The 125,722-nt window shown below is 47.5% G+C and overlaps 12 protein-coding genes across 20 annotated transcripts; 3 read left to right on the top strand and 9 right to left on the bottom strand.

The window, feature by feature from the left end:
• Positions 1–4,129: 4,129 nt before the first annotated feature.
• LOC142989176 (smoothelin-like) lies at positions 4,130–18,916 on the bottom strand. The gene is made up of 5 exons (XM_076138603.1): positions 18,573–18,916; positions 7,179–7,336; positions 5,204–5,282; positions 4,904–4,991; positions 4,130–4,269 (listed from the first exon to the last, which is right to left on the bottom strand). Exons 1-5 carry the CDS (start codon positions 18,624–18,626, stop codon positions 4,154–4,156), a joined length of 495 nt encoding a protein of 164 aa, XP_075994718.1. The 5' UTR covers positions 18,627–18,916; the 3' UTR covers positions 4,130–4,153.
• A 700-nt stretch (positions 18,917–19,616) lies between these two features.
• On the bottom strand, positions 19,617–25,240 carry trafd1 (TRAF-type zinc finger domain containing 1). 3 transcript variants are annotated; one of them, XM_076138602.1, is made up of 12 exons: positions 24,836–25,240; positions 24,516–24,558; positions 24,148–24,283; positions 23,410–23,463; positions 22,892–23,318; positions 22,223–22,510; positions 22,083–22,147; positions 21,717–21,977; positions 21,473–21,611; positions 21,064–21,268; positions 20,888–20,950; positions 19,617–20,589 (listed from the first exon to the last, which is right to left on the bottom strand). In XM_076138602.1, exons 2-12 carry the CDS (start codon positions 24,548–24,550, stop codon positions 20,574–20,576), a joined length of 1,689 nt encoding a protein of 562 aa, XP_075994717.1. In that variant the 5' UTR covers positions 24,551–24,558; positions 24,836–25,240; the 3' UTR covers positions 19,617–20,573. The 3 variants fall into 3 exon arrangements, with proteins under 3 accessions (XP_075994717.1, XP_075994715.1, XP_075994716.1); XM_076138600.1 differs by having other exon boundaries at positions 19,617–20,593; positions 20,893–20,950; positions 24,836–25,239; XM_076138601.1 differs by having other exon boundaries at positions 19,617–20,593; positions 20,893–20,950; positions 25,149–25,238.
• A 3,114-nt stretch (positions 25,241–28,354) lies between these two features.
• On the bottom strand, positions 28,355–33,922 carry paip1 (poly(A) binding protein interacting protein 1). 2 transcript variants are annotated; one of them, XM_076138605.1, is made up of 11 exons: positions 33,540–33,922; positions 32,354–32,508; positions 31,934–32,137; positions 31,729–31,841; positions 31,524–31,635; positions 31,088–31,213; positions 30,883–30,989; positions 30,264–30,378; positions 30,123–30,177; positions 29,858–29,936; positions 28,355–29,421 (listed from the first exon to the last, which is right to left on the bottom strand). In XM_076138605.1, the coding sequence occupies exons 1-11, from the start codon at positions 33,733–33,735 to the stop codon at positions 29,334–29,336; spliced, it is 1,350 nt and encodes a 449-aa protein (XP_075994720.1). In that variant the 5' UTR covers positions 33,736–33,922; the 3' UTR covers positions 28,355–29,333. The 2 variants fall into 2 exon arrangements, with proteins under 2 accessions (XP_075994720.1, XP_075994722.1); XM_076138607.1 differs by having other exon boundaries at positions 29,858–29,927.
• Positions 33,923–36,624: 2,702 nt separating this feature from the next.
• fgf10b (fibroblast growth factor 10b) lies at positions 36,625–43,582 on the bottom strand. Its single transcript, XM_076138604.1, has 3 exons — positions 43,132–43,582; positions 37,770–37,873; positions 36,625–37,440 (listed from the first exon to the last, which is right to left on the bottom strand). Exons 1-3 carry the CDS (start codon positions 43,580–43,582, stop codon positions 37,249–37,251), a joined length of 747 nt encoding a protein of 248 aa, XP_075994719.1. The 3' UTR covers positions 36,625–37,248.
• Positions 43,583–49,982: 6,400 nt separating this feature from the next.
• Positions 49,983–65,916, bottom strand: LOC142989181 (A disintegrin and metalloproteinase with thrombospondin motifs 12-like). The gene is made up of 24 exons (XM_076138611.1): positions 65,669–65,916; positions 65,234–65,580; positions 59,975–60,152; positions 59,582–59,799; positions 59,336–59,419; positions 59,082–59,210; positions 58,721–58,866; positions 58,344–58,487; positions 57,086–57,230; positions 56,877–56,969; positions 56,651–56,796; positions 56,402–56,571; positions 55,967–56,100; positions 55,605–55,725; positions 54,515–54,759; positions 54,218–54,359; positions 54,000–54,126; positions 53,695–53,905; positions 52,514–53,605; positions 52,034–52,186; positions 51,727–51,903; positions 51,437–51,583; positions 51,184–51,337; positions 49,983–51,068 (listed from the first exon to the last, which is right to left on the bottom strand). Exons 1-24 carry the CDS (start codon positions 65,772–65,774, stop codon positions 50,932–50,934), a joined length of 4,746 nt encoding a protein of 1,581 aa, XP_075994726.1. The 5' UTR covers positions 65,775–65,916; the 3' UTR covers positions 49,983–50,931.
• A 3,003-nt stretch (positions 65,917–68,919) lies between these two features.
• agpat9l (1-acylglycerol-3-phosphate O-acyltransferase 9, like) lies at positions 68,920–75,527 on the top strand. The gene is made up of 14 exons (XM_076138608.1): positions 68,920–69,028; positions 69,363–69,532; positions 69,659–69,725; positions 70,925–71,073; positions 71,234–71,379; positions 71,717–71,791; positions 71,884–71,973; positions 72,054–72,147; positions 72,242–72,357; positions 72,947–73,002; positions 73,201–73,286; positions 73,710–73,838; positions 73,943–74,022; positions 74,389–75,527. The coding sequence occupies exons 2-14, from the start codon at positions 69,389–69,391 to the stop codon at positions 74,492–74,494; spliced, it is 1,338 nt and encodes a 445-aa protein (XP_075994723.1). The 5' UTR covers positions 68,920–69,028; positions 69,363–69,388; the 3' UTR covers positions 74,495–75,527.
• Positions 75,528–76,676: 1,149 nt separating this feature from the next.
• myl7 (myosin, light chain 7, regulatory) lies at positions 76,677–78,586 on the bottom strand. The gene is made up of 7 exons (XM_076138599.1): positions 78,541–78,586; positions 78,360–78,461; positions 77,835–77,910; positions 77,602–77,706; positions 77,051–77,129; positions 76,915–76,963; positions 76,677–76,823 (listed from the first exon to the last, which is right to left on the bottom strand). The coding sequence occupies exons 1-7, from the start codon at positions 78,541–78,543 to the stop codon at positions 76,716–76,718; spliced, it is 522 nt and encodes a 173-aa protein (XP_075994714.1). The 5' UTR covers positions 78,544–78,586; the 3' UTR covers positions 76,677–76,715.
• A 3,600-nt stretch (positions 78,587–82,186) lies between these two features.
• On the bottom strand, positions 82,187–86,662 carry gck (glucokinase (hexokinase 4)). The gene is made up of 9 exons (XM_076138597.1): positions 86,515–86,662; positions 86,259–86,413; positions 85,569–85,688; positions 85,376–85,471; positions 85,183–85,282; positions 84,917–85,100; positions 83,837–83,992; positions 83,248–83,481; positions 82,187–83,075 (listed from the first exon to the last, which is right to left on the bottom strand). The coding sequence occupies exons 1-9, from the start codon at positions 86,621–86,623 to the stop codon at positions 82,928–82,930; spliced, it is 1,302 nt and encodes a 433-aa protein (XP_075994712.1). The 5' UTR covers positions 86,624–86,662; the 3' UTR covers positions 82,187–82,927.
• Positions 86,663–91,096: 4,434 nt separating this feature from the next.
• Positions 91,097–94,880, top strand: ykt6 (YKT6 v-SNARE homolog (S. cerevisiae)). 2 transcript variants are annotated; one of them, XM_076138595.1, is made up of 8 exons: positions 91,097–91,292; positions 91,595–91,711; positions 92,105–92,187; positions 92,274–92,374; positions 92,478–92,582; positions 92,848–92,913; positions 92,997–93,098; positions 93,188–94,880. In XM_076138595.1, exons 2-8 carry the CDS (start codon positions 91,608–91,610, stop codon positions 93,221–93,223), a joined length of 597 nt encoding a protein of 198 aa, XP_075994710.1. In that variant the 5' UTR covers positions 91,097–91,292; positions 91,595–91,607; the 3' UTR covers positions 93,224–94,880. The 2 variants fall into 2 exon arrangements, with proteins under 2 accessions (XP_075994710.1, XP_075994709.1); XM_076138594.1 differs by having other exon boundaries at positions 91,590–91,711.
• Positions 94,881–95,513: 633 nt separating this feature from the next.
• On the top strand, positions 95,514–100,134 carry LOC142989172 (uncharacterized). The gene is made up of 5 exons (XM_076138596.1): positions 95,514–95,829; positions 96,219–96,258; positions 96,911–96,973; positions 98,177–98,261; positions 98,408–100,134. Exons 1-5 carry the CDS (start codon positions 95,743–95,745, stop codon positions 98,451–98,453), a joined length of 321 nt encoding a protein of 106 aa, XP_075994711.1. The 5' UTR covers positions 95,514–95,742; the 3' UTR covers positions 98,454–100,134.
• A 243-nt stretch (positions 100,135–100,377) lies between these two features.
• On the bottom strand, positions 100,378–105,851 carry osmr (oncostatin M receptor). Of its 4 annotated transcripts, none has more exons than XM_076138592.1 (17): positions 105,652–105,846; positions 105,349–105,500; positions 105,123–105,276; positions 104,515–104,787; positions 104,186–104,315; positions 103,940–104,091; positions 103,708–103,841; positions 103,420–103,561; positions 102,922–102,986; positions 102,552–102,765; positions 102,272–102,454; positions 102,074–102,175; positions 101,621–101,785; positions 101,385–101,528; positions 101,182–101,260; positions 101,013–101,085; positions 100,378–100,752 (listed from the first exon to the last, which is right to left on the bottom strand). In XM_076138592.1, the coding sequence occupies exons 1-17, from the start codon at positions 105,761–105,763 to the stop codon at positions 100,378–100,380; spliced, it is 2,649 nt and encodes an 882-aa protein (XP_075994707.1). In that variant the 5' UTR covers positions 105,764–105,846. The 4 variants fall into 4 exon arrangements, with proteins under 4 accessions (XP_075994707.1, XP_075994705.1, XP_075994706.1 ...); XM_076138590.1 differs by having other exon boundaries at positions 102,901–102,986; positions 105,652–105,844; XM_076138591.1 differs by having other exon boundaries at positions 102,901–102,986; positions 103,940–104,088; positions 105,652–105,843.
• A 578-nt stretch (positions 105,852–106,429) lies between these two features.
• LOC142989180 (rho guanine nucleotide exchange factor 28-like) lies at positions 106,430–120,113 on the bottom strand. Of its 2 annotated transcripts, XM_076138609.1 has the most exons (29): positions 119,996–120,113; positions 119,510–119,877; positions 118,397–118,565; positions 118,153–118,264; positions 117,287–117,329; positions 116,506–116,595; positions 115,840–115,963; positions 114,995–115,139; positions 114,780–114,835; positions 114,159–114,216; positions 113,546–113,687; positions 113,280–113,422; positions 113,059–113,199; positions 112,705–112,955; positions 112,474–112,599; positions 112,244–112,361; positions 111,662–111,916; positions 111,482–111,558; positions 111,208–111,386; positions 110,959–111,056; positions 110,657–110,851; positions 109,996–110,127; positions 109,780–109,901; positions 109,636–109,683; positions 109,415–109,519; positions 108,907–109,056; positions 107,855–108,106; positions 107,335–107,716; positions 106,430–107,242 (listed from the first exon to the last, which is right to left on the bottom strand). In XM_076138609.1, exons 1-29 carry the CDS (start codon positions 120,101–120,103, stop codon positions 107,055–107,057), a joined length of 4,377 nt encoding a protein of 1,458 aa, XP_075994724.1. In that variant the 5' UTR covers positions 120,104–120,113; the 3' UTR covers positions 106,430–107,054. The 2 variants fall into 2 exon arrangements, with proteins under 2 accessions (XP_075994724.1, XP_075994725.1); XM_076138610.1 differs by lacking the exon at positions 116,506–116,595.
• Between the last annotated feature and the right edge of the window lie 5,609 nt (positions 120,114–125,722).

Here is a 125,722-nt window from a genome sequence, read left to right as displayed (position 1 = left end):
GGAGATAAAGTGGGACTGGAGCAGAGAAGAGGAGCTGCTGCCAGCCACCGCGCTGTCATTAGTGGCTTCCCTCTGGAACAGATAGTCGAGACCTGATGGAGTGGAACCAACACTGACACCGGGCCGGTCCAACACTGAACCGCGGCGAGTGTCTCTCCTCTTCTCTCTCCTCGTCTGGCCTCGGCCGGCCCGCTCGGTGTCCGGCTATAAATGTGAGAGCTCAAAAAAACGGTAAACACAAAAACAGAGGCCGTCCTCCGTCGTGACCGCAGCGAGGCGTGGGCCGGGTGGACTCTGCTGAACTCACACACACACACACGCACACACACACACACGACGAGTCAGAGGCAGAGCTGAGCGACACACACACACACACACACCTCCTCCACTGAGCAGTTCAGACAGGAGAGATCAACTGAGGATTACCAACACTGGGCTTGAGCGCTCCGGTTTTCCATGAGGAGAAGCCTGATCCCGGTCCTGATCCTGATGTGGGACCACTGAAGGCTCTCCTGTGCGTCTCCACGTGGAAACGGGAGAAGAAACCTGGCGGCTCATTTTCCACTACTGCAGCCTAAAGGAACCGCACGCCTCGGACCACCTCACATCATTTAAATACAGTAGCTGGAATGAGGCAGCCATCATCTCCCTATCACACACACGCACACACACACAAAGTCCAATTCAAATTCTGGAGCGCAGTCAAACCACCAAAGATCTCAACCCTGATCCTCGTTCCCATTCCTGTCTACCGGCTGTACATCATCACAAGCCAATCTAAGCTTCCTCTGCCACTCTGTAATCTCTTTCTCCCTCAGTCTTTCCCAACACACTCGTCTCACACTCACAGCCTTCCCGATTGGGAACGCCGTGCCGGGGTTAAGCTTCTCTTTCTTTCCTCGGGTTTCTTCTGGCGACAGGTTTGCTGATGAGGTCAGAGGAGCAGCTTACCTGACATCACCGCAACACAAGGCTCAGCGTTCAAGACCCGACACTCCTAACTCATCCAGACGCTCCGTATCAGAATTCCCGTCGCTCCTATTTCTCCACGTGGATCGTTGTGGCGTCGACAAAATCTTTAGTGGTTAAAATGAGGAAAGAGAAGGCGAACAAAAGAGCTAAGCCACATTGTGTACAGACCTGTGAGGTACGACAGAGAGAGCAGGAGGAAGCTGACAGGACGTCCTTTCAATGCAAAAGAGGTGAAGAGAGTCAGAGAGGGGAGTGTGTGTGCTCTGTGACACACACACACACACAAACACACACACACACACGACAGGAGGAAAATCTGAATGACATTTACCTTCTTCCGAGTGGCAGCCCTGTCTCTCTCTCTCTCTCTCTCTCTCTCCTCGCTCTCCCTCTCTCTCTCTCTCTCTCTCACACACACTGCAGTAACCCTCTTGCAGTCAGGACGTCCGCTATTCTACTTGTCTACTCCCTCAGCCACATCATACACACACACTCACACACACATACACAAACATATACACCACACACACACACATTTCACCAACAGGCCACTCCCTCCACTTCCCCTCCCTCCCATTCTGTCTCCACAGGGATCTGACCCCCACTACCACACACGCACACACACACACTCTCCTTACAGGTTAAAGGGTTGCCTGGTTGACACATTAACTTCTGATACACTCGCTCTTTGTTTTGACTTCTGTTTTTATTGCCCGACCGGCACGTTACTTCAGACTGAAGGAGACGTTTTATTGTGAAACAGCAGTGTTTACTTTATTTTTAACTTTTTCGGAAAATTTGAATGGTCCACTTTGCCTAAGCCGCACTTTTGGTTTTTGGTACATTCATACATTTTTTAAGCTTTTTTTTACGACAGAGGTTTCTCGCAAATGAGCCGAAGGAAACTTGAGCGCTCCATCAGGTGTCCCCTAACGTCCTCTTACGTCTCCTCACGTCCCCTAACGTCCTCTTATGTCCCCTAACGTCACCCCACCTCTCCTCACGTCCCCCCACGTCTCTCTCACGTCTCCTCACGTCTCTCTCACGTCTCCTCACGTCTCCCCAACCCCTCACGTCTCCCACGTCATGCCGCCATCTCTAACCACTAATGACTGAAAACCACAAATCAGCAGATTTCCCAACAATCCCAGTCCTGTGTGTTTGTGTGTGTGTGTGTGTGTGTTGGGGCTGATGTGGAGCCCTATCTTGGACCTCCATCTGCCCCGGGACAATTGCACTCAGCTCAAAGAGATCCGCTGCTGTGATGTGAGTGGAAGGAGCCCCGCTGCTGCTGCTGGCTGCTGTTGTTTTTGGCCACGTCCCCATTCCAGTGCAGACGCGACTGCTGTGTCCCAGCTGGTGGGCTGCCTCTCTGTCTGTCCCATCACCGCCCCGTCCCAACCCCCCACCCCTCCATTACACCACCTGTGGCTCACAGCACCACCGCTGCCTCACAGGAAGTGAGGTAAACAAGCTTGAATGCCGGAGCGTCCTGTGACGCCAACACGCTATCGCCGCTTCCTATCTGAGCAGACTACGCGGACGCACACCAAAAGGAATGCGTGCAACCAAAACACAGACTGGATCACACAATGAAACTGATACACATCACCTTTTCACTCTCAGTACATTCACTTTACAACTTACACTGAAACACACCTCAAGTGGCTCTGAATGTGAATGAAATGGACACACATGCTTCCTCAAAGTAACAAATCTAGATGAGGCATTAGTAAATCGACGGATGAAGGCGTGTAAACATTGAGTGTACGGCCTCAAGCATGTGTTTGCCTCATACTGCCGTTACACAACAGATCCACACAGACTTGAGGGACGGCTGAATGAAATTAACTCTGTGCTGATATATGGCTTCACTGCCTTTAATTACAATAAGGATAAATACCATGTAACCATAGTGATTGCGGTGTGATACCATGAAGGAAAACCCAAAGCTTTCACATGAGCCACCGCAACAAATGACTGGATCGTAATTTTAAGTGATACGGCGATTCTACATAATGTCATTATCTCCAGGCATTGAGTCGTTCACTTTATTTGTTGTATCTTAAGTTGCAGCCTTGTGGAGAGAGTTTAGGTTCACTTATCTGGTCTGTAGGTCTTTGAATGAACCCTTACTTACAGAACCAAGGGGTAATTACAAACGTATGGTGTGGATTCAGAACGGTCTCTTGCTATGCTGATGATAGTTTTCCTCCTAACGCCCTGCACACACACACACACCTCTGAGACAGTCAAACACTGTCACAAACACTGTCTGAGTCCATAAGGGTCAGTGAGCATCTAAATGACCTTCTGACATTTTGCAAGATGGCCTGAACACAATGAGGATCAGCAGCTTGACCCCTGAGATGTCTCAACCTGGAGCGATGATGAGAGCGGCTGCAGACACACGGTGATCAAACACAGCAGATAAGAGAGCGTCTGACCCCGCCGTTCCAATCGCTGCTCGCCGCGGCAACCGCATAATCCAATCTGTTCCTCTCACCCACCAGCAGAGGAGCGGTTAGATAAGAACACAGACATCTGAGAGGAGGAGCTCAAGGTCTCACATCTGATGGAGACGCAAAGAGCCAGGAGGGATCCATGTCCTCGTCCTGATCTCAACAATCAAACAAACTATCACTTTAACGAAAGGGGTGAAACGCTGCACACACACACACACACACACACACACACACACGTGTCCGTTTACAGTGAGACCATCTCCATCTAACACAATTTACAGCCCTCACTAAACACCGGGCTCAGTGTGTGTGTTTTTTTCTCTCTCCTTGTAATCGGCCAAACCTGCACTGAGGATGTGGAGAGAGAAAACACACACACACACACACACACACACACACACACACACACACACACACACACACACACACACACACACACACACACACACACACACACACACACACACACACACACACACACACAGCGCTGCAGCCAAACTATGTATGTGTCTTTGTCTGCCTGTTGTTGTTGTTTGCTGCATTCTCCATTGTGGCAGCAGAGAGGCCGCTGTGGTCGCTGCTGTTGCCATGCCAACATAACTTGTCACCCACAAATTGGCTCGTGCTCTTACTGTTTGGGATGCAGGCTGACATGAGCGTGTATTAGCTTGACTTCCACATAGTTCATCAATCTGTGGCGACATCACATTTCTTCATCACTGTAACCGCTCTGGCCGCTCTGCTCTACTCACCCCGGTTCCCATGACGCTCTGGGGCTCCACGTTCTCCGGGTCCAGGCAGCGTCCAGGAGCTTTACCCCGCTCCACAGTCCCTGAAGCACACACACAAACACACACACTCAGTGCCTCGGAAAGCTCTTTCACATTTTTTTTCAGAGATTGTGGAATATTGGCGGAAAAGGCGTGTGTACTGTGTGTGTGTGTGTTCCCAGTGCGATCCCGTCAGGACTATGAGCCTAAACTGCATTGATCCAGTGAGAGGATGACTGGGATACACACGAGAAACACAATCTGTTCCTTAGGAGCATCAATGGATCCCCTCTGCTGTCCCACACAAGGTGACTTGGCAGAGTGGGGTTAAGTGTGTGTGTGTGTGTGTGTGTGTGTGTGTGTGTGTCCCCTATCTGTCCATCACAGTGTTGCACGGCGGGGTGGGGGGGCTTTTGCACAAACCAGACAGCGCTAAGGAATGACAGGAATCCATTATCTGATCCTGCATCACAGGTAGATCTGGGCCACTGGTAACTATGGTGACCACAGACCCTCACACAGACAGTTACTTGTGTGTGTGCAACAATCCAACGTCCAAGTGTGATTAAAATCAAAGGGAGGGTTCAGGGGCTTTGTCCCTTTAATCTAGCGCCCTCTTGAGGTCACTCAGTGTTACACAGATAAACTGGCACTGGAGTCCACAAGTCATTATTTACAAATTAAACTTTGTCAAACCTTGCTGCTGCTGCTGCTGCTCGTCTCTCAGGCGGCGGATGGTTGCTCTGATCATCTTCCTCTCCTCAAACTCACTGGCTGCACGGAGCTACACACACACACACACACACACACACACACACACACACACACACACACACACACACACACACACACACACACACACACACACACACACACACACACACACACACACACACACACACACACACACACACACACACACACACCACAAACTAAGTACATCAGTGGGATCAGTCAGTATTTAATGCGACCTGATTTCCATCCGTCAACATTCACCATTTTGGTAAGTTCATCGATGTCCTGAATGGTTTGCAGTTTGCGTGACAGGACGTCTAAGGTCTCGCTGGATTCTGACCTGGGAGAGACAGAAGAGAAGTGAAGCGGTTATTGCTCCTGTGAAATGAATGATCCATATGTTTACGGAGTACAAATACATTTTTAACAAGCGTAACCTTTCCAATCCAAACAATTCCAAGATGCCACTTTTACTCAGTCTGGGAGAGAAAGCCACCGGGGGAAAACGCTGCCAAATCAAGTCTGGAAAAAGTGACCATGCGACCCGAGTCTGACCCGGGGTTCATGCTTCAGACTCATATTTCTCCATTTTTACTGCTTGCCTTTATGTCAGGTTTTTTGTTACTAAATCGCTCCTCCAGGTCTCCGTCTCCTCCCTTTCCTCCAGTCATGGAGTGAAAGGAAGTGTGGCACACTGGAGTGGAATATTTCACATTCCTCCACTCAGAAATCCGAGATAATGCAACTTTGGAAGGTTTTTTTGTTGTGTGTGTGTCTGTGTGTGTGTGTGTGTGTCTACACATGTGTGCACGTGCACTTGGTGGATTCTCCGGCAGCTTTAGTGAGGCACCTCCTTTGTTTTTGTAACCCAAGTCATCTTAGCAGCAGCGACTGGAAATGATTAGGCTCAGCCACTGGTCTTAATAGGATTCAGCGCGGGGCTGTGTGTGTGTGTGTGTGTGTGTGTGTGTGTGGGAGGGGGACACCGGTGTCCAGCACGATAGAGTCTCCACTGGATTGGCCCTTGATGTAGAGTCGACCATCTGTCATCACCTGTGGCACGGGCGACTCCAGAGCTTCGGCTCGCGGAGGCATCCTGCCCTCGTCTTCATCAGGCTTTGAGTCAAATGACCATAAAAGGTCACTCAGGGTTGAATGAGTTTTGCTTCATTTGGCTTCTTTCTGACTCAAATGTTACACCGTACATTCTTATAGCGTCTGAACAATGAGGACAGTCAGACGTGACCGCCTGAGTCTCAAACTTCCCAAAGTAACGACACAAAGGACATCAATCAGCTGTTTGAGAGATTTCACAGCACAGATAACCTCAATATTTACTGTCAATATTTACTATTTATGTATCCCAAAGAATGTTGCTCCAGTTTCTATCTGGATGAGTCAGCACAGATGATGATGATGATGAAGATGAAGGCTGAGTTATCAGTTATTTCCACATAGGTCAGCTTAATGCGGAACGCTTTTTTCTACCGAGCTGGAAAACGACGAGGCCAAATAAACGAGGCGAGCTTCAGTGTGTGTGACTGATTCAAACACGTGAAAGACAAACCGGCCTCATAGCAGCGACCTGATGGAACGTGAAAGTGTTAATTGTACGACACGCACACGCATAGTGGAAAACGGATGATTGACTGTGGTTGGAATTTTCTGTCGCTTAAGATTCCCTGACGTGACTTTTCCAGACTTCAGCTTTTCCAATAAAACAGTGGAGGAATGCTGAGGCCAGGACTTTAAGACTTTGAGTGCTGCAGCAGTTCTATAGATCACCTGGATGTGATGTGTGCGTGCGTGCGTGCGTGGGTGCGTGCGTGCGTGGGTGGGTGCGTGCGTGCGTGCGTGCGTGCGTGCGTGCGTGCGTGCGTGCGTGCGTGCGTGCGTGCGTGCGTGGGTGGGTGGGTGCGTGCGTGCGTGCGTGCGTGCGTGCGTGCGTGTATACAGTCTCACCTGTGCTGGTTCTCCCGTGTGTGTGTGTGTGTGTGTGTGCAGTCTCACCTGTGCTGGTTCTCCCGTGTGTGGTTGTGTGTGTGTGTGTGTGTGTGTGTGTATACAGTCTCACCTGTGCTGGTTCTCCCGTGTGTGTGTGTGTGTGTGTGTGTGTGTGTGTGTGTGTGTGTGTGTGTGTGTGTGTGTGTGTGTGTGTACAGTCTCACCTGTGCTGGTTCTCCCGTGTGTGTGTGTGTGTGTGTGTGTCTGTGTGTGTGTGTGTGTACAGTCTCACCTGTGCTGGTTCTCCTTGTCCTCCTGCAGTTTGAGCCGTGTGGGTCTGAACCTCTTGCTGGCGAGCGCCGCCTCCATGTCCTCGATCTCCCTCCTCCTCAACTCCCGGATCGCTGAACGGATGAGACGTCTCTCGTCCAGATCCATGGTCCCGTCCAGCTGCAGCACAACAACACAACAAAGAAAATGTTAACACAATCAAATATCTGGTTCCTATATTACTACAGCGTCATATGTGTCTCACACACACACACACACACACACACACACACACACACACACACACACACACACACACACACACACACACACACACACACACACACACACACACACACACACACACACACACACACACACACACACACACACACACAAGATTTTGACCCCATTATCTGCTGTGACTCCAGGTTCACTGACTAACTGGCAGCCTGGCTCACTGAGAGGGAAGAGTTGAGTTCCCGGTCCGTAGGGACTGAGCGGGTCAACAGCTCTAATGAATGTATTAGAGTCTGGTGTTGAAAGGAAACCTGACCTGGGTAATAAAAGCAGGACCACCCCAGCAAAAAGGTCAGAGAAGAAGAAACAGCTGTGTGCTGGCAGGAACAAGTGAGTTCAGTCCTGCAGGTCGACCTCTGGCTCAGGTGCTTTAGTGGCTGTGACTCCTGCAGGTTAAACATCGGCGTGTTGACTCAGACTCACGTGTTGAAACGGCCCACTTAAGGCACTTTAGACCTGCCAGGCCCCTCACAGGGCGACTGAGTCTATAAGTCAAAAGCTTTATTTGTTCAAGCTTGAGAGCACTAATTAGGTGTGCACGTGTGAGTGTGTGTGTGTGTGTGGCTGCATACAGACACAGCAGCACCTCAGTGAGCCAGAAGCTTCCATGTGATCGTCAGGAGGGCAGAGGGACGCTCTCTCCTCCTGCTCCGACTCCATCATGAACACATTCTGCTCCGTCACACTTTACACTCACTTCCACCTCACGCTTCCTCTCTACACCGGTTCAGACCCGTCCGAGAGGGAGAGGGACCTTTGAGTGGTAGCTGCCTTCTCTTAGAGGGAGCGGGGCCTGCTAGCTAAGCTTTAGAACCTGGAGGGCTGAGGAGAGGATGGTGTTTCCCCCCACCGGGTCCAAACGGGGTTCTAGCAGGAGATGAAGAGGCCCGGTGGTTTTGAGGTCTCCCTGTGGTTTGATGAAGAATGCAGCCTGAGCCGCTCTCACTCACTGGGGCTCTCCTGTGCACTGTAATTTGTGGAAATTCAAAGTGCTGAGCTGACAGAAAAGAGAAAGGGGGTATAAGGAGAAAAGGCAAGGAGGAAGGATACATGAGGAGGAGGAGGAGGAGGAGGAGGGGGGAAAAATGTAGCGTTTGACAGAGAGATAGGATGACATGGAGACAGAAAGAGAGGAAAAGGCAAAGCACTCAGACTTTACTATGCCTAAAAAAGGGAAGAAGAGGGCCGGGTGGGAAAAAGCCAGACCTCACTCCGTCATTCCTCACATTCCTGCTGACTCACCAGGAAAGATGGGAGTGGAATCAGCTGAACGGCCGGGAGGATACGCTGACGGGGTTGGGATTTTGCAACTGGGGTAAAGAGCGGGAGAGGACGTGAGGAGAGTCTTCCTCACTTCCATTATTAGTCACTCCCTCTGAAGACACACACACACACACACACACACACACGCTTACCAAACACTCCAGGGAGCCGTCTGTCAAGCTGATTGCTAAATGAATGTTATGATGTGATTATACACTCCGTTTGCTGCCAGGACTGACAGAATGATTCCTTCATCAGTCAGATGAGACTGAGCTGCCTCAGGCCCGGGCCTCCGCTCGCACACACACAGACGCTGCCTGTCTCACTGTTCCAACTCTAATACGGTTTGTTGACCTAATTAAAATCATGAAGGATGATGAAAGAGACCAAGAATCCAAAAGCAAATCTGTGACCTTATCTGCTCTACAAACACAGACGGCCCCGTATGACGTCCAAACACACGCTTCAAACGGACCAATCAGAGGCCGGCCCTGGACCCAGCGGGCCGGTTGGCTGAGGGCCAGCTCCTGTAACTGACTCCTTCTTTACGCACTTGAAAAGAAAAGGAAAACCGTTGACCAATAACTTCCCCGCACAGGAAGGTAATGAGTGGGCAGAACCTGAGCAAACAAACGCACCTTCAACCGGGGCGTCTGCCAAGACGAACAGAATAGCCGTTAAAGGAGCAGACACGGGAACACACTCATGTAGGCACAGAGAGGCCGTTTGACAAACAGAGCGACCAATACAGAGGGCAGACTGTGTGATGGAGGGGCTGGAAGAGACGGGACGCACGCAGGAAGAGGGATCAGGCGACCAATAAGCGTTCACACGGGCGTTTTCAAACCAGAACGCAGAGTTCTGGGTAAGGGCCTGTTCCTGTGGTGTGAACATTGTGACCCAGAAAGCAGCCGTTCACCCAGACAGAACGCTATTCTGCTGCGCCGCCGTGGCAACCGGCCAGGTTTCAACACCGTTAACAGACGGAGGAAACACGCATGAGTCAGAGAACACATCAGGCAAACAGACGCGTGGCTCATAAATACGTTTCCCCCTGAACGAGACGCAGTCATGGAGACGTCAGCCGACTGTCGGCACCTGGAATCACAGCGAGGAGGTGGAGTCACGACACCAGACTCAGGAAGCTGCACACACACCTGAACCACCAGGAAACAGGACATGGGGGGAGGAAAGGGGGGGGGGGCGTGATGACTGACAGGCCGAGGAAAGACGAGGAGGACGTAAATACAAAAACAACTGCGTCTTTAAAATGCAAAATACAGAAAAGGGAACCTAATATGGCAGAAATGAGGACGCGTGCTGAGGAATAAGATACAAAAGACATGATAGTGTTGATGTTACACAAGCAGGCCTGCTACGGCACGCAGTGTGTGTGTGTGTGTGTGTGTGTGCCCCTGTTCTTGACTCACTCCACTGCTATGGAATTCTACTGAATAAAAACCTCAAACCTACTCAAAGGAGGAAGCAGCTCAATCAATCACTGTCAATTAGAGAGCGCTCATGGTAAACCGGCGCCCGTCGCTAATCCCAACCAGCTGCTGCCCCGATCCCGAGGCCTGCAGGCCCCCCCGAGACCCTCCGGCCTCCGCTCATCTGAGGCACACACATCTGATGATCTGAGCTCGGTGAGGTTTTGCTTAATTTATCTTTGCCCTCATGTAAACGCTCTCAGAAGTGGGGAAATGTGGCAGCAGCTCAAAGTCGTTAAGGTACTCAGAATGTACCAAGATACTATTTTTAAGAGCTAAACACACACACACACACACACACACGCAGCCCGTGGGTGTGACACACAGAAACAGGATGATTCAGTAGAAGAAGAATCAAAGCGCTCAACTAAACGACTGTACAAGCACAAATCAAACGCTCTGCGAGTTCAGATGCGTTGAAGTTGAAACCCTCCATTCTTTTCTTTTTATTGCTGTAATCAAAAGTTTCACCCAAAGACGCACACACACACACACACTGCCGCACACACACACACACACACACACACACACACACACACACACACACACACACACACACTTGAGCCTCTTGATCTTTCAATTAAAGTGAGACGAGGCGACTGGAAGCGTGAGGCAGCAAACAGAAAATGTTTGCGTGTGTGTGTGTGTGTGTGTGTGTGTGTGTGTGTGTGTGTGTGTTGCAGTCCTCCGCCCGCCGTCCCACCCTGCCTGGGAGCAGAGTGACCAGGCCACGACCTTTTGACCCCCCTGTCGGTGTGCTTGTGCTTTTTTTCAGCGGCTGCTTTTCTACTTAATGCTTTCTACTTGGTACTTTGTTGACTGTGACGTCTCATGTGAGCAGATAGGCAGAAACGTGTACGTGTGTGTGTGTGTGTGTGTGTGTGTGTGTGTGTGTGTGTGTGTGTGTGTGTGTGTGTGTGTGTGTGTGTGTGTGTGTGTGTGTGTGTGTGTGTGTGTGTGTGTGTGTGTGTGTAGGGGGGCACCGTGTTTGTGCTTGAAATGAGGGCCGGAGTAATAATTTCCAGGCGGCTGAGGTTAAAGTGCAGCCAGGCAGCAGATCGGATCAGCGCTTCAAACTCCAGCAGCGTCAAACCCGCAACTGAGTTTGCCCTTATAAGGACAGAGGAGCGTCCTTATGGCTGAGCTGAAGTGGATCACCAGCTGCCATGACGACGCAGGACAGGCACAGACGAGGAGACACACGTGAGGGAAGACATAGGAAGGGTGAGAAAGACGACGTATACAGTAGCGACACACACACACACACACACACACACACACACACACACCACACCCACTGGAAATACAATACACACACACACACACTCGAGATCCCTGCAAGGTACGAGACTCCTGGTTTCTCCGAAGTGAGTTTCAGTCACCTCGGGCCAGAGACATTAACAAAACGAGGCCCACACACACACACACACGCATCATTTGGGATGAAGGAAGGCGGGGGGAGCACCTGTGATGGAAAGTGTGTGTGTGTGTGTGTGTGTGTGTGTGTGTGTGTGTGTGTGTGTGTGTGTGTGTGTGTGTGTGTGTGTGTGTGTGTGTGTGTGTGTGTGTGTGTGTGTGTGTGTGTGTGTGTGTGTGTGTATTCCTCAAATGAAGGAGGGAAACTCCGGCTCACACACACTCGCTCCACGTGCAGAGTAGCTCAGCGTTCACTAATAACGGTGTATTGTGACGGGAGGGCAAAGGGCCGGAGCAGACCTGGGAAACAGTGAAGCCCTTTACACTTGGAGGAGCAGGCATAAAGGAAGGAGGCATAGAGGAATGTGTGTGTGTGTGTGTGTGTGTGTGTGTGTGTGTGTGTGTGTGTGTGTGTGTGTGTGTGTGTGTGTGTGTGTGTGTGTGTGTGTGTGTGTGTGTGTGTGTGTGTGTGTCAGAGGGGTTACAGGGCTTCAACAATGTCCTATAGAGCAGTAATGATGCACTGCAGACAGATCTAAACTCACGTGTGTGTGTGTGTGTGCGTGTGCGTGTGTGTGTATGCTTGTTACAGTCTGACCCCATCCGGACGGCAACATACTCAAGGTTCAGCTCCGTGAGCGTCAGTCAGCCTTTATGCTTTTAACCTAACGGCTCAGAAAACCTCACAACAATTCAAACCATCAACAGTCAACCTTCCATTACTCTGACCTGTTTCAGACGTTTGGCTGCACACGGTTTGTCTGCTCTGAATGCGTTTCTGTTCAGTGCTGCGGGTCACACACACACACACACACACACACACACACACACACACACGCCAAGTTCCAGGTCTGATCCGAACAACTGTTGACCCACATTTACCACACATACTCAACAAAAGGCCAAGAGATCACGACAGCTAACAGAGAGGAGTGAGGCTCGTTCACACGCCTCAGCAGAACCAAGGTTCCCCTCAACATGGAGCCATGCTTCCCTGTCAGACTGCAGCTCTGTGTGCTGGAGCCTCCTGGTTTAATGAGGGCCGAGCCTGGAGGTGACAAAGATCTCCCACGCAATCACACAGTGGGGGGCCGGGTGGGGTTAGGGTGGGTTGGGTGGGTGGGGAGGTTAAACACTTTGGGAGCACAAACACTCAGTTCCTCTCAGCCAGGCCGGCACCGCCAATCCAGGGTAACTACGACAACTGCACCGCGAGCCACACGCGGCTAGACTCCAAAACAAAACTGGACGGATCAGCTGTGTGTGTGTGTGTGTGTGTGTGTGTGTGTGTGTGTGTGTGTGTGTGTGTGTGTGTGTATGTGCGTCTCAAGAGTGCAACGGCTTTCAAAACATGAAACTGGAAAGAAAAACACTAACATCCGTTGGACAATTTCTGGTGGATCACAGGAAACGGCTCCTTCCTTAGGGATTCAATGGAGACGAGACCAAAACCTCATACACTTGCGCTACGTGCAGCGGGCCAACAGGACCACACCTAGATAGAGACCCAAAGACACGACACTGAGGAACTAGAAGAACTGAGACTCTCGATAGTGTTGGTCGGATCAATATTGGACTCAGGGAACGTCTCTGTTCACTTTGATTCACTATTAGAAGCTTCATATCTGTGTGAGCTGTGACCTCACAGACTAAACATGGAGCGCAGGGAAGCAGGATTGAGAAAGCAGCCACACACACACACACACCTGCTGAGTGTCCCTGCTTGATCCAAAGCACCTGGAGTACAGTCTAAACAGAAGCTCCTTTTGTCTTCACCTCTCCTGAACCCATAAAAGCATAAACTCTCACCCGCCGTCCATTTTGAGCCATGTGGGTGTTAAGAGCAGGAGCAGGAGGAGGAGGAGGAGGAGGACAAACGGCAAATCTTACAATCCCTTACCCAGACTTTTCCATTTGGCAGCGCGCTGCCCCAGACAGATGGGAACCGTCGCTCAAACCCCCGTCTGCTGGATCACTTAGGAAAGGAGAGGAGGAGAGCAGAGCGGCTCTGACAGCAGAATCCGTCTCATATCGGCCCGTTACAGAAATGAGTTCACCCCTCTGACGACACCCCCCATTTGTCAGTGCGGAATATGCAGTATTTATTTCTGTTTTCCGACCCCGTGCTGCAGGGACGGCGTGTGTGTGAGACGGGGGAGCGGCGGGGAGCGAGCGGCTGGGAGGTCGGCTCACTTTGTAAAGCCATAACTCCTCGTCTCCTTTCTGCTCCACGCTGCGAAATCTGGAGAACAGCTACGGATCAGCTCGGCTCCTTCATCCTCCTACTGTGGAAAAACAGGCTTCTCACTTTCAATAAGATGAAAAGGTGCTGGGAGCCTCACATTGAGACGCAATAAGACATCTGGGGAACCGCTAAGGATCCAAACGCTGGACTTGAGGCTCGGTTCTGTCTCAGCAGTTTGAGACCTGGACGGTGCCAGAGACAAACGTCAGCCTGAAGCATGACGTAAAGGTCCGATGATCCTTCTCTTACTGTATTCATACCACACATTAAAACCACACTAAATCTCTCTTTGATAATAAAACACGACGTGTTAAATGCCAGCTTAAGTACGTCTCATATCTTAAGAGCCAAACCGATCGGCCGTCTTCTCCTTAATAAGGAACTACGAGCCTCTGAACTCAATCACACCGTCACACTTTGTAAATATTTGCCACAATATATCTGCAATTGTTTTACATTCGCTTGGAACGATGTCCGAACGAGCCAAACACAGACTTCCCCTGGAGTTTACACCAACGTCTCAAAGTCTCTGACCTTCTATTTATAACTTTTACACAGTCGCTTACAGTTTCCTGCTTTATCAAACAAACACGCAAATGCTTATCTTCTCTCCCGCTGTCTCCGGCTTTGTGCACGTGTGTGTGTTCACTGTCCGTCTGCTTGCTATCTCACCCGCTCACATGTACGGGGATGGACTCTGTGACGCCGCTCAGACCGTCAGGAGGAGAAGAAGAGAACAGGCCTCCCACGTTAAATGGAGTTTTCACGCCCTGTTTCTTTGTCGAGGCGCCCTGGAAACCTTTGAGTGTAAATCAGAGTGGATTTCCTCTATGATTAGTCTTTGTAAGAGTGGTGAAGGGAGTGAATACCTGTGAGGATGATGACAGAGCTGAGCAGAAGGGAATCAGGTGTGCATGTGTGAACGCTCGGTGGAAACGCTGCCATCAACACACACACACACACACACAAGGAGGTCAAAGGCAATAATCTGCACCCAACCAGCAGCAAAAGGTCACAAAGCAGCAGGTGTTAGGAGAAAACACTCCCTCTCTCTCTCTGTGTGTGTGTGTGTGTGTGTGTGTGTGTGTGTGTGTGTGTGTGTGTGTGTGTGTGTGTGTGTGTGTGTGTGTGTGTGTGTGTGTGAGAGAGAGAGTGTTTGAGTGGAAGGTGCAGTAATCTTGGGACGATCTGCTGCATGCAACAGCTTGTATCCAGAGCTTCTAAGCAGACACTGTAGTCAGCTGGGCTCTCTTTGAAGAAGGAGAAACCCTCATCCTGCTTATCGGCCCAGGCTGAATTGCGCAATCGCGGCGAGGTCATTATTCAGGATTCATTTTCAAATTGCGTCAAACGAGTGCTTAGGAATTTAGAACGAGGATGCGTTTCATCTTTGTGCTCGACAGGAACACACACACACACACACACAATTCCCACAGCGTGTGTGAAGAAGCCCCAGACTGCAGTGATTTAACACGACATCATTTCTCCTGATTTATTGGTTCCTGATGAGGAGGTTTGACATTTAGGACAACGTCTCTGGAGAGTAAAGAGAAAGTCTGAGAGAACGAGGTCATTCTCCCTCTCTCAGTGTAACGCTTGAGCCCATGTCAACACACAAAAGGACCCAGAGAGCCGTTAAAGGGGGGCCCCGGGGGGCCCATGGATCAACAGGCCCAGATCACAGGAGGAGATGGCTCCGTCTGAAACATGTGCAGATGCCTGTTCGCTCACTGGGGAGAACGAGACCACCAGCCACAAATCAGGACATCCAGAGAGAGAGACAGAAAGAAAGAGAGAGAGAGAGAGAGAGAGAGAGAGAGAGAGAGAGAGAGAGAGAGAGAGAGAGAGAGAGAGAGAGAGAGAGAGAGAGAGAGAGAGAGAGAGAGAGAGACAGAGAGGGAGACAGAGACAGAGAGGGAGAGACAGAGACAGAGAGGGAGAGGGAGAGGGAGAGGGAGAGGGAGAGGGAGAGAGAGAGAGCGCTGCAGACCCTGCTCATCCTGCAGGTTTGACATTTCTGCCAATTCAGAGGCCGTAACCCCTGATTACCATCACACTCAGAGCTACAATCTATCCTGAGGTGACAGCAGGTTGGTGTGGTTTGCTCTCTTTTGTGTCCAGTGACCCCTCAGCAAACAGCTCGTCTGACCGGGGACATGGAGAGACTATTTCTGTACTTCAATATTCGCGGGGTCGAGGGGAAAAATGCTTTTCCCGGTTGCCATGGAGAGGATTAAACCAGCAGTACAACGGGGCGGGCCGAGTTTTGAATGGAAGTGTGTGGACGGGATTAGCAGCGGGGCCACCATGTGATCTTCTGACCGCTTAGTTAATGAAGGAAAAACAGCGCAGTGGGTTTGTGTTGGTTTTCCCACTGCAGGCCTCAACGTTCACACACACTCATCTCAGTGCGGAGCTCAAACACAGACAGCATCATTCAATTTAATCATCATCGCAGCCTAGAATCAACCAATCCCCCTGTTCCTCTGGAGGCCCGAGCGCACTGTGGAAAACCGTGACACTCGAGTCATCCCACACACAGCTATCATCAGTGTGTGTGTGTGTGTGTGTATGTGGGATCTGGGCGACCCGAGCCGGACGGAGGAACACCGCGCCTTCCACATCTGGTTCATACGACGGTTTGTTCAGTTTCACATGAAGACAAACCCCCGGTTGATCCGCCTGTCTGCATGTTTGATTGTGTTGCAGGACACACAGGGGCGGGCCAGAGGAGCTCCGTGTCTCTAACATGTGTGTGTAGTAAATCACAATAAACATATAAGAGAAGAAGAAATCCTGCCAAAAGTGAAAACTTCCACAAACCCTTTCCACTCGTTTCTTCTCATAACTCAGTTTAACTCTAATTCTCACCTAGCGCTCAGATTTCCCCCTCCTCTCCTCTCATCTGTAATGTAGAAGTAGAAATAAAACAAAGAAGCCATTGGTGTGTTGAACAAAGCAATCATGCCTCTGCTTTGATGTGAGTTATGATCCTGGGACGACTCATGTTTCCCCCCGGACTCCGTCTTGTTCTCACACTATTCTGATGTCACTTGTGGTATAAATCTGATCTATGTGTGATTAATGTGAAGAGAGGAAGTGTTGCTCTTGGCCGGATCCTTCCAGGCCGTAGAGGGAAAGGATAGCGGCCGTCGTTATGCAGCTTAAACCGCCTCAGACGGGTCAACACGACGTTACGTTTATACCTCGCCTACTTCCAAAACAAACAGCCGTCCCCTGTCAGGATTAACAGTCTTTAAGAAACATCAATGTTATTCTGAGATGGCCTCTTTCACAGCGCACAGGCTTGGGAACAGAAAACTGGAGTCTGATCTGACCACACAGCACTGGGGACACACACACACACACAGACACATACACATACACATACACATACACACACACACACACACTCTGCTTTGTTTCTGAGTGAAGTTTCCATGTTCTCCTTCATGTTTGCACCGGTTTCCTCCACCCACCTTTGAAAAATGTGTGTCAGGTTTAACAAGCCTGCCTCTGCCCCCGAGCAAGGCACTGATGTGTAGGCAAAATCCCCATTCTTTATATTAATACTAGTTCTGGTTCTGACTGAATAAATTGTGATACAAACACACACACGTTCCACGCACTAGTGAGTGTGTGTAACAGTCATTCACACACACGATGAGCAGCTCTGTCTGATTTACAGCAGGATGACTCACACCTCCCGTTAAATGTGTGTGTGACAGGTATGATGATGTACGACAGACAGACAGACAGGCAGACAGACAGACTCGCGTTCATCATCATTAACAAGTGACTAATTCACCCGGAGGGCTAAGAAACTCATCAATCATGATCAATACAACATACTGAAGTAATTTGCTGGATCATATTCATGACATCATGGGAGCAGAAAGGACAGAGCCGTATCGTGCACACTGAATACGACGAAACCACAGGAAACCTCCTGGGTCCATTTGTGTTGAAGTGAAATTAAGATGTTTACAGAATGTTCCGTTCTGATCCTCTGCAGACGCTCCGGGCCGGGCCGAGCCGAGCTCAGGGTCACCGAGTGCCACCGGTGTTACACATACCGCAGTTTGAGAACCGCTAATCATACGGATTCACATGGAAATGAAACATTGTGCTGCCTGCAGAGTCAGACATCAGCTGCTCTCCTGTTGTTACCACAACAAATATGTTCTATTAACTCAGCACCCATAAACACACACACACACACACCTCTGTCTGTCTGACCCACACCTGTCTGTCTGTCTGACCCTGATGGTGATACACGCCGCTGATTCACTTGTTTTCAAAGAACGACACATTGCTTGCTGGGAACTTGATGAGGCAATTTTGTAATCTCACAATTCTCACACATATAGAGAATTGTTCCCAACTTCTGTTTTCCATCAGGCTGCCCAGTAGTGATGTAAATGTGCCCGTTGACATCATGTTCATGAGAGTGCACTGTGACCTCTTTACAATAAATAAACTTCAAACATCAGGTGGATCTTTGTTTTAACTTTAGACTTATTAGATGTTACAACAATTATACCTGGTAAAGTTATGAAGTTATATCAATCTATAGATTTCCTTGTTGGACAGTTTAGTAATAAGCACAAGTGAGTCGTTTCGAAGGTTAAACTCTTCTAACTTTCTCCCTGTCAGCCTTCTTTATGAGATGAATGAACACAGCATCCCTTCATCTACTCACCAAGGCTCGGAGGGCGGACTCGTCCAGCGCGGAGTAGCTGCTCCCCCCAGACATGTTAACCTCCTGCAGGTGACACGAAGCAGGTTTCAAGGTTCAGCCCCGTGATGTGATCTCTGTTCCGCCGGTTAACGTGGATCCACCTGCGCCGTCGTCGGTATCGCTGCTTGCTCCGCTCGGTTCCTCTCGCTGTTGTCCCGGTAGATCGGTTTTACTTTCAGCGTGTCCCGTTCACATGTGAGCGCACATTTCGCTCCTCTTTTGTTTAGCTGTTGTGCTGGAGCAGGCCCACACACACACACTGTCTGTCTCTCTCACACACACTCTCACACACACGGGAGGAGGCTGCCAACTTTTTTGAACAGAGAATTCCCACTGAAAAGTTGTAACTCCGCCCCTCTCCGTCACCGGCTGGTCCCGGCTCACATTCAGAGCGCGCCGCTTACTGGGAGAAACGCAAAACCGCCAACACGACGGTTTAGAGCGGGACAGAAGAAGAGTAAAGAAGACAGAAGAGGAGTGAAGAAGACAATACAGACACGATGGAATGATTCCGCACAATTTTGAAATAAACTAACACAATATAATAAAAAATAATTAATTAAAAAACACCAATAACAACAGTAGCAAACTATTTAAATAATGTTATTAAGAGAAATAAATACATAGAAGTAAGTATCATTACGGCCGAGTGGTTCTTCCAGTGTGACCCTGTCTGTCAGTGATGACGTTATCAGGTTAATTAGTAAACCGTCATGTCCCAACGGTCCTGACTAAGTATAATTGTTGTCATAGCTATCGTCTGATGTTTCATTTTCAGATGTCAGGTTCCAAACTTACTGACTGTTGTTTCAGCTTCAGGTTTCTTCTTTTTTTTTACACTAGTGAGTTCATGTTCACCAAGTTTGGTCACAATCGTCCCCAAAAGAGTTTTACAGCCTCAGTGACGTGTTTCAGAGCCATTATTGTTGACTGAGGAATGACAAATGGGCGTGCTGGAGACATTAATGAGCAGCGACAACACAAATGGGAGCCAGGACCATGAAATAATTCCTCATTAAAAATATTTAATAGGTCACACATAAGACAAGAAGGTGGACAGATGAAATCCTGCAGCAGGAAACAGCCGGCCGTGCCACCAGACTCTCAACCCCCCCTCACCGGCGTGCGGCTGCCTGAGCATAACCACGACAACGTGTCTTTAAGTGGACCGTGGTAAACAAAACAAAAACATTTTATCTATCTTAATTCCATTTTTTGAAAGGAGTACAAATGACATATATTCTTACATACTACAAAGAAGCGAGGACAGGAGACGAGTTTAAAGTCTTCTTCAGTATTACATCAAACACACAGTATATCTTATATTATGTGACATTTTAGAAATATCACAGAAAAAAAAAGTATTAAAGACAAAGACTATCAAAGATGAAGGTTAAACGGTACATTAGTAGATTTTTTTTTGTAGTCAAAGATACATACGTTTATCAAAGATCCTCCAGCCCCTTAAAGAAAATGTGTCAAAGTGCTTTAGGTTACATAGAGATGAAACCCAAACACTGGAAAAGAACCTGGAAACAGGCAAGGAAGATGAAAATGGATACTACTTGAAATTAAAGACGAGGAGGAGGGAAAAAAATGGAGGAAACAAAAAAACTATTGTGCCTGTGTTTGATGTAGCTTAAATATCTATACAATGATCCGGATAGCTAGGAGATCAAATTCAGTATAAATGAGATACAATGGGGAAAAATACAAAGTCATTAATGGTGGCGGCGTGTTAAGACGTACAAACATGGGGAAAACAAAACAATGAGCTTATTGCTTAATAAAGTCAAACTGTATAAACCTTTAATACTTTAAACTCTGGAGCTCACACAGGCACTTATCAGATATGAATAGGTTTGATTTTTTATTTTTTTTTTTAAAGTGTGCAAAAAGATTAATGAAAGTAGATTTGGTGAGCGTGGGCTTCTTCAGACGGTTCACTCTTCTTGTTGATCTTCATTTTGTTTTTTGGGTAACTGGAAAACAGGCGGAAACACACACACACACACACACACAATTCAAACAACTTTTCTACACTCAGTGTGCGACTGTGCTGCTCCCTTTGGCACGGTTTGTTTAATGCATCATGTCTCATATTGAAATGTAAACGTAAAGCTAAATAAAGGAACTCTGTCCAGCTGCAGGACAGTAAACGCCTCACATCACATGTTTACCCCTTCATCATCATCCATCCTACCCTCAGAGCAGAAATAACTCAAGATTGTTATCAGGAAGTCTCAAGAAAACAAGATTAACTAAGAAGCCTTAAGTGTACCTTTGTGATTGGATTCCTTGGATTCATTCTGCCTTCTGTGTTTTCCAGTTCATGTGGTCTGTTGGACAAAGATACACTCGTTACACTCGCACGTCCAACAAGGAGTCACACAGAGCCAAAATAATAATGATACTGCAATATGAAATCCATGCTGTGTGTTTGTGCTCTCACCCCTTTTGCGGTGCAGCAGCAGACCTGTCAGCGTCGCCCCAGAGTGAGTGAGTGTCCTCCCAGATGTTCTGAGGTCTGTTTTGTGTTAAAACATCACAGTTGGACATCTTTGCTTGGGTTGGCAGATCAATGTGGCCTCTCTGCCAGTCTCTCTGTCCTGGTGGTGCTGGCCTTTCAAATCCAAGAAGCCCCTCCATTGGGTCGGCTGCATAAGGAAGAATATCAGATCAGGCAAAACACTAAGACCCCAACACACTAATAAACAGTCATTTAATAAATCCTGCTGTGTGAAACCGTGTGTGTGTGTGTGTGTGTGTGTGTGTGTGTGTGTGTGTGTGTGTGTGTGTGTGTGGACTTGAAGCTTGTTTGTAATGTCCGTAGTCATCTATGTTTACGTGTTGAACGTTACCTTGGTGCTTGATTCTCCTTGGAAAATCGGGTGAAGTCCTCCCGACGCAGTCTTTACCAGGGACCAGGGGTTTCCTGATGGATGTCTTTGTTGTGTTGTTCATCGGGTGGACAGTCTGGGGCCGCATGTCACATTTATCCTGCAGAGACAAACAAAGGAACATTCTAAAGTATGCCAGACAACCGCTGGTGATGTGTTAGTCATGTAACCTCACACCTCACTGTCAGCTGACGAGCACACATACCTGATGGTGGAAGACTACGGCCTCCTCCAGAGCCACGCCGCAGAATTCACACGGAATGACAACATCGCCCTCCAGTGGACTGGCTGGGGGGCTGTAGGACACCGGGGAGACGGAGCGAGGGAATGTGGGAAGGTTGGAAGCAAGTGTGTCGGGCAAATCGTGCAGCAGGCCTGAAGCGTTCTTCCTCATGCCGCCCTCGTTAGGTGGAGATGAAGGCCGCTTGCTGAAAGACGCAAAGGCCGAGGCCGGACTGCAACCGGTCTGGAATAAAGGAAGAGAAATCCTTTATCCTGGTGATTTACTCCAGACATGTGAACTAGCAAGTCAGGAAAGAATTCAAGGTCACATCTAAGTCACATCTCTAACCTGATGCAGGATGAGGTCATCCTCAGGAAACAGCTCCTCACAGAACTCACAAGGCAGCATGGTATCTGCAATGACATTAGGATAATTAACACCCAGACATCACATTTCCAGCTGTGGTAACAACGTAAACATTCTCTCACCGGTTTGATCGAGGTCCTGGACTGCACTGGTGCTTGTGGCTGTGGCCAGATCCTGGTAGGTGTTGTTAGGAGACAGGAGGGAGGTGTTGGACGTCTTTCCAAACTTGTGCTCCCACACGTTGGCCCACGGGCCTCTCTCTGTGGACGAGGCCACCGACTCGGCATCGTTCTGCAGGCTGAGAGCCAGCAGGTAGTCCAGACCTGATGAGTCTTCATCCAGAGTCTGCTCCCCACGGGGCCAAATACTGCTGTTACTGCTGCTGCTGAGGAAGCCCTGCTGATCCAGCACTACAGGAGGGAGGAGAGGGAACGGGAAACACTTACAGCTGCCAGCAGGGAACAGCAACCACACTCAAATCATGAAATGTGGTCAAAGGGTGAAGTTAAGCCTCCAACATGCCATTCAAACATTACAGCTCTGTCAAAACAATGAATAACTGACAATTCCATAATCTATGTCTGTTAGGAGTCAGGAGACAAACAAACAGGACACAGATCAATACACTCAGCCGGCAGCCTCTTATTGACCTGTCTCCTGACTGTGCAGAGTCACTACTTAGTAGCAATGCATTGTGGGATCGCCTGACTCCACAACATGGTCTCCATCTCTGAAGGATGGACCGTGTACTGAACACACTCCCCTCACTAGCCCTGCTCTCTTATACTCACAGTGGCTGAATGCTGAGTTTGTAGAGGCGGTGTTCTTTGTGCCCCCTGACCCCTGAGCCTCCCATGGGCTGGTATCAAAGGCCCAGGGGAAAGATTGGTGCTCTGCTGCACTGATGTTGTTGTTCTTGGGGGCTCTGTCCTGGGCTCTCAGGAGGTTCTGGATGGAGTGAGTGTCCACCCATGGAACTTGAGGCTGGTAGTCGACCGGGTTGCGACTCGTCCGGCTGTTGTTCCTCTCTTGGGGCGGTGTGAGGCTTCCGCATAAAACTGGATGCACGGACTTTTCCCTCAGCATGACGTTGCACTTGCAGAGGGGGCAGGGCTCGGTGCGCGTGCCGCAGTAATCCTCGTGCTCTTTGGACTGACTGAACACGAGCTCCAGGTCGCAGTACTGACACGGTATGAGCCGCTGAGAACATTCAGAGCTCTGCAAGAGATAACAAAGGTGAAGATGCAAAACTATTACCAAGCTCAAATATGACGACTACACAGAGAGGAAACTATTCAATCATTAATACCTGGTGGACGCCAATGTGATTCTTCTCAATTTTCAACCCACACTTGCATGTAATCTGAAATGAAAGTGAAGGTTTTTTTTAAGGCTCAAACTTTAAATACATCAACACTTAGGTAGAAAAGGTCAAAGGTCAAAAAGAAACCAGCGTCCATTCCTTTCAGATATGTTTAAAGCAAAAGTAAAAGTCATGTTGTTCATATCAGTGACAAAGTAATTCCCTCCACCCCAAAGACAAATCATTCCAATTGTTCTAAATGGGTCCGACTTGTTGGTGACTAATAAGACTTCCTGTGAGATAACACTAAACAAACATGACTCAGGTCTTCTGCCAGTGGCACTTAACTTTTTCCTCCATAGAGGCCAAAATACAGGCGTCATTGAAATCATCCGTCTATTTACAATGACTTATCTTTGTTCCTGTCAGAGGCAAAGAGACAAAGCAAAGCAGCTGGACGTCCTGACAAGACATCGAGGGTCCTGCTTGGCCAGATCAGCAGATTCTGGGTCAGTCCTGTGGTCTCCTCTTATGTAGACTTGCCCTGAAGTGCCTACTAAGAGTGGTATCGAGGTTTATACACGACCAAATGGAGAACCAGCTCAGTTAGCTCCGCCTCCTTTCAATGTGAACTGAAAGTCATCTCAACTGAAGACCCTTTAAAATCTAATCTACCCATGCCTCCCTTCATTCTAGCCTCACCTAAGAATGGAACCTTTATTATGGAGACATTTCTGTTTGTACCTGTGTGTGTTCCTGCTGCTTGTGCTCCAGCAGGTCTGTGTGAGGCACCGGCTCCTGACACACATCACACAGACCGATGTTCCTCCTGCAGTGCATCTCATGAGTCGTGAAGTTCGCCTCTGGGATTTCATGCTTACTGGAAAGAATCGAGAAGATTTTAATTTGGTTAAACCGATGACTAGAGGGGGCAGAGGAAAGGAGAAAGGAGAGGGGGAGGGCAGATGGTTTATTCTATATCCTAATAATCCACAAGAATGTCAGAAATGCTGCTGAGTTTCATCTTCGTGACTTTGATTAGATTAAAGTCTACAGAATAATCGATTAAACTCCTCGCTTCGCCCTCTCCCGTGTCCCTCTCAGATACTCACCAGTTGCCGCAGTACAGAGTGCTCTCCTCAGCCATGGCCTCACCTGAGGACATCAGGGTTACAGATGTTACAATGTTACATCAGGACGCAAACACGCGTCATTATGACACCGGGCGGCTTTGGTTTTGATTGACAGCCGCTATTGAACGTATCTGTTAGCTCCACCGGTGAACAAATGTCTTATCAGGGTTTGGATGTAACGTTTAGTGAACTAACAACAACAACAACAACAATGGTGCAGCGCTACTGTGAAAGTAAAGGTAGCTACCCGCGAACGTTAGCTACCGCGCTACATGTAACTGCAGCTCCTTTTAGCTCACCCGCTCCTTTCTTCAGTCGCTAGCTCTCAAAGCTGGCGTTGACTAGAAATAAGGTTCCGCCTCGGCCTTATTCCGCTGGGAGCTTGGAGGAGGTATTACCGGATGATGTTATCGTTCATTCTTCAAAGATTAAAGTTGGAATGTTAGCTGCCTGGCTACAATCCCGCTAGCTAGCATGAAGTATTCCCGTTAACGAGCGGTAAATGGCGACAAACGCTGAGGCAAATCTCCGTTGTGAAACGCCGAGATTCCGCTGTTGCGCAGACAAGGGCGGCAGCTGGTGCGATGTTACCCGCTGCGTCGTTAACTTTACCGAAAACAAACTCGTCGTAGCTGCTGGATCACCGCAAAGTGAAACTGCGAGCAACTTCCGCCTGCTCGATCCTGGAGGATTCCGCCGCGCTGCCCTGAGTTTAGACTGACAGGTTACTCAGTCCGGCTTTAGGGCCTCAACCTGAAAACAACAGGGAAGGAGGGGATTCGAACCATAAACCCTGCAGGTCACGGGTTTTGTGGGGTTATAAGTCAAAGAGATCGTTACTTGGTAAGTGATTTTCTAACTGTTTTGTCAAAGCAAATTAAACTGGAACTGCGAAAATATATTTTGTTCTCGCCCATTTTTAAGAAATATTTTTCGTAAAATGGCGTCATGTAAAAATATGGAACTGTAACGACACGCACCTGAGTGTAGCTTTGGTTAATTATGGCCTTATTTGGGTATGACGTCACCCAGGTTCGCTGATTATGTAAATAAAAATCGGCTGTATAACTAATCAGTCGGGGTGAAAACTTCTCCTTTGTTTGTGTGTGTGTGTGTGTGTGTGTGTATTACAATATTATCTTATCAATAAGAGGAAATTCCACCTGTACTGACTGACGCCCCACAATAAAGTGACAATTCTGACATACTGTACCTCCTAACCAAGGAATGTTGTTGGATTGATGACATCATTGTATGTGTATATATGCGCATCAATACAACAAGCCTCACTTATGTTATATTTGCATTACCAAGTTATAGTAGTGTGAGACACGAATGGAGCCACCTGATCACCTCCTTAATGACATCATGGATGATGTCACATGTTTATAAGTCTGAAGTATCTGATGTTGAGGCCACTTTAGGAGGGAGTCTGATGCACCATGAACGCTCTGAAGCCTCTCAGTCACATATTACATGACTATAACGTCATAACTGTAAACGGTGCAACCTGATACAGTAGTTATTAGTGAATAAGCCTCTGGGATGATTGTAACTGATCTACACAATCTGAGCTCAGAAGTGGCGCGCTGTCTAAATCAATGCACCTGAGATCCCTGTAACCTGCAGCTCTGCTTTGTGTCAGGATGAGGATGTCAAGGTGGAACAATGTGGGAGAAACATAGTGGCAAATTCACAGGAATTCACTGGCAGCAATAGACAAGTAACTTACTGTAAACATATCACAGTATTATAACTCTAAAAGAACACGTACGGTATTGTGTTTACAGTTTGAGTGTTTTAACTGTGAAGTAAATCAAAGTCATTTCAAACTACTGTGTTTGTGATTACAGTTTCTACAGTGTTGTGTTTATAACTGTGATTGTACAGTATCACATGTACTACAGTCAACACCTTTATTGTAGCTCAACTGTCCCTGGCACAGCTGGCTTTTCAATATCCGATTCTTAAGTCTCTTGGAATGATTTGTGTACCAGCAGCCAAACTGCACACTGGCATGGCGGGAATGTGACTTTAGTGTCGCTGTGGTCATCCAAGCACACAACAAGACATTTTCCTTCAGCTGCAGAAAGGTGCGGTTGCATCTGTGCAGGTGTGTCTCTTGGCATGAATGCAATCTAATGTTGCTTAAATTGGGCGCAGAGAGACGTCACAGTGAGGAATGCTGCTCTTCGTCCTGAAACCTCAGGTTGGAGCCACCAGAGGGCCACGACTGGTGTGCAGATGGAGTTATGAGTCAAGGATTACTCCTCTCTCTTCCTAAGAACTGGCAGTATTAGATACATATGTGAGATTTACAGCACAATACTCCTTTTGGGAAGTCATAGTTTATATGCTGGACTAGAAATATACACAAACTGCTTCTTGGCGATGAATTGGAAACAGATGTGGGGGAGAATCAGTCCATGTTTGTACAGAATCTTTCCCAGTAGTAAAAACTGACAGATGCTTGCGATTTACTTAAAATTCTGTCTTATTCTTAATTTCCCGTTGGAAATATTATAGAAAAACCACATCAGAGTGTATGAGATATAATGTGATCACAACTCATGTTCAGTTTCTGACCTCTTTTGTTTGATTATATGCAAAGAATCACGGTTAGACAAATGTGTACATGTTGTTATGTAAACATCTCGGCCACTGTTTAACACAATGTCTTAATTTCATTGCAATGTTATCCAGACCATAAGTGTCCAGACTAATCCAAGCTCCTAATCCTTCATTTGACCAAATATGCACATTTGCAATTTTGCAGCCGTTTCACCATCACCAGATTAACAGCTGTGGTTGTCACCGAGGATAAGGAAAAGGAAAGGTTTTCTGCCACTGAGACATTTGGAGGCCCGTGTGAAACCACATGACACATGACAAATGTCTGACAGGGCAAATAGGAAGTTGCTGATTCGCTTCTTATGGCAGAGCGGCAGGAAGAACGTCAGAGCAGAGAACTGTTCAACAGAGAACAGGCTGCACGGCAAAGATGGTGGAGGGGCACAGTGAAAGGTCAGGAGGAGAGGAGACGGGAGTTACATGTTTGGATGTGAGGAGAAGCATTGAAGTGTTGTATAAAAATGACTATAATTTTAGAATTTCGTTACATTTTGCATATAGCAGGCCGTCAGCTGTGTGTGTTGTGCTGAATGCGTGTGTATATTAAAAACAGGAAATAATATTTAAAAGATAAGATCACACATGCAGAAAGCCTAATACAAACACACACACACTGAGCAAACCTGATCTGTCCTCCCCCTCTGTCACTGGAACATGCACCGACACTGAGTCACCACATGATGGCAGAGTTTAATCACATATTCGTGTTTCTAGTCCATTGTGTTGCGCAATAGTTGTAAAGTTGTAATTATAACCCTGTAAGTTTCGTTTACTGTTGTATCAGAATGTCACACGTTTTTATTTGTCTACTTTTAGCTCACAGGGCCGCGTTTTTCCTCATAATAAAACTTCCACACCAGGTTTGAGTGACCTGTATCTGATCTGCTGCTGATACTCTCGGATCTATTTTAGGCCACGTTCATATGAGGAAGTGAGGAAGATTTGTGCTTCAGATATCTGAGATGTTATTCAAACCGAGGTCAGAATATAATATCACATGTAATCGCCCTGATGCATGTAAATGTACCCGGGGTCATGAGGGACGTTGAGATCATTGAGACGACTGAACTTTGACAGCCAAGTATCATTAGTTCAGTCTCAGTCTAACAGCATGAAGAGTTCCTGAACTTCAATCATCAGCGTGTTCAAACATGAGTGAGATAGAAAAAAGCTCAAACACAAACAGATCTCATAAAGAACTTGTTTTATTGCAGGCAAACAATGCTATAAATTATATTTACAAACTATAAAACAACATTCCTTGTGACAGGCTCCATGAACGGCTGGTAAACAGTCTTTCAGTCGGGCGTTAAGAATCTATCCCTGGTGCAGACGTACCCATGGTTACATCGCTGCAAGACGGGTAGACATTTAAAGCTACACTCAGGAAAAGAAGAAAAGAATTTGATGCATTCTTTTTCAAATTTCATACACATTTCCTGTTAGAATAACTGAATAAAATGTTTTTGTTTCCACCCCCCAAACAGAATAACAAAAATAAACGTTTTCCCCTATAGTTACTGCCTGGTTTGTATTTGTTTCCCACGATGCATAGCCTCCTCTAGGAACACGTATGTGAGCTGAGTCACAGCTTTGATTATAGTGTTGGCAACCTGACGAGAGATACAAACGTACAACCGGTAATAAAGGCTGTAAATGCACCGTATGCGTGTGTGTGTGTGTGTGTGTGTGTGTGCGTGCATGTGCCAGAATAGACCGTCCACCTGCAGTGCATTTACATGAAGGTTACACATCTCCTCCTCCTCCTCAGTATCTCTCCATCCCGCTCATCCCAACTACATCTCCAGACGCAAACATTCTGCTCAAGATAAAAGATGGGGATTGAATTCATATTTTTACAAAGTATGCAAACATTTCACTTTATAACTTCCATTCAGAGGAAGTCTAAGAAATTCCAAACCAAACAATTTCCCCTAAAAACAAGAAAAACTCTCAGCAGAACTCCAAATCCCAAAACTCTCGACATCTGCGTGTGGATAATGAAAAATTCCGACGTTAGAACGCTCATTTGCATTAAAATGAAAGCATGACTCTATCGGATGCGTTGAGTTTTCTTAGATTTTTTTTCTCCCCACCCAAAAAATTCACAAACATTCCAGCAAAGTGGGAGGGAGAAGTGCAGCGCGGCCTCGGCTCACTCGGGCCTCACTTCTTTCGCTTCAGCTCCGATTCTAGACAAAAACTTTCATACGCTTCCTCCATCTCCGGCTCCATCTCGTCGTCAAAGTCGTACCTGCGGACACAACAACAGAGCGGCGAGTCAGTGGCCATCTTAAACGTGAACCTGTGTGTGTGTGTGTATGTGTACGTGTGTGTGTGTGTGTTCAGAGGCTTTGTGACACGACCCTGCTTACACACAATCGTCGGACTGAAAGAATAAAAACAGGCGCGGGGGGCAGACAAACAGTCGTGATTGAAGCGCGAGCTAAGCCCTCTTTCACTGCCACCTGCTGACTCGTGTGAATCTGAGGCCACAGACGCGTGGAGCGAGCTCGGGGGCCCACAGGCCGGCCCGTGATTGTGTGACCTGTTTGACACCGCTGGTTGAACCACAGAGGTGAAAAAAGGTTGAAATCCCATAACTTGTCACATGTCGCATCCCGATCGCCTTAGAAAGCCGAGTGTGCCTGACCTCTACACACACACTCCCTGCTCACACGCATACTCACAAGTCATTTGAAGCTTCCAGAGGATTATCGTTGAAATACTCCTGACGGTCCAGCATCTCTTGGTATTTCTCTGCATATTCTGCCCAAGCAAATAGGCACAGAGTGATTTAGGAGGCAAAGGATCATTTTGTGTTATTTCTCAAAGAATGATCCCACCTCCCCACATGCTTTTGATTGACAGGCAGGCACAATGCGGCCGTGTTCCCGTCCCCCTGCCAACCTGACGCTGCCCTGTGTAACCACCGGCGTGTTAGAATGCGCTCACCTGGATCTGCGGCTGTGAAAGGAGTGCCATCTTCTGTGTAGAACGTGGGCTCATTCTGGGAGGGGGAGGGAGGAAAGAAAACGCCATGACAACCTGAAAGCAGGACGGCAAAGACAACGGAGGACAGGAAGTGACCCTCACCATGAAGTAGTTGGGGTCGTTGTCTGGCGTGGCGTTACAGGCGGCGGCGGCGCTGACGCGGCCCCAGTCACTGGATCTCAACTCTACAAGTTTTAAAAGCATCTGTCTGACATCCCTGAGGAGAAGAACAACCACAGCCTCACATCAACACGGTTACTCTCCACAGTCTGACTGTACAGGACTCAACCAGTCTTTATAAAACTTTGATTAGTGTGAGGTGCTGCTGTTCTTAGTATTACATGCTTGTGTAGTAAAGCATGTGTTCCAAATAAGCACCAATGAGAGAAGAGGTCATTTCCTGCCCAAAAGAAGGAACTGATGCACTTTTCCATTCCCACGCTGTTTAAAGGACACAGACTTACAGGCAGCTTACCTTCCTCTTTTGAAAACACACTTTTTACAGCCAAAAGAAAACTTTGTTAAGCCGACACACCACAGGGGGCCAAACACAAACAAATGATGAACATAGGCACACACTCTACGCTGAGTTTATGCGCACACACACACACACACACACACACACACACACACACACACACACACACACACACACACACACACACACACACACACACACACACACACACACACACACACACACACACACACACACACACACCTGCTGCAGGTGGCGTCCAGCAGAATGACCTCTATTCTTTGGATCAGTTTTTGCATGTGCGGCTCTCCCTTCTCTTTCCAGGCGTCGTCCAGCACCGAGCCGGTCAACTGCAAGGCGGACAGAGCGTTGTTACAGAGCGTTGTTACTTTCCTTCCCACAACAATACATGTACAAGAGTAAGGAGACGTGTCTGAGTGTTTGTCACCTTTAGCAGCTTGACAGCACAGATGAGGTTTGCGTCCACGGGGGTGCCGAACAGACAATCTAACAGATCTTTGAGACCCCCGAGGAGAACGTCGGCCCGGCTCGTCTGCCCTTTTGCACTTTTCACCTGAAACATAAAGATATAAGTCACACCACTCTCTCTCACCGACACAAGGGAGAGGTTTCACACAAATAGAACAGAGAGGTAATCTTTGCACGAGACACCACACTATAGGAGTTACGGGTTGATTTTGGATGAAACACACTCTTGTAAATACAAAAACAAATGAAAATGGCCCGGACAAGATTATTGATACCCCTATCACTCATTCCAATGGAGAACGCTGCTGTGATGCCGTCTCAATACTAACGTGTGTGTGTGTGTGTGTGTGTGTGTGTGTGTGTGTGTGTGTGTGTGTGTGTGAGGGGCCTCTTACCTCCAAGTTGAGGTAGAGCTCACCCAGGAACAAAACATAGGAGTGAAATCTCTTCTGAGTCTCTGGCTCTCCTTTCACAGCTTTGTTCCTCTGCTCGTACTCTGTTCGACACCTACAGCACAGACAGGAAGAGTTAGAGAAGGAGGAGACGGGAACAAGAGGAGGAGGAAAATGTCTCATCTGTGTAGGCGGTAAAGAAAGTCACCTTTTCAGAAGCAGCTGACGGAAGTTTCCACCTGCTGGGCTGATAGAGAGGTGGTAGGACAGGTAGTTACACAGCCTGGCGCCCATGTAACAGAAGTTTGGGATGGCGGTGGACTGCAATGACAAAGGAACACTCATCTGAGCCAATCGGACTTAACACAGTGCAGAACAGCCTCTCCTCTTCATGTGTGTGTGCTGACATGTACCTGTGTGTAGATGAGCTCCACCAGCTCCTGCAACGACTCTTCATTAGTGACCCAGGAGTTGAGCGTGCCGGTTATGTATTCAATCTCTAACTCAAACGACCCGGGTGAGGAGCTGAGGTGGCTGAGGAAGTCTGTGACCATTTCATCCAGGGTTGCGTAATCGTAGCAGCCCTCACTCTCATCATACACATCAACAGCCGGCTCCTACACAGAAAGACAGGTGTGATCAGAATGGAGTGGGAACCTAAACGCAGCATTCCAGAGCAATCAATCACTTCACCGATACATGTATAACATTATTATGAATCGGACAATACTACATGAAACATTTCTGATTGTTCTGCAAGTTACAATAACGACTAACCCAGGAATTCCTCTAAACTACTTATCTCAGTAGGACAGAGAGAGACTTCCTCTTACTTCATACTGTGTGTATCCAGAGGGGACAAACACCGCAGCGTTGGCTGAAAGAGTTGAGGACTTGACCAGGGAGTCCACATCATCACTGCACCCTGTGGAGGCAGAGCCGCTGCTGTCGTTTGCACTGTACAGGGGTTTGCTCTGCCGTTTAAAATCTGAAGGAAGAACAACAACAACAACAACAACAACAACATGACCATGTAGATATGAGCTCAGTCTGCATTATCAAATATCTGCATTAGCGTCACTTTGTCAGCTGATCCAAACAGGAAATCATAGTTCTGTTTACTGCTGTTTTCATGTCTCTGATTCTGATTATTAGAGATGTGGCCACACTTTTGTCACTATTTGATCACAGGTTGTATCTTTAAGGTCGGGCTACCAGGTTAGTTAGAGGGGAGTCAGTGCCTTGCCCAAAAGCACTTTAGAAGGTTGCTTCCTTTGGATCAACAAGGCCCTGAAATAGTGCTGATATCCTCCCACAACTGATATTAGAGAACATATTATCTGTTAATTATTGGTATTACCGATCACAGATCTTATCTTGTATTTTCATAGATGTGCATAACAAATAATAGTGCTCCTTACTCTGGCAGTTATAATCTTTGTTTTTGTGTATATGTATCGTTTTTAGATGACACTGAATGTAACCATGTGTACCTGTTTCTCGTTTAAAATCGCAATCACCCGTAACCGTAGGAACCCGAGGGAGAAGCTCGGACTCGGTTGCCAAGATACCTGGGTTGACAAATCAGAGCCATTGTGCTTCGGTACCTGCAGCCACTGCTCACAGCCAACTAACCAACCTGAGTTAACACCAACCACCGCCAGCTTTATAAGCAGTGTGTAACTGATTAAGACGTCTGACATGTTTGATTCAATATTTTGACAACAAGCTTTACGGCCAAGTGAAACCCCAACAGGTGCTGTCGTAAACCTAGGTTAGCTAGCGCAGTTAGCCCGCATTAGCAACGCACAGGCTGGGCGGGCTAAATGCGGGCGTCCCTGCAGCTACCAGAGGGAGTGAAAGCCCGAGTTATTCCATCAACCATCCCGGGCTTGGTTATAAGTGTGTATAAACACGTTGCGTGGCCTCTGTGGGGTCAAGCAGCGAAAGCCTGAGTCATGAAATCAAATATGAATGTTAGCTAACAGCGACATTAGCCCGGTCCACAGGCGCGTTTACCTCCCGCAGCGGAGTCTCCAGTCGGGCTGGAGTTGAGGTCGGTAAAAGGCGGGGATGTCCGCGGCTGCCTCAGCGGCTCTCTCTGGTTGAACAGTCTAGACGTAGGGTCCTCGTCCCAGCCACTCGCGAACCCGGGGGCTCCCGCGTAAGCCCGGGACTTCTCCGCTCCGGGAGCTCGGTCGAATTTGTCGTTCATGACCGCTCGTCCGTTAGACACTGAGGAAGAAGTATCGATAAAGGCACTGCGTTTGCGTGAGTGCAGCGGGGGTTTGGTGTGTTTAAGCACAGTTAAAGGCGCCCTATCTGTCCTTCATGTTAACGTTTTCCCCATCAGTTTCGATTACATGTAGTACTTGTTTTTTTCTGTCACTTCCTTTAACAACAAACTGAACTGTGACGATTTATCCACGACCATGTGAAGTCAAAATGAGCTTGTCTCCCTCTAGCGACGCGGAGTGGGAGTGCACATATGATAGCAGTGGAGGTATAAGTTCCACTAAAGAAGTTGTTTGTTTGTTAGTAAGCAGGATTACTGGAACATTAATCCTTATCTATATCTGGATTTTAAAGTACAACAAGTTACAGACACAGAGCCAGAGCTGTTGTACCTGATCAAGTTCTTTAATGAAGTCTACACACTGAGTAGAAATGAAATTATTGTTATTACCTGTCTTATCAAGTCAACTTTATTTGCTTTATTTGATGCCCAAGATCAACCTAAGCACCCCCCTAAAAATCCTGTGCATAATGTACCGAATAGATCTTATCAAATAAAACATTATACTATATAAAACATGAACAAGAATCTCCATTTTCATTAGATGTAGATGTGCTACCAGGAAACGTCATCAAACACAACCAGACACAGAAAATATAAAGCTGAATGCTGTGCAGATTCAAATTTAAGCCATGCATATTCACACAACAACAGTGTGTAATAATGCACCTGACAAACAGGCAAATGCTTCAAATACCCTCTTATTAAAATATTGTCCAAAACAGCAGGATGATCAATCAGACATACCGAGGTGCATCACAGAGCAGACGTCCTCTCCTCTCTCTCCTGCAGTTCACTCAGTAGCTGCCCACTACAAACACGTGTTGCACCAGACCTCTCAGTGTAAGTATTCATTAGTTGTTTTGGCCTGCAGTCATTTTCCACTTGTTTCCCAAAGCTGGATCACATTATGCCACAGAGAATTCCCATTCCAGAAATGCGGAGACCCACTTTGATAAAAGATTACTGCCCCTATTTTCTGTTATTGCTGTTTTTCCCCCCTCGCTGGTGTCTTGGAGGAAGTTCAAACATTCACAAGTCTCGGAATGCACAAGATGACAAAGGGCAATAGTTTTGGTGTTGTGGAGGTCATGCCCATCACCCTGGGACTTAAACACTAACAGTAAGTACAGATCCATGTGTATGGATAAGGCTGCTGCTCCTGTACGCCTCAGTACAGTCAGTAAACACTGTGTATGTGCCAGTTTACACGCTGCTTAGTGAAAGTGGATACAGAGCTGCTGCTGTTTCATAATGAGAAAACAAATTTACATCTTCACCTCCTCTGAGGACTGAGAAAGAAAAACTGGAAAAAAATCTTAGGGGATGTCTTAAGCAAGGATTCAAAACTAATCACACTTTTAGATCATATAGATTTGAGTCTTAATCATAATTTCACTATCATTAGTTTAACTTTAAGCTTTTTTTCTAGCTCATCACTATTTCAGCAAAGTAGCTGCTCTAGATAAACCTTAAAACCTTAAACACTTAGAATGAACCTTGCTGCCTACTTGTTTATGTTGTTATTGCTTTAGATTTGCTGCATTAGAAAACCCTGAAAGTATAAGAAAGGAGATGAATCTTAATGGAAAATCCAAAGTGACATTCTTCTCATGAAACCTCTTCAGGACGATGTCGTGAATCTGCCTCAGGGGTGCAACAACAACGCCAGGTTGCTCAGTAAGTTAAGACTGGAGTGAAAACACAGCAGAGCACGTTGTGTTTGGTGCAGAGACAGACATGAAATAGTATTCCATATGTTGCTGTAGGCCCTGGCTGTCACGGTGGAATGCACTGCAGCAGGCCACAGTATTAATCATTTGTTACAGTGATTCTTTAAACACCATTAAAACAACAATATGAGAATATTGCTTCGAGCGAATGTTCTCCACGAACTCTGGAGTCTTACAGGTCATTTCCAGGTTTGTTTTTGCTGCGAGGAGAGACAGTCTGAGGAAGCCTGGGAAGAATCTGGGCAGGAGGACAGCAGCAGAGCCTCTCTCACCTCCCCGGCTCACTTTGGGCTGCGCTCCCACTTTTATGCCCCGTCTGAGATAGATGTGCAGAGAGGCGGGATAAGAGCACATGAATCCCGGAAGCTTGTGGTGTTAATGTTTCCCTGTGGTGGTTTGATCTGCCATCAAGGCAGCTGCCATTGATTAGTGCGTGTAGGTGATTACTGAAGGAAGTGGGTGGTCAGACACAGGTCATATCGCTGATCTCTCTCTCCCTCTCTCTCTTTCTCTCTCTCTCTCTCTCTCTCTCTCTCTCCCTCACTCCTTCCTCTTCTCCCCCCCAGTCCCCCGCCGGCACCTTGAGGCAGTAGTTTCTCCTCCATGTCCAGCGTCACTTAACCGCTTTCATATATTTGCTTGGTATTTCCAGCAGGTGCTTTATCTTTAATATGTGCAGCCTCCTGCCATTGAGGAATGTTTTAACCCCACGGTAATGAGTTAATATTAGGAAATGATGTCAGCACCTACAGCCCATACCAGGGAGGTTACCTCCCTCCCATTTTGATGTGGTTGGTCTGTATGTTTCCCGTTTGTTGGGGAATTCTAATCATTAGTGCAATGGTTGCCACATGGAATATCTGGCGAGGCATTAATGGCTGCCTTTTGTCCCTTCGTACCTCACAGAGCCTGATTAGAACAGACTCACCACGACCTGCACAGTCGCCACTCTGGTGAGAAACCTTTACCTCTCGATCTTCACTTCAAGTCCAGTCTGTGCTGAGTGGAGGCAGTAAGATGATCGGGTTGCAGAGGAGAAAATTATAATTTTATTTTCACATAATAGAGTTCCTATAAAAAGTAAAGAATGCAAAAGAATGCTTGCCTTGTAAATGTTCCCCTTCAGTTAAATATTTCACAAAATAAATAAATCATTACAATACAGTCAAACACAGTGGTTAAGTATCAAACATTGACTTTAAATGTGTTGTATTCTCTACAGTTTAATGGTAGCATGATAAACGGACCAAGAAGTTCCCCAGCGTTTCCATTTTCAAATCCTCCTCAGTACCTCGTCTGGTCGCTCACATCAGAATATGGATTACAGATAAGTAGTTTTATATCTATTATGAGCGCACAGTTCCTTAGCTTGGACAGTACCTTCTGTGTTCTCCACATCACACACAAACTGTGGTCCAGTTGCAAACTATTTGGCACAGAAAAGAGATAAATATTGCATCCTGTGCCACAGAAAAAACACAGATACCTCCTTCTCTCCCACACAAAGTACATGATCTCAGTCAATCAAAGTCCAGAGCTGCGATCCAGAGCCGGTTTTGTGGAACAGTGTTAGTGCCTTATTTTGCATGTGAGAGCTTCCCCCGTCAATGTCTATTTGAAAGTTTCTCAGTGTTGAAAATCTCTCCGTCCAGTGCTGCATCTTCTCTTTCTCCGGCTAAATCCAGGTGATTCCTCCGGATCACACCATAATTGGGAGGAAGTGGGTGGCCGTGTTCCTCCTGCGGGTTTTCTTCCCTTTCAGCGGCCTCCCGTGGACGTTCAGACCTACAAACATCTGTCGCTTCTGGTTCCTCCACTTTGCCGAGGCGTACGTGTTGTAGCCGTTCTCCTCGATCCGCTCCTTCAGGGTGCAGTCCACACCAAACTCTCTCTGGAAAACATCAGGCATCGTGCATGAGTATTCTATCCCTAAATGTGAGGCGAATGCACAAGAAGAGAGCATTTTCCTGCACAAATCTGTTGTGTATAAGTATGGAAAAGTGTTTGTGCGCCAATTCCTAATCTACATAGTGTGTGAGGTTGTAACAGTGTGTGTAGTTTGTGTGTAGAGAGATGTGTGCAGCTCATGCAGCCTGGTTATGGTGCAGAGTTGACCCAGCAGCTAGAAGGGTAAAGATAAGGCCCGCATAGATAAGGGCAGAAGAATCTACGCTATCTCTCTCTGGAACATCCAGATTGACCTCTGACCCGGATACTAACCGCTCCGTACAGCTCTCCCTTCTTGCTGATAGCCAGATAGTAGTTGCTGTGTAGTCCTTTGATGGCCACCACCCCCACATCCACCGATGTGATTTCCAGAATACCTACAATTCAACAAAAAGAACGTTATAGCAACAATATCATTATAACAATGTGTCAGCAGTCAGAATGGGTGTAATAGCCACTGGTGGGCGTTAGATGATTTTTACTGGCGTCTCCTTGTCTGTCAGAGCGATAACTCGGACAGTTGTAATCCATTTTGCCTCACATTTGACAGGTTGATGGGGTTTAGGGTGAGGACCTGATGATGGCGCTGTCATAACCACTTTGAGCTTTGACTCTTTAGAACGTAACTTTTGATCCTTAAGTCATAGAATCCAAATTCTTGGTTCAGATTTGCACTCACTTCTGAACTTGACATTGCTGAATGAAACAGAAACATCCATTTATTATTATAACACAATCATCTCACAGCTCAAGCGTCTCTGTGTGCTTTTCTAGTTTAAGTTGTTTCTTAAGGCTTTAAGGTGAGAAGAGATGTCCAACCTCCTCAGATAGTTGGATGAATGTTTAAGTTGTTTAGGGGAAAGAAGCACATGTACGCAGCACGTTTCAGGACGTTTCCATTTGGGAATACGAGGTCACACATATTCTTTGTGCACATACTTCATTTCAACAATATAATAAAGTTACTTTACAGCCTCCACCTTTGTAACAGATTCCAGCTGCACAGGTCAGTGAGCTTGAAACCACAGAGGGTCCTCTCTTGTTTATGTTGTGTTTGGTGTTCAGGTTTCCAAGTCCCAACGCAAATAATTCAGCCTCTTCCACAGCTATTAGAGGAGCTAATTTATACTGCTGTTAACAAGAACATGCTTTCCCTGCAGACAGCTGGGGTTATTTGTGTGCGCTCAGTATCAGAGGTCAGAGAGATATAACTTCCTACTGTGTCCTTTGACCACAGAGCCCACTTGTCTCATCTGTAACCTGTGAATGTGTGCGTGTGATGTCAACCTCCCCGCTTCCCATGGCATGTTTGATTTCATGCCTCCCTCTCTGACTTCCTCTCCTCACTTCCTGTGTGGTTGTCGTTACTTTATCCCCGATGAGCACACACACGGCACATATGTGTACACGGGTGGGGGGGGGGGGACGCAACACAGAGACACACACTGCCGCACGGGGGTGTGAACTCCAGAGAGGCGACGACGTCCTTTGATCAGATCACCATCACCTCCTCTGTCTGATGACTGTTTGTGTGGCAGCCTGCTTGACTGTCAAACCCACTCTCCTGTGGCTGTGGGGCCTCTGGAGCTGCCAGCTAGGTACATGAGTGGACAGAGGATGCAGGTGTGTCCCCAAAGAACAATCCCTCTCTTACAAATACAGCAGATTCTCTCCATGTCCGTGAGGTCTTGACTGTATCGGTTTCTAGTTCAAACAGTGGCACCTCGGGGCAGTGAGGTCTGAAGCAGCAAGGCAGCGGTGGGGACTATGACACAACGGCCATTGAAGATCTGAGAGGAGCCGGGTTCTCTACGGGATCGGGTGTCGGGTACGGAGTGAGGATGTAAGACAATCTATGGCAGTCTCTGGCTGCTCTGTAAACATGGGAGGGATGAAAGGAGGAAGAACAGAGGAGGACAGAGGAGCCATGACAGTGAGACTGGGGGTGGAGTGAGGATTAGAAAGGCTGTAATGATCACTGATCAAAGTCACCCACCGGAGGCAGGGGCGAGACAGGCTGTATATACACACACACACACACATGCACACACATGGGCATATATGCACGCAGGCTGACGTGCACACACACACACAGAAACACACACACACACACACACACACACACACACACACACACACACACAGTTAATATCATAGCAGGTGAACATGCACTTGCACACAGCTTGCACACTCAGCCTGGTTGTGAAAGTAGAAAGTCTCCAGTCTCCTGAGTGTGTTTGGCCCCCATGCAGACGGTAATGAGCTGATGGCTGAGACTATGGGAAAAAGCAATGATTCTCTTCATTTAGCATTTTCCAGATTACAACATTAAGCCTTAAATGTGACACCAATGTGTTGTATGGGGTAATTTTGACAAACCACATACATAAAATATAGCTTAAAGTGGGCCAGCCGGCAGGAGACGGCACTTTTTTTTCTTCTTCTCTCATGCTGCTTGCTGTGGCCCTAATGTGTGGCTTATGTGATACGCTCTGTTTGGAGTTAGAACAGTAAATGGGGCGTTAGTTGTGGAATGGAGGCACACAATGCCAGTGAGAATTAAAGGTGGTTTTTCCACAGTGGGATGCCAGAACCTTGTGCTTTGGCAGCGCTCACTGTTATTCTTTCTCACTCTTAGTTTTGCTCTTTTTGTAATAAATGTTCAAAGGCTTCACAAAACAACCCTGGGTCAGATAAATCACAACATTAATTTTGATTTGCCCCTTTTTTCGTGCTGAAAAGTGGAGTGGACCGAGGCGTAAATCAGGATGTGTAGTAATAACAGAGGGTGGGACCACACTGGGTGTATTTACACAGAGGGTCTCCATCCTACAACCAAACCTATACATCTCCCTGCTCAGGACTCCATAAGAGCACCATCTGCTGTTTCCCACACACAACTAGACTACTTTGATTAAAGGAGATTAATGTGCTCACACACACACACACACACATGTACGCACACACACACACACACACACACACACACACACACACACACACACACACACACACACACACATATAGGCACTGTTCTTCAGCCGTATATCCGGATTCATCTTGCACACAGGCCTCTGCCTCACTGCCCGGCCTGCACAGGGTCGCCCCCTCTCACACCATCACCGCCGTGCGTCATTAACTCTTTCACTGATACCTCTGCTAAGTTCTCTCATTGATATTATTACGGCCATGCAGATTTCTAGTTAGCTGACTTTGACATAACCCCCCCCACCCTCTCTCCCTCTCTCTCTCTCTCTCTCTCTCTCTCTCCCCCCCCCCCCCCTCTCTCTCTCTCGCACATGCTCTGCTGTTCTTTGTAACCTCAGCAGAGGCTCCCAGCAGGTTGGAGAACCATGTGGGACAGTTTTGCGCTGGCATCCCCATAAATCTGTGGGAGGCTGGATACTGGCTTTTTAACAGACAGTGAGCCGGGTCGGGTCCTTGCAGGGTATCTCCACCTCTCACACTCCTCTTAAAACAAAGTGTAATAACAAATAGATACTTTAAGCATAAAAAAATGTAGCTTTGTCTTGCGACTCCTGGCCCAGGACGAGTGGAGCGGTGCAGAAGAACCTGATATTGTGTCACTTCAAGGGACTGTGGTGGTTCTACAAAGGACGCCAGCCCTGGGATCATGTCTAGCCCCGGGGGCCAGAGCAGTGACTGAAGCTGCAGTTGTGTAGTATCCTTTACCGTGTGAACCTGATATCAGGGCACATAATCCACACACACCGCGTCCCCAGACCCCCTCAGGACTCAGCTTTTTGATGGCACCACCATTGATACAGAAGACGCTGGGCTTTGATGTGGCCACAATGATGTTCAGCCATGTCATTCATGAACTTGTACCTCCAGAGAGTCCCCTCCACCTCCCCTCCTCCCTCCCCCCCCCCCCCCCCCATGCTCCAGCCACACAAAAATCAGGCTTGACTTGTTCACCTTCGGGAGAAAACAGAAGAGCAAGGCCCTCTTAAGAACGAGGCAAAGCTGCGAGCCAATAAAGCAGAAGAAGAGGAGCGAGATGGGCTGAATCCCCTCCCCAACCTGTTTTAACCTCACACACCACAATTATGATGAACGGCGTCGCTCTTTCTTGTGCCACTTTGGCTTTACAACTTAAAAAGAAGCGAGTCACAAAGACGGCAGTAAAGGCCTCACAGCGAAACAAGTAAATAAAGTTGCTTCTGTCGTGACCTTGTCAAAACAAACATCTCCCCTGATGTTCTGCCTCGCCGTGCCATCTCCCTCAGGTCACTTTGATTGAATGTGCGGTTGAGCTCTCCCAAGAGGAACAATAAAAAGGCCTCATACACACTCACACACTCACTACATGGGGGCTGTGCGACAGAGAGCAAGAGAGAGAGAGAGAGGGAGCACAGGAGACGGAGGGGATCTGTGTGTGTGTGTGTGTGTGTGTGTGTGTGTGTGTGTGTGTGTGTGTGTGTGTGTGCGCGCGCTGGTAATAAGCGAGCACATGTGTCGTCGTTGGTCTGCTCTATGATCACACACCCACTGAAGCATGTGAGTGCCCGCTGGCTGATAGGCGCACACACACGTAGCTCGGTGGGAATGCGGGGAAACTAATGAGATCTGCCGTCTGAACTGACTGATATGCCCCCAAACATACAACATGTAATCACTTTAAAGACGTGTTTGTCCGAGTCAGCACGTCAAGATGCTTTAAACAAATGTCTGATTTGTTACCGGGGGTATGTAATTTCTTTTGACGTTGGCTGGCAGGCGGGCAGTCTGAGTGGGAGAGAGAGAGACACACACATGCACACACACACACACACACACACACAGAGCAAAAAAAGAGTCTGAAAGCATCAATGAGACTGACATTCATATCTGGTCCCCCCCGCCCCCTCCACCACAGGCCCTGTTCCCTCTGTGCTTGTTATCAGCGCTGTTTACTCTGGGCTGTGAAGACGGCCTGATAATGGCCGGGTTTATCTGGCACAGCTCCTTCTCCAGCCATCTGAGAGCTCCCATCACTGCGCTGAGTGTTTGGACAGCAGAGATATCAGCGGCACGTCTGGTTTCAAACAAAAAAAAGAAAAGACCACGGCTCTAATGCTTCATCTGACCCGGCGGCCCGCGGGCTGCAGGTCTGTGGGTGTGAGAGGAGGCGCCCGTCATCAAATATCATAGAACTGGATTCTTACTTTCAGTTTGATTACATTTATGAAATTTATGTATTATTTTCCTATTTACGTTCCCCTTTTTATTTTCCTGTCCTATCCTTTCTTTTTTTGATGATGTTACTGTGTGTGTGTGTGTGTGTGTGTGTGTGTGTGTGTGTGTGTGTGTGTGTGTGTGTGTGTGTGTGTATGCGTGTGTGCGTGTGTCTGTTTGATGATGTATCAATGTGATGTTTGTTTCATTTTAATTACCAATAAAAAAACCTTCAACAAAAAAAAATGTACGATAGAATCACATTTTCTTTCCATGCATAATGAAACAATAAATAAATATCAACAAAGTCAGTGTGTGTGTGTGTATGTGTGTGTGTGTGTTACCAGTATATAAAGTGAAATAATGACTGATTCACTCTAACTTGTGCAGCCTGATTAAAGCTCATGTTTGGTTGGTCTCTGTCTGTCTGCCTCACTCTGCTCACTCTGGTACTCACTGAGGGGGTCGTCTTTGCTCTTGGTCCCATTGACTTTTCCATTCCTATCAATCCTCAGGAAAAACTTCTGGAAAGAGAACAGCTTCCTCCTCCGTATGTCCCCCTGGAGATGATTGTAGCTGCGCACATGCCGGCCCTGTGGCCCCCCGGTCCGAGCAGGGGGACCTCCGCTGGCCGCCCTGGGTCTGAGGAGGACCTGGGGCTCAGAGCCGTTCAGAGGGACCCTGACAGCTCCGGGGATGGAGAGTCTCAGTTTGTCTCTGCGGGGCCGGTGGCAGGACGCAGCGGGCAGGGAGCAGGAGAGAACCACCAGGGTCAGCAGGAGAGGAACAGACGGGGAGGAAAGCAGCGTTGATGAGCTCAGCCTGGAGCCGGAGTGAGCCCCCGACCCAGCCCCGGAGCAGGACGAGGCAGAGGCAGCCTTACTCCCTCCAGCAGCCCATCTGATCATGGTAGTGTGCTGTGTGGAGGACTAGAGGCAGCCTCAGAGCCTGGGACATGCTGCTGGGGGCGAGGAGAGGCTAAGGGCAGGGAGGGGAGCCCTCCACAGTCCCGGCTGGGTGAGATGTTCCCCCCTGCACCGTGCAAATGTGGCGGCACGTGTATGAAATCCTTAAAATCCCCTCTCTGCCTTATTTGCTGTTCAACAAGTCAGTGTGTTTCCGCTGCTATTCCACTCAGTCCAGAGCAAAAAAAGTTGCAGGCTAAGAGTCAAGAAATGTTGCTTTGAAAAACAAATCAGTCAGGAAGAGCAAAGATTAGTTAAACATTACAGCCACTGCAATGAATTCCAGTAACAAACCTGCTTTTCTTTCTCTCTCTCTCTCTCTCTCTCTCTCTCTCTCTCTCTCTCCCCCTCTCTCTCCACTCTCCTTCTGTTCCCTAATTCTGCCTAAATTGTTTGTGAGACTTCAGCTTCCGTTCTTGGCTCCATTGTGTCCTGTCCCTTATATTTCCAGGCTCTTGCTCAAACGGAGGGGAGAGAGGATAAAAAGATATCCAGGTGGAAACTTTGCCATGTGTAGAATCCCTTCAGCACAGAAATCAAACCAGGTGCAGCACAGCAGAGTTCCTGTTACCTGCTAGCTTTCATGTATTCAGTCAGATTTAACTCAGAAAAAAAGAGAGTTGGAGCTTTAAAGTGGAACGTTGGTCAATCCAAGTGCATGTCAGATAATCCATTTGTCTTCTTGTCTTGCGCTGCTCCTCTCGCTCTTTCCTCATCTCTCTCTCTCTCTCTCTCTCTCTCTCTCTCTCCCCCAAATGACTCCACCTTCATAAAGCACTGAGGTAACGGTCTGAGGGTGGGGGGTGGTGTGTGTGTGTGTGTGTCTGTGTGTGTGTGTGTGTGTGTGTAGGGGGGGTGAGTGGTTACTTTCTGTCTATCTCAGGGTTGAGTCAGAGTTGTTCACCTCCTCTCCGTTTGCTCCCTGATAGGAGGATTCTTTGTATGATCTCACCTGAATGGTGATCACAGAAAATGACTGTGTGTGAGTGTGAGTGTGTGTGTGTGCATGTGTACGTGTGTGTATGTTGTGTGTTGTGTGTTGTTAGCTATTTGATCCCTCCCTCCTTTACTCAACCTTGCCTCTCACATATGGGAGCAAGTACTGCTCTGCATGTGTGTGTGTGTGTGTGTGTGTGTGTGTGTGTGTGTGTGTGTGTTTGCGCGCGCTTTCATGCTTGCAACTTATGAGAGTGGGTGAGAGGTGATAGCAGGGTTTGTCTGAGTCGGTGCTGCAGGGCAGGAAGAAGCAATCACTATGGTTACAGATTGGCCTGCTGATTACGCCGAGCGGCCCCGCTTGCACCGCGTACGACATACGGCACATTTTAAACAGTGTGTAGCTGTGCGCCGGCCCGTAGGCTGGAGTGTAAAGAGGAGAAGTCAAACAAATTGAAATGGAGCCACTTGTTTCTCATTAAGATGTGACAATCCTGACAAGTGGCCGTCCTCCTCTATCTCCTCAGATTAGAATCATATCCTGTTACCCTCCTGCCGCAGTGTGGATGCTTGCTTATCGTGTGCATCTCACTGAGGCCTCTCTCTTTCCCTCCGCCGCAGCGTGTTATCTCTCCTACGGGTGCTGTAATGCAATGAACGTCTCGGGTTTCACTCAGCGGACCTCTGCTTCCCTCGGTGACTCAGGTGTCTGCTCGGCCCTCAGCCAGTGAGACTCTCTTTCACCGACATTCATCATCCTCCCGTCAGGAGCAGACAGGCAGATGATGGACAGAGCTGCAGAGGACAGAGAGATGACAACAAGGGGGCTCTGATGGTGCGAAAATATTGATCCGTCTTATTAAACAAAGACTTTTCAACCTTTGAGAGGAGCGAAGAGTGGAGGCAGGATCTTATAAACGCTTCTAAAGAGGAGAAGAAAGCTCAAGGATCATTGTGACATTTCTAACCAACCAGGGCAATAAACAAAATTCTGTCTTATCTATTTGGCTGGATCCCGGGCCTCTGGTGTGTGTGTGTGTGTGTGTGTGTGTGTGTAACGTATGGCTCTGTCCTGTCCCTCGCTCTCTCTCCCCTGCTCCTCCTTAAGTCCGGCTGTTTTAGCGTCTGCTTTAATGTCTGTCAACGATCTACAGCCAGAGCGGCGGTCTGGCTTCAGCTCGGCCTTTATCTCGGCCTGCAAACAAAGCAATCTTATCTGCGCTTCCTTTGTCATTCCTTTTTTCCCACTGTGATAACCTGAATCAGTGCACAGGAAGCAGAGCCGGGAGAAGCAGGCATCATTTGTATTGATGATGTTTCAGTGCCTTTGTGTGGGGAAATGATTTCCTCATTTACTCTCCAGTGCTTCTCTTTGTTTGTATCAGACGGAACGATCGGATTTGAGTTGGAATTACATCTGATCACTGCTGAGACAAGGACAACAAATAGACAACCAACACAGATTATTAAAATTAAAAAACATGGCTTCCATATAATGTTATTTTTATGTTTTTAGGGGTCAATATATGATTTGATTGTTATTAAATTGAACATTTGTGTCTATTGTGCATAATCTGTGTCGGATCCTCGGTGTAGCTTCGGCCTGATGGCTCCTCTGCTGTCCTGTGCTGTCCTGTGCGGTGCCTCAGAGGCCTGTGGGCCTGCAATGATGCTCTCCGACTCAAAAGATTTGCAGGATTTCTTTAGAGGGCAAAGAGCAAATTCTTTGGGAATGTACCCGTGCCTGTGTTATTCTCGTCCGAACGCAATATAAGTGAGATTTGAAGGGTTTGGACATGTTCTCATCTCTCTCATGGCTCCACAGCTTTAGCTTTTACTGCATCTTTATAGATCAATCTGTTTGAATTTCATTTCAAAGATAAAAGAAAATAGGCACTAGAACAGAGCGATGTGCTGATGATCCTCTGCTACAGGCTGTGCCGCTCGCTCGCTCTGCTCCTAAACAAAAACATCTCCATCATGGAGGCAATGAAAACCAAATCCTCAAGGTTTATATGCAACCAAACAGATTTGATTTAACACAGTTCCAACTCCAAAAAAGGAAATGAATCAAAGTGAATTTCATGAAAATATTCCTTTTATTGCTCTGGCTTGAATAAAAAGGCAAAAGTGAGTTTCATTTTTATCTCTTTGGCAAAAACAAATGGGGTTTTTTTGTGTGGTCGAAATGTGTTGTTTGGTTATAAAGGAGTTAGAAGTGGGAACCATTGAGTTGGAAGCGGAGGAACATTGTGGTGCAAAGCCCGGTGAACTTTGGTGCCGATCCAGATCTGTCAGGGATCCGGATCAAGTTTAAAATGATCTTGGACAACAAATCGATCAATAGATACAATCGGTTCCAGATTGGAAAACAAACGGCAATTTCTGATGACAAATAAAGCAATGAAGTCCCTCTATTAATGTGTCCATTAGAAGCTTTGTGCTCTAATGATTGACCCTCTAATATAACAGTATGAAAGCTCTACCTTAGCTGTTTCTGATGTTATGATATTTGTCCGGTGGCTCTTCCTGTTTCTTGTTGCAGCAGGTGGATCCAGCTGTGATTTCATGTGACGGACGCACAACACAACACATCACATTAACAAGTTCATCTGTGGAAATTCATCTAATTCCCGTCATGTGTCTCTGGTTTGGCCCGGCCTCATTATGGTACACCATCATTAAGCAGATGTTGCACCTCACTCAGATCCATATGTGGTCTGTGCAGGGAATCAAACGCACAACTCGCAAACAACCAAAGTGACCTATGGGAACCATGTGTGTGTCTCTGTCTGCGTTCCCTGGGGGCCTGCTGTGTGTGCGCTGGGTCAGAGGAGGCCGAGGCTTTAATAAAGGAACAGGCCTGGTGCAGGGATGCCAGTCTGACTGCCTGGGGACATGAAAGCCTGATGGGGTCCAGATGAGAGCCACCAGACTGGACTTCTACCTCCAAACCAGCGACTAGTGCCTGGATTACTTTCTCCGCCTTTCCTCCTCCAGCCTCTCCCCTGCGTTTACACAAGGATTTGATGGGTAAGCAGTCAGATTAAATTTACATTCTCCCTCAATGGCACTGCTAAGCTCTGCAGAGATCACAGGGAAATGTGCAACCTCATGTTTCAAAGAGATGCGCTGCAGACATGTGCTGGGCTCGTGCTGGAGGTCCTTCTGCTTCTCTCTCGGTCACCAAATGTAAATATTTCATGTGTCCTTGGCCATTGTGCGCCGGGAGTGTCTGGTAACCTAAATGAGCCGCTGTTTCCTGGTTTACGGAGAGCAATAGATGCTCTCGTCATGTTATCTTCCGCATCCTGAACAGGCAGTTACATCATCCTCCTCTGCTGAGTGTCAGTTTCAGCAGGGCAGAGGAATTTACTTACAGGTCAGGCACTGGATCAACCAAGCCCCCCACCCCATCCCCACTCTATGAAGTTGGAGATTAACTTCATACAGAACAAGAACTTCATAATGTCACTGATGGCGAGTAGACAAGACAAGCTGGGCTATTTTCAAAAAAATAATTCAACATATAGAACCTTTGCTTTACCAAATCTATTAAAATGTGATTTGCTGCAGTAATATTATTAGAAAAGAGTAATTTGCTGAACTACCAGGGGTGCTTGAAGTACCACGGGGGGGTCCTCTTACTCTTAGCACAGCTTGAGAACCAAACGCATCATACACAGTGAGAGTAGGAAACCAGGTTAGATGTCGTTTAAAGAAAATGCTGGCTTTTCAACAAATCATAATAAGTTTGCAAATCACAACTTTTGACACCTCTGACATAAACAAACACAGATAATAGATCATGGATATTAGATGACCGTAGATACAAAACATATAGAAGAGATGCAAGTGCTACAGAATGACACCTGACAGCTAAACTACTAAGAAGAACATCACATCTGTAATACTAAATATGAAATCCCACTTCTTCACCGTCACTTCTTCACTTCTTTACTCCTTCACACTCCCCAGATCTCTGAAGCAGCATCTGTTTGCTACTGTTGGCACTTTAGTGAGGAGAGCAAGTGTGGAAAACCGAGAAATAATGGAGTGAACCGTGGTTTGGACTTGCAGATCCAAACCACAATTGTTTGGCTTTGTGCTGCACAAACTATCACCATTAATTTTATGGGCATCGGCCACTTCTGTTGATTTGGAAACAGCTGAGACGAAGCAGCGCCCGGTGTTGGTGTTTGTTGTGCTGCCACCTAAACCTCAGAGGTGTTCTGAATGCTAATAGGATGACTAAGTTATTTAAAGAGCCAGAGTGTATCTGCCAAGGCCAACCAAGCCCAGGCTACGTTTCTTTAACCACTCTAATAAACACAATCATCTTCTGGATATAAGCTATTAAACATGCAACCAAAGTGTTAGCATGCTTCTGAATCAGAGGCGGAGCTACAGCTGGAAAGTATGGCTAACATGAGTGTACATACAGCAAATACCAACTCCCATTTTATCCCATCAGATCCGGATCCTGACCACAGGACCTCGATTGATCTATGATGCAATAAATGCGGCCGATGTTTCACTGAGATTGCTGAAATAATGGGGAAAGTGTAGCTCCTGAAAACAAACAAACCCTACGTAGTGCGACACTACACACCCAACATTCACCCATACTAGATGGAAACAACACAGATCTCCACGGCTTCATCTAACAAGCTAAAGGGGAAGAGGAAGAGGAAGGTTCTTTCCATTGTCGACTCGGACACAAACACAAGACGTATAGATTGAGCAACACACAATGACATAACAGAAGAAGAGATGCGGTTTGGTTAGGTAACACGATTGGATGGTGTTTGCTTTGTCATGAAAACACACACACACACACACACACACACACACACACACACACACAGCCCGAGTTAAGGACATGGTGCTCCACATCGGCCCGGTGTTGTGTTACTCCTTCCATTACTGCTGACTAACTCTCCGTCTAGGTTGAATGACAGCGGGGAAGCGCGTAGAGCTGGCCAGTGTCCGTTCGTGTCGGGTTATAGGGCACAGAGGATTCTGGGAAATCTGGGCCAGCTGAACCTGATCCCCGACACTGAGCCTGATGCTGGCGATTCTGGTGTTACACAGCCAGTCGCATCCAGCGCTCTCAGGTGAGAATGACCTTGTTGACGTGTGTGTGTGTGTGTGTGTGTGTAGGGTCTGCGGCGGGCATAATGTGAATATTGTCCTTTCCTCAGGTGTTACCATGGTATTAAAGAGATGCTGAGGGGAGGAAACTAGCTGATTTTCTGAGTGAATTCAAATTTCCAAAGCATGTCGGATCATTCCAGCTCTTCCAGGATGGCCTAGATTCCTTCACAACATTCAAAACTTAAGAGAAATGATTGTTTCATGTCAAAAGTAACAAAGCTCATATGGCATCTTTCATTTTTGCATTTATTGATAGAAACATATGAAAGACATATCAGTCAAGTTAATATACACACAGTATATACGACAACGGTAATGGCTGTACAACATCACACACACACACACACACACACACAGCGGCCATCTTTGGCAGGGCCTGAGAGGGATGACCCGCAACACCTCTTTTCTCATGGATCAATCTTACAAAAGAGGAGCAGCACCACAGGTTGGGCTGCAAAGACTGTGCAGCGACCAAATCAATCAATCAATCAATCAATCACACAATCGCCAGACAACCAATCGGAAGCAGGGAGGAACTTGTGCCCCAGATAAGTGTAAACACACAGTGTCAGCTCTGAGAAGAAAGAAGAAGAGCACAAACTCCAGCAGGACACAAAGAAAACATATAGGAGTATAAAAATACACAGATTATCATTATTATTATTATTATTACTATCAACAATGAGAGCACCAGAATTCTCTATGTACATTCTGTATTCACCAGGTTGGTTTAAAAGTTGATCAGCAACAGTAATGAGTGTTATAGATCCTTTAGTCTTCTCCCTGCAGTCACAGTCAGGTCGGTGCTCTTTGTCTTTGTCATTTAGTATGATGTCATTACACTGTGCCTATGTTTTGACTGCAATTAACCCTAAAATCACCCAAATGTTGCCTCTGAACATCTTCAAATGGCTTATTGAAGAATTTTTTTGCACAGTGTCCTTTTGCAGAATCATGTTACTAAAGTATATTTATGTTTACATCAATGCATTTGTGTCAAGGTGGCTTTATAAATAGTAAAGCTCTGACATTTGTTACATTCATTGTTTGTGTTGTATTGTACCAGTGTTTCGCCTCTTCAGCCTTTATGGTTCAGAATGGAGTCCGATCTGAAGTCGACCGGTAGTTAAAGTTCTGTTTCTTGAGTGATCTTTGTGTGTGTATGTGATGACAGGAGTGTAAGTGTGACTGTGGGTTGGTTAGCGGGACGTCACAGTGCCTGAGGAGCCGCAGGTGACGCAGCACTGTTTCTGCACAGACCTGAGCGAGCAGCGACCCAACAGCTTCAGCTTGTCGCAGAAACGGGACGACATTGTGTTCTTCCTGCAGACCGGACCTGAGGGAACGCAAGCAGGTCAGCTCAAAGCCCCATCAGGCCAGGATTACTGTGTGTGTGTGTGTGTGTGTGTGTGTGTGTGTGTGTGTGTGTGTGTGTGTGTGTGTGTTCATACCTGTGCTGGTCTTGCATTCCTGTGTATTGCACTTCCTGAGTGTTTCTGGTTTGGTGATCTTCTCACACAGGCTGTTGGCCATTACAGCCAAATCCTCCTCACTAACACAGCTGACTTCACGCTGCTGCTGACCCCCGCCACAACTCACAGAGCACTGCAAAACACACACACGCACACACACACTCAGACATATGTGCACTGTTCTATGCTTAATACAATCACAAGCCTGAGTAGTTGTGGATAAGAGCCTGACCTCCTCCCAGTCCTGAGGCTCCCAGTGAGTGCAGGGTTTGAGGTTGCAGGACTCTGTGCTGTTTGGCCTCAGGGGGGCGCTGCAGCGGTGAGGAGCCTCGCAGTACACCAGCCGCTCTCTGGTGCCTTGGCCACAGCTTCCAGAGCACTGAGGAAGAGTGGGAGGAAGATAATGAGCTTAACAACAGAATGCAAACACAAGCAACAGAATGTATAAATACTGATCATGTTAGAGTAATGAAGTAAATAGAGTAGGTATAGAGTTTCCAGTTTGATGTTTGTGTGCCTTACTGGTCCCCATGGCGACACTGTCCAGGTCACACAGGGTTTGTAGGGGCAGGTCAAGGTGCTGGGCGGTCTGCTGAACATGGCCTGGCAGTGGAACGGCCGAAGAGGACGCATATTCTGAGAATCAACACACTGCACATCCCGGTGCCTCCTACCCACCGCTGAACAATTCCCCGGACACTGAAGAGAAACACACAACACCACGAAAACACAAAGATCACAGCAAGCGAGTGTGAGCGACCATAACAAAACTAATCTCCTGGTCTGAGTGTGGTGACTGAGAGGTGGTCTGAGGTCTAAGGGGTCTGACCTTGGTCCAGCTGCCGCTCTGCCAGGAGGCGCAGGGCTGCAGGAGGCAGGTACGGGCCGGCTCAGGGCGCTTCAGGCTGGAACAGTCGTCGTCTGTCTGGGAACTGCAAACCACAGTTCTCCATATGGCACCGATGCCACACGATGTGGAACACTGAGCAGGGAAGAGCAGAGAGAATGACATCATCACAGAGATATGAATTCTCTTCTGGATAAGTCATCATTATTATCATCATTTTGACTTTGTTGTTACATAATTTGCTTGTTTTTTGCTTCCTGCCTTTAAATCTAAACCCTCAGACTAAGACATGGAACATTACTGGTTGGGTCCTTCATAGTTGTCGTCTGTGAGCCTTTCCTGCATCTCTCCCACCTGTCAATCCTCCACTCCGCTCTCATTCCCACACACACATCATTTCCACGCTGGTTCCACTTCGACCTCTCATCGACCTCTACAGATGAACATTAGCGTCGCACTCACCTCGCTCCAGTTTCCGACCACCCAGAACACTTCCATGCTGACCGGCTCTCCTGCCATCAGGTTCCTCTGGTCGGTGGTGGACAGCCCTGTCCCAGGACCTTCTGCTCTCTGCTTGGTGTTCTTGGAGCGATGAGCTTTGGACCGGGGGGGGGACTTCTTATTCCTGGAGGCGGAGTTACTTTTCCTCGGGGGCTCAGCCGGTTTCTTCAGTTTAATGATGGTCACTGTGGACTGAGGCGACGGCACGGCGGTGACCTTTGCTCTTGTGGTCGGGGAGGGGGCCGGCGTGGTGCGGCCCGGTGTCCTCTGTGACCAGGGGCTGTACGGGTGGAGGTGAGGCGTCGTCGGGGGGACAGAGGTGGAAGAGCGGCGAGTGGTTCTGGCCGTTACTTCTGTACTGGTGTGTGGGGTGAAGTGGGTTGTGGTGGTGGTGGTTGGCTTCCTGGTAGTGTGTGTGGTGCGTCGGCTTGTGTGTGGCGTTGGCGTGGAGCTGGACGGCTGAAGGGGAGTGCTGAACGTCGTAACGTCCAGATCTATTATCTCTTCCTTTGTTGTCATCTCAGCTACATCGTCATAAGCTGGAGGATTCATCGAAATGTTTGGCGTGCTCCCATCCTCTTCCTCCTCCTCCTCCTCTTCCTTTCCTGCATCCTTTGCTTTTCTGTTTTCCTCCTCAGTAGAAACAAGTTCAGTCGGCTCAGCGTCTTCTGTGACCTCCAACTCATCATTTTCCTCTACGACTTCAGGTGTTGTGGGTTTCAGGGTTGATTGGGTCGTGGTGGTCGGGATGAAAGCGGCTGTCGTCTCCTCTGTAGTCGTGGGGATAGGAGCTGCAGGTGTAGCTGTGGCTGTGGTGCTTGAAGGAGCCCTGGTAGATGAAGCAGGAAGCTGATCAGGCGAGCTCTTGGGCGGGTATATGCGGCGGGAGTTAGGCGGAAGCCCAGGACGCCTGCGGAGACTGGAGTTGGGGCAGCTCTGCAGGGCGCACAGCGATCTGGAGCGAGGTTTGGTTGAGAGGTCACAGGCTTGTTTGGGTGTGAGCGCACATGTGACGGTCCGTGAGCGAACGCTTCCTCCACACGACACCGGGCACTGCAGAGGACAGACACAACAGACTGACGTGTAAATGGATAAATTCATTAGGAGAGAGAGAGGAGAGGCTGGTGTGGAGACATGTTTACCTCTTCCCACAAGCCCACCACCCAGTCCTGTCCACAGGGGACGTCTCTGTTGCACGCCACCACAGGTTTGGGTTTGAGGAGGTGCTTGCACTCCAAGGGGTGCAGCACCCTCTCTTCCCCTGAAACCGTGCGGACGCAGAACACCGTTCGCTTGCGGACTCCGTCTGATCCACAGGTGGCTGAGCACTGCTGCCAGCCGCCCACCCACCACCTGAGGGAGGACGGACAGAGAGAGGACGCATCATGAGGGAGGATAGATCAGAGGGTGCAGTTTTGTCAGTTTTGTTTGGCAGTAGAGTACCGACCTGGCTGGACAGTCCATATTCTTGCATTTGCGGTGTTTGTCCTCAGCTCGACTCTTTGTGTCACACAGAGACTCGTCCACGACGCCCATGTCCACCTCAAAACACCGCACGGGCTGAAACTGCTCGCCTGAAACAGCGGGGAAGACAGAGAGCAGATGATGTCAACACTCATGCCATCAACACAACCTCCATGTCCCCAAAAGACCTGCAGTACCAACCTAGGCCACAGGTGGTGCTGCAGTCGGTCCATGCCCCGTGTTTCCAGCTGTAAACAGGCTCGATGACCTCATTTCCTGTCCCTCTGGGTTTTTTGATGGTGTACTCGTATTTTATACCCGGGTTCTTCTCCTGATAAAGCAACTGGACAAGCAGACATCACGTCATGTATGTTTCTACTTCAGCATCTCGTGTAATCAAACTGTAAATGGAGTTCAACCTTCTTCTCCTCCTCACTCACACCTGGAGTCTAACCTACTGGAGGAGGTCTGTTCCCTGTCTGTGGCGAGTGGACCTACCTGGAGCATGACAGGCTGCTTGATGGGTCCGGGCGCTGTGAGGTTCTCCATGTTCCCGCTGCGTTCGTAGTAGAACGTCGTCCCTCCGGCCTCGTACTCTCCGTTCCACTGGATGATGAAGTTGCCGTTGAGGTAATACTCCTCCGACCCGTCGCTCCGGAGAGCCAGGAAGTTACCTGCCTCCTCCACTTCCTTCACCAGGATGTCTCGGGCCCCCTGAGGTATCACGCCGATATCCACGTACCCTGGGAGAGATGGGCGGGGCCAGAGTCAGGGCGAGCTAATGGAGGGCCCACCATGGCTGCTACTCACAACAGCATCCAGACTACCAGACAGCTTCTCTCTGATCTTTAATGGAGGGTGGGCTGGGTCTGTGGGGGTGGTTGGCATGTGTGTGTGTGTGTGTGTGTGTGTGTGAGTGTGTATTCAGCGTGGGGGGCACTGCCCTGTCTCTGTTTTTTATTGTACATGGATGGGGGAGGGCCAAAGCAGCTACGAGTGGGTCTCTGGAGTTTAATGATGTTTGTGGGAAGGTGTGTGTGTGTGTGTGTGTATGTGTGTGTGTGTGTTTCTGTGTTTGCACAGAGGTGGGGGGGGGGTGGCTCTTGGGTCTAAGCCTTTTGAAGTGTTACACACATCTGGGCCAGTTATCTAGAAAGGATGCTGTGAGGGGCAATCACACACACATACACACACACACACACACACAGACAGACAGACAGAGAGGGAGGCCGGTTTAGAGCCTCTTTCTCTATCAGTCTGTCTGTGCTGCATGTTTACTCTGTGGAGCAGTTATAGTTTTGTGAGCAAAATACGACAATAAAATGGGCCAAATAAATAAAGAGCTACACACACACACACACACACACACACACACACACACAGACAAACAGCTGCACAGTCTGGACAAGAAGGCTGCCAGGACAACGCATAAACAACACAACGGCATCATGTTAATGAGCCGACCTGAGACGACCTGCTGGAGAAATCAATCAGCATGATGTCGCTTTATAATCAGCTTTACATTTCATCATAAGTGACACGTTATCTAAAAATAGCTTTTTATCATGGTTGACTTCATTAAACTCACCAAAGCTCTCTCCTCCGTCAAACGACTTATAGACAGTCTGGCAGCTCGTCCCGTCTCCCAAACACACTCCACAACGATCCTCCACTGCGTTTGAGTCGATACCATAGTCACATCCTACTTCCTGCACACACACACACACACACACACACAAATGAATTTAAAAATACACCCACAGACACATTGAGGTGTAACATAAGATGGAAACTTGCATGTAAACATCTCTTCTTCTTCCCTTTAATATACTAGTAGTAGCAGTATAGTAGTTGCTGCTATCCTGCTACCCCCCCCCCCCCCCCCCCCCCCACACACACACACACCTCCTCCCCCTCCCCCCAGTATAGTCTCTTACCCAGCCACTCTACCTTGCACACTCCGTTAACACAGATGTTTCTGGACCCGTTGTTGGTGAAGCACGGCGTCCCGTCCGTCACAGAGTCCAGCATCTTCTCAGAGAAATGCTCGTTGGTTGGCCGGCAGTGAAGCTCACAGGGGTTCACTGAAGGAGAGAGGCAGGGGAGGGGGGGGGGAGTGGGGTGGGGTTGGCAGTTTAATTCCAAAGTCAAGGAATGCCAAGACCAACAGAGACTAATCACTGCCACAAGTCTATTAATACACTGAATTGTTTCTGATGAATGATACAGAAAGACAATAAAGCCTCAGCAGCTGGGGAAGTTGCACCACTGTGACTTCCCAGTATATGCTGCCCCCTGTTGACAAACACATAGCATCACACCTACTCCACATTGGTATTGATATGCAAGGTGAGGTGTGTGTCCTTCTCCCTGTGCAGCACTTACAGTGGTTGGCCACAGGGATCCACTGGTAGAGCTCGTTGTGGTAGGACACCGTGTCGAACTCACTGCACAGCATCTCTCTGAAGGTGGGCCTGTCTCTCTGGCAGGACTTTGTGTTACAGGTACGATAACGCTTCCTCTCCCCCGTGCAGTATTTACCCCCAAACTCTGGTCTGTGGAACGCAAAGTGACACACTGAGCACCTGTAGCCTCTTACTGTAGACCTTGAGTTCAGATCTATTCCGCTCTTACTTGGGGTTGTTACACTCCCTCTCCGCTGACTGGACTCCGGTCCCACAGGTCCTGGAGCAGTGAGACCAGGTGCCCCACTGTCCCCATCCTCCATTCACTGTTTCTGGAAGCTTGCCCACGATCACACACTCTCCAGAGATGCACCACTGCACAGGAAGAACACCAGTGAAATCACTCCAAATAGAATCCAAACCCAAGATGAAACAGTGTGAGCGGCATCACACACCTTCTCTGGTCCACAGCGAGTGCCGTCGATGGGCGAGTCCAGTTTGGAGCGACAGGAGCCGTTAACGGAACACCAGAGGATTTGGCAAACGTTCTGAGAGAACCAAAGACAAGTGATGATAGCCCATCAGTTTTCCAACCCCTTTGATCTGGTGGTGTTTGTGTGTATGTGTGTGTGTGTGTGTGTGTGTGTGTGTGGTATACACTCACATCGACCTCTGGACAGAAGGTAGCGTTTGGGCCGTACTGCAGCTGACACTGGTGGTGTGTGGTGTAGCGGACACCGAGGCGAGCCAGCGGAGTGGTGAGGTCTCTCTTTGAGGGTCGATCATCCAAGCAGAAACCCCAACCACGACTACGACGGAGAGAGAGAGAGAGAGAGAGAGAGAGAGACAACGTTCTGCCTTTGAATGGTTTCAGTTAAACAAACAAAGCAGGGGGAGCAGCTGAGGAGGTCAGAACCAAACCATGACTCAGCAAAATATACCACAGAATAAATAAATGGGATGACTTACAGATTTCTATTTTTGTCTATATTGGAAACTTGGCAAGGCTTAAATGTGCAAAAAAAACATCTAACCGACTAACTGTCTCCACTGCTTCGGCATTGCTGTGCACACTGAGTGAAAACAGACCATCTCGGGCCCTTGTTGATTGGCAGCTGGCTGATGATATGAAGGGAAAGCAAAATAAGGACGCTGGCCAAACGCCCGGCAGCCTTGTGCTGCTTGGACGTGTCTTACCGGGTGTGTCACCCTCAGTGTGTTACAAAGTCAATGAGTCATCACAGCAGCACCCAAGGGTTCACATTCTTATACGGGTGAACCTCAGGTTTAGCAGAGTTGACGGTACTTAAACCAAACGTTGTATGATTTTAAACTCTAACAGTAAAAAGCCGAATGAATCCATGAATCTCAGCTCTGAATCAAGCTGTTGAGTCGCAGCGTTCAAACAGCCTAACCTGCTGATCCACGAGTCACTGATCAATAAATAAGCACTGTTGACATGGGACAGACTTGTGTATGAATGTGACCTCTGACCCGTGGGATTGCAGCAGCTGGAGGGTGAATTGAAGGAACTCTGAATTTCTGCTTATTTTCCAATACACAAAAGAAAAAGAAAGAGAAGCCCCTTGAGGTTCATTCTGGGTTTCTGCCTGACTGTGTTGCTCCACATTATCTGGACTGAGCTGAGCTGAGCTGAGCTGAGCTGAGCTGAGCTGAACACCACACCCAGGGAGCTGGACCTTTGGTTCATTTGCACTGGAGTCAAATCTGCGCCTGCATGTCTGCTTCTCTGCGTTTTGGGAGCAGATAAGGCCGAGCGACTCCCATCATCACAGGGGCAAACACGCTAGGTCACAGCTCCTACAGCCTACTTGTGCATTCCCGACAAAAATAAACATTACGGGGCACTTGAAACTGACGTAATTATTTAATTTGACTAAGATAAATGGCTTGAGGCTTACTCCAGGAAGCGTGTGATGTAGTCTTTGGAGCAGGAGGACCAAGTAAGGGGGGAGCTGTCGTACATCAGCTGCCTGGACATGATGAACGGGTGCCTCCCTTCCAGCTCACAGTCGTTCCCTTGGCCGTCGTGATAAATCCCAAAGCTGCGTTTAAAACACCACAAAAAACGACTTACACATCGATTCCTTTCTACAAGACCTGACAAGAAGAGATTTCACACAACAACAATCCTCTCATATGTCAAACTGGGAGCCAGGCACTTTTTTTTTGAAGATGGCCTATTGTGATGTTATTTCCAGGCTTTGCAGTAATTACAGGCAGTCACACACACACACACACACATACACACACACACACAAAGAGAGAGGGGAGAGACCTGTGGCCCATTTCGTGAGCGATGGTGAAGGCGACAGGTAGACCCGAGTCCTCGTTGATGTTGCAGCTGCGGTGCGGTTGGCACATCCCAGACAGATGGGACAGACCCAGCGTCTCACAGGGCTGGTTCATTCCAGCACAGATGTCCTTCCTGTAGGGAAAACACAAAGCCGTCATGTGTGAACTCGCTGTATACCATTACAGGGTGTAGCAGCATCATCATCATCATCATCATCATCCATTTAACCTCAATGTTTCCTACTCTGTTGCTCAGTTTTAACCACAAGGGGCTGCAGGTTTTCAGGTGCAGCTGTGAATTGTGTGTACGCTTGTGTGTGTGTGTGTGTGTGTGTCTTTCTCACTTGCCTGGTGACCAACACAGCCACGTCATGATGAGCCGGATGTGTGTCGCTCTGTGGGTTGAGGTTTTTCTGCCAGGCACAGAAACTTGTCAGCGTGGTGTCGGCGTGATGAACGATCTTCAAGCCTTTCTGAGGAAGGAACAGCAGCTTGGTTTGGTTACTGAGATAATACCATCTCCTATTCGTACTTGAATGTGTGTGTAGTGCTGTGTGGAGCTGGGAGGTCATGTGAGGTCATGTGAGGTCATCTTTACCTCTTCTCCCTGCAGCAGAATAAGACGAACCAAGATGACGTGGACGGCGTTCCCGATACTGGCATCATGGAAGATCCCAGCCACCTGCCAACATCAGGAGGAGTCAGTATGAGGGTCTAGGTAACCTTGTAACCACGGTGATTTGGAGATTATGATACACTGAACTCTCTGTTATTCCCATCATCATAAAGCATAATGAGTGATGAGAGCAGATGTATTATAAGCTGATCTTCTGTAGCCCCTCACCATGTTCATGATGGTGAAGATGTAGGACTCCACGTTGTCGCTGCCGTGGTATTCGATGAGTTTGGAGTCGGCCACCACCATGGTCTCCACCCAGCGCTCTCTGCTGACCGAGCGCTGCGAGCGGGACTGAGCCGCCTCCCCCTCCTCCTCCCCCCGCTGCTGCTCCCTCTCCCACTCCTCCCTCTCCCTCTCCACCTGGATGGAGTCGCTTGGATCATCTGAGCGTGAAAATGGAAGACATTAATCCCACTACACCAGGGGCTTGTCCTCGCCTGACACAGGAGACGGGGAAAAGAATCCCCTTGCTTGAGATCACACGAACACCTGCAAGGCCACGTACAACACACACACACACACACACACACACAGAGGCAGAATGAAAAGCACACACACCTTGAACTCCACATGTACTGGGTGTGTCTGTGGTCTCAGGGCTGCGTCTCCTCCTCTGAGGGTCTGGAGTCACTCTGGGGTAGACCATGTGAGGCTCTGTGGTCCCTGCAGGATCACCAGGAGACGTGGGGACTGGCTCAATGAAATAGTGACCCTCTGGCAGAGCGAAGAAGCCCCTCTATCGGAAAAGAATGCATAAAGGAAACAGCATTGATTAGAAATGAGCGAATTTTAGGTTATACAAAATATTTAAATTTACGATGAAGTGTACCTTCTTGGAGCAGAAGAATGCAAAAGATGCAGAAGAAGAAAATCCCAAAAACCAATAACAAACTCTCTCAATCCTCCCTAAGACCCTGGGAGCTTTGCAGACATGTCTTTCATATTCTCATAATCTGTGTGTGAGTTAGTGGTGAAATGCACCTCTGTGTGTTTGAGACGCCTGAGTTCTGCCTCATGCAGGTGTGTGCAATTAACTCACACACTCTGACTTAACAAGCCACACGGTCACATTGTGTATTGTAACATTTATGGGGAGACATAATCCCGTCAGAGACCAGAGAGTTCCAGTTCCTACACCTAAAGGTCAGAGGTCGGATGTTCCTTTGTGAAAAAGTCATTCCTGTGCAGGGTGGAATCAATCATCAGTCATAGAGTCCCATATGAGCAGTGAGCACCCCCCCCCTCCTCCCCCCTCCTTCCTCCCCCCTCCTCCTCCTCCTCCTCCTCCTCCTCCCCCCTCCTCCCTCCTCCTCCTCCTCCCCCTGGGGCACATTCTCTGTCTGCTGCAGCAGCTATAGTGTGATTGCAAAGTATTCCATGCGTGTTCTTACTGGTGCAGCCTGTTCCGTCACTCATCAGAACACACACATAGACAGGTACGTTCACATTCAGACACACACACACACACACACACACACACACACACACACGCACACACGTACACGCCCGCTGCCCACACACCAATGAAAACATGCAGCACATGCAGGGAGACACAAACATGCACAGACAGCCAAGACGTTTCTATGCTCCAATCGGTGTTATGACCGATTCTCCTTCTGCCTCTTTCCATGATTTAGGCGTTAAGATTGTGTGTGTACGTGTACGTGTGTGTGTGTGTGGGTGTCTGGGTTTGTATGTGTACGTGTGTCAAGCTGTAAATTAGTCCAAACAAGCCCAGACTGTTCAGGGGAGGAACGCCTCCATCTTTCCCTAAACCAACTGGCAGAAGTCAGAATGAGAGAGTGAGACGTTGAGCCAAAGGTTCTAAAGAAGTAAAGCTCCGTAAAATCACAGCTTTCATTTTGATTTGTGGCTTAAACATTGATCTACACAAACGAATGGAACCAGGATGCAACAAAGCGTGAATCTGCGTGATCAGAGACAAACATCGAGTCCAACATGAAGACATGAAGCTCCTCTGAGAAGGAGAGATGCAGTGGATTTGTGTCTGGACAGATGTGAAGCATTAAGGCCCGGCACTGCTTACAGTTTGGCAGGTTGTGGTCCCGTGGGTCTGCCCTGCTGTTTACTGCAGCTACTCACAGCTCGGCTTTCTGGGTCATCCTGACAAGCTCTACATGTGTCTGTTTCTTCTATGATAATATAAAATCTCCAGTAACGTCCATGTGGGGCTCTGAGGAGCTCCGCTTGGATCGTTTCTCCCTACAGTCAGTTCCAAAAGTACAAGTTTACAAGTTTAGAGGCAGAGTCCCTTTAGAGAGGCTGTGTTATTCCACCTGTTAGAGTGAAGAAACACTCTCCAGACTGTGGAACGGGAGCAGCACGTTGTGTAGTTTAGTTTAGTGCTTCAGGATCGTCTCAGTGAAAACACTAGAATAACACTAACATGACGCGTGTTACAGTTACACAGACCGCTGTGGTTAGTTTGGCCTTGTCCAAACTCAGATGGAGTGATTGAGATAAGAAAGGTTCTCAGCATGGCCTCTAGCCAGGAGGCCTAAAGCCTGAGGTGGACCCAGGCTGGCGTACAGAGCTGTGTTTACACTCAGCTTCATCAGGCCCGGTGCTAAATGCTGGGCTGGTTTCATTGTGGCTGCTGTCTCTCATCAACACGCTCAGTTTGACAGGGATAACATCAGAATCAGACGGCACTTTATCGCCACATTCTATCAAATCACTGCAAGACAAAACACACAAAAATGTCCACAAATACAGATAGTGTGAGTTAAAGCTCTGCTGGGCCCTGAACATTATACATCCAGGAGCGTCCAGCAGAGAAAAGCAGGTGGTGGAGTGCAGACCAACCAGGAAGGAATGTGACAGAGAGGCCCGTCCAAACATTCAGGCCGCGGCTCCGCATGATCCTGTATGATCTGCATACCAAATGTAGCCCCGCTGTCCGGCACTCATGCCTGCATGGCGGCTTTGTTTGTGCGGTCTAGTTTGGAGCGTTCTTTCTCCTGAGCCCTAAATGACCACGTACAGATCCTGTGCCATGTCTCGGGTAACACACAACAGCAGGAACAAGGGGCTCAGACTTCACCCCAGGTCTCCCTCTGCCACCCCATGCCCTCTGTCCTGTCCTCCTCTCTCCCTTTAACCCCCCCCCCCCCCACCACCTCCCTCCTCTAACCTAGAGGAGGCGTGTTTGGGTGTGAGGTGCCAGAGCCAGGGGAGGTTACCATAACACAGGGTCGCCGCTCTGAATACAGCGGCCATGTGGAACTGCTTTACGTCTGTTTCCTGCTTCTGTGGGTTTTGTAGTGCCGGGCCAACTGGGTCTGGAATAAAGTCCCCGCTGTTACACGCAGCCCTGTGGCTTTAGCGGTGATTAGTGGGACAGGAGGAGATGCGGGGGCGCACGGTGCTCATTACCGCAAATATGATTAGTCGGGACGCTTTTGGACCAAAGAGCCGCCTGTGTGTGCGGCTGTGTTAAACTTACACAACACGAGCGGCGCAGCCCTCTGATAATTAGGTTTTCATAATTCTGCCTGGGAGCTCATTCCTGCAGCTCAGAGGTCAAAGACATTATGACTTTCCTTCTGGATAGTGAGAGGAAACAAGGCGTTTGGGGGAAGAGAATGCCGTTACGATGTGTCTGAGCGTGCATGCACTCGCTCTGAGCCCTGAGGATCACCAGGGCGCTCGTTGACGAAGCTTTGGGGTTTGCGTTGGAACGTTTCCCACACAAACTAAAGAGGCACCGATGGCAACCAGGCATCCAATCAGGCTGATCCGTGTGCTTTGCTGCGTGTTTGTGCAGTGGATAATGCGTCTGATGAGAGCTCTGGCAGCACATAACCATTTGTGAGAGCAGATCTGTCCTGGTTTGATCGCCTCAAACCACGGCAGGTGAGATGACAGGATGTGTAGCCGCGGTAACACATTGTGGCTTACAGCATTCTAAACCCGGGATCCTGCTCTGTCGCCTGGACTGATCACACACACACACACACACACACACACACACACACACACACACACCAGGCACCTAACAGTCTGAGTATGAACAACACTGACAACTGCAGCTCCAGGCAGGAAGCAGCAAAGTCCTGAGAAACAAAGGAAGCCTCTTCAAAAGGTGCCAGTTAACTTGACACAACTTTAAAAGGTGATCCTGGTACTGGTCCTGGTCCTGGTCATGGTCCAGGTCCAGGTCCAGGTCCAGGTCCAGGTCCTGGTCCTGGTCCTGGTCCTGGTCCTGGTCCTGGTCCTGGTCCTGGTCCTGGTCCAGGTCCTGGTCCAGGTCCTGGTCCTGGTCCTGGTCCTGGTCCTGGTCCTGGTCCTGGTCCAGGTCCTGGTCCAGGTCCAGGTCCAGGTCCTGGTCCTGGTCCAGGTCCAGCCTCTCCCCTTACATCACTTCACGTTATCATCTTTATTTGGGTGTTTTGCTGCAGCACATCTCTATCTGCCTCACTGAGGGTGAACAACCTCCACAGCAGCTGGCCGTGTTTCTCTCCCACATCTGGCTGCCTGAGCGATGTCGCTCCCTGGTCTCTCTGTGCTCCTCGCTGATCTGAACCTTCTTCAACCACAACTCTACTACTGTGGGTAGAAACGACGGACTAACCGCAGCGTTTGCAGAGAGAGATCCTCCACACAAACACACACACACACACACACACACACACACACACACACACACACAGTCGGCTGGAGATAAGATAATTCACTGTTGCAGGAATTTTGTATGACGCAACACATATTTCCATGGAGGATGACTTGAGAGCGTATAAAGTGGGTCACGTATAAACGATGGCGTTGTGAGCTCTGCCTCTCCTCTCCTCTCCTCTCCTCCCCCCCCTCTGTTTGTTTTGAGTCAGATGTAAGAAATGAAGTGCATTGACAGGATCTGGCAGCTTTTGGCACTGTGACCCACACAAACACGACGGGGAGGCAGGAGGCAGGAGGCAAGGAGGCAAGGAGGCAAGACCCTGCAGGAGCGGCATTCCTGCTGGGACACAATCAAACACACCGGAACATTCTTCAAAGCTCCAAATCTGACACCGCAGGGTCATTACAGAGCGGGAACGTCCAACATCAACCAGGCGTTTCGTAATATTGGTTAATATCATTCTGCTGTCTGATCTGAGCAGAAGGAAATAAGCGTGCAAATTAATTAAAATGAAATATGAGTGATGTTGAAGCTGCCCCGGGCCGAACACACACACTTCACACTGAGCCTCTCCTGCTTACGCCGTCCTGCTCCCTCTTCCTACTGACCAGCTGTTATCGCTCTTTTGTCGATGAAGAATTTGCATGATTAGAACCAGCGTGAGATCCCTCAGCAGAACAAAGTGTAAGGCCTTACTTCCTGTCTCTCCTATTGTTCCTGTAGATACAAAATATGCCAAAGCAATTATTACAACTCTCTGTCAGCCCGGAACAAAGCGCCGCACGTTCCATGTGTGTGTGTGTGTGTAAGGGGGAGGCGGGGGGGTGCTATAGAACAGACTGTGCCAATCAGCCAGTGTGTGAATGAATGAAGGAGTGAAGGAGTGAGGGGTGAAGTGGAGGATCTGGTGGTTGGCTGAGAAGCAGGAGCCGTCAGCGCGTCTGCAGCACAGTCGCTCTGCAAATAGTGTCAGGAAGTCTTTGAAGGGCAAACTAACAGACGGGGCACTGTCAGGCTCAGCCACATAGCAGCCTCCCCACAGTGATGCCCCCCTGCCCCCCCGCCCCCCCACCCCAGAGCTTTAGAAACCACAGAGGAAGAGGTACAAACTTCACTGCAGGTTTAAGAAGAAGAAGAAGAAGAAGAAGAGAGATGTGGAGGTCTGAGTTGCTCCTTACCAAACCTCCACAGGTGCTGATGGCTGCGGTCCCTCGCTCCCCCGAGGCCGCGGCCACCGAGCCCAGCAGGTGGCAGGAGTTCACCCCGGGGAGACGCGGCTGGGTGTCGTTCCCCCCGCCGCTCCTCCTCCTCTCCAGCATGTAGCCGGCGGACACCAGGTGAGCGTTGGCCGTTAAATTGAAGGTCAATTGGCGACCCCTGTGCTCCAGCCTGTAGTAAACCCGGCCCTCTGCATCCTGGGGTCGGAGGTCACGCTTGACTCGCCCATCCCCGAAGTGGTGAGACAGAGAGTGGGAGATGAGGCGGCCGTCCGCCGTGACTTTCACGGGGTGGACGATGGACGGATCTGGACGGGACAGAGCAGAACACAAGGGTTAGGATGAAGTCACAGATCGGTTTCAGCCTGAGCTCCTGCTCTCCTGCAGCGCACTGACCTGTTTCTGCAGCTCTGCCAAACTCTGAGAAGTCTTCATGGCCGGCTGCCAAAAGGAACACAAACTGTAGCAGAGGAAGAACCGGGCTCTCCTGCGACCATCGCATGTTTCATCTGACCAAAGCCCGAACGCTGCAGCGGAGTCTCGGGCATCGGGCTTCCGGTGGCGTGACGGGCGACCACTTGGATCCGGCGCTGCCTTGGGTCATGACACGAACGAGCCGCGGTAAAGCGACAGGAAACACGCACCGACACCGGGGGAGGAGGAAGACTGGGAGAGCCACGGAGCAGCGGGGTGAAGAGGGAGAGAGAGAGAGAGAGAGAGAGCCGGAGGAGGGGGAGGAAGAGGGGGAGTGTTCTCGGGCCCGGTGTCTGCTTTCTTTGTAAGGAGCGAGGCGGAGAAGAGAGGAAGAGGAGAGAAAGGGGGGGAAGAGAGAGAGTGAGAAAGAGAGGGGGAGAGAGAGGGGGAGAGAGAGAGAGAGAGAGAGACACACACTTTTCTATAGCTTCTGTCACGTTGCGTTAATTGCTTTGAGCAGATTAAACGGTTCCGACGGTGCATCAGTGATGAATGGGAGCTGACGGTGCCTTGATCTCCCCAAAGCGCGACAGGGAGAGAGAGGGGGTGCAGGTTCGAGCCCCGGGCGGGTCTCTTATATACGGCAATAATCACAGTATTGTTTTACTGGCCTGTCAATCAAACCAGTGTCCGCCGGCAGTTGCGCGTTCAAACTCTGCTGTGTTCGGCTTTTGTGGTCTTCGTTCAAATGTTTGGCAATTTGTTGTAACAAGGGTGAACAGAAGCTGGCCGACTGATCCAACATCACCACTGGATACTAAAGCAACTTCAGATCAAATATCAGATGTTGTTTGTCAAGGAAAGTATTCATCTGATGGTGAATAAAGAGTTGGAGTCGACCTTTGTCTTTTGTGTGTGTGTGTGTGTGTGTGTGTGGCTTATTGAATGAGAGCTCTCTAGCCTACAGGATCTGAGCAGCATGAGGAGCTGGCAGACAATCTGACTGATGAGCAGAGATCAAAGGGAGGGAGGGATGGATGAGTGAGTCTCTGCTGTGTCTAGTTAGTGAACGTTCACAACAGGAGACGCTTCTGTGAGAGTATGTGGGTTAGGGCTTCATTACATTTCATATCTGTGGGAGGAGTTGATGGATTTCATAAATTATAGAAAAATTCAAAAGAGCGACATTGTAACTATGCACTATTGATATTTTGCTTGAAAAGGTAAAGTGTGTTTGTTGTCTGCAGAGCTTTAAACTCTATAAAAGTGAAAGAGTATAAAACCACAAGGAACAAACTAACACATATAACCTTTACTGAAGCACCAAGGGGTTTGTACCACTGGTAAATATTAGTTCATTCCACATTACTGCCTTTGAGGAGTGAGTAATAAAGTTTTGTTTTTCTCCACGGTGTGTTTCTGTGTTCCAGACATCTAAACCCCAATCCCACTTCAGCCCAGAGGAACCCCTGCTTCCTCTGATGTTTCTGTAGGTTATGATGTATGGTGTTATTCTGTGGCTTGAAGGTAAAGCCTCTCTGGGGCGTCTCCTCTCCTCTCCTCTCCTCTCCTCTCCTCTCTTCTCCTCTTGGAGCCATTAGCTCGCTCACTTCTCCTCACTCACTTCTTTAGCAGTTGTCTGATTTTTGGCAGATTTATGTGTGACTAAATGGCTGCTGAGACATGACACACACAGCAACAATCCCACATATACACTGAGCCACAGAGCTGAGACATAGAGAGAGAGGGGGGAGAGAGAGAGACATACAGACAGAGAGAGAGAGAGAGGGGAAGAGAGAGAGAGAGAGAGAGGGGAAGGGAGAGAGAGAGAGAAAGAGAGAGTGTGTGAGGGAGAGAGAGTGTGTGTGTGTGTGTGTGTATGTGTGTGTGTGTGTGAGAGAGAGAGAGAGAGAGAGAGAGAGAGAGAAATGTTGTGTTTATGATCTTCAAAGCTGGATAATGGCCCAAAATACATTTAAGACATTTGTGAATTAGTTATTTAAAAACCAACATGTTTACCTCTGGCACAGCAGTGTGTAAGAAGAGAAAGCAACATTACATTCAACTATTTGCTTGTTAATGTATTTCTGTGTTGATGGTGACTGAATCTTAGAAGTGAGAAGACGTTTGTAAAGCACACACTCACACACTGATTACATCAATGAGCCGACACTTTATCTCAGTCGACCCTCCTGTACCTATAACCTGTGTCCCCTGAGAGAGAGAGAGAGAGAGAGAGAGAGAGAGAGAGAGAGAGAGAGAGAGAGAGAGAGAGAATAACAACTCTGACAATCCCACAGGAGCCAGTAAAACCAGCACTCATGAGCACCAAAGAACTCCTTGTTGAGGCTTTAAGTTAAAGATAAACACAGCAAACAGCAGCGAGCCTCCACGCCCTCACATTAAAGGACAAACGCTCGGTTGTTGAATAATGTTCTATCCAACATCTGGCACGTCTAACTGATGTGAAATTGCAGACTCGTACAATTTGTCCTCTTATTTAGACTAAATAAAGAAGTAACGCCTCGTTCATCCATCACAACAATCACAGTGAATGACAGTGATGCTGTGAGAGAGGAGGACAGATGAAACACTCCTCCATATGGATCATATATCTGGATGTCAACATGCTGTTAAATTTAGGAATATGTTGAAAATGCATGTTTGTCAAAGAGCCAGACGGGTTCTGCTATCATTCCCAGGAACGCAGATGTTACCCAAATTAACCTCCTGAAGGAAGCGGCTGCAGTAATGTGCAACAGATCAGGAAACGTCTGATCCTGGAAAATAACCGGACTCCAGTATTTCACATGTGAGCCTCTGCTGGGTTCTGATAGGACAAATAAGAGGGTTTTGGCATTTTGCTGTTATTTATGTCGTATTTCCTAAACTGTAACACCACCATTTAAATACGACTCTATATTAGAAAGGAGATTAAATGGATGTTGGTCCCTGTAAATGGCTTTGTGTTCCACTCTGAGTGTCTCAGACTTGTTGCGTGATATGATAACGATCACTAATCTTGCCAAAAGGCTGTGTGTCCTTTTTTGTCTCTCCTCCGCCCGTCGTATAAAAATAACCCGCGTATTTCCCCACATCAAATAAGAATAACGAGCCAGCCTGGAGTTCACCCCAGGTCCACGTGTCGGCGTTTCCCTCCTTGGCCACAGAGGGGCGCTGTTGACGTGTTGTACTCTGTGAACTTTGCTCCAGAGTGAATGGGCGTGTTTCCTGACTTCTCTCTCTGTGTCTGCCGCTCTCTCCCACTCTCTCTCTCTCCTTCACACACACTCATGTGTGTAATACGCAGAAAAACACGGGGTATGGACTGAAGCGTGACAGGTAAGATGATCCGATGTGCACATTGTGGTCTTGGTTGTAGACAAACATTAAGAACATAACGTGGTTGACTGAGTATGATTCTGTCATTGTTTTCAGAAGTGTCCTTGGGGGCGGAGTCAGTGCGCGTGTTTGTGTGTGTGTGCGTCTTTGGGAAGTGATTTATATCCTGTTAGAGTTGTACTCATGTTGTTTGTTTGACTCTTTGAGTTACAGTTATAAGCTTGCAGGCTTCTTGTAATCATTTCCATGTTATATGTTACACATGTGACTGTCATGTCTCAGTTATCTGCTGCAGGGATAAGTCAAATCAAATAAGCTTGCTGTGTGTGTGAAGCTCTTGCTGCAGAGACAAAGTTGGAGATGGAGGATTTCTGGGCCGTGACCCTGTCGGGGCTGCAGATGTGGATCTTCCTCATAGTCACCTTCATCATGGTACCGGCCATGTTTGGCTTCTCACTGGGCATCTCTGAGGCGTACATGACCGTCCTGATCAAAACCCTGGAGGTACTGTCACTCAAATGCTTACTTAGATCACAGATGCACCAATATGAGCGAGAAGGGACTCCAGTGAAACTAACAGTGTGACCGCAGCACAACCTCATAACGTCTCTCCTGTCTCCTCCTCTACAGTGGGCAACGCTGAAGATGCAGACGGACAAAACAGACGAACGCAAACTCCACGAGTCTGCATCTAATGGTAAGAAGAATGGAATGAGATAGATAGATAGATAGATAGAGAACATGATTCATGTTTTAAGAACATGATTCAGTCACAATCACACAGCCTTCACAACCCCTATTGAGAAAGAGCGGTGATGTGTTGTAAGACTAGATTTCATCAAGTCTGAACAAGTATCTTGCAATGATGAGCCACAGTTACTAGTCGAGAGTGTGTTCAGTGTGATAGTTGTGATTCCGCCTGTAGCTCTTACAGGTGGATCACCCTGTGGCGTTAGATGTTTAAATGTGTGTATTTCACAGCACACACAGAGCAGCAGGAGCAGCCTCTGTCAAGGGGAAGTTGCTCTGGGAACTCTGCCTATCTTGAGATGCCGTTACTCAATGCTTATCAGTCACTAAGCCACTCAGACTGGTATCCTCACTCTTGCACATTATGATAAGTTATGTCAGCAACTACAAAGTCTAAAGTACATCAAGTCAAGATTGTGTTGTATTCTCAAATTCAGACAATGGCAGTGAAAGAGCTTTACACACACAGATACGGCTGCCGTTCTTATAGAAGCGTTAACTGAAGGTTGAAGACTCGGCTGCTCCAGGCATTGAACTTTGCTTTCCAGATTTGTTCTGTCTATAATCCATATGATGTCATCTCGGCTCTCTGCGATCAGAGTTACATCTCATTGGGTCCCGCCTTCATTATCACTAATCATCTCAGGTCTACATCTGTAAATCTGTGTTCTCGGTGGGCTGATGATTGTTTTATGTTCAGTCCCTGAGGAATTGGCAGCTGTTAGCGTATCATCTCCCCGCTCTTATCATTGGCAGTACTTCATCACAGTTTATCAGATGGTTCTGCTCGTCTTAGCAGTTTCGAAATAACACAAATAACAAAGGCACAGTAAAAAGATGATGAATGATGGTGCAGGCCTTTTCTTTTCTATCTTAACTGGAGTTTTCATTTTAAAACGTTTGGGGTTATTTGCCAGGCATCTGTCCCCAGCATGAGTTTATGTTTCATTTGTTTTATTTTGTGTATTTTGAATGCAACATAAAAACTGTTAGGTCCTCCAAGAAACACTTTGCTGATTGAAAATTAACTTTGACATTTTATCGTTCAGGTTGCTGCTTAGACACACTCAGAGTTTGATTATGACTGTGATTTGATTACGCTAATCACTTTATGTGTGTGTGTGTGTGTGTGTGTGTGTGTGTTAGGTCTTATCCAAAGGGAAGATGGGTCGATGGAAAAAGAGTTTGAAGAGATCAGACGCAGTCGCCCCAAACCACCAGTGGGCGGCGACTTCACTCTGAGTGACTCTTTCTATTTCTGCCGTAGAGGCATTGAGAGCATTGTAGAGGATGAGGTAATGTTTTATCTTTGTTATATAGACATCATAGCAAAAGCATTGTTGTAATATGTAAATGTAAATAAATTAATTGTGATTCCTTGTTGTCAATTTCAGTTAGTTTTATTAAGTTAGGTTAAGTCTTAGAGTGAGTATTTAATGTTTGTTTTTGCTCTAGGTGACTCAGCGTTTCTCCTCTGAGGAGCTGGTGTCCTGGAATCTTTTGACTCGGACCAACACTGATTTCCAGCACATCAGTGCGAGGCTGACGCTGGTCCATGGTCTGGGTGTCTTCATCAGATACTGCATCCTCGCCCCGTTGAGGTACACACACACACACACACACACACACACACACACACACACACACACACTCTGAAGTCTTTGCTCACTGAACAAATGTAGCTTGAATTATACTAACAGCCGTAAAGGCGGCGCTCCTCTGGGCTCAGTATGAATGTTTTTATTATTTACCCTTTGACCTGAGTTTTATCTGAGCAGGTTCTTCCTCCTCCTGTATCTCTCATCTCTCATGTTCATTTCCTTTTAGTTATTTAGTTCAGTTAGTTGGAAATTACTCACATGTAAGCTACAAAGGAAATTCACTCAGGGTTTGCTGTGCGTTGCTGTGAACCTAAGCAGTGTGTTCTAATCTCTGCAGGATCCTTCTGGCTGCCATTGGCCTCTCCTGGTTAGTCATTGGAACCTCTGCCGTTGGACTGCTGCCAAACTGGAGGTGACAGTGACAACATGTCTGCATGTCAGTCCAGCTGGTTTTATAAGTTGCTCTGTCCTTATTTTCCTTGTTTGCTTGTACCCTGCGGTCAGGATCAAGAACTGGCTCAGTGAGTGGGTCCATGTGATGTGCTACAGGATCTGTGCTCGCGGTCTCTCTGCTACCATACGCTATCACAACAGGTGAGCCAGACTCCACACCAGCCGATCAAAGCCCAGTTACAACTGTTCTTATACTGACTCTGTGTCCTCTTGAACTAAAGGGAAAACCTCCCCAAAAAAGGAGGAATCTGCGTGGCCAATCACACCACCCCCTTTGACATTGTGATCCTCTGTAATGATGCTTGTTATGCTATGGTGAGTGAGAACAAACAGTCACTGATGCATAGATTAGACATGTTATAATACATTAATCCCCCAAACTACAGCAGTTCATGTTGCTCTTCCACAGGTGGGTCAGGTACACGGAGGTCTGATGGGAGTGGTGCAGAGAGCCATGGTGCGGTCCTGCCCACACGTCTGGTTTGAGAGAGCAGAGATGAAAGATCGCCATCTAGTGACCAAAAGGTCAGTTTGCTCATTTCTGTCAAACAGCATAGATTAAACTGGAAATCTGACAATCAGGATTTGTAGAGACACGATACACTTACCAGCTCTGTGTGTATTTATAATGATTTCATATTTATGTTTTGCTTCTCTGCGGTCTTCTCTCAACTACTAATTCCGACTGAGATGTGCTTACAATATATTTATCAGATGGCTGTACTTACTAGTTTCCCCACAGGTTCAACTTTAAATTCAACTCAAGCTGAAGTCTAAAACAATCTCTAATCTTTCTAAGTAACATGAACTCATAAAACAAATGCTTTCATCCCACTATTTCCATGATTTCATCCCAAACGCTGAAGTAAGAGTACTCTAACTATTGGATCTCCTCTCTATTTTCTCTTCCCAGCTGTGCTCACGAAAATAACATTTTTATCATGACAGTAAACTCTTCTTAGGTATCTGCCTCTCACATTACTGAAACAAATCCAGATGCTGCTGAGCTGACTCATGTAGTTATGATTATGATTCTGCCTTCCCTTGTATCAGATTTTCATCCTAGTTATAAAACCGTTTTCATTGACGCTGCGCCTCTTTGTGTCTCATCCAGGCTGAAGGATCATGTGACCGACAAGACAAAGCTTCCCATATTGATATTCCCAGAGGGTGAGATAAAGTTTAATATCAAGCATGAGTCCCACACTAGTTTAATGTATCATCAAAGAGCAGGCTCAGTGTTGTCATTCGCCTGATGGCAGTGTGGAGGAGAGGGAACAGTGACAGATGAGCATCTACAGTACAGGAGTCTGGACGCAGCTCAGAGGAATCCGCCCCGTCTGACTCTTTCATCTCTGCTTTCCACAGGAACCTGCATCAACAACACATCCGTCATGATGTTCAAAAAGGGAAGTTTTGAAATCGGAGCGACGATATACCCGGTAGCTATCAAGGTACATCAATCAAAACAGCTCCTTTGAGTCTCAGATGATCTGCTACACTCCTGTTTCACGCAGGGTGTGTGTAGATTTGCCCTGAGTTATTTTGCGTGATCATTGTCTATTGGGAGATTCACAACAATTTCTTCCTGGATGGATTGGTGTTCAGATAGAGTTACGGAGCCGGGTTGCATGTGTGAGAGAGGGTAGAGAGGTGGTGACATCACAGGCATATGAGACAAACAGCTCCTTAACACAGATGACCTCTAAAACAACAAAAGACATGTTTTTGTTCTAATGTTCTCAAATGTGAAGTTAGGGACAACAGCTTCTTGGGGGAAATAGGTCAAGACATCATTAAGCATCTATTCTGTGCAGGAACGCTCACGCAAAACTGTTCTGATCAACCACTACTATGTTTGTGCATTTCTTCTTTAGTATGATCCAAAGTTTGGAGACGCCTTCTGGAACAGTTCAAAGTTCAGCCTGGTCAGTTACCTGCTGAGGATGATAACCAGCTGGGCCCTCGTCTGTAATGTTTGGTATCTGCCAGCCATGCACCAACAGGTATGTGTGTGTCTGAACCCCACCTTGCAAGCACCATCCCTTACACACATACACACACACACTCACTTTGGAGACTGAGCTTATTCTTTATTCCAAACTGACAGGAGGGAGAAGATGCTGTCCAGTTTGCCAACAGGGTGAAGTCGGCCATCGCTCACCAGGGAGGTCTGGTGGATCTACAGTGGTATGACTGAACTTCTTCATTCACTTCATGAAATCATTGCTCTCTCAACAATTCATATGTGTGTATTATTGAGCTTTATCACAAGCTTGTTTCATTACGAATCAATTTCTGGATACAAGTGAAATATGATCTGATATGGGTGTTTAATGACTATTTAAACAGGATCTGTGACAGAAAACTGATCAACTGCAACATAAACTGCCACACAACACACACCAGCAGGACTGATCCATATGACAACAATACTATAACTTCCTGTTCAGTATCCACAAGACAGGAAGGAGGCAGATCTCAAACTGTCCTCTCACAGGAGACCACCTAACCTAAACACACCCAGTCATTGTTTGGTGTGTTTCTCCTCTGCAGGGACGGAGGCCTGAAGCGAGCCAAGGTGAAAGATTCCTTTAAGGAGGAGCAGCAGAAGCAGTACAGCTACATGGTGGTGGGGGACGACAGCAGCAACAGTGACTGAGACCCTCAGCCGACCCCACCGGCCCCCTTTACAGACCACATAGACTGGACATGGGCGTCTCTACCGCCACAGACTGCCAAAACGTGAATACTGCCGACGAGAGGAGCGTGGTGCTGGGAATAGTGCAATACCGAGCTTCACCACAGGGGGCTCATGGTGTAGCTGCTGCTAAGGTTTGCTGCCAGTTTAACTACGGGTGAACAAAGATAACTTTGTGAATGAGGAAGTGATTGCACACTGACACAAACTGGATTCATCTCATTATTCACTGTCACTCACTCATTTGTTCATTGTTTTAACGCACTGCTGCCAACAGGGTGCAATGATGTCACTCACCAGGAGCTCGTCTGTAGCTGTGGCGCCCAATTATTGTACCTGTCTGTTATGATAAAGGAACTGGGAGAATTATGTTTAAAGGGTTTAGATGTTGGGTTTATGTTCTCAGAGAGGAAGATGGGGCACATACGGGCATCACACACACACACACGCACACACGAGAGCTGATATCTGACATCATCATGTAATCGCTGCCTCTTAGCACCAACACACAGGTACACAAAGGTTTTGGCACTGGAATAAAGGTTATAGTGATGAATGAGTGTTAAAGGTGTGTGTGTGTGTGTGTGTGTGTGTGTGTGTGTGTGTGTGTGTGTGTGTGTGTGTGTGTGTGTGTGTGTGTGTGTGTGTGTGTGTGTGTGTGTGTGTGTGTGTGTGTGTGTGTGTGTGTGTGTGTGTGTGTGTGTGTGTGTGAAGCTTTAAAGGAGAACACACAGCCGTGACTTTTTGGACGTCTCTGCTGCTGATGCTTTGTCTACAGCGTCTTCATCACTGCCTTCGCTTCCCTGTGTTCTCTCCTCATTTCCGGCGTCTTAGAAAATAAGAAGGATATTCATTGTTAACTCACTCCATAAGTGTGTGCCATTGATTTTCCACACTTGCAGTATTCTTACCGTTGCTCTCACGGTCACAGGGACATGGAAGCTCTTTGTCCTGTGGAGCAACAGAGCGCCAATAAATCATCCAGAGCCTCTGAGATGAGTTTAGATATTTGTGCTGTCACTCACCTGGGATACGTCACTGCCACTGTTCTTCCCCTTTGTCATTTCCAGATACCTGCAAATGTGCAGAGGGAACAGGCTGTAGCTTCTCTGAACAGGCTGTCAACATGAAGCTGTTTTTGCACACACACACACAAACACACACACACCAGTCTACTCACCGCATCAGGTAGGAGTCACAGTTCCTGCTTGAAGGTTTGCTCTTCCTCTTCAGCCCGTCTGGCGTCCAGGATATAGAGGAATCCACTCCTACATCCACTCTGCCTGCCGCTCCAGATGCAATAGGCATCTCCACCTCTGTGAGCAGTAAACTTCCAAAATATACTTTTGGGAAAAATCCAAAAATAACCTCATTGGATGCAGTTGTTGAAAGCAGAAAGCCACACACTCCTGCCGTCTGGTTGTGAGCCGTGTTCTATTGTGTGTGTGCAGTGAAATGTGGCAGGAGAGTTTATGGACGCGTTTGTTGTTGTATCCTTGGCAACAGTGTCCCCCCAAAGCCTCTCAGAGCGCCTCAGTGAATGTGATGGGACCACTGGAGTCTTAGGTACTTTGGAATATTTAGGAACAGTCCGACAGGTTTCCTGGTCTGTGGAACATTGTGTATCATCGGTTTATCAGTGTTTGATTGAATCAACAGCTTTGGTCTCAGTTTGGTAAGAATGGATTTTTCACTTTATCCTCTTAATTGGTCTTGAATTGCAAAATTCTATTAGAAGAGGAACTCTAATGATAGAACAATAATAAATACTGCAACACTTGAAGCAACTCAATTGAAATGTATTCTCAAACTAAAGTGAGAATTATTCCCAGTTTGTCTCTTTCCTTATGTAGCCTTGTTATTGGAGTGTGTGTGGAGTGTTACTAGTGATGGTTTAGTTTGATTTTATTCATTTTATTTTGAAACTGTGAAACATTTTTGTTGTTTCCATGATTACACCTTTTGTTTTCATGATACAGCTAAGAGACGATTGTTATTTCATCGTATTCATTAATAAAATATGATCTGTAATACTGATGAGCACAATGTTTTATTCTCAGTGACGTACAAGTGATGTAGCAACATCATCACCCTGCTTACAGCTCTCTTCCTCTCACTAAAGGTTGAATCAGCAGATAAATCAAACACATCGTGACATTGAAACATTTTCCATTCACATCCTTCATTCAGTTTCTTCCTTCTCGTCTCCGTGTGTGATGGTGTAGCAGAGGGACTTGTAGTCGATGTTGCCCGTTACATCAATGGGAGCGAGAGCAAAGGCCTGATCTGTCTGGTAACAGGGAGAGAGTCTGGTTAACAACATGGGAAGAGAAATAGAGACGGACTGATTTGATAATTAGTCAGGAATTTAAACCCCAAACCTCTTCTGCAGTGAATTTATCAGCCTGGTTCATCAGTAATCGTCTAAACCTGAATTAAAGATGCAAAATGGTTGATATAAGAGAATAAGAGAGGACAATTATCAGAGCAAATCATGTATATGAGGATTTATCTTACTCATCCTTATTAACTAAGCCCGTCCCAGTGGGGTCAAACAGCTTGAAGGCTGCCAGGATGGTGTCTTCAGGATCAGTGCCTGCAGGAAAACAACATACATGACATAGACACTACATGTGTACATGTGTCCACCACGTCTCACTCCACAATACAATAAGGACCTTTGACTTGGGATGAATCCACCAAATACCATCAAGGGCAGAATGGCAACAACACAAATGATAACACTTAGAGTTAAACATCCCAGTTCAATCACTATTAAGATTACATTACATTAAGATCATTTTGGCAGACGCTTTTATCCAAAGCGACTTACATTACATTACCATCCTTCGCAGAGGGGGGAGCAATTGAGGGTTCGGTGCCTTGCTCAGGGGCACCTCGGCAGGGGCTCGATCCGGCGACCCTCCGGTTCCCAAGCGGAAGCACTACCCACTGAGCCACTGCCTCCCCTCACTATGTGCAGTTATCAGCAAATTCCAGTGGAAAAAAGTAACCACCAAGAATCAAACTTGCCTGATGTAGTTTTAGGAAAAGTTAAACGTTCTTACCATTGAGTTTCTCCCCAAACAGAGACAGGAAGACGGTGAAGTTGATCGGCCCTTTTCCCTCGTTCAGCATCCCATCCAACTCCTCATCACTGACATTCAGCTTCCCTGGTGAACACACAAACACACACACACACGTCAGCAGGAATTATAAATATGTTTGGTGGAAATGATCATAATCCCTTTGATATTTTTTAATGAATTGCAGTGATTTTGAGCGGATCAGTAGAGAGTACCCAGCTGTCCATAGGTCTCCTTCAGATCCTGTTTTTTGATGACACCGTCCCTGTCCTGGTCAATGCAGCCAAACGCCTGCAGGGTAAAAACAGTAGCAGTTAGATTGTTATATATTAAATAATTATATATTACAATCTTATATCTAAAACTATAGAATATACGGTGTATGTTATTCATTCATAAATCTATTACAAATGTATAATAAAAAGTATAGCAACATTTAAATTTCATTTTTCTCCAATGAAGTTAGAGGCTGAGGATGTGATACAGCTGAAACACAAGAATTGATCACATTCAACATAAGCGTGATTTGTAAACTATTCAGACTAAAGCGAGGAAACATGAAATTGTTTTTATTAAATGTTTTTTCCATCCCACTCCATTTAGACAAAAGGACTCAGACATAGACATGCTCTTAATGTCATCCATACAAATGTCAAATTGAAGTCTTAACAGAGTCAACAGCAGCAGATAGGAATGTCAGAGGAGCATTAGTAACATTCTGTTCTGTTGGAGCACATTACCTCCTTGAACTCCTGAATCTGGGACTGCTCAAACATGGAGAAGACATTGGAGCAAGACTTCTGTGCTCCCCTCTGTCTCTTATTGGAGGCCTTCTTACTCGCCTGGCAGGGTAAACACAAAATCTGTCACTCCATATGTCACTAAGGTTTTAACGAAAACAATAATGACTGTCTGACTTACCATGTCTAGATGAGTTTACGTGTCTCCCAGCCTAAGTGTGATGCTGGGGTGGGTTTTATGTATGACCCATGTTATCTGCTGCCGGCCTATAATAGCCCCTGGTGGGCAGCACAGCCCCTTACATGGCAACGCTGCTCCCCTGTGCCATCACAAGAGACCTGATAAGAAGCAAAGCACCCAGGATTCCTCTGGGCTGGAAAATAGAGATAAAGAGAGCAGAGGGGAGGAGAGGGAGTGAAAGTGACCTGTGACGCTCACCAGTTTATTTAAAAGTAAATCCTGTTTGTGGTCACTATACATAGACCAAAAATGTGTTTAAGATGCAAAATGGAATATGGCAAAAGTGTAGTAATTATGGATGTTACATACCATGTATAATTTCTATGTAATTATCTTCTCCTTAGAGAAGAGAGAGGGAGAGAACAAATTCTGTCAGTAAATTCCCCCAACATTTTTTAAATCAGTACTGAACTTTCAATAAAACACTTGCTCTGAGTCATTACAGTAAAAACATTTGGCTACATGTTCTAATCCAGGCTTTCTGAGATAAAAATGTGCAATAACTTTGCAAGAAAGGTGTAATTACTGAGATAATTTTCTTTGAGGTATTTTAAAAGGGAATTCCTTCAACAACATTATGCAACAATTCACATTCATCCAATGTCATATGAAGTACATAAAGTGCCATAACAGATTATATAAACTTGTAGCCATACAAAGTGAGCTCAGGCTCAACACCGGAACATTACACTACTACAGAAAATGAATCCAAAATGACTTCCATGTTATAGTTTTTCTCCATTGGTTTGGCTCATTTCTTGAAACAGAAATTACATTCTCGAAACTCTTGGCAAAACAGATCATAGATCGAGAGCATAACTAGTGCTAGAGTAAGAGTGCAATAAGTTAGGTACCTAGACAAATGAGAAAAAACAAAAATAATACCAGCATAATATACTGTAATATCAACACATAAACAAAAAACAAGGAAATGTATATGTAGCCTACAGTGCTGTAAAAAAAGCACTAGTCTTGTTCACTGGTCGCTGTCCTCACCCTCCCTCTCCTGGCTACCGTCCTCACCCTCCTGGCCGTCCTCCTCACCCTCCTGGCCATCCACACGCTGCCGTCTGTCTGGCCACAGAATTTCGTCCACATCGCACCGTATATTCTCCCTTGCGATGCAACGAGGGAAGAAACTGTGTGCATGTCACAACCATCCCCTACACTGATCTCCTGTAATGTCGCCACACGCAGTGTCCATTGCATGGAGCAGGGACCTCTGGTCTTGAGCCTGATGCTTATACACTCTCCACCTCCAAGCGGAGAAAAACTCCTCAATTGGATTGAGGAAAGGAGTGTAAGGTGGTAGGAATACCATGACCATCCATGGATGTGTAGCGAACCAGGCCCTGATGAGCGGGACACGGTGGAAACTCACATTGTCCCATACAATAACAAAGTTTGGAAGGTGAGGCCCCTACGAGACCTCTCGTAGGGGCCTCACCTCTCTCATTTTCAGGGATCAAATCTAAATAAAGGCGGTCCAAGAAGATGAGGAGCTTCTGGGTATTGTATGGGCCAAGACTGGGGATGTGAGTTGCCACACCATTCTCAGAAATGGCAGCACACATGGTTATATTGACCCCTCGCTGGCCTGGGACATCCACCGTGGCTCGCTGGCCAATAATACTACGGCCACGTCTTCGGCCGTTGGCCAGGTTGAAGCCAGCCTCATCCACAAACACGGGGATGTGAGGGGTCTCGTTGGATTCCAATGCCATTATTCTCTTCAATAGAGTAAAAAAATAAATAAATCATCAAATCAGTCATACACTAGAAGTCAGATAAAGCCAATACTTGGAATCACAAATCAGGTAAAGGGGGTACTGAAGCCAAAAAAGTTTGGGAAACTCTGCTTACAGTAATTGTAAAAAGGTTATAAGGATAGACAACCAGTAACTGACATGTACATACTGGTACCACAGCTCTTTCACTCTAACAGAGTTCCTCTCAAATGGTACCCTGTAAAGTTGTTTCATGTTCATTTGATGCTTCTTCACTATCCGGTCTATTGTTGAGATGCTTATGGTGTTGATATTTTGGAAAATGGCATTGTCTTGCATGATTGCAGCGCGGCTCTGTCTCAATGTGATGGCATTATTTTCCATCACCATGTTACAAATTTCCTGTTCGTGTTGGTCATTAAGAAGTCTTCCTCTGCCACCCGAGTGAGGTAGTCGTCCAATCGTAGACATAGAATTCAAAGGAGAACACTATTACCATTCGTAATGTATGCCTTATGTATTTCTTACAGAATTAGTCACTAATGTAATTGTATTGTTGTCTTACAGTAACTTTACCACAATTCTAACGCATCACTGCACAGGGACTGGAATACTACTGTAAACTGCATCATCAATAATTCCATAGTTTATTTTCTCCAATATTTTTCTTGTCATTTTTAGTATCATACTGTAACAACCCATTGAGGTAAGATATTACTGTAGGCCTATAGCACACACACACACACATTACATTTTCTGTAATCAATTCATCAAATGTTCCAAGAGATTCATATGGTATTCATGGTATTATTTTCTAGACTAATTTTGACAATTGAACAGACTGTTGTGCATGTGATAACTTATACAATGAAATGATGGTGACATGTTTTGGAGAGAACAACCATTACACTGAGAATCAACTATCAGTTTAGATCAACAAGATCTATTCACTTGGAAATCGTGCTAAATTTAGGCTAACTGAACTAACTGTAGGCTACCTGTACTTAATAATTTGCAAAGATGTACTGAGACATTGAGACATGTACTAAGACATTTGCAATTTGATGAAATGAATGAGAAATTCAATTCTGTTGTGAACAATTGCCAAGGGGTTTGGAGGTTTGTCCATGTTGTTTTGAGAATGTGATTTCTGTTTCAAGAAATGAGCCAAACCAATGGAGAAAAACTATAAATCACGACCTCCTCTTCTCCTCAAACAACATGGCCACCCACAGTGATGTCAGCGGCGCGTGCTCGTGTTGGGGGCGGGGCCAAGTTGGTCAGTACGATAATTAGTTAGCAGGCTAACCTGATAAGCTAATACTAAAGTTAAGCATTCAGTACCCACACACAACTTAAAATGGTGAGCCAACAGGAATGTACAAAGTCAATAAAGCTTATAATTTACCACCTCCATGACATTTATCATCAAACGAACGACCAAACCCTCCATTCAGTCGGTCCTCCTCTGACAGGTGCTGCGCGAGAAATTCAAATTTCCCCTCTGCTCTAACGCACAGGGTTGCCAGGTTCACTCAAATTAAGGAAGTAAATGTAACTCTTTTTTTTTTAGGTTGTATGATCAAAACAATAGTGTGGTTAATATTACCTGGTGTGATACGGATACATAATTACAAACAGACACCAAGTCACACATTGAATAAAAGGTAACATTTTGAAAGCACTGAAATAATTTTTTGTAAAATGTAAAAAAATCAAATCAAGGTTATAATTACAGGACGTGTGTGTGTGCGAGTGCGCGTGTGTGTACGTGCGTGCAAATCACTCACAAAAGACACCTATTTTGAACATAAAGAATACTTTTATTTCCAGATAAAATACCCTTTAATCAATGCTGAGATATGTTTACATTAGATCAACTATTCACCTATTGTTTGTCTGAATATATATTTTTAAGCTTGTTTTTGTGATTAAAACAAACAAAAAACACAACCTAATGATTATTGAAGCTATAGTTATGGTAGATGGTATGAACAGGATTAATACACAAATCAAACAACACAAAGTCTTCTTGTCTTAATGGCTGGAAGTTACACACACTACTATCTTGTGTAACAGTTTGAGACGTTCAGGAACACAAAAGTTATTTTTAAATTGTGCGCTTATTATTGCTCATCCAGAGCGCAATCATTTACAGAAGAGCTTATTTATAATGAAGGATTACAACCGTTGAGCTTATATAGCTTATATATTGTTATATAAGTGTTTGTGTGTAGTGCAGTTTCTTTACTTTAAATATATAATACCAAAGAAACGCCAATGGCAATTACTGCACAATAATACAAGGAATTTGATTGGTATATGTCAAGCTTTACATTATATACAAAAAACCTTTCTGTGTGGTGCATCAATCCACCAGTTTACACTGGTAATACAATAATACATTGCCATTTTTAAAATGGGCCAGTCCACGCTAAATACCATCAACGGGCAGAAAAACCCGCGGGTCCTGCACATCCAGCTTCTTCTTGGAAAAGGCCAAAGCTGCACGTCTGTGACCACCAAGCTGTCAACATTCTCAGATGATCCAAGAGTCCGAGCTCATCCCACTCCATCCTGCCTGCTCGGCCCGCTGTGGTTTACTGTGTCAGCATGCACACTGCCATCTTACAGGCTACAGCTGAGATCAGGGCTGCTCCTCGGCCACTGCCCTCCTCCGACTGGATGAAGGTGATCTCACAGTGAGGCGTGAGCTCCCCCACTATTTTGTGGAACCTGTCTCGGAAACTGGGAACACAAAGTAAAGTCACATGGGCATTAGATTTACTAGCATATTCCACATTAATCTACTTTAAGGAGGTTTAACATTTAGAGCTGGCTTCTTGTTTGTTGAATGTTGAACCTTTAATTTGCTTCAAACAGTCACTATCTGATGTTGGCCATTAGTATCGTTGCTCACCATGGGTGCAGCTTGTACACAGAACCATCCACGCCCACTGTGATCTTCAGGGCCTCCTGGCTGCGGCGCTCTCTCATCAGGTTGATCACACCAGCAAGTCCAGCACCGCACAAGTGAGCTGATCGAGTGGAGACACTCTCGCAGACAAGATGCACAATGTCGCAGTCCAGCTCTGACGGCAGCACGCCCAGTGAGGACAGGATGTTATAAATCTGTTTCCTGTCCCCAGAGTCACTATTTAAAAACAGAAAATACTTACTTACTTTGCTTTACTTACTTACTTTAAGATGAATTTGACATCAACACAGAACTAAACACATAAAAGACAGAAAGTGTTTACATTATGTTTCATACCTTATACCTGGTATTTTATTATTTCTAGTATTCTATTGCTTGTTATTACTTTGTTTGTGTGCTTACATACTTTGTGCTGCCTTTTTTCTTCTTTGTTTATCTTTCATGCTGCAATGATCTCCTAAATGACTCAATAAAGTCAGAGCATGTGCGAGAAGCTACTTGTCAGATGCATATAAAAGCATATTTGTTTGACTTGTGCACTGTATAGTTGCAGAGAGAACTGGACTCTCACCTCTCTACCTGCGAGACAAAGCGTGTCTCAAAGCTCCCACGTGTCTTCAGCAGCTCTGAGGCTTCGCCATTAAACAGCAGCTCCTCATTGACAAGCTTCATCAGAATGAGCCTCACCAGCTCGCCCATATACTTCCCACTTATCAGCTTCTCATATCTGCAGGGAGGGAGGGAGGCAACGTGAAAAAAACAAACATGTGAGTTGAAGCTTGATGGGGGGGAAAGGTGGTGCAACATCGGAAGAAACGTGCAGGGTCTGTGCGTCAACCAAGAGACACGTGAGCAAACATCTGTCCTCTCTGCACATGTACGGGAAGAAGAGCAGATCAGGACAGCAACGTCAGAGCTAAAGAGGCTGAATGAAGCGGGACTCAGGAGTTGCCTGTGTGAAGGTAAACAGCCATTAAGGACGCAGGCAGCTGAGAGGGATCATTAATCTAACACCCCCACCTGCTGACTGACCACTGACGTATGCAGACACTGACCATTCAAAAGCATCCTCAGAAAAAACAGCCGGTTCCTTGGCAACCACACTGACCACTCAGGTGAGAGTCAGGTGAGTATAACCACAGAGGGATGATTAATAGAGATAGGCAGAGAGAGAGAGAGAGAGAGAGAGAGAGAGAGAGAGAGAGAGAGAGAGAGAGAGAGACAAACAGAGAGAGAGAGTAAACAAAGGCTTGTGCTGCACGTTTCAGATGACGTCCTGCACATCCTACAGGAATGGGAGGTTCATATCCAACAACAATAACAACTTCTGATCTAAGTCACGTTGAATTGAAAGTCTGAATCTGGTAGTTATGAGTATGAGTGCAATAATCAGTACAGTATTGGGAAGCTGCATGAAGTACTTACAGTTTACAGACAAGTTTGGTTTATTCATTTCCTGTTGAATTAATGAACAAATCACTTAATGACTTGCTTTGTTAAAGGGGGTCTCTACTGATGGTAGTTTATCTGTCATGGTAGGAGCTACACAGCATGGGAAAACAACTTGAAAACTAGAAATAGTCAAATAAATGTAGTAGTAGACATCCAAGGCCTTAAATGTGTGTGTGAGAGTTGCACTAAGTCCACTCACAGCTGCTGCCCGGGGTTAATGGAGATCTCGTCCACCACTCTGTCATACTCCAGTCTGAACTCCTCCAGCTCCCCGTTGTCACCGAACGCCCCCCACTCTGTGTTCACACACATGCGGCCCTCCTCTCCCTCCACCAGCTCCACTGTCCGCATCTCCTCCATGTAACATGCATTACAACCAGTGCCTGGGACAGCACACAGGTAGGAGTCAGAATGTGTGTGTATGTTGTCATTAGTGTACATGTGAGGAAGAGTGAATGTTCTCACCAACGATCATTCCAACTTCACAGCTGCGATCCTCGTAATAGCAGGAGATCATTGTGGCTACTGTGTCATTCACCATGGCAACCACATCCATCTCAAAGTCCTGAACGACATGGCAACACCAACATGCATTACAGTCATTATCTCAGTGTTGTAAATATACCCTCTACATTTCTGTGTCAGCACGGAAGCTCACCCCTCGTCTCTTAATAGCATCTCTCAGTAAACCAACAACATTGTTCCCTTCTGCCCCAGAAGCCTTGAAGCCTTTGGTCCAGTTCAGTAGGATACCCTGGAGGAGACACGTGTAAAGCTCATGGTACATCCTAACATTCTACTGTTTTGAGCAAGAACTTTGTTTCTCTTGCATAAGCACCTGCTGATCTTACCTTATCAATGTCCTCATGTCGTACGGGAAAGGAGAAAGTGAAACCCAGAGGAAGCTTCTTGTGTTTGATGTGGTGCTTGTCCAGGAAGTCGGACATACACTCTGCTATGTAATCAAATAACTGCAGAGAGAGAGAAAGGGAGAGGGAAAGAGAGAGAGAGGGAAAGAGAGAGAGGGGGAAAGAGAGAGAGAGAGAGAGTGGGTGAGGGAGAGAGAGAGAGGGATAGGGAGAGAGAGAGAGAGAGAGAGAGAGAGGGAGAGAGAGAGAGAGAGAGAGAGAGAGAGAGAGGGAAAGAGAGAGAGAGGGAAAGAGAGAGAGGGGGAAAGAGAGAGAGAGAGAGAATGTGAGGGGGGAGAGAGGGAGAGAGAGAGAGAGAGAGAGAGAGAGAGAGAGACAGAGACAGAGACAGAGACAGAGACAGAGACAGAGACAGAGAGAGTATGTCACTGATATGTCAAAGTGATTAGCAATAATTAGTCTTGATTAGAAACAGTGAATAATAGAAAGGATTTGCACTTTAAGTTTCACTGCTTATATAATGATAAAGAGGCTTAAATGTTTGGATCTCATGAAGTCATCTTGTTTATCCCAGTGACAGATCCTTCACTTTTTCACATCACTTGTCACCTCCATGTAAGCAGAAATCAATGATCTGATAACTCTGAAACTGTACAATATGAAGCTTGTTACCATTTCAGCAGTCCCAGTCATTGCATCTCCAGGAATGCAGTACATCTGGTTCTTGGTTTCCACCTTCCAGCTCCTCTCCTCATCTTCACCCACTTTCACCAACATCACCCGGAAGTTTGTCCCCCCCAGGTCCAGAGCCAGAAAGTCTCCAACCTCTGACAGAAGACATACTACATCTGAATGCATGTTGCAGGTGAAAGGTCTCATGCCATCCTCTTCTTCCTGAATGAAACACCGACGCTTCCCGTGTATTTACCTGAACCCTCCGGAGTGGAGCAGACGTAAGTGGGAAGCATTTTCATGCTGGCTTCTTCGTGCGTCTCCAAGCGCAGTCCTCTGTCCATCTCACACTGCATCCTCTCCATGATCACTTTGAGTTCCTCCTTATTCAGCCTGAGCTCTGACAGGATCTGCTCTACCTGCAAGGAGAGGAGAGCGGAGATTTGATCATAATTTAGACTGTATGGATAAGAAATTGAAGTAAAATAACTCTAAATGTCTCTAAAGTCTAAAGCCAGATGGTAAAAAGCTCCAATCACAGAGGAACAGATTACCATGAGGATGTGATCGACCACAGAGCTGTAGCTACAAGGCATCTTCACCAACTGGTTGAGGTGGGAGCTGACACACGGCATCTTCACTGGTTTAACTAAATGAGTTTGTACGTGTGTGTGTATCTAGGCTCGCGGCGAGTGTGTGTGCAGAGTCAGCCAACTGTGAATGCCACTGGATGAGCCCGGCTGTTTTTATGCTCAGCTGAGGTGGGGCTGGTTGCATCAAACGCAAATGCCCACCCCTTCCTAATCTCACACACATACACACACACACACAGACACACACACACACACACACACACACACACACACACACACACACACACACACTCATGTACACGGGGGGTTGAGAAATCTACAGAGCCAAAAATCTTCTTGATTAAATACGTACACTGATTTCATGCATGTCATCGATACTCAAAGCTTTTGAGTAATTTGGCTGACTTAGTCATTACTGCACGTGATGTCTTGACACTCCACATACACACATATACGCTCACAATACTCACATGGTTAAAGAACAGACACCTGGAAGACAATGTCACCTATTTCACATCCAATACCTGCTTCGATCACATTGAATTTTACTTTCTGAATGATGTGATATGATGAAATTAGAAGTAATGTTCTTCAATTGTAGATATTTCAAGCAAAAGTCCATTAGATTGGCTGATTACTTCGGTAAATTAATCTCATGGCATTGTTACAAATCAAATCTATTTTTATCCTGAACCTGGGTCCTGCACGTTGCTCAATCAAGCCCAGAGGGTTATGTATATATTTGTAAACTTAGTAACACATCTAAAATTAGCAACATGAAGGGATGAATGACCGCTAAAACCAGCTGCAAAGTGCTGCAGGTGAAGGCCTCCTCCATGCTTATCAGCTCCTGTAGTCCACTTTTAGCTCTGACCTCTGCTCCTGAAGTTACTGAGAGCTCTGCCCACTGAGGCATTGAACACACACATAACTCTGATGCTGCACATTTCCTTCACGGTTTAGGATATTCCACAATCCATCCATCCATCATATCGGACCATAAATGAGTCCTAAAAACAACTGAAAATCCACTAGTCAACACAAATTAAAACATTCCCAGGGGTTTTAATGAATAAAGTTAAGTGTCATTGATTAAATTGCAACAATCTTCTGTCTGTTTCAGAATACTGACATTCATTTCTGTAAAATTCGAGAAGAGGACTTTGTAGTAAAAGGGTTAGGTTAATGGCAGTATGTCCTCTAGTCGTATCTTCTAATTTTAGTTTTGTGTTGATAAGAAGATAAGACTTTACTGTGTTTGTGTCTAATTAGAGTTCCAGGAAGTCACGTGTAGACTAAAGCACTTAGCCATGTTGTAATGTACACATCATACACTCCCTGAAGACACACACACAAACACTGATTGGGTTTGTGTGTCCATTTGTGGTCAGATTTGAATGTGTGCCAAGTACTTGTCTATAGCTGATTATCTGCTCAATTTAACCCGCTGCCTTGTTTGCTGGCAGTCCGGCCTGATGGATCTCCATTCAGCCAGCTGTCTCCCAGAGCAAACTTCAAAGACCGAGACACCATGTCATTCCATTCTAGGGAAAGGAGGAAATGTAAGGATCTTTAGGTGTATATGACCTCATACAGGGGAATCCAGGGATTTTTGTCAAAGTTGTTTTTCATTGCTGTGCGTGAGCTGGTTCATTAAGCACAGCAGGGTGGAGGGACTCCCCACATACATACGTACATACATGCATTTCCTTCCAAACTACACACACACACACACACACACACACACACACACACACACACACACACACACACACACACATATATAGGCACTGTTCTTGAGCCGTATATCCGGATTCATCTTGCACACAGGCCTCTGCCTCACTGCCCGGCCTGCACATGCATTTCCTTCCAAACTACACACACACACACACACACACACACACACACACACACACATATATACTCTTAAAGTACTTCATGTTTCTGATAGCAACCTGTACTTACTGGCTCCCTTCTTTATTTGCTTACCTACTTAATTTAGTCCTGTTATTGATTAGTTCATTAATTGCTTACAAACTAACTTACAAGCTTACGTGCCATTACCATCTATAGATAAATAGATAGATAGATAGATAGATAGATAGATAGATAGATAGATAGATAGATAGATAGATAGATAGATAGATAGATAGATAGATAGATAGATAGATAGATAGATAGATAGATAGATAGATAGATAGATAGATAGATAGATAGATAGATGACTCAATAGATCACATTGCATTGATTTATAACTGAATCTGATCCAAATGTCTGCCTCGGCCACCAGGTCAAACTGATATGTGACCACATGATGTCAAAGTCCAGAGGATCTGGACATCACACCAGGCTTGTGTGTTGACAGGACCGGATCATTTCACCATGGAAGCTTTACACAAAGTAAAAAGACAATAATTTCTGTTCATTTGATTGAGATAAATGTTAGAATGTATGTCCAGTTTGATGTCAGATATCAGCAGGTGGTGTGTCTTTTCTATTAAGTGAGCTATTTATGATCTTCTTACTTCTCGTTCAAGCAGAATTTTCAAAGCATGTAGTCATGTTTATGGCTGATATTTGTCATGTTTGTCCTCAGGAGACCGCAGTCATTCACGAACTGAACAAAACTTTTTTGTTTACCTTATTCATCGTATCACGACGAGGATTCATATCATACATGACCTGCAGACCATCGATGCTCTGCAGTGGAAGTTCACTTGTTTCCCTCTGGTAGATTACAGACTTTTAAGAAGATATCCAAGCTTATGGAGATGTCCAAGTTTCAACTGATATTATCCTCTTTGGAGAAATGTTGTCATATTCCAAGCATGGTTGATTAAACTGCAAGACATTTGCAAGTTTACATATTTACATAATTTTAGAGCAGAAACTGTCCAGATATTAAAATGAAATGAAAACGGTGGAAGAGTCCAGGCCAGAGTTTGGTGTTATGAAATATCTGTTGGTTTATCTTTTTGTCTTCAAAGAATATGATTAATATGGAGTCCTCTTCTCTCTTACAGATAACAGATCTGTTTAGCATCCGTACTGGCACACCAGATGAGCTCCAATGCACAAGAAAAGGAAGGATGTTCTTAAAAATCCCCATTCACGTCATTCCAGTGTTGATGTTGAAAATGTCCAAGTAAAATCCAAGAAACGTAAGAAAAGTAAACAGTGAGCAGTGAGTAGGGTCTTACTGGCAAAGATACTTCATATGTAACAGCAAACAAACGCTTCCAAGAAAAGAAGAAAAGCTCTTCCTGTGCCGCAGCCGCTCTGTGAACAGGTGCGCCTAAAGGGCTGAGCTGTTTCCATGCCAAAACCGTTTCGATGTGTTGCTCGGGAAATGAATTACAGGAACGCTTCTGCCACGGAAAACACTTATCACTCAGTTAACAAAAGTGGCCAGGAGAAAATTGTTAAATGGAGCAAAATCACCAGGGAAAACATCAAAGGGTGCCATAACCTTAACACAGGACTGAGCCACAATACAGGCCAACACTTAGACCTAAAAGTGAAAACACCAGGGCTGAGAGCTCATGAGAGAGGAAGATTCAAGGTTTAATTGTCTTACAAAAGGTTTGAATGCTTCACAGGTCACACAATTACAAGTTACATTAGGTTACATTTTCATTTATAAATAGAAATTGTGTTTGTAGTTGGAGCAACAGAAATGAAGGTTTTGTCATTGTGATTATGGTTGCTAATGGTATTTCGGCTGAAGATCAGTGTTGCAATTTAAATTAATGAATGCTGTTAGTTAATAATGTGTTGTCAAATATCTTGTGGTGTTTTGTGGCTGTTGCTATGTGGTTATTATAATAACTGACATTAGAGTAGGGGGTTGAGCAGTTACAGCAGCATTAATATAAGAAGGGCAATGTGCTCATTTAGCCCCTAAACTAATAATTGGTCAAAGAATAATGATTGAAAAAAATGTCCAACACCGGTTGTGTTTTTTTATTTATTGTTGTTTTTTATTTTTTTATTTATTACCATTTTCACTTTCATCATGTGAATTCAGAGACAAATAGGTGTCAGGAGCCAACACACTATTCCACACATTAAGACAGGTTTAGAGAGTTCTAAATATGCGTAACTACATAAGTAATCAAACTAATGTCACAAATCGGTTATTTTCAAATGTATATTCATAAATAAATCGATTACAAGAGTATGTTTTGTAAAGACCGCAGAACGTCGCCGCTGGGTGTTTGTTTCCACCGGACTAACATCCTGTTGGACCGGTGTAGGATCGTGACGTGGTGATTGGTCGTCAAACTAAATCTTGAAAACTCTTCAGTTAGCATCGTTAGCCCGCGATTAGCTCGCCGGTCCAGAGTAATAACCGATCGGACACTAAAGTAACGTTAATTGGAATAAAGGGTTAATCCGCTCACTGTACCGGAGATCGAACAGTTTGCTGCAGTTTAGTTTGGTAAGTTTAGGCCTTTACTAGCATGCGTCTGCTGACAACATTAGCTTTAGCCTGCCCTCACTTTAAATAGGAAACAACACATTTATACAAGTTGACATTAACTTAATTAAAATATACATTGGCATTACATTGTGATTAGTGTTTATTATCTGTTGGCTAAACTGTCGCCCCCGTGAAAAGAAGAACAACAGTGACACTGGGCGTGCTAGCCGGTTAGCTGTGTGGCTAATAAGGCGGCTACTTTTACTTCCAGATGCTCAGCTACATTTTAATGCTCTCATGTGACTTTTAAACCAGATCAGCCTCAGCCTGAAGATGAAGCTGTACAGCCTGAGCATCCTGCATAAAGGAGCGAGCAAAGCCAACCTGCTCAAAGCTGCGTACGACCTCTCCTCCTTCAGCTTCTTCCAGCGCTCCAGGTGAGCCGGATACATCAACACTTCGGACCCGGGACATAGGACCCTGTGTGGGGGGTTTAATCAAGCAGAGACTCGCTTCAGATTTGAATGTAGTTTGCATCTCTGGTTTGGTTTTGCATCCAGGAACAAACAGTGACGTGAGACAGTATTCAGTCTGATAACACACCCACAGAAACTACCTTAAACTATACATATGTAACTAACTAATTCGTTAATTTCCATAATTCTGTGGACCAAAACATTGTATGGACTGATGGAAGTATTCAGTCAGTTTCCATGCATATCTGTAGGGATATTAGGGGGAAAAAAGGCAAAACAAAAAGTCTGAAATCTTCCTGAATGCACATTTAAATCCCAATGATGCTGATGCTGTTCTTGTTTTGGACTCTGTAGTGTTCAGGAGTTCATGACCTTCACGACTGCCTTGATCGTCGAGCGGACGTCACAGGGGAGCCGCGCCTCCGTCAAAGAACAAGGTGAACATCAGACTTTCATCTCTTTTGATTTATCGGATCCTGGCTTGTTCCTGGTTCTGATGGCCCGTTGCTTCTTCTTCCCTCAGAGTATCTCTGTCACGTGTATGTAAGGAACGACAGCCTGGGTGCTGTGCTCATAGCCGACACCGAGTACCCACAGAGAGTCTGCTTCACCCTGCTGGACAAGGTGAGTACAGCGTGAAGACACCTGTGGATCCAGAACCCTCGTGGATCCAGACCCTCCATGGATCCTCATCCTCATCCTCACTGCCTCCTGCTTGTGTCCTCAGGTATTAGACGAGTTCTCTAAGCAGGTGGACAGTATAGACTGGCCCTCTGGGAACCCTGACACCATCAACTACAGAGCCCTGGACCTCCACCTGGCTAAATACCAGGTCAGTGTCCGTGTTTACACAAACATACACACATTTATTGATTTTCTTTCTCCTTGTATCCATGTGTATTAAAGTCCTCTTGTCATTTGACGTCGTCCACAAACTCCTGTGTGTGTGTGTGTGTGTGTGTGTGTGTGTGTGTAAGGCACTCTGCAGCAATCTGAACTCTGGAGCTGTGAAACTGGAATCACAGCCGCTTGTTGCGTATCCACCTTTAGTGATGGAAGCCTGTCTCACTGCTTGTTTGTGTTCTTTCGCCCCCCAGAATCCCAGAGAAGCAGATGCGATGACCAAAGTGCAGGCCGAGCTAGACGAGACCAAGATCATACTGGTAAAGTGTCCCTCACCGGCTGTGTGTACATGTGTGTGTTAACTCAGCGGATGTGTGAAGCAATGAATGTTGTGTATGTGCAGCACAACACCATGGAGAGTCTGCTGGAGAGGGGAGAGAAGCTGGACGACCTCGTGTCAAAGTCGGAGCACTTGGGGACTCAGTCTAAAGCCTTCTACAAGACCGTGAGTACGCCGTCGCTGCTGCTGGAGTCCAAATCCTCCTCCTGCTTGTTGTTTAGGTTCTGACCGTGTCTGATCATGTCACCCCGCAGGCACGGAAACAAAACTCCTGCTGTGAAGTCATGTGATGCCACCGCCGCCGCCTCCTCCGCCTCGTCCTCGTGGACCCGACGCTGTCTGCCTTTCTGCCTTTCCTTACGACTCCCATCATGCACCAGCCACCAGCTCTCAGCACAAAAGACAGAACTGAACACTGCCCGACCCGAGACGAGTCGCCGGGGAGGGAAGCAGGAAAGGATGGAAGGAGGAAGCTGACTGAGGGGGGGGCTGAGGGAGTGATGGGGTTTGGTCAGGGAAAGAATAACATTAGAATTATTTTAACCTCTCAAAGGGGAAACATCTGTGTGGTGTTTCAGAACCGGCTGAGGACTTAATGGTGTGGCGTTGTGTATTGGTGACGTGTTGTTGAAATGTCTTCAAACCATCTCTTGTGTTCAGATTGAATCGGTCTTAACAGAGTTTTGATTTCAGCTCTGGAAACTTTGAAACAGGTTTAACCACATTTGTGCTTTTCGGCTTCCAGGCAAATCTGACAATCTCTCGGTTTTATCTGTCGTGTCACCGCTTCGGTAAAGCCTCAAGTAAAGTAAAGGCGGCGGCCCTGAGGAGGTCACGTGACCTCGAGGTCACCGTGGACACTAATCAGAGAGGAGAGCACGAGGGGCTGCTCGGTGTTTGTGATGTTGTATTCTCACATTTTACAATGATTTTTAAACATCTTTGCCAAACTGGATTAAGTTCAATAGTTGACTTTTCTTTCTCTCGAGTGTTAAATGAAAACTTCAACATTCCCACGGCGGGTGGCTTTGTTATTGATTGATGATGTGGCTGAAGAGAAGCCGGAAGTTTGGCTGTAAACACAATAAGCTTTAGTTTGTTTGCTCCATGTAACCGGAGCTGTAATCTACTTTCCCTTCTGCTATCAGTTACTAACACACACGTGTGCGTCGCTGTGTCGCCCACTCAGACTCTGCTTCTGCTTCTCAGCTCATAACGCTTCACCATCATCGATTGTGACTGAGGTGAATGTGAGCAGCAACTCCAACCCCAAACTGATTCCACTTCCTATAAGTTAGCCTCATGTAAACAGAGATGCCAGCTCGTGTTGAGTGACAGATCCGGGGGGCTTTTGCTGACACACACACACACACACTCCACCACACTCGACAGTTGTGTTTGCAGAGTGTTGGGTCTTCTGATGATGAAGAAATGCCTTTTGTTTGTGTACTTTGTGACGTTTCTCTGCTCTTTCTGCTGTATGTGACTTTGTACTTGGACTGTAAAGCTGCATTGATGTTTGTGAGTGCCTGTGTGAGGATTGTTGTGAATGATCTAAATGGCTTTTTCCTGCTTTTACAGTGTGTAAACTTCTGTGCAATATCACTGCAGACCGTCGGTGGGCGTCTTTAAAGCAGAGGAAATAAATCTCTCTCATTGAAGACGACAGTATGTTGACATTTGTAGAAGCGGTTATCTTCCCCCTGGGGGAAACTTCTCAAATCAGATATCAAATGTGCTGAATTAGAAATGTGGAAAAATGTTTACAGGTCGAGTCTTAAAGGCCACTGTGTTAAATTAAACAAAGTCAACAAAATACACTTTCGGTCCTCATATCTGCACACTTAAACGGATCTCCTCTGTCTGTATTCTCTTCGGTTTGGGACGTCGATGCCCTGAAACGTGTCCAAAGTATTTAATCATGCCTACATAAACAACAAATGGCAACATGACTTCTGGTGTTTGTTTAATTTATTTTTTTGAAGGAATCTAAACACAAATTACTTTTCAGAGGTGTTGTAGTCGTATCTGATTTAAGATTAAATATAAACCAAACAAACTACCCTGTAGAGCTGTAGGAAGTGACGTCATATCTTTAATATCTACATATTTGCATTTCTTATCTTTATGTGGCTTAACTGATGACATCTGAGTGTTAGGAGCTCTGACTGGAGAGCACAAGTCAAAGTGTCCTTTAAGAGGCCTATCACGTCTTATTTTAAAGAATGTTGTTGACGACTAAGACAAATACAAAATGCTGGGTGGTCTTGGGAAGATACAGAATAATCAGACAATAATAAAGAGCTTTTTAGTCCAAAACCATAACAAACCAGTAACATAATAAACAGTTTGTAAAATCACTACAGCTGGTAATGAAAGTAAGAATATATGAGCCAAAATTCTTCTTAAAAATATGAGATAAAGAGTATTTCTGTACTTTAAAGTCGTTATTCAATTCTGAGGACTTAATGGTGTGGCGTTGTGTATTGGTGTCAACGTGTTGTTGAAATGTCTTCAAACCAAAAAAGGCGAAATGCCTTTACTGGATGTGGACTATTTGTAAGCAATGGTCATTTCTTTCCATTAATATTTACTATACATTATTTCCACACTTTGTTCTAATCTAATGTATACACATGACCTCAATATGCTGACATTTTGCATCAAATTTAAATCTGTACAAATTCAAATCAAACCAATCCCAAGGCCGGATGCAAACAAAATGGAAAGTACGAGCTCAGCGAGGAGCACCTGAACGCAACGCACGGGTGTGTTTTGGGCGCACGGGAGCGAAAAGTGCGTGAAAGTGATGAAGACTGAGGGTAGAACCGCGGAAATGCGGCCAGACGAGCGAAACAAGAGCACGAGTGTGAGCAGCGGAGGAAACAGCTCGGAGGTAAGAGATCCTGCGAGGGAGGCAGAAAACACGCGAGAAACACACACAGGCAAAACAAGACACAGCTGATCTGTGTGGAAACGTAAACACGCTCCTGCATTGCGCGGTTCGTGTTCAAAGCTTCCACCCGAACTCGGTCTCGGCCGGCCCCCCCTCTCTCACCCCCTCACCCCCCACTGAGCCCCCACTTTGTTTTTCCACATTATCGGGACTTCCTGCTGCAACTTTCCACCTCAGTCACTGCCGCCGCTTCGCTCCACGTTTCCTTCTTGGAGGGAAGTATGTCTGTCTGTCTGCCTGTCTGCCTGCCTGTCTGTCTCTCCGTCCTCTCCTGTCCTGCCTGCTCCACATTGCTGCTCTAACATGGAGGTGTGTTGTTGTTCTCTCAGATGGCTGAGGCGCAGCTCGCATGGACGCTTCAGAGGAACGGTGAGGTCACATCTGCTTTCTCACACACACACACACACGAAGAAAGAAGCATTAGAGCCCGGAAAAAAGTGTGAAAGTGTGTGTCCGTCAATTGTTGTGTGCCATTGTGGTTGCCATGGTGGATAAAGTAAAGGAAATGTGACATGAAGAGGAGATTAACTTTACACACACACACACACACACACACACACACACAGGTCTAGACAGGACAGTCATCTGTTGGAAAGTTCACAGGTGCACTGAGGAGCATGAGAGAGAGTGCTCACTTATTGGCTATTGCGCAATAAAAGACCTATTGATGAATGTATAGATAGATAATATACTTTAGAATAATTTGATTCAATCTGATGAGAAGTTTAGATGCTACAGTTGAAAAGAAAACAGACTCTTTATCTTTTCCAGTCAAAACAATCAGCCTCAGTCTGACTAATCTGATCTCAATGACTCTGTTAATCGTGTGTGTGTGTGTGTGTGTGTGTGTGTGTGTGTGTACACAGACGCAAACTGAAGTGTAGTACCTGAGAACAAAGTGCTCTTATTTTTAAAAAGCCTTACAACTCTATCCAGCTCTACGAACATGCAGCCTGAAGAATGAATCATCTGAACTATTACGTCATCATCTTCATGTCCTTCTGCTTTATTTCCCATGAAGCTTCGACCCCTAGCCCGTCTCACACTGAGGAGTCTCTGGTCCGGGGGAACGGGATCATCCCTGGTAAGAGACCAATCTGATGCTTCCCACCTGTTCCAACCTGTTTTAGAGGGAAAACAACAAACCTGATTTGTGAGTGCTAACCACCTTGAGTCAACATCAAGCAGTGGAACGTTACTAAGAGGGTGAAGGCCAGGGAATCAGGTTACATCAGGGACCGGGGCTGGGGCCGGGGCCGGGGCCAGCCAAGCCTCCAGAAAGACAGAAACACTGAGTTTGACCTCCAGAGCCGCAATTAACATCTTAAGATCAAGAAAATCAGAATGAGGGCCTTTCAAATGTAAATAACTGCAGTCCAGCTCACATATAAAGACACCAAACTCTGCATATCTGCCTCTCCTGCCTATCGTTTGAACGTTGTACTGCAGGATTTTGAACTTTAGTGACACATTTTCTTCCAAACTTTAACCATAACCAAGTTGTTTTAGGTCAAAGGTCAAAATCAAAGGTAGCGACCTCTGAACATGGAATAGAATATGTTATAAATATCTTTCATGTTAAACCTGAAATGCTTCTTCTTCACTTCCTTTTTCTTCTTCTTCTTCTTCTTCTGCTTCAAAGTAATATTGGTAAAGGTGGCATCAAGGTTTCCAGCACATGTCAAAATGAGAGGTGAACCTTGACCTCCACAGTTCACACACAGTGTGTGTGTCTGGATGTTTCTCATGCAGACGTTTCATCTCGTCATTAGCTGATAGAGGAGCTGAATGAGACGATCAACCACCTTTGTTGATTGAAGCCCTGAACTGAACCACATGTTGCTTTATGCTGCAACACTCACACACACACACTCTGTGTATCAAACCATCGTTCACTCAACCAGACCCAGAGTAGGTTTTTGGAAAGAACCATGAAATTCCTCAGGTCACAGTAATGATGAAGATAATGATCACAGCCTGGCCTCTGACGGGAATCTCTCTCTCTCTCTCTCTCTCTCTCTCTCTCTCTCTCTCTCTCTCTCTCTCTCTCTCTCTCTCTCTCTGAACATTGAGGTTTTCAATGTGAGAGAGAAAAAGCAGGTTAGTCTCCACACAGGCATCTGGATACACATTGTGCTTGTGTGTCGCATATCCTGTATTGCACTTGTTTGTATAGACAAGCTTTTATTTACTCTGTGTCTGCCTGTCTCTGTGTGTCCCTGTGTGTCTCCCTGTGTATGTCCCTGTGTGTGTCCCTCCCTGTGTGTGTCCCTGCGTGTGTCTGTAGGTGCAGTTGCAGCTGCAGTGTTCATAGCCTTCTTGCTGGCTCTCTATGCTGTCCTGTGGAAATGCATGGTGTCGCCGCCTCAACGGTAAAATAAAGCAAACAAGCCTGAGCTCGACTCGCCTGTTGCTTTAATTTGATGGTGTTGACACAACGAGGTTACAAACTTGCTCTCCATGTCTGAACTTTGTCAGAGTTCTAGCCATGTAGCTGACTTGATGGTTTGTGTTTCAGGAAGAGGAGGACGATGAGAGGAAGACTACAGAGGGCTCCTCTGTGAACTTTGACCCCCCTGCTTGTTTTTATCCTTTTGGACTAAAGTCAGAGCGGACTTTGCTCCTCATCAGACTGACTCAACACCAGACTGACATCATGTGTCTGACCCAGGTCCAGCAGCAGAGAGAACCCGGTCCTCCCTGTGAGGGTCCTGTAGGTGAACGCATCACTAGGTTCCTTCAGCAGCAGGAGGGGAAACGTGCGTGAGCGCCTCCTGTCTGTCAACACCAGAGATTTAGGCTGAGGTCAGGTTGTTGTTCATGTTTCTTTTTCCTGTTATATATTTTTATTGTAGGTCATGTGGTCACAACAATGACGATGCAGTTTGTGAAGATTTTAGAGATTTTCTTTGACAGCATAGAGAATAAAATAAGGAATTATAAGTAATATGTAGTCAGAGAGAGAGACAATGTCAACAAAATAAGAGAAAAGCCTTGGCCAGTTCACTGTGACCCTGCTAGTTTAGATGAAGTCGCTGTTGTTGAATGATGTCATTACTGTAAGTGCTAAATGACATTTTCCTTTCAAGAGTCATATTCTGAGTGTGTATGTACGTGTGTGTGTGAGTGAGTTGTAATGCTGCACATGTCCCTGTTCATGCCCCTGCTGTGTGTCAGTCAGCTCACTGATTGAATCTGTCCTCTACTTTCACAGCTTCATCTCAGGAAGCAGCTGAGGTGTAGACAGTATTTCTTAGATTGAGTTTTTAACAGATTTTGTAATATATTTATGTAGCGTCTCTTCTGGAATCACAATTACTGTATGACTGTGATGTGTGTGTGTGTGTGTGTGGGGGGGGGGTCCTGGAAACACAGCGCTGCATATTTCCCATCCCTCCTTTCTTCACCCACATCGATAAATCAGGTGCGTCCACTTGATCAAGAGACTTTGAGAGACTAAACTGGGCAGGATGTAGCTGATGAGTAAAACATGCAGTGCTGTGTTTACCAAAGGACCAGAGCATGAGCAGGATACATGTAAATACAGCAGAGAGCCACCGTACAGCAACATGAATGACTGATAAACTGGACTGAGCATAAGTGAGGAGGCCACATGAGTGTGAAGCTACTGAGTCCCTGAACACAGACATGCGGTGGTTACTGGTCCCTGCTTAATAATTGACAGTGGGACTCCAAAGGGGCTCAGTTTGTGCCATCTGTGCTTTTTGAGGAGCTAACTGGGTCAAGGCCAAATCACAAACCAGTTCTGCTACTTCTGCAAAGCACAGAGAGTCTCAGAGTCGCCCGACTGTGATGTTAGAGGCGACTGTGCGGTTGGAGTTGTTGGCCTGTTACCATGTGGTTGCTCGTGTTTGGGGCAGTGAACGCACCTGATTGCTATGATGTTGATGTGATTGTGTTGCTATCGTAGCGGGGGTAGTTGCGATGTGGTTGATAAAGCATTCAGGGGGGTTGTGTGTCTGTGTATGTAGTATGTGTGGTATAATATGACCCTCATGACCTCCTGTCAACATGGGAATGATTCTTGTTAATAAAGTAATTAGCTAAGATGTTTTTTGGGGGAAACACGGCCGTCTTCTTTCTACCAATTTACTTAATATGTTGAGCTGCTTATAAAGTTACCGACAAGTTCTATCCAGCTGATATAATCTGTGAGTCACTTAAATGCTGTTATGTACATTATCGTTTTAAAAACATGTTCTGCATGTAACCACAGCAGAGGTTTGTCCTGTTTAGCAGCAGAGAAAACACTGAAACAGACAGATGTGGTGATGAAATCTCTCTCTGGATGTTTACTGTATATAAGATACTTGTAAGTGTATTTGTTAAAGAAATAAACTTCATAAATCTCAGCATACAGTCCATCAGAATCAATCATAACATCTGTTTACAGTATTTACATGCAGGAACTAACTGTAAATGTTCCACTGTACATTTATCATCTAAACTGTTTGGTTGTTGCTGACATCATTCATGTAAGATGTGTGAGACGTAGTCGTCTGTAACACTGAGTGTGACCTGATGGGCTTCAGATGAATCCTCCTCCTCTTCCTCCTCTGTGGGGTTAAAGTAGCTTCTGTTAATCAGGCTTGATTTCTGAAAGTCTGACCTCTGCAGCAGCTCTGCAGACAGCTGGGGATAGTAATGACCAATGAGTGAAACGCAGTCATCTGAAGGGAGTGACACTGATGATGGGGAGGGGGAGGGGAAGGCAGAGGTGGGCGGAGTGTTCTGGAGCTCAGCATCTGTCTGTGTGGAGGTCAAAGGACGTCCAACATTCAGGATCTCAATCTCAGAGACGACAAACTCCTCCACTGTTTGGTGCTGGAGCTTCTCCCTGGTCTGCAGCAACATGCAGAGGAGAAATAAACACGCTTTATAAACTTTATATCACTTTATAAAGTACAGTTTAGTGAACTTAGTGTGAAGGTGGATGAAGAGTAGCCATCAACATCACTAATACCTTTTTCTCCATTTGTATGAATTCCAAATGTTCAAATACCAATTCCCTACTTGTATATTCCATGTTGTGTGTGTCACCCATGGTTACCAAGAACACTGTTTCCTGTTTCCTGTTTCCCAGCTGAGTGGTTGGTCCATACCTCATGTTGGAGGTCGTCCAAGTTGAGAGTTTTGATGTTCATTCCAGCAGGATAGGCAAAGAACTCCTTCAGCCTGGAGAGAAGCAGGACAGAGAGAAGCTCCTCATCATCATCTTCATCATCATCATGGTGATGGGCAGGATGAAGGTGTGAGCTGGGAGTTACTCACGTTTTCCTTTGAGGCCACAGAAGGACGACGACGCCCAGCAGGAACAGGATGGGGGCCAGGATCGTCACCAAGTAGGAGTCTACAAACATCACACGGAGGTTCAAGGGTCAAACTTACCTCACTCAGTCATGATGCAGAGAACAGCTGCACCTGTGTGTGTGTGTGTGTGTGTGTGTGTTTGTGCCCGATGTGATGGAACTCACAGTTGGTGGCGGTCCTGATGGTGACCCTGGCCGGTGGGCCGGGCCCCTCCTTAGTGAGCGCGCTCAGGCAGAGTGTGTACTCTGTGTTCTCACTCAGACCCTCTATGGTCACAGTGTTGCTATGGGGATCTGCCACAGACACGTCTACATGGAGACAGGAGGACAAACATCAACTCATAAACCTCCAATAGGAACGAATGAATGAAAGTGATTATCAGTTAAACAGTAAAACCTACTCGTCATGTGACCCTGTGACCTCTCAGATGCTTCCTGCACCGTCACCAGGAAACCAGTGATGAATCCCAGACGAGTCAGATCTTCCTCGTCGTAGCTCCACACCAGCGTTACAGAGGAGGAGGTGCTGTGGACCGGCTCTTGCACAACCGGCAACTGCTGGGGTTCTGAGGAAAAGGAAGTTTCAAAGGAGAAAGAATGAATCAGAATGACAACAAAATATGAAAACAACAGCCTCAGCCCAGCAACACAGCAGCTTCTATGACCTACGGCAGAAATGCATTGTGGGAGGGTTTGATCATCAATAATTCTGGAGGTTAAAAGAAATGTATATAATTGTTTTTGTCATTTTCATTTTCCTATTAATTGAAGTTTTGTGCACGGTTGTGTAGGTTTAGGACAATTTCAGACTTTGCTTTTCTGTTTTAAATCCTCAACCAATCAAATGAACTCACTGGGCTCTTGCAGGTATCCAGTCTGTCTGTCCAGCAGTGTGTGTCCATGTTCTGTGCATGCATAGATGCTGAAGGTGTACCGCTGATCTGCTTGGAAATGTTCTATAAAACAATGGGAGGATGACATCAGTGTCCAAACAGGAAGTTGTCCTCAAGTCTGTAAACAATCTGCAGAAGAAGAAAGCTGTGTAAACCTACCAGCAGGTAAGATCAACACGTTTCCTTCTGGCACCTTTATCCATTTCAGATCACAGGACTCCTTGCTTCCCCTTGTACACCAATCCACAACATGGCCACAAGGGGCGCTGCCTTGCTCATGCCAGGACAGATTGAAACCTGCAGCCAGACTGCCGCTCAACCGCCTCTCTGCAGGGAGACCGTCTGGACGGGAAATACAAGATTCACACACGTTTCACTCACAAACTCAAATCTTCTGATGCTGATTCTTCAGATTCTAAATCCAAACTGGCTCCTTCACCTCTGTGGTCCAGCTGTGACACAGTGATGTGAGCCGGGACGGAGGAACCCACGTCCAGAACCGCCTCCACTGTGATGTCACAGCGTCCTGGACCCACAGAGACCCCGGCCTGGGTTTGTCCCCTGTCCTGCCGCCTCGTCCTGTTCTCACCTCCCTGTGACCACTGAAGGGCGTAACCTCGGATGTTCACCTCCGCTGCTGAGCCTGTGAAGCGCTGAGAACAGAACATGTATCAGTTAGAGAGCTTTACAGCGGTCCAGTCTCATCGACGACACTGAAGATCAACAAATGCTTTCACGCCAACATTCTTCTCTCAGCAGCACGTTTGAGGGAAAGCAGGCGACCTCACCGGCGTCCACAACAGAGTCACCTGACGAGTGTGTGAGCTGGACGGCTGCTCTATCCTCCTCCAAAGGTCCAGAGTTACTAATGGATCTAAAGAAAGGACATAGGAGACATTTCTTAAAAGGGAAAACAAGCTGGATGGACTGATTCAGACTTCCACTGAGCCTCATTCAATTAAAATACACTAAATCCTCACTGAATTATAAAGTGGTACAAAAACAGAAATGTATCCACAGTTCTCCCCAGCATGGATGTTCCACACACACACACACACACACGCACACACTGGACCATCTCAGGGCAGCATGTGTGTATTCAGGCACGTATTGATTCACTTATTAACCTGTTGTGATTCATTAACTCTGCAGTCAGAGTGTGTGTGTGCACGGATTGTTGTTGTTTCTAAACGGCCTTAGGAGCAGCTTTAGTCTCTGTCTCAGTCTGATCAGGGGCTTAGATTAAGGAGGTCTTGACTACAGTCCATGTCCAGGTGACCCGGTCCCTCAGGAGTCTTGGTACTCACAGGTGATGAAGGTTCTGGGTTGCGTCCAGTCTCCCCAACGTTTCCCCCTGACAGCACAGCGTAACCTGGAGGAGTAGCGGCTGTTGGGATGCAGATGCTCCAGTTTGACCTCGCAGAGACCGCTGACATTCTGGCAGTTCACCTGTTCACACACCCACACACACACACACACACACACACACACACACACACACACACACACACACAAACACACACACACACACACACACACAGACAGTGAGATGCACGTCTTCGCAGTCTGCAGTGACAGTAAAGAGTTAAACCGACCGTGGTGAGGCTGTTTGGGTCTGCAGTGGCCTGACAGTGAAGGCCCAGCCCAGTCAGGTTGCCACGGACGATCCAGGACAAAGTGGCGTCCGTCACCCCAGGGATCACTATGTCACTCTCCACAACAGGAAACACTGACAACAACACACAGAACATCAGATCTCAGAGTGAATGAAGCGGGTGAACTGTCTTCCTGGCGTGAATGTGCTTAGAGGGCCACATGACCCCTGACCTCTGTCTGAGAGGTTGAAGCTGTGGCTCTCTCGCTCCTCCCCCAGCTGGTTCCTCACCACCACAGTGATGTTGTATTCTTCTAAACGCGGCACGACAGGGAAGCTGCAGGACAACGGCTCGCAGGCGACGCCCACCTGGTCAGAGTTCCTGCTTTCAACACGCAAAAGCAAACACTTGATGATTGGCTCTTTATTGGACAGGTGAAGATGCGTCCATCCATGTTTGTGTGGCAACATGCTCTTACTGGATGCGGAGTTTGACTTCTTCAACGTTGTAATCAAACGGAATCGGTTCTCTGCCTGGATCCCACGTACAGGTGACCGTCGCCATGTCTGCAGTCACACAGCTGATATTACAGGGCTTGGAGGGGGGAACTGGAACACACACACACACACACAGGCACACACACACACACACACACACACACACACACACACACACACACACACGCACACACACACACACGCACACACGCACACACGCACACACACGCACACACGCGCACACGCGCGTTCAATGGGAGTGAGAGACTTTTGGAAGAACGTCTACAATCACACAAACATTGGAGCTCACAGCTGACGTAGTTCCAGAAGTGAAGTGTTTGCTGTGTGCTGTCACTGCAGCTGAATAAGAGAGGCTTGATGAGTCTGTCGGGGATCGTCAGCTCCTTCACAGCGATGGCCTTCACTCGGTCTCCGACGCTGATGAGATTGTAGTTGCTGTTGTCGAAGGCCATGCTGGTGATGTGGACTCCTGCAGGAGGAACGCAGCAGAGCAGAACATCGCTGCCCTCCCTCAGCACACGCTGGAAGGGGAAGATCTGGGTCTGCTTCTCTGGCCGGGCTCCTACAGGTCAGGAGGGGTCAGGAGAGGTCAGATCAGCTGTGGTTAAGACTGGGAAGCCAATCTACCTTTTATGTTTGTATCTTTATGTGTATTTGGATGGAAATCAACCGTGTTTGCGATAAAGCAACCGTCTTATTCAGAATGTCAGCTCATATCTAAGTGATCTATTTCTATATGGTTACTAAAGGAGGTTAGATGCAGGGGGTTGCATCAGTCCCAGTTGTGCAACACTGATGGAAAGATTAGTGGGGCAGGGCTTCACTGTCCCTGATCTTATCACTCAGACTGACAACGCAACAACACAACAAACCTGCGAGTGTTTGCTCTCATCTTACCATAGTGCACCGCCCAGTCACTCCAGGGGCTCGGCTCAGACCGGTTGTAGAGACGCCGTATCCTGACCGAGTGATCCTCACACTCCAGAGGCAGAGCTGAAGTCCAGGTCCATGTGTATTGGTGTGAATCCAGCGGGGACACACTCACGCTGGCCTGGATCACAGAGACAGCAGAGTGAAGAGGCTTCACACTAACACCTTTAGATCCAGAGCCTCCAGTACTCACGTTGTAAACGATGGTGAGGTTCTCAGTGAGGCCAATCTGGACTTGATAGACATCCCTTTCCCCCACTAAGCCACTGGTGTTTGCCCGCCATGTCACCATCAGGCGCTGCTCGTCACTCAGCGCCTGCACCCGGCTGATGCTCGGCCTCCACACTGAGCAGAGAACACACAGCAACAACCGCAACGCTCAGCTTCTTAAGTGTTTGTCATGTGTTGTAGATGTTTCAATGAGCTTAATGGGGAAAATGTTGATGGGAAAAGTTCTTCTTCAACTTAAATGGAGTGAGGATGGAGTCTAACTTACCCGCATCCATGCAGACGCCACTGGAGAACATCAACAGCAACGCAAACAGGCTACAAAATGAGATTAAACTCATGATAGACGGAGGACGATCAGACTCCAGCTCCACTCTCATGCCAGATGAACGTCCAGCATGTAAGCTGAATGTGTTATGAGTCAGCCTGACCAGAATATACTGTATGTGTTGCTGCAGAAGGGAAACTGCATGAGTGGGCGGAGACAGGGGGGGGTTGTTGCGGAATCAGGAAGCCGTTTGTGTCTCAGCTCGTCCGTGACTCCAGCTCCAGCGTCTTCCTTCTCTCCTGCTGTGTCTCCTGTTGTCCCCCTGTCTGCCTCTGTGTGTGTGTGTGTGTGTGTGTGTGTGTGTGTGTGTGTGTGTGTGTGTGTGTCCCTCTCCTGATTAACCCTCCTTCATCCCACCTGCTCTCTCTCTCCTTGTGCTGTGTCTGAACCGTGTGCCGCCTCCTGTCCATGCGAAACATCAAACACACAAAATCAATCAACAACAGCAAATAAACTCACAGTGCTCGCAAACAAACCAGTTCTTTATATTCAGAATAATATGGCACATCAGCTCTGATTACACAGATTACAGGGGGAGCACACAGGTCACAACTGTGCACCCGGCAATTTATACACACACAATAAATTACTAACGTAGAGACGATCAGCAGAGAACTTTACAGAGATCACTTCTTACAGCATCAGGTAGCAAGATTCTTTTTTGGCACTTAAGTGAGGAGAACAATGAGAAGAATATGAGTTCCCTTTTCAAACACAGTGTACACAGGTAGCATGTCCATAAAACTATACAGAGATTTAGTATTATACAATATATATGATGTCGTTCAGAGGCTCTTAAATATTCGATTGATGTTCAGACGGCTAAAGACACGGGAATCACGTTTGGGTTGTTGTTGTTGTTGTTGTTGTTGCCGGGCAGAACAGTCCTTTAGCGCTAAGTGCTCATGGTGAAGTCTCTTCAGGTGTTTAGGAGGCGTGGCTTCATCTGCTGTGAGAAAAAGTGCGACTGAAACTGAAAAAAGGCCATAACAGAAGTAGAAACACTGATTTACGTTTGAAGAGGAGAGGGGGGGGGGGCTGATTGACCGAGAGCTGGTCTGGGAACAAAAGGCACAGCGGCTTGATTATGCAGGAGGACGGAGGGTTAATAGTCACACACACGATGACAAAAGGCACATAGAGGATTTCTGAGTTTGCTTTCTTTGTCCCTTATTTGATTATCCTGGGTTTTTAAAGAACGTTTGGTAGAAAAACAACTTTCACAAGAGCTTCCATCCATCACAGTCAGGCGGACGCCGGCGTGACACCCAGACACGCCCACATGAACACCAGAGAGCAGCGGGAGCGATGCTGAGGCGCCGCTGCGTCCTCCGCCGTGAGTCTCAGAGATAAACCACGTTCTCCTCGCCTGCCTCCTCGCCGTTCTGTCTTTCCACAGAGAGATACGCCTGTGGAGGAAGGAGGGGGGTGAGAGAGGGAGAGGAGGCGAAGTTGTCCTCAAACAGTTCCACCCCTGTGACCTCTGACCCCCAGGGTTGCAGGGATCGCCTGTCCAACTGAGGGCTGAAACCTGTGAGGCAGGAAGATGAGATGAAGAACACGGTGAGGTCACAGATACACCACTCGGCTGCATGTTTACTGTCTCACCGCGAGTTCACTTACTGTTGATGGTCCTGGGCGGCCGCGGCGGCGCAGTGACGCCGCCGCTGCCGAAGGGCTCGGCCAGGGAGCGCGAGCAGCCGTGGCTGTTTGTGTACTGCAGAGCGTCCGGAGAGGGTTTGGCGTGCGACTGGCTGAGCAGCGTGTTGAGGCTGTTGTACAGGCTGGGGTTGAGGCTGAAGCTGGCGATGCCGGCGTGCAGCGTCCCGTCGTGGTTCTTCCTGGGCGCGGAGACGAGCAGGCGCTGGTGCTGGATGTTGTTGTTGTTGTTGGTGATGGTCGGCGGGCGGAGGCGACTCTGCTGCAGGGTCGCCAGCAGCGCCGCTTCGTTCTCGTACACTGAGCAGTTACCGTCCAGGCTGCCTGAGCGGATGTGGCCGCTCACCTGGAGAGAAGGATAAGAAGATCAGAGTGATGAACTGTGCTAGGACTATATACTAATGAAATACTGCTACATTCTCTTCTTCTCCCTCTTCCTCCTTCCTCCCCCTCCTCTCCATGCCTCCCCCTCCTTATATCTGACCTGGTATCCGTCCAGAGGTATGGTGACGGGCAGGCTGCTCTGCCGGTTGTGTCTCCAGCTTTGGAGGAGGCGCTGCTGGGCGTCCACCTTCTCCTTCTCCCTCTCCACGCTCCTCTGCCCCTCCCTCAGCCGGTCCAGGCTGTGCTGATACTCCAGCAGCTGAGCCTCCAGCTCCTCTCGCTCACAGCGCAGACGCTCCACCTGGAAGAGGCACTGCTGCTCCCGGTGCTCCAGCAGACTCTCCTGCTCAATCTGGGTACAGAGCATTTGCAAGAGGGTTTACAAATCAGTTCAGGCAAAGTTGATCTCGGTGGCTGTAGTTATGAGACTTCTGGTAGTTCAATGTGAATAAAAGATTGAAATGCTTGCAACTTGAGGGCTTGAGGAGCAACTTGGAGTCTTAAAGGACCGCTCCACCCTGAAACACTGCACTCTTAAAGGCACCGCTCCAAACACAGGATAAGATCGTTCACTGTAGCTAAGAAAAGACTCCAGTAGTCTTGACAGGCAGGTACAGGATGTCAGATAAACATATTTGGTGGTTTCGTGTAGCAGCCGCTCTGTTTGATCGCTGATATGAGGAAAAGGGAAGTCACACCACCTCCTCCTCCTCCCAGCATGACATCTGTAACTCAGGCCACAGAGGATATCTACACAATCTATGTGTGAGATGTTTCCTCCCCTGAGCGTGACCGGGGGTCACACTGCAGTTTGTATGTGGCTGAGACACACACACACACACACACACACACAGGAGAGTGAACTTTCATTTAGATGTGACATGGATGGGAAGGTTTGGGGCCTCAGTGTGAACGATGCTGAGCACAGTTTGTGTGTGTGTGTGTGTGTGTGTGTGTGTGTGTGTGTGTGTGTGTGTGTGTGTCTCTGTATAAATACTAAACAGGCTCCTCAGATCTTAACCGACAGAGGCAGTTTCTGTTGTGCTGTGACTCTGTGTGTGTGTGTGTGTGTGTGTGTGTGTGTGTGTGTGTGTGTGTGTGTGTGTGTGTGTGTGCGCGCGTGTGTGTGAGACGCCTATGAGAGCTTCTGACCTGCTGCTTCTCCCGGGCCACACACTCTTTGTCCCATCGCTGCTGCTCTTGTCTCAGCTTCCCGTGGAGTTTCTGTACTTCCACCACCTCGTCCTTCTTCCTCTCCACTTCCTCTTTCCTCTTCTCACCGCTCCTCTGCTTCTCCTGCTCCTGGGTGACGGTGGGGAGATCGTATGAGTTATTATTCAGACGTTTTAAAACTAAAGAAAAGAAAAGTACTGCCTCATAAGTGAATGTCGTGTTTCTAGTTTCTTTCAACAGAGGAATGATGTCATCATATTCCTGAGTTATTTGGGACAACAACAGAATTTAATTTCTTTTGTATCTGTGGTGAAGCCTCAGCAGTGTTTCTCAGCGTCTACACTTCAACTTCCCTGTTCTTTCAGTGCCCGGATGTACAGATACGATGACAGGAATGAAAACAAATGAGACACTTGCACAACTGTTGTGTTGTTGCTAAATGTCCCACAGTGAAGTGAACATGTAGTGAACATGTAGTGAACAGTACCACAGTGTTCTGCAGGGCCGTGGGGGTGCGGGGCTGCGATCGCTCTCCCTCCTGGAGAAGGAGTTTCTGGACCTCATAGCAGCTGTCCTGGAGTGTAATGGCAGCCTGCAGACACCAGGGGGAGACACTTCATCACAACTCACCTCACTTTAGTGTAACCAAAGCAGAAATATAATAATGTTGTACAGTGACTTTGATCACACACACACACACACACACACCTGCAGACTGAAGAGCAGCTGAGTCAGACTCTGGACGCTCTCTGCCACCTATAGAACACAGAGTGATGACAGTGTTATTACCTTAAAACAGTCAAATATATTTATCTATCAAAGCAAACACACATCTCCAGAGAGCAGCTGGACCTTTAGCAGCGTCCCCTTAGTGTCCCCTCGCCTCAGGTCCACAGCAGAGCTCCACAGCATGCTGTCTGTGCCGGTGGAGTCCAGAGAGGTGGAGCTCATGCTGAGCGTGCTCAGATAATCGGCTGTAGGAGCGAGGAGAGAAGAAACAAACCGCTGTAACACGTGAGTGTGACAAACATCAGGACACAGCATCGGCGTGCACAGTGAGTGACTGACGCTCAGAGGGAGACTCCTGCACGCTGCTGCCGTGGCTGTTATAGCTGCAGCACTCTGGGCCTCGCACAGGAGAGCTGTGGCTCTGAGCCGGGAGGCCGTCACGAGCTCGCAGGATGACGATCAGATTCTCCGCTGCAGGAGAAGAAAACAAACAAGTCTGTCAGCTTTCACTTTATTATTGAAGAATGGGATCTGACTGATGTTGAAAATAGACCACACTGTCCTTCCTGCTTCAGTTTCAGTGATGTCATGAGCTGTCTGTTATGTTGTCTGGCTTATTAGAGAGGTTTGGTTTGCTGAGAGAGGAAACTTGGATCATAGAATTCAGTTAACGCCTTAGGGGCAGATTAGAGCTCCACACACTGAGGGACACCGTGTCCTCTGACCACGCAGTCTGTTCTGTCTCATATCCTGTGTGGGGACATTAATATGATCAGAGCGATCTCACAGACACAGACACACACACACACACTCAGAGTATCCAACTCCCCAGCCTGCATGTGTGTGACGGTATTCTCTTGCTCAGACCCCCAGGACAGGAGAGCAAATCCAAAGTGTGTGAGTGTTCATGAGTCCAGACAGCAACAAACTGTGACAGATAACGGCTGACATGACGAGCTGATGGACTTCCTGTGGCCCCCGGTAGCCGCTTGTGTCTCACCTTCCTTCAGAGCAGCTGTGAGTAAGGTGGAGGCCTGACGTGGCACCTCAGCGTCCGTGTCCGTTTGAACCAGCAGATGGCGCTGTGGGACCGGCTCAGATGAAGAGCAGAGGGTTAACTCTGTGAGCTCAGCGTAGAGCTGCAGCTTCTCCTCCAGGCTGCTGCAGATGCGCTGGTCCTGACCCAGCAGCGTCTCTGCACAACACAGCAGACACACAACAGGCAAGTTCACATCTCATGTTGCTGCTTGTAGAGAGGAAATGGGTCAGAACTCATTCAGGCACACAGAGATATGATCTGACCTTGGAACTTGCTGATCTTCTGTACTCTCACTTCTGCCACTCGCTTGGCTTCCTCCGTCTCAGCATTCCGCTCGTCCTCCTCCTCCTCCTCAGGACAGCTGCCATGAGACCCCGGGGGGTGAGATAATGAATAACACACACACTCACACATTAACAGAGAGTAGACATGCATGCAGACAAACACTCAGCAGACTCACACACAGATAAACACACAGAAGTATGAAAGGCGAACACGTGCGGGCGCCGTACCTCTCCACAGCCTGCCGTATGTGTCTCATCCACGCATTCCTCTCCTCCCGGGTGGTGGTGTGAACCTCGTACATCTCCGGTCCCACCGAGGAGGCCGAGATGAGGAACATGCCTCTCTCCTCATTGGCCACCTCTCTGACGATGAGCTTCTGCAGAGGGATCACAGGAGGCTTCTGGTCCTGGAAGATGAAGGGATGAAGCCCGGGGACGTTTCAGGGAATTGATGGAAGACAATTGTGTTTGTGTCAAAAGTGATCCTGAGCTTGAGGCTTACCACAGCAGCAAACACGAAGCGCTGGTCTTTCTCTTGCAGGAAAACCAGAACGTCTGTGAGCAGCAGAGCTAACGTGTCTGAGAAGGGAACAGGAGAGACGTTAGGTGTCTGTTCAATGTTAAACCCTGCTGGGAACACATCTCCTCCTCCTCCTCCTCCTCCTCCTCCTCCTCCTCACACCTTTGAGGCGCCCGGTGGCGGTCTTCCAGTAGACCAGTCCTTTATGCTGCAGGTCCCTGTGTTGGCTGTGCAGCTCCTGTTTGCGAAACACTTTTCCATTCTTCAGCTTGGCGAAGCTCTTGTTCTCCAGCCGGGCCAGAACCTCCTGCAGCTCCTGACACCGCTCGTACTTACTCACCGTCAGGTCCACCGCCGCGATGACGTCACGGATCTGAGCCAGAGCGCCCGACAGGTCCGAGTGCTCCTGGCTGCCCGCTGTGGGAGGAAAACAGGAAGCAGAGAGGTCACAGCAAAGTAACGCCACCTGTCGCTTTGCAAAGCTGCTAGTCTGTCCTAGTCTCTCTGTTGTGAAAGCATCTTGTCATCTCATCAATACTTCCAATATACTAGATACAAAACTAATCCATCTAGGTTTTAAATCAACTTATATTTATTATCTATCTCTGAAATCTGTAATTTTGCCTCAACCACTAGCATCATTTTCCAACTGTCAGTTCTTTCTCTAGGCGAGCACATGTACTCCTCCCTTCACTGCCCTGAGTCTCGCTCCCTGCAGCAGAGGATCCCTGTCAGTATCCTCACCCTGTGTGTATTGTAGTATCCTCTCCAGCAGCACCGGGTACTTGGTGATGCGCTGAGTAACGAGCAGGATGAACGCCGGCATCTCCCTCCTCCTGACCAGAGAGTTATTGCTCTGTTGCTGTGAGGGCAAAGGTCAAAGCAACTGTGAGGGAATCGTCGCATCCATTCCAGATCTTTACTATTTTGCAAGACGGGAGTGTTGACAAACGGTGTGAAGGGCCGAGGCGTACTTTGACAAAGTTTTGGAGTTTCTTGTTCTGCTGCTGCAGCTCTTTGAAGACGTTGACGGCGTCCGTGTGATGACTGCAGAACTCTCCGTAGACCTGCTTCATCTTCTCTGCGTTTTCATCTGAGAACTGAGAAGAAGCACATCAGACATGAAGTACGCACGTGTGTGTCTGTGTGTGTCTGTGTGTGTGTGTGTGTGTGTGTCTGCGTGTTTGTATCCATCTCTGACAAACCTGCTGTAGCAGTATGTCTCCAATCCGCTGGATGAGGTAATTCCCTGGACTCTCCGGCTGGCTGGTGGCCTGACGCCGCTCCTGCAGGGCTCCGAAGAGGTTCCTGTGGAAGAGGAGCAGCGGGTCCAAGCAGGGGAACATCCTGGCCACAGAGTCCCAGTCCAGCTGCAGCTCCTCCAGCATTCCTCTCCTGAACACCTCCGACATGACCGTGAGGGTTTGGATGTGATGCAGCTCCGTCTGCATGAGCTCTGTATGGGGCAGCACAGGTGCATTATGGGTACTGGGATATGCTGACAACTGCAGATTGGATCTTTACTGAGAAGAGACAGGACAGGAAGGAAGACGTCTCACCGTAGATGACATCCTGGCGTTTGATGGTGTGTTTGTCCAGATGCCTGCAGAAGTCTGGACTGACCACCAGACTCCATGACTCCGCCTCCAGGCCCAGCAGGTCAGCAGACAGGCCCCTGAGCAGAGGGGCGTCGGCTGCTTCTGTACAAAACACTTTAACTCATCTCTAATCTTTATTTATCCATGAATGATGAATAACCGTGTAACCCTGGCTCTCTCACCCTCTGTGGTGACGGGCGGGTCTGTAGACGGCAGGGGCGCCGCCGCCGTTGTTGCCGCGAACGCCGTCTCATCGGCCAGAGAGCAACTGGCCCAGAGCGCCGCACCGGCCTCAGCATCCAGGCCTGAGGCGTCACTGAGCCGCCTGCACAGAAGACACACAAGGAGCAACGTGGACTTCAAGTTAAACACTAAAACAAAGCAGAATCCATATCAACAAGTCTCTCAAATGATTAATGTAAACATCGTCTTGATATCAAAGGCCAACCTGGTATCTATGGAGATGGAGAGGCTTTTGGAGAGAGGAGCCATCGCTTCTCTCTTCTCTCTGGCTGTTGGAAGTGCGGTGGAAGAGGAGGAGGAGGAGGAAGAGGAGAAGAAGGAGGAGGCAGACGTTTCTCTCAGGGAGTCTGGATTGGAGGAGAAATCAGTCGGTCACAGTTTGGAGTCTCTCCCACCGGAGAGGCAAACAGGCTGAGTGTCTGTTTAGTGTCCGTGTGCTTTGTTTATCTCAGTGAGGAGCTGCTCACATGTTCTACACACACACACACACACACACACACACACACACACAGAACAGAAACTGCCTCTGTCGGTTAAGATCTGAGGAGCCTGTTGAGTATTTATACACACACATACACACACACAGACCCCCACTGAGGAAGATTAAAATTTAACTTCTTTTAACCAGGTAAAGAGCAGCATGGAACAGAGAGGGGGAGGGAGGGAGAGAAGGAGGCAGGGTGAGAGAGAGAGAGAGAGAGAGAGAGAGAGAGAGAGAGAGAGAGAGAGAGAGAGAGAGAGAGAGAGAGAGAGAGAGAGAGAGAGAGAGCGCTGTGGGAGAGGGGGGGAGGGTGAACCCGCTGTCATTTCTGACTCACTCTGTGAGGGGGGCATGGTCTTGCTTTTCATCATGGCTGCATTCCTCTCCTGTGGCTTCTGAGGGCACACACACACACACACACACACACAAACACACACAAACATCCTGACATCAGTAGCTGGACAAGCACAGTGTTTGTCCCTTTAATGTGGAACAGGGCTTCATGTTGTCGTGGCTGCTTCACTCATGTCTGATTTATGGCAACACAACAACTTTTAAAGTAAAACACCCCTCAGAGCCTCAGTGAGCTCTGTGATCCATCAGAGGCTGGTGATGGCGTCACACACACACTACCCATAGGAGCGCACCAATAAGAACATTTAGACGGGCTGGGTTGTGTTCTGGAGTGGAGATGTAATAACGTGATGCCAGACACACCTGTTGGCCCATCACACTCTTACATCAGTGTGTGAGTGGAGTCTATCTCGTAAACGCGTCCTGATCGCACGGCGAGACGGATCACACCATCACACACACACACACACACTTAGAACAGCATTCAGATCACAAACGCTTCCTGTGAGCATCTCCCTGGATGATGTCACACAGATCAGGATCAATGCAGTGGGGTCATGTGAGGTGTGTGTGTGTGTGTGTGTGTGTGAGGCCGATGGTTTACCTTTCCACAGGCTGGAACCGACTCACGGCACCCCTTGTGGACGCTCAGGGAACAGCCTGCAAGAGTAAATCCACATCAATCTGATCAGTGTGTGTCCACATGTGACCTGGTGTCTCATGGTAAACAAAACCAGCGAGCCTGCAAATTACAGATTCACACAAAACCCCAAACAGTTCAGCCTGTAGACATAAAGCAACATGTGGTGAGATACTGACTGGAGCACTGCAGCAGCTCCTTCCCGGACACAGACTTATCACAGGCCACACACACAGCGGGACCAGATGGAGACACGGGCGCAAACTGGTGTCCGTTAGCAGCTCCCGCCTTCTCCTTTCCCTCCTTCACCTCTTTCCCCTTCACCTGAAACACAAGTCAGAGCAAAAACCTCACTGAGCTGACATCTTGGCGTAGAAAGGAGGATGAGGAGCGGGCCCGGGGCAGACCTTCATCCTGAAACCACACCTGTTAAAGTGGAGTTTGTTGAGATTGAGGGGCCCTCGGAGTGACCTTGTCTATTTACTTACTTAAGGCCCACAGGGACGGGGCTGCTGAGGGGTGCTGAGATCCTTAGGGGGTTATTAAGGGGGTTCCTGTGTGTGTGTGTGTGTGTGTGTGATTGTGCCGTGTTTATTTACTCATCAAACTGTACAGGGAAGTGAAGAAGAGTAGAGTGCACGTTTGCCTCAGCGTGTCCCGCGTCTGCGTCTACAAGGAGACACGCCGGGCGCTCACGTGTTTACGAGAGCACCCGGCACTATGGAATGTGTTTTGGTTGGCCTGAGCCGTGCTGGGGGTCTGCGCCTTATGTAAGAGGGCATGTTCACTCTGTGCCCTGTTGCTAAGACCTGAGAAAAGGGAATTTTCTCCTTGGCCAAATAAAGGCACCGGCTACAGACAATGGCGCCCCGAGATCGGAATTCAGATCTGGCCTATCAGAGCGCTGCTAAAGCTTTTACTGCAGGGCTTCCAGCTCTCTGCTCCGTGTTATAAAGCTCCACTATAAAGATTCTCCTCCAGCCTGTTCTGAGCTCTTGGGAGATGAGTTTGTAATCTTCCTCACCTTGGTCTTGTTGCGTGTGCTGGACATCCTGCTCTTGAGGAAGCTGAAGGTCCGGCTCACTTTGTATTTCTCCGACTCGACCTTAGACGGGATTATATATTTGTCCCACTCCTCATCCTCGATCCTGTGTCGACATCACAGTCAGCGGTCAGTTTATCACACGGTCCACAAGGTCCACACACACTTTTAATACCCACATCCATCATATTAGTACTCTCAGAAACTAAGAAGCTAAAGGTGTCATGCTGGAATGAAAGAATGTCCAGACAATCTTCCAGGACCCCTGGACTCTTAACAACATGCTTGCCATGCTTGGAAGTTTTACACCAACAGTCACTAAGGACTCTAGTCTGGGTTATTTATAGAATGACCTTGGCGAGCCCACAATTAATAAGGGGTCGGCTCTCTTCGATGCAAGTTCCTTACATTAGACAATCTAGGTGAAAGGCAACAAAGAAGGAGAGTGAAGATGAGAGATGTTACATGCGACGCCACATGGAGCGAGGCAGCGAGGCCGGCGTTAGTGTGTGTGTCAGGTACTCGTGTCTGAGCACACACGCCTGTAAAGACGCCGGGTTGTTAATGGATGAGTTGGGCGGTGGATTCATGGCGGGGGTTAGAGGGTTAAGCCACACATGCATGGCTCCCTGGGGGGCGGACACATACTCTTTGAGGAACTCTGTGAGGGTGAGATGCTGGAGCGACGCGCCGCTCTCCTCCTCGGCTGACTGGGCCCGCTTACGGAAACCCAAACCCCTGCGTGGATTAAACACACCTTAGACCGGGCTGTGGTCAAGGCAACAAGGACACACAGCAGCTACACTTCCAATGGAACAAACCGGGAATGGGAAACGGTCACATGGACATTTACTCTACACACGCTTCAAGTAAACTACTGCACAGATTATAAGCAAATAGTTATGTTGGAGTTTTTACTGATGGTGTGAAAGAGACAACATCCACATTTCATACTATTACTATAATAAACTTATCTAATCTAACACCATGAAGTGTTTCTCTAACATGATCTCATATGAAGCTTCCTCCGTTAGCGATGCATGTTTATTAGTGAGCAGAATGTATTAGAGCGTGATCGATCTGAGTGACACAACTGAATGAATGTGAACCTATGGCATGAAGATGAAATGAAACAAACAGTGTGGCAGCTGTTAGGCCTGTGAATCAGAGGCTACTCCATACAACAACACGCTACGAGTGGACGGGAGCTGGACGCTTCTGAGGCCTGAAGTCCAGCAAACTCCTGACTTAGTTTGTGTGTTATTTGCGATCAGAGCGTGTTCTGGCCATGCAGCAGGAAGTCTGTCACATCCTGGCCAGTCAGAGCCAACCACAGGTTCAACACTGGAGACACACAAGTCTGAGCACGGGGCCCTGCGATGCCCGGATGGTTCCTGAGCTTCTGAAAGGACAGGAGGAGGGTTTTTACCTTTTCTCTCTGGTCGTCTCTGTCAGGCTGAAGGCTCGCTGCTCTGCAATGTAGAGGAGCAAAGGTGTGGCACATGAGTTAGGAACAACACATGAGAACATTAGAAGTGATTCTCCAGACACCAGCTGAGACGATTAAGAGGAGTCATGGCGATCAGAACGAAGGGGAAATGATTCAGAAACCTGGAAAACACCCGAGTCCAGCAAACCCTGAGGGAGGAACGGCAACATGGATCAACTGCTGACAGCAGAGATGGAACACCAGAACCAAGAGGAAGCAGAAACCCAAGCCCAGAGCAGAAACACAGCGATGCTTCTTCTTCCTCACAGCGTTTCCCCCCAAAGCCACCGGATACAAAATGCATCGCCCCCGGTTTTCACAGCGACTCGTGGGTCGTCGTGTCGTGTAAACCAGCGTTTGGTCTCAATACAGAGAGAAAGAGATAGAAATGCTTTGCCGTCAAGCTTTGGAGCAAATCTGTCCCTGATCAGTCACGATTAGAAGTGATTCCTTTATTGGACGGCGTCACCCGAAGCTGAAAGTTCCCACAGACATCTAGAGTCCCTGAACATGTCCCCAGGTTGTGTCGACGCGGCTGTTTGGGGGCTTTACTTTCCACTTACTAACTTGGTTGAGACGAGAGAGTGATTTAGAGAGAGATAACGTCTGAAGGAGAGAACGTCCGCTGCTGCTGAACGCTCCGTCTACACAGGACACACACACACGTATCTCACACACACACACACTTGATTTATGACACCTGACCGGGCCGTCCCTCAGTCAGACATGTGGCCCATGTGTTCCATGCTCAGTCGGCCCCTGTGGAGGGAAAAGGTCAAACGGCAGAGGGGTCAGAGTTGACTCACCTTCTGCCGGGTCAGAGACGGTGGCGTCTCGGTTTAGCAGCGGACGAGAGGGCTTGGCCTTGGGGGAGGAGTAGGAGTAGGAGCGCAGACGGACCTCCGCCTCCTCCGGGCTCTGGGGGAAGAGATGAAGAAGAGGATAAAGTGAAGCTCCATGCAGAAGAAGAACAGAAGGATCACAGGTTCAAACCTCACGGCAGTCAGGATCCATTATATACACAGTTAAATATGAAGGATGTGACGGTACCTTGGTGGATGTGTGTGTGGCGTCGGTGTGTGTGGCGTCCAAATCTGGCAACGCGTCAAAAGAGTCTCTGGAGCGGGACCTCAAGGTGGGGTGGTGCAGCTTTAAAGACGAGGACGGGTAGGAATGTCCCAGTATGTCCTCGTCTCCGCTGTCACATTCAAGACTGGGACTGTATACAGACACACACACACACAAACACACACACACACACACACACAGGGAGAAAGAGAGAGAAATACACACACACACACACAGGGAGAGACACATACACACACACACACACACACACACACACACAAACACACACACGGAGAGACACACACACACACACACACACACACACACAGGGAGAGAGAGAGAGAGAGAGAGAGAGAGAGAGAGACAAACACACACATTACATTTTTAGAGACTGTATTCATATTCACTGAGGACTGTTTGTGCTTTTGTCCATATTAGGTGAAACACAAACCTGAAGACGTTCTGATCTCAAACACACATATTTAACAAGTGACCTGTGTGGAGGAGAGCTGGAAACAAGCACCCCTTCATCATCATCATCATCATCATCACTGACAGATATGAATCACCTGCAAAGGCCAGGCTAGATATTGCTAAACACTCTCCTCTTCCTCCTCCTCCTCCTCATCACATATTACATACATGCGGCTGTATAAGTCACATGTTCTCCCCTCCGCTCCGTAGAGGAAGCTGCATGCTGTGAAATGTACCGGCCCCACTTCAACACACAAACAGCTCTATTGTTTGGAGCTTCCTGTCACTTCCTGCACCTTCGCTTCCCTGGACGCCGTCGCAGCGCCGAAGCTCTAAAGTTCTGCTGAGATCTCATAGAAATGATTCTGAACATACGTCACAGAAAGTGACAGATTTCATTCTTGTCAACAACCAAATCACACAAAGTATCCTAATGGGTGGGGAACATTAATGTTGCCTTCATTTTTCCACCGATGATTCTGATTGGCTGTCAGATTAGAAGCACTGGGGTTTAAATAATAGTTCACACTCATTGCCTGTATGAATTAATTCTCAGGTTTTACGCCCTTGTATAACGTTTGGATAGTTTAAGCCTAAGGAATAAAGAAGACCTGGTCCTACCTCAGGCCCCGGGTCGCCTCTGGCACGCCGACTCCTCTGTGACTGAAGCCAGGAGAGACCGGGCTGGTCTGGCACCTTTGTACTCCCTCGAACAAACGGAAGGCTGAAGCCAGGGGGGAGGAAGGAAAAGATGGGGAGGAAGCCAGGGGAGAGGTGGGGGAGACGGGAAGAGGGGACGGCTCCCTGTGATTCCTGAGGCTGCAGGTCTGGATTCCCCTCTGCCTGCTCAGGGACGGCGACGGCGACGGCGACAGCTGCTGCTCAGGAGGATCCACGGGGCAGGAGTCCGAGCTGGGGCTGCCTGCGTTTGGCGAGGAGGCCTCTTCTTCATCGCCTGGAGAGCGATACTTAATGTCCACATCGCCAACCTGGAGCAAGAAGATGAAGCTCCACTGAGTCATTTATAGAAACCATGTGTCGGAGGCTTTGCTTGCATCATTCGCTCACACGGGGAGAGAGAGAGAGGAAGTCTACAGTCAGACTCACCTGCTGCACCAGCATGGCGTTGGCGTACACTTGGTCTCTGCCGTGTATCATGGCCGACAGTCTGGCAGCTGCAGCACGAGTCGGGGACGAGGCCTTGCTGTCCCTCATCGACTGACCTTTCTCTACAGAGAGAGAGAGAGCCAGAGAGAGGGAGGGAGAGGGAGGGAGGGAGAGAGAGAGGGGGAGGGAGGGAGAGAGAGGGAGAGACGGAGAGAGGGAGGGAGGGAGGGAGAGAGAGAGGATTTCTCAGTACCACATTTGGTTTCCACAGCAACACCAAATAACTTTTCACAAACACAGGAAGTGAGACGAGGACATCCTGGGCAGTTGCAGTCAAGGAGTCTCAGAGGTTGCATCTTGTGAGCATGTGCGTAGATGTTTGTGTCGCCCTTCACACACGCACACACACACACACGTGGGCTTTAATGGGTGTGCTGGTGTTTTGGACACATGTGTAGAAAGGTTCCATCCCCGCCCTGCGTGGGTTCAGTCCTGTGAGCACACAGTGGCATTGAGAGGAACCTTCTCTGCACACTGGGGTCACTGTGAGCTCAGCCTGTAACAGAGGAAACGCTCCTTCTCTCAAAACACGCACACACACACACACACACACACACACACACCGCTCCCTCTGGGATGGATGTTACACTCCACAAAACACAGCTTCTCCTCAACACAATTTCTTAGAAGTTATTTCAGGCATAAGCGGGTAAAACAACAACAACACACACACACATACACACACCGAAAGCCTTAGCAATCACTACACACCAACCACTAATGAGATATTCCTGGAATGCTTGACTTGTAGAGCAATGAAAGACTAAAATGTGAGATAATCTAATGTGTGAGAATCAAATAATCTGTAACACAAAACATGAGCACATAAAGTTCCAGACATATAAACCTAATGTGCCGTCACACACACACACACACACACACACACACACACACACACACACACACACACACACACACACACACTTACACCATCAGGCTTAAATCAATGATAACGATGCCGTCAAACTAACAAGGTTACAACACACACACGTCCCATTAACACACACATGACACATGACTAAACTCAACCTCATCCCTCACTGATCACACAGATTGCGTGTGTCTCGCTGCCCAATGTCTTCTTCAAAGCTTCGTCGCTGTATAATTCCACAAAAACAAGAAAGAGCCCCTTTTTCTTTGACATCAAAACATGAAACTGAGCAAATAACAAGGCACTGAGCCCAGAACTGCTGAGTGGCAAACAAATGTGGTCAAACTGAGAATGGAGCTGCATGTGAAGCAAAGCAGAGCGTTCACAATCACTCAAACGCTTCATGGAGGAAAACCAGTGGCAGCACCATGGCAGCGCCCATCAGCCTGACCAGGAGGAGGGGAGGGGGAGGGGCCTGGTGAGGACACGCCAAGGGCCAAGACAATGTCTGTGTCACGCAAACATGTATGTGGCAGGGCTGATTCCTAGCTGAGTGTGGCTTTGTGGAGGGCCTGATCTCTGTGGAGGGGAGGGGAGCACTGGTCCAGCATCTGTACCAGAGAATAAATCACACTCACAGTCGGCTGTGCTTCCTGTAGGCAGCGTGCCCGATAAATCTGCAAGGCAAATGGGGAATCGAGCCCATGTTGACGAGGACACCAGATGAGTCCTGTTCCGCCCTGGAGCAGACGCGGTAAACACGGCGAAAACCGCCGCACGGATCCACGCAGGCCCGACTCCGTATCGACCCTGAAACCTCTAAAGCCCCGAGTCGTCTCTAGAACTGCATCTCCATCTCTCAGTGGAGCTCAGATGAACTGCAGACTGAAGCAAATGAGGAAAACATAAAAGCTTCTGCCTTTCTGAACCTGAATTCAGACCATAATATCTCTCCCACAGTCGTTTTAAACTTCTATTCTGCTTCTGTCCACATCAGATCCAGAGGGCAGGAACTGGATGTGGGTCACACCGCCGTTTGAAGGCGGATAATATTCCATACAAACCCACTTCAGGAACTTGACAGACTGGCCTAATAGTTCCGAGTTCTGGTCCGACTCCAAAGCCACAGCCGGCTGCCAAAGGCTCCATCACTCACACACCTCTGACCCATAAACACAGCCTCGCTCAACATTACTGTCAGGCGCTGAAATCTGTGTTTAACATTAGTTATCTGGGACAATAACAGGGAGTTCATATTACTGACAAGTTTGAGCAGCACAGAATCAATCTATCTGCCCAGGGAAGCGGTGTTATCGCAGGCTGCAGCCGTCGCTTTCCCCCCCCCCCCCCCGTCACAAAGTGCACCTTGAAGAATGCAGAGTGGCCTGTGAGGCTGTTTGGATAGAAGTTTTGCTCCGAAGAGGCGGAATTTGCAGCGCAGCATATAATATTCAGAACACGTCCCTCTGTGAGAGCTGACCCTATACAGTAGCACCCACAAGACAAGAGAGAGAGAGGGGGGGGAGAGAGAGAGAGAGAGAGGGAGAGAGTGGAAGAGAGAGAGAGAGAGAGAGAGAGGGAGAGAGAGAGGGGGAGAGACAGGAGAGAGGGAGAGAGAAGAGAGAGAGAGGGAGGGTGAGAGAGAGAGAGGGAGAGAGAGAGAGAGACAGGAGAGAGGGAGAGAGTGGAAGAGAGAGAGAGAGGGAGGGTGAGAGAGAGAGAGGGAGAGACAGGAGAGAGGGAGAGAGAGAGGAGAGAGAGAGAGGGAGCAGGGGAGAGAGAAAGAGAGAGAGAGAGGAAGAGAGAGAGGAAGAGAGAGGGAGAGAGAGAGAGAGAAAGAGAGCGAGAGAGACAGAGCGAGAGAGAGAGCAGGAGAGAGAGAGAGCAGGAGAGAGAGAGAGCAAGAGAGAGAGAGAGAGCAGGAGAGAGAGAGTGAGAGCATGAGAGAGAGAGAGAGAGAGAGTGAGAGCAGGAGAGAGAGAGAGAGAGTGAGAGCAGGAGAGAGAGAGAGAGAGAGAGTGAGAGCAGGAGAGAGAGATGGAGAGAGTGAGAGCAGGAGGAGAGAGAGAGAGAGAGGGAGAGAGAGAGAACTCTACAGAGACCCAGACAAAGACTGTAGTCAGCACGAGGTTTCCAGACCAGAGCGGTTAAACACAGAGAGTGACCCTTCAACCCGCGCACACCCCTGGGAGGGAGAGAGAGAGAGAGAGAGAGAGAAGAGAGTGAGAGTGAGAAGGCAGGATGGAAAGGGGGAGGCCGCTCCGTCACAAGGACTCTTTCTCCACGCTCACACTCTTCAGGAGACGGCCCTGTGCTCATGTACCAAAAAAAAAAAGTGAAGGTAAACAGAGTCATAATGCTTAATTGTGAGAAACACTGAGGCTTGTTTATTGTAACTTTCCAACGCTTATTTGTCCACGCCGTCACTGCTTTTATGATGTAAGCGCACGCTAAGCGCCACACTAAACAATTGTCACTCGGCAGAACCGGGGGTCAGAGTGAAACAACAAGCTCGGGCCGAGAAGCAGAGCCAGAGTCCAAACACCGGGGCTGTTATTAACTATTATTATTATTATTATTAAGCAGTGAGGAGGTCATTGTTTGACTCCGGCGTTCTGCGGGGCCGTCTAAGTCGTCCGCAGGCAAAGCGTCCACCAAGGTCCACAAACTCCCCTCTGAGTTATGACACCTGTGGTCAAACACGCCGGCCCCAGCGTCACACTGTGAGCTCACGTGGTGTTTACGTTTCAGTGCGTCAGCCAGCCCCAGAGGATCCAGGGAGAGGGACAGAGCAGAGAAACAAACACACCTGGAATCACATTTCACTTCACAGGTGCAACGCTTTTTAATCATGGCTTCGGACTCACACACACGCGTGTTCAGAGGAGGCGGGAGAGAATGAGCGGCGAAGAAAGCGTGGAAACAATCTGGAGGTTTTGGTGAAAGAAAGGGAAGAAACACCGGATCTGAACCGTGACACAGACATGGCAGTAACTTGAGCTTTCTGTCTGTCTCCCTCTCTCTCACACACACACACACACACACACAGACACACACACACACATAAAGGCTGTACTCTTTCACACATCCAGCCAGGCTCTGCAGTGATCAATGAAGCGATCGCACACAATACTTGATAGATACTACGGCCAGGACTGAAACTCAAGCAGCTTCGTCTCTTTAAAAAGGGACTTGATGGTCTGCAGGTGGCCGAGTGCAGGTAGCCTGTGTGACCTCAACATTCCCCACAGCTACACAACATCAGGGCTCCGACCCCGGCGCCTCAGCGGGTTCATTCAAGCTCGCCGCAGCAGTCTGAGGCCGTCCAAAGCCAAAAAAACAAAACAAAACAACAACGGCAGATTGGAAGCGCGGAGTGGACGTCTGACATTCCCCGACACACTGCCAGATATCAGGTTACATCACTGACAAACACGCGGTTACCTCACTCTCATTGTGCCGCAGCAGTGGAGGCCGGTGAGTAAGGATCGTGTAATGCCAACCGTCTAATTTTAACTTTATTGTTCCGACACTGGCGCGGCGAAACGCGTCTGTCAGGAGGGTCGCTGGTGTTGAGGGGTAGAATTTCACACATGATGGAGCTATGAGGGGACACACACACACACACACGTCCTATCAGCAAGCATCTAATATTGGTTAGGAATGCAACAGCCAGCATGTTAGAGGCTCCTTCCCTTCTTATGTTAGACCGTTAAATGAAACGCGTAAAGGAAGTTAAATACTGACAAAGTGGCGAAACAGCAAAATTATATTCCCACAATCTGTCCGTTACCTTTTTTCCCGTCTTCCTCCGTATCCTCATTTTGGGGAAAGAAGGCCAGGAGTAGTTGAAAGGAGAGTCCGAGTCAGAATCCATTACTTGCTTATCTTGGCCCCGATCTTCATTCCGAGCGTCGGCGCCGAGGCGTACGATGAATAAATGGAACCAGACCGACCCCGGGACGAGCGGCGACACTGGCTCCCCCTCTCCCAAAGCCCCGCTGGAGATTCTGACACTTCAGGAGTGAGCCAGCATGTTCCCCCCCCCCCCTCCCTCCCTCCTGTCTACCCCAACAACCCCTCCCCCTACCGTCCTCCCCTTCCCCCCATATGCAACTCTGAACCAACTGTCTGAGCCGGGACCCGATCTCCCCGGTCTTCTCCCTCTCTCTCTCCCTCTCTCTCTCCCTGCTGCTATTTTCTGTCCCTATCTTACCGCTTCTTCCTTTCGCTGTTGTCGGTCGACACAAATCTGCGGGTCTCGCTCGACTCTGTTTCACTCGGCTGCCACACACGGTACAGACAGACGGAGGGGGAAGAGAGAGAGAGAGAGAGAGAGAGAGAGAGAGAGAGAGAGAGAGAGAGAGAGAGAGAGAGAGAGAGAGATCAACACATGCTGACAGGAGGAGGGGGAGGAGGGTATTGACGGCCGGAAAGAGTGACTGCTGAAGGAGGGAGAGAGAGAGAGAGAGAGAGAGAGAGAGGGAGAGAGAGAGAGAGAGCAAGTCAAACATAGGAGTGACTTCAGAACCTACAGTGAAGACAAACATGAGGGCAGACAGAGCAGCACAAGTGAGTCTGAGACGCAGGAGAAATCATTAACCCTGTGAGTTCATGATTGCCTCAGAGATATGAGATATGTCTGCGTGTCTACACACTCCACACACACACACACACGCAAACAAACACACACACACACACTCCAGGGTACAAGGCCAAAGGATCCTGTGAAGAGACCCACTTCCAGTCACTTCATTCTGTCTCTCTCTCTCTGTCTCTCTCTCTGTCTCTCTCTC

Source organism: Genypterus blacodes, unplaced genomic scaffold (assembly GCF_046128005.1).
Source record: "Genypterus blacodes isolate CSIRO-AG114 ecotype Tasmania unplaced genomic scaffold, CSIRO-AGI_Gbla_v1 ptg000385l_1, whole genome shotgun sequence".
Lineage (NCBI taxonomy): Eukaryota > Metazoa > Chordata > Actinopteri > Ophidiiformes > Ophidiidae > Genypterus > Genypterus blacodes.
The sequence above is the reverse complement of the archived record's forward strand: the minus strand, read 5'-3'. Positions and strand labels throughout refer to the sequence as shown.

Bases quoted from the DNA above. Each gene is read 5' to 3' on its own strand.
- LOC142989176 (XM_076138603.1), bottom strand. From the start codon at position 18,626: ATGTCTGGGGGGAGCAGCTACTCCGCGCTGGACGAGTCCGCCCTCCGA. The intron at 5,283-7,178 runs GTGAGACTGTAC...TGTCTCTCCCAG, and splicing joins GACAAGGAGAACCAGCACAG to GTCAGAATCCAGCGAGACCT. The intron at 4,992-5,203 runs GTGAATGTTGAC...GTGTGTGTGTAG, and splicing joins TCGATGAACTTACCAAAATG to CTCCGTGCAGCCAGTGAGTT.
- trafd1 (XM_076138600.1), bottom strand. From the start codon at position 24,550: ATGGCTGAGGAGAGCACTCTGTACTGCGGCAACTG. The intron at 22,148-22,222 runs GTGAGAGAATGT...ATGTCATTGCAG, and splicing joins CCAGGACCTCGATCAAACCG to ATACCATGCTGCCTTGTGAG. The intron at 21,978-22,082 runs GTTAGAGATGTG...CCTTTATTCCAG, and splicing joins ATGACCTCATCCTGCATCAG to ACCGGTTGCAGTCCGGCCTC.
- paip1 (XM_076138605.1), bottom strand. From the start codon at position 33,735: ATGAACGACAAATTCGACCGAGCTCCCGGAGCGGAGAAGTCCCGGGCT. The intron at 31,214-31,523 runs GTAAGAGGCCCC...TTTATGTTTCAG, and splicing joins AGCTCTACCTCAACTTGGAG to GTGAAAAGTGCAAAAGGGCA. The intron at 30,178-30,263 runs GTGAGGGTCACT...TCCCCCTCCCAG, and splicing joins ACGACCCCAACTACTTCATG to AATGAGCCCACGTTCTACAC.
- fgf10b (XM_076138604.1), bottom strand. From the start codon at position 43,582: ATGATCAGATGGGCTGCTGGAGGGAGTAAGGCTGCCTCTGCCTCGTCC. The intron at 37,874-43,131 runs GTGAGTACCAGA...GTTGAATTGTAG, and splicing joins GAGCAAAGACGACCCCCTCA to GTATTCTGGAAATCACATCG. The intron at 37,441-37,769 runs GTTAGTATCCGG...GATGTTTTCCAG, and splicing joins AGGGAGAGCTGTACGGAGCG to AGAGAGTTTGGTGTGGACTG.
- LOC142989181 (XM_076138611.1), bottom strand. From the start codon at position 65,774: ATGCGATGGTCGCAGGAGAGCCCGGTTCTTCCTCTGCTACAGTTTGTG. The intron at 56,572-56,650 runs GTAAGAGCGGAA...TGCGTTCCACAG, and splicing joins AGGGAGTGTAACAACCCCAA to ACCAGAGTTTGGGGGTAAAT. The intron at 52,187-52,513 runs GTGAGTGCGACG...TTCCCTGCTCAG, and splicing joins TGGTCGGAAACTGGAGCGAG to TGTTCCACATCGTGTGGCAT.
- agpat9l (XM_076138608.1), top strand. From the start codon at position 69,389: ATGGAGGATTTCTGGGCCGTGACCCTGTCGGGGCTGCAGATGTGGATC. The intron at 71,074-71,233 runs GTAATGTTTTAT...TTTTTGCTCTAG, and splicing joins AGAGCATTGTAGAGGATGAG to GTGACTCAGCGTTTCTCCTC. The intron at 73,003-73,200 runs GTGAGATAAAGT...TGCTTTCCACAG, and splicing joins CATATTGATATTCCCAGAGG to GAACCTGCATCAACAACACA.
- myl7 (XM_076138599.1), bottom strand. The intron at 77,911-78,359 runs GTAATGTGCTCC...TTTACCCTGCAG, and splicing joins AGATTCAGGAGTTCAAGGAG to GCGTTTGGCTGCATTGACCA. The intron at 77,707-77,834 runs GTACTCTCTACT...TGTGTTCACCAG, and splicing joins GGAGACCTATGGACAGCTGG to GGAAGCTGAATGTCAGTGAT.
- gck (XM_076138597.1), bottom strand. From the start codon at position 86,623: ATGGAGAGGATGCAGTGTGAGATGGACAGAGGACTGCGCTTGGAGACG. The intron at 85,472-85,568 runs GTAAGATCAGCA...TGTCTCCTCCAG, and splicing joins GACATGAGGACATTGATAAG to GGTATCCTACTGAACTGGAC. The intron at 83,482-83,836 runs GTGAGAGTCCAG...GTTTTTAAATAG, and splicing joins TTTGTCTCGCAGGTAGAGAG to TGACTCTGGGGACAGGAAAC.
- ykt6 (XM_076138595.1), top strand. From the start codon at position 91,608: ATGAAGCTGTACAGCCTGAGCATCCTGCATAAAGGAGCGAGCAAAGCC. The intron at 91,712-92,104 runs GTGAGCCGGATA...TGGACTCTGTAG, and splicing joins AGCTTCTTCCAGCGCTCCAG to TGTTCAGGAGTTCATGACCT. The intron at 92,375-92,477 runs GTGAGTACAGCG...TTGTGTCCTCAG, and splicing joins GCTTCACCCTGCTGGACAAG to GTATTAGACGAGTTCTCTAA.
- LOC142989172 (XM_076138596.1), top strand. From the start codon at position 95,743: ATGAAGACTGAGGGTAGAACCGCGGAAATGCGGCCAGACGAGCGAAAC. The intron at 96,259-96,910 runs GTGAGGTCACAT...TTTCCCATGAAG, and splicing joins ATGGACGCTTCAGAGGAACG to CTTCGACCCCTAGCCCGTCT. The intron at 96,974-98,176 runs GTAAGAGACCAA...GTGTGTCTGTAG, and splicing joins GGGGAACGGGATCATCCCTG to GTGCAGTTGCAGCTGCAGTG.
- osmr (XM_076138590.1), bottom strand. From the start codon at position 105,763: ATGAGAGTGGAGCTGGAGTCTGATCGTCCTCCGTCTATCATGAGTTTA. The intron at 105,277-105,348 runs GTGAGTACTGGA...TCTGTGATCCAG, and splicing joins ACCTCACCATCGTTTACAAC to GCCAGCGTGAGTGTGTCCCC. The intron at 102,455-102,551 runs GTGAAGGAGCCA...TTTCCCGTCCAG, and splicing joins GTCACAGCTGGACCACAGAG to ACGGTCTCCCTGCAGAGAGG.
- LOC142989180 (XM_076138609.1), bottom strand. From the start codon at position 120,103: ATGAGGGACAGCAAGGCCTCGTCCCCGACTCGTGCTGCAGCTGCCAGA. The intron at 110,852-110,958 runs GTCAGATCATAT...TGTGTTGTGCAG, and splicing joins GAAGATCAGCAAGTTCCAAG to AGACGCTGCTGGGTCAGGAC. The intron at 109,684-109,779 runs GTCCAGCTGCTC...TGTGTTCTATAG, and splicing joins CTAAGGGGACGCTGCTAAAG to GTGGCAGAGAGCGTCCAGAG.